This window comes from Coccomyxa subellipsoidea (assembly GCF_000258705.1).
Source record: "Coccomyxa subellipsoidea C-169, whole genome shotgun sequence".
NCBI lineage: Eukaryota > Viridiplantae > Chlorophyta > Trebouxiophyceae > Coccomyxaceae > Coccomyxa > Coccomyxa subellipsoidea.
The window spans coordinates 1,080,263-1,185,428 of record NW_005178024.1 but is presented as its reverse complement, the minus strand read 5'-3'; the positions used below and the strand labels follow the sequence as shown (position 1 = coordinate 1,185,428).

Here is a 105,166-nt window from a genome sequence, read left to right as displayed (position 1 = left end):
TTTTTATGAATATGTGATGTCATTTGTCAATATGATGTCAAATTCACCGTCACCTGTGACAATACTATGATAATGAAAATTAGGACTTCTGCCAATGGGAATTTCATCCGTCACGGCGCCTCTGCCATGCACATGACTTGCTGAATCGAATTTGACATACTTCTTGCCAAAACCGTTCCATACTCCCAATACATGAATGAGGACTTCCTGACCGACCATCACTGTCTGTTCCTTGCATCCTGCTCTGCTCTAGGCCTTGGCTGTTTGCTGGCGCCCTTCTCGAGGATCTTGCTTAGCGGCATCCCAGGCAGCAGCGGCGAGCTGGCCTGCGGGTCCTGATGAGCTGCCTGGCTTGGCGGGTGCTGCTGCCAAGGCTTCTCATCGCCATTGTACCTGCTGCCGACTCTGGGGTTTTCTGTACTAATGGACGGCCCGGGTGCATCCTGCACATGCGAAGGCGCATGTGCTTTAAGCTGCGTTGCCTGCGACGGTGCGTCTGCCCTCCAAACTGACGACCCCGGCATGTCTCCTAGCATCGCTGCCGAGCCTCCAGCAAATGAACTGCTGCTGCCTGCATGCTGCAGCGTCATAGCCTCTGCATCCTCTGAAGCCTGCGCCCCCACACCCATCCCTCAATCCTCTTCCATTTAGATGCCTCCAATGCAATCTTTGAATGCCCACGCCTGTGCCTTACATTGGCACACCAATTAGAAGCTTGAACACTAGTCGGTTGCACTGATAAGGAAGCCTTCTATTGAGCAGGAGGCTGCATGGGGTGGGTGGTTGGATTGATTGGAGGGAAGGCTGCTACCTTGGATGGGCTACCGATGGGGCTGGCGCTGGGAGCGAAGGAGGTACGCCGCGCGACGGAGGTGCCCACAGAGCCACTGCCGGTGGAGCTGCCGAGGCTGCTGGTGCGGTGGCGCTGCGGGTCGCGAGTCAGCGCCTGGTCTAGGGCGGCGATCACCGGGTGCCGCCCGCTGCCCACCCCCGCCCTGGCCTCAGGTGGGGTGTAGTAACCCAATGACCCCGGCTTGTCTCCTGGCACGTACCCTGCCCAGCAATGTGCTTGCAAACTTCATGTACAGCTAGTGAAGCTTCCACCCTTCAGCCGATGCTGTTTGCAGAAACAAGCGGTGGGAAAACAAGGTACAAGTCAAGCGAGTATGGGAGCTTGCGCATGCAAAGCAATGTGACACCAGTGAAGTGGGACGGGTGAATGAGATGTTGAGGGCGAGAAAGGCCCGGCTGGTGCCAGGCAGACGCACCGCAGTTGACGGAGACTGTGCGGCTGCGAGCAAGGCCCGGCGACAGTGCCGACTTGCCGCTCTTCAGCACGGCGGTGGACTTGATGCGCTGCATCTTCCCAGCCTTCACCAGCGCCTGGATCTCCATCACTATGCTGCGGTCGTCAGGATATAGCCGCCTGCACACACCACGCCAGCACATTCATGACCTGTGATTCGTGCATGTAGTCTGACTCCCTGTACTGACATATTGGTGAACTTATTCTTTTTGAGCCGGACTCTCAATTTATATTTGAGATAGGCCATGCTATAAGGCACAAGAGAGAGATGGGACAATTCAAGAGAGGCCACACCTGCATGCCTGGCGGATGAAGAAGCCGGGAAGGACGCAGGCAAAGGGCGTGACAAGGACGATCAGCCAGAAGACTGGAGCTGGAGCCAGGACCTCCACAAACAAGTGGTAGACGGCTTGAGACAGGGACAGCGGAAACAGACCATACAACAAAAGATACAAAAACCACACACCTGCCGCCACACATTGCACACAGAGATCAGATTCAAACTTCTGCATGCATCTTGATCATGAGCTGTGCCAGGCAAGGACAATGAAACGGCAGTGGATTTTTAGGAGATGTGAGAGGGCACTTACAGACACTGAACCAAATGGACAGATGATGGAGAGGCGTCCAGTGATCCAAGATGGAAGCAATCTCCAGATGGACAGTGACCACCACAACAGTGAACAGAATGCTGCCAACCTGCACATCAGCGTTACGCCATCAGTAAGTGGACATGAAAACACATGATGCTTAGATGCTCTCCTAAGGGGAATGAATCGATGCCATAAAAAGCTAGACTCACCTCCCAGTGGGTGAAGGTTGTTCCGGAGCTGCGATCGGCATAGATGGACTGCGTGGCAAACATGACCATGACAAACATGACTGCCGCCTGGAAAATGGCATTGATGACCCAGCCCGCCAGCGCCATCGGCCTGAAATACAGGTTCCTCGGGCCTGCCTGGTACAGCCCTGTCATGTCACAGCAATAGTCAGCATGCAGCTTTTCTAGAGTAGTAAATCTTAAGCCACCGTGTCTCCAAAGCCCACAGCAAGAGAGCAGCCTTTGGTGGCTGCTCATGAAAAGAAAGATGAGCAGGATTGCACCTGGGTAGAGCCGGCTCATCTCGCGGTCCACGTCTTGGTCAAACATGCCAATGATGAGCGGTGGCAAGACCGTGAAGATGACGTTGTACAGAGACATGTAGAAATCTGCGGCCGCCAAGCAATTGTCAGCACCCATCCATCACAGGCTGCTTCGTAATTTTCATAGGCGTGATAGACCAAGCCTGTCTTCAAGCATGCCTGCCTTGAATGTTGTGTGATAGGATGTCCACATAGAGGTCATCTGCTTCCTTGATAGCCAGAAAACCTTGATAGTTTTCATGGCTATCTGGCCTGTGTCTTGGTGTAAGTAAGGTGGTTTTAGATGAGGATTGGCGCACCGTTGTAGATGATTTGACCGGAGAAGAAGCAGAGGGCGTTGTAGAAGAAGATGGTGAGGCCGAAGAGCAGGTTCTTGTAGAAGAAGTAGGACACCATTCGCGCGATGCGCAGGTAGGACCAGCGCCCGTGCACCAGCAGCAGCGGCTCCAGGAAACGGAACTGTGCTATCGCAAAATCGCTGCTCATCACCGCCTGCATCCCCTCTTGCCCGCTGATGCCCATGCCTGCAGCAGTGTCATCCAGAAATTTCAATGTTTTCTGTCAGCTCTGCTTGGATTTATTCAGCTGCGCCATGTGACATCATGGATGGAAAATCCCAACAGGGTCATCTAGGGATTTAAGCTTCTTTGTTACATATTGCAATTCTTGAAGTGCGCCTCATGTGACCTTATGCATGCAGGATCCCACAGCTGAGCACCGGAGCTTGTTTAGCATTTGGTCTGGTAAGACATATTCTCCGAGTAAAGAGACCGAGGTGGGTACGTCCTGTGAGCGATCATCGGACACTTGGAACACAGCTGGGTATCTGGTGACTGCAAGGGAAAATGCTCACCTATGTGTGCCTCCTGGATCATGCCCACATCGTTGGCCCCGTCGCCGATGCCGAGGGTGGTGTCGCCGGTGCTCTTGACGAGCGCGGTCACCTGCGCCTTCTGCTTCGGCGACACGCGGCAGCACACCACCGCTGCACACGCCTGGCCCACCTGCGCATGCCAGCTCTGCCTCTTGGTTGCCCGAAAGGCTTCAATGTAAGGCATGCATGCTTGACTTGTCTGGGCTTGAAGGCCTGACCTTTTCCGTTAAAGTAATCATCCAAGAGGCGAGAGGCATCTTCAGGGAAAAGCGATTGATTCTCACGGCATTGCTCACTGCTCCTGCCGAAAGAGGCAAGGTGCGTCTGCAAACAAGCTGCAGGTAAAGGATGCTAACTTTGCTGGACTCGCCAGATCAAAGAAAGATTTAATCAAGAGCAATATTGAGAGTTGACTCTTGGCTCTGGCTTGTTGGGTACAGTTCACAACTAGGCAGGATGAGTCACTGTTGCTAAGAGGGGCAGTGCATTAGTCACCGCGAGGAGGGCGTCCCGAGTGTCGCCGGCCAGCGCATGCACGAGGGCCTTGCCGTCGATAATGAGGGCGTTGCCTCCGTCGCTGCCGCCGCTGCTGTTCCGCGCCATGTGCCGCAGCGCGTCGTTCAGCTGCTCGCGCACCGCTATCGCCGCCAGCGCATCAGCCTCCTCAAAACGCCCCTCATCCTCCAGTGCGTTCCCCTGTGCAGATGTTCAGTTCAGCTCACACAGCAAACTTATAGCCTTTTCCCTGACAGGAGACTGAAGGCTCCTTCAGGTCGTCCTGCCCATTTATATTAAGTCACGCATGCATGCATGTCCTCAAGCGCCAGAAACCAAAGTAATATAGGAAATTTGAAAGCCGGCGGACCTCCTTTGTGGAGGCTGTCACAATGTACTGCGCCATCTCTGTGCGCAGCAGGCTGCAGGCGAACCCAATGTTGATCGCCGTCTCCTGCGCTCCCCCAACACATATTGCTCAGCAGGCACAAGCCAACACATATTGCTCAGCAGGCACAAGGACCTCTGCACTATTCTCACCCAACACAACTCTGTGCACTGGTCACAAATGGTCCAAAGCAGCACACCAGAAAAATGTTTCCATGCAATCTGCTTCTCACACCAGAATGTTGATTTTCGCGGAGTCTTCTTTGCACGTCGGAATATTCATATTCGCGATCTTGTCAGGACATGAGGAAGTCTTCTGAGCACCTGCTTGTCGCCAGTGAGGACCCAGATGCGGATGCTGGCGGCTGCCAGGCGCTCAATGCATTCTGGGACGCCCTCCTGCAGCTTGTCCTCGATCGCGGTGCAGCCCAGCAGCTGCAGCCGCTTCTCTATGTCCTCCGCCACCGCCGCCAGCTTCTCCTCGCGCCCGTGCAGCGCCGTCTTTGCCGCATAGTACTTCACCTGCCACCTGCAATTGTAATTCCCCCTCTTTAGCATGACATGTATATTCATCTCAACTCAACTCCCCAAGCTTGATCATTATATTACGCACTATCCTGATAGGAGGACAGGTGCGTCCGCAGGCAAGCTGCAGGTAAAGGCTGTGCATGTCCTGTCCCTTGTAGCACTTGCCAGACCCAAGCAAGACACAATGGCTAATGGGCATGGTGCTCAAATTTTATGCAGCCTCCCGCCAGCTAGGGCCAAATTTTTGCCAACATGGCATCTTTGTCTCCAGGCACTTCATGCATGCCTAAAACCAAGGGCAATGTGCCGCTTTGCAGCTGGGGGCCGCTTGCTCTTTGTGGAGCATTTCACTACTGTACACAATGCACAAGCAAGCAGCAGCAGAGTGGCTCACGCGTCATAGGCGACAGGGTCGAGCTCGACGCAGGAGAGGCAGAGTGTGCGCAGGCCGGCCTCGCCATACATCTCCATGTGCTCGCGCGTTATCTGCTTCAGCGCCGTGTTCAGCTTGTTGTTCTGGTCCAGCCGCTCATAAATCACCGTGTCAGCACCCTGCATGCATTCACCGACTACAATTATTATCGCAGCCTGTTCCTGCCACGAGGCAAGGTGCGTCTGCAGACAATAACAACTGTAAAGGCCATCACAGACCTACTAGATGGGCCCTGGCGAAAGCCATGTTCAGGAGACTTGCATAAAAAGGTCGTGCTGATCAACAGCCATGTCCCCTCTCAACAGAGAGAACATCAGAGGTACATATGCTGCAAGTTTGAGGCAGGTGCAGGAGGTGACTGGGCACCTAGCAACAGGGGTTCAGGATGAACTGTAACAGTGATCTACCCTGGAGCCCACTGTTTATTGGGTACGAGGTGTGAGTCACCCTGATCAATCACTTATGAATCTTGCAATAGAAACGGCTGCAGGTGACCTGTGTCACACCTTGCAGTAGAGCATGATGTTGCCGGTGGGCGTGCGGCAGATGACGCTCATGCGCTTGCGGGTGGAGTCAAACTCCAGGATGTTCAGGATCTCATACTCCACTTCTACGGTGGCGTCCCCGTCCGGCTCTCGCACCAGGACAGAGGTGTGGTTGCGTCGGTGGAAGAAGAAGCCAAACGCCTTGCCCGCCGCCACAAGCGCCGCCTCGTCCGGCGACTCCGCCTGGTACTTTATGCCCTCCGGGTCCTCCGGGCCTGTCATTCAGCGGCAGTACAGCAGGAAATCACCAGAAGTCAAACTTTAAAATTTAGTTGATTGCTTATAAAACCGTTGCTGAACTGTCAAAATCTTTAAAATGGACCTGCGTGCTCTCTCCTCTCCAGCTGTGGTCACCCTGGTCTAACAATGTGTCCTCGGATTCACAGTCACGAAGTGGTGGACAAGCACCTATTTCAGCAGCGCCAGATCCATAAAAAGGGTTTGTAGATGAGACAGAGAGCAGGGCTGAGAAGACGCAGGCACCAGTGCCCCATGGCTCCAGCATGAAGAAGAGGGTGTGCATGAGGCAAATGGTAGCGCTGAAGGGAAGAGCGCACACCATCGGGGATGACGGTGTGACAGACGGCGAGCACGCGGAAGAACTCGCGGATGACGTCCGGCCGCGCCTCGTCGCGCCAGGCCCCTCCCAGCAGCCGCTTGTCATAAAAATTGAAGGAGGGTGCGCGCCAGTGCTGCGCGGCCGTCGCGTCCGCCGCCACTGGGACGGCCAGCCCGTTACGGCGCGCGGCCGCCCGCTCAATCTCCGTAACACCCGTTCCGTAGCTCACCCCCGCGATGGAGCACTTAAAGAACTCCATCTCGTTGCGCGTCAGCGTGCCTGCATGCAAGCGGTGGCTGATTGCTGCAAGATGAGAAGCACAGGCACGGCACCAGTGTGCAATCCATTTCACAATTGCCAAGGGCAGCCAAACAATGCATTTATGAGCAGGTTCCTCGCATGTGAGCGCAGCTGGGTGCTACCATTCTGCTAGCGCCAGGATCTAGCGCTGGGCAACAGCTTCACAGCTTCTGATTGCGTTCCGCTGATCTGTAAGGACATGTTAATGAATGCATGATGATGCTTGTGCAGCAAGCAGAAGTGTGGGTCTGGATTAGAAATTGAGTTGGGGTGCACCTGTCTTGTCGGACAGGATGGTGTTGACCATGCCCAGCTCCTCGTTGAGATTTGAGGTGCGCGCCAGAGCGGGCGTGTCCGTCTCCTCATGGTACATCGACTGATCTCTGTTTATGAACACCAGCGCCTGCGCCCGGCACACGATGATTCTTCTTCATCTTCCAATTCCAAAGTCACAAACAATCCATGTGCAAAGCTCTGCATGATCTGCATGGCACATAGCACATAGAGGCATCATTTGCGCATCATGTTGAGAGGATGCAGCACAGGCGCCGTATGCCGGCAGTGGTTTTAAAATGGATATTGGATCGTGGTTGAATTAGAGGCCCCTATGGGTTGCATGAAAGGGGTCAGCGGCCCACCTGGACAACTTTGACCATCTCCAGGGAGACGTACAGGGAGATGGGGATGAGGTAGCCGTACAGCACAAAGGAGGTGACAAAGGCATACACCCCGCTCAGCACCGCCTTATTGGGGTTGAACGCAATGGGGGCAGCCTCGGGGGCGATGTACCACATCTGCGGTGAAATATTCTTCGTCCACAGTGCAAAGAGCGTAGCGCCCACCAGGCACATGGCGAACAGCAGGGCGAACATGAGCAGGATCATTTTGTCCATCTGGTGCTCTATGCGGCTGCGCTTCGAGGGCGGCAGCGTTGCATTCTTCATCACCTGCTCAATCGACACATGACAGATCCTTTAATTAAGAGTTTAGGTAAAAGAGGAATGCAGACATCAAAGGAGAGCGAGTGCCGTGGAGTATAGATTCCTAAAGTTATCCTTGCTTGCTTAGTGTTGCTTCCAAATGAGTCCAGTGGCAACAACACCACATTGCATGCAGCATTTGGCATAGTGCCGATCACTGAACAACATGACTTTGTGCAAATCCATGGTCAGCATCGGTTCATTGCTTCAAGTATGAGGGGTCCCACAGGAATTGGGAAATAGCAGCAGGGGGTGTGCATGCCTTGGTTTCATGGCCTGCAAAAATGACAACGCCCAGGATGCTCTTGGTGTTGCGCAGGCTGGATCCGCGCAGCAGCAGGCATGCGGGGGACAGCGCCAGCGGGCCAGATTTGGCGATGTGGTCCCTCTGGAGCACCAGGTTGCCTGTAAAGGTGTACAGCGAGGCATTGGGCTGCTCGCAGTGGATCTCCCCCTGCGACATATGCACACCTGCTGTCTCAGCCCTCCACGCACCCCTCACAAAGCCGTGCATGCATGCAAAAGTATCTTGGAATCCTTGGCTTCTGCACTTCTGCTTGCATGTCTGCCTGACAGGTTTTCTGGCAGTGACGGTAGCTTTTCTACTGATCCTGCTGCATGTGCCGTAAGCGGGTTATCACTCGTTTGTGCTCCTGCCAAGTGTGAAATTGTGCGGCTGCAGCACCTTGAAGGCGGCAATGTTGTTGGAAGTGAGGCCTTTGGTCTGATCCAGCGCCTTTTTGATCTTCAGGTTGCTCTCCCCGTCCAGGTTGACAGTCTCCACATAGGCAATGCCGTCATCATTGGTGGACGACAACAGGAGCAGGTCAGCAGGAAAGAAGCTGTCCTTCTCCACCTTGATCACATCCCCAACCTGCAAATGAGGTATTGAATGCAACCGTCAATTCTGCAGCTCATTCTGCTGGATCATACACTGAGCACAAGCAGTCTTGAACAGGACTCCATGTTCTCTTCTTGATCAAATTGTCAAGATGATCTGCAGTACACGGGTGCCAGCAGCGCACCAAAATGTCTCGCCATTGTCTTCGTTCCCATGCACCGGTGACTGGGTTGAAGACCACAATGCCTCTCTTGTTCACTTCTCTGTCCGCCTGAAAGCGGTGGAAGTCCTCCAGAGCCTCCTTTGCCATGGACACACCCAGCACCAAAGCCAGGGGCAAGAAGGTGGTGATGGGCCTGCATGGCAGAGCAGATAAGACAACTAGGCGTGCATGCTAGTGGATGCTAGATGAGTAAGCATAGATTCCATCAGGCTGATCTGCATACCTGACAGGACTGAGGGATGTGCATGAGATCGCTGCAACGAGGGTGAAATAGACGTTTGCAATTCGTCTGCAGGAGACACCACATTGCTTCAGAACAATCTGCCGTGCTGCTATTGGAAGGAGCTTAAATAATCACATCAGATTGCTAAACAAGGAAAAGTCAAGTTACTAATAGAGGTGGCTCCCACCTGAACTGCTCAAAAAGTGCCTTTGGGAAATAAGTGAATACATTGTACTTCGTGGTGGACACATAATTTCCTTTATACTCATTGAATTTTTGCCCCGTATTGACATTCAGAACTCGTGGCTGATTGGGTGGTGGTTTCATATGCGGCTTGACGGGAATCATCGGGAGAGATCGTACTGCTCGCCTCCGGATAGAACATAACCCGCGGGATAAACTCACATGCCAAGTACTCAGGAGTGTTAGCACGTGTGATACTGGTAGTCAAATAGTGATCGGACACTTCGAAGCATGCTACAGCTACCAGTGTTATCTGGAGGGATGCCGGGTCAAGATATAATTCTGCGAATATTACTCGGACAAGACCCAAGCACTGCTAATCATGATCCGTTCAGAACACACTGAGGACCTACATAGTGATCAAAGGATGAAGGAGAAGAATACGAACAGGCAGCTCCAGGTTACAATTCGGAGTGTAACCGCCAAGGGAGGGAACACCGCATGGCAGACCAGTTTGGATTTTTTTTTAAAGAAAGGATGAGGAGAACGTGATGATGACTTCTCTTTCGTTTCTTAAAAGATGGAGGCTGGGTAACAGGAAGCGACACCTAACATGCAGCAGTTTTTGTTTGCATGCTGCAATCTGCTTTCTAAACGTTTGCAGCCGCTGGCCGCCAGCGGCGGCCCGCGGGTGCGCAGGCAGCGTGCATTCTACAGCGGTACGAAATGTCTGAATTTGTTTTTCAGACACCTGATTTGTTCATCCTAGGAGAGTGCTGAGAGTCACAAAAGCACTAGACAGGCCAGGAGAGCGCCGAATGAGCCCTAGAAACACCCAATAAACTTGAAAGCACGCCAGACACACTGCCAGAGTGCACCTCCACTAAAGCAGTGGGTACGGCAATCAGGTGTGCGCTGATCAAATGAAACAAGAGTACAAGCACACATCAGGTCCCCATGGGGAGTGGTGCCACGACATTGATTCTGCCATGGCATGCCAGCAATGTACAAGTAGCCAAGACCGCGCAGCAAGCACCAGCGCTAGCCAACACCAGGGAGGCCGAGACTGATATCCAAGTTGACTAATCCATGAGCTGACCATTTCCCATGTCAAGACCATTCTGGTTAGATTCAACTGCCTGCACAACACAGCCGTCACTGGTGCTGTGCCAGTTTCCAAGAAATGCAAGATTCTGCAGCTAAAACAAGCAAAGATCTCTGTCTAAAAGAAACTGACGTTTTCTTGCTCGCCACTCACTGGGAGCATTGTAGCTGTCAAGGGCCAACTGCTGGGAGACTGCACATCCAAATGGAACACACGACTGTCTTGTAAGCATATGAGGCTCTGCTGCAAAAGAGCTTGCTGTGCTGAGCTGCACAAGGTCACTGTATGGGTGCTGCAGGAATTTGAGGTGACTGACCTGATGCTTGTCGTATTCTCCTTGGAAGTATGATTCTGCTGAAAAGTTGAGCTTTGTCTTAGGGCACCTCATCTTCATGACAGCCACATCACGAGCCCTGGCTGCCTCCAGGTCGTCATTGAAATAGCCAACATGTTTTGGCCCCTTGCTTACTGCAGCACACCAGCACGATCAAGCTCAGGTATCACACTCGTGGGTGGAAAGGCAGCCTGAGGAAGGATTACTAGGCTAAGCGTGCTTCTTATGTGGGCATTGATGATCTTGCCATTATCTCGATGCATTCAACGAAGGTAGTGTGGATCCTTACCGATGTTCATGGTCGCTCGCCACCGCTTGTTTCCTTTGTGCCAGCACACTCCCATATACTTGGAAACTTTGCGACCCTTGACCTTGGTACCTGTGCAGACATGTTGTCTGTTTCAGAATCCTATTGCTGCGTGAATGCATCCGATAGATGCAATGCAAGAGCAGCATTGCTGACTGTGGCTTTAAGGCTTCTACACAGTTCACCATGTCGATGCCAAAAGATGGCTAAGATTCAGCTGGTACCTGAGCGCTTGCCGCCCTTCGATTTCTTTTTTGTCATCGCGATCAGAGTCCTTCGTGCTGCCTCTCAGCGATCTGTGCTTGGTAATGCAGATCGCTGGCTGTCCGCTGGGGATTCATGGACCATCTTGGGAGATCAGGAACGCCATGGTATGGGCTCTGCAGCAGGTGCAGACTCATGTCCAAGACAAGCGTAATGTACACCCATAAGCATCTAGCATATATCATTGTTTTCCTTATGAGTCCTCAGGAATTGTTCGCCTAGACCGCTTCCCTGAAAGCACAATATATGCGCGATTGCAGAAGTCAATGTGAAGCGAGCTACGTCGGAAGCTTTTGTCGCTTTGTTGAAAGCACGATTTGCCATGAAAAGGTGAATAGATTCGGGAGCATCCGATGGTGAAAAGTTGAAGCGCTACAGAAGCGGGTGTAGAGTTGACTGATGTACATCTTCCTCCACCTGCGCTGCTCAATGCAGTGATACCAATTGGTAAAATGGGTTCAGATCGCAATGGAAATAGCAGTTTTTGGGATGATCCTGAAGGAGGGTCGAATGCAAGCTCAAAAGACGTTGCTCTGCACCCCAATGGAAGTGCTCAAACACTGAGGAACAGAGCTGATGGAATTAGGACGGATTTGACTGCAGAAGCAAGTCAAAGTGCTGATGTGACGCGATTTGGAAGTAACGACGGAGCTTCTTCATCTCAGCATGTGAGAAGTCCCATGAACTGTTAAATGGCTTATTGAACGCTTATACAAGTGCTCTATTAAGTGATATGCTTGTTGAAATGAAGCAAGACTGACCACCTTGCCATACACATGCAGGAGCCAAGCTCAACAGATAATCCCAGCCGAAATGAGGAGTCAGTGCCCCTCAGGCAGGGCGAAATGAGCACGGAAGATGACCATGCATCGCACAATTTTCATGCCATGGAGATGGAGTTGCCTGCAGCAGCAAGGGGTACAAGCGAATTCAGGTGGCAATTAGATTCATGGCACCCTTGCAGATCTGTGTCAAATTACTCAGGGGACGCATATTTCCAACATTCCACCCCATGCTCTGCAGGAGTGTTTTCATGGAGCAAAGAAAGCGAGCCCGGCGGGCAACCAGCATATGCCTGAATTTTGCAATGGTCTTCGAGCGAGCAGACGAAGTCATCCTACCAGCAATGTACAATTTTGTGGCCCAGTCGTTTCAGGCCACCCCGACTCAGCTTGCGACAATCACCCTCAGCAGAGCGCTCGTGCAAGCTCTTGCCTCCCCTCTTGGTGGTCTGTTGGGTGAGTGCTTTCCCATTGCAAAGACGTGCCTTCAATTTCATTGTCACACTGGGCTCACAAAAACAGGCGCCACAGATGATGTCCTGATTGTCTGGTAATGCAGGGCACTGGTACAACAGGGTGTGGGTGATCACTGTTGGATGCATGATATGGGGCTTGATGACCCTCGGCTTCAGCCTGTCATCCAATCTGATCACGGCCATCTGCTTCTGGGCAGTCAATGGGCTTGGTCTGGCCTTGGTTATCCCAAATGTTCAGGTGAAGATCATGTTGCACCATTCCTGCCATGATGCATACCGTATGCAGAAAATTGCTTTCCGAGGATCACCTGGAGTGATGTCAACAAGGATGCCGCATAGAAATTGGAGGTTTGCTGCTGCTTGATGCAGAGTGTGACAGCTGATTTCTACGAGGAGGAGCACAGGGGCAGAGCATTTGGGACTCTGCATTTGACCTCAGCAGCAGGCGCAGCCCTGGGTGGGCTGTATGCTACAAACATGGGTGAGTGTGCGTGTAAACACAGGGTCCCTTGCACTGTAATTTGTCAGCATATTGCTGGGATGATCCAGTGTGCAAGCATAGCAGCAATATGGCTGATGACAGCAACACCTGCAGGGGCGACCCACCTCAGTCAATTTGAGGGTTGGCGGCTGGCATTCTCAATACTGGGCTTCATAAGCCTGGCGATTGGGCTTGCAAACTTTGCATTCTCCAAGGATCCGCGAGTCTTCGATGGTCATCCGCCCTCTGCCACGCAGCCTGGAAGGCAAAGCGGCCCGAAAATGTTAATGGCAGCTCTGAAAGACATCAAGTCTGTCATCACAGTTCCCACCTTTGCGATCATCATTACACAGGTCAGTATCTACATGACCATGACAAACCTGACAGATTTCTTGACCAAATATCTCTGCAGCGGGATAACGACAACATGGTGCCATGGAACAAGGAATGTAGCTGCTGTGTGCAATGTTGCAGGGAATCATCGGAAATGTGCCTGGCATGTCGCTTGCCTTTCTCACGCTGTACCTTCAGCTGCTGGAGGTTTCAAATTTCAAGGCCAGCCTGCTGGTGTCGCTGATGATGCTGGCACATGCTGGAGGAGGGCAGTTTGGAGGCTGGCTAGGCGATGTGGCTTCTCGGTGGCTGCCAAATGCTGGTCGCATCATCGTTTGCCAAGTCAGCGTAGTAGCAGGTGCGAGACTTTTTGCCTGCCGTTTGGGCATCACAATGCAGTAATATTTTAGATTGAAAGATTCCCTGTCCAGCACCGTTCTGTTGTCCTCAGGTGCTATCATGACGGCCACCATATTGAAAGGTCTCCCACACGAGAATGCTTCTGCGTTCTTTGCCGCCTATGTTGCAGTGTTCATGGCAAACGGCGCGCTGAATGCTTGGCCAGCTCCGGCCTGCAACAACCCCATTTTTGCAGGTTATTACTCATCATGCATGCCATGCACGCCTTCCTTCTTGGCACTGAATTCTGAACACCATTGACATCTTCATGTTTGGACAAAAAGCTTTCAAGAGGCATGGCTTTGCTATTCTGACCAGACTTCTTTCCACATGTACCAATGTGTTCCTGCAGAGATTGTGCCAGCACGGCTGCGGACCTTCATCTATGCATTTGACCGCTCTTTCGAGATGGCTGTTGCGGCCTGTGCAGCCCCAGTCGTCGGAAAGCTGGCCGAGTCAGTGTTTGGGTTTGAGGTGCATTCCTGTTCTCTCTCCTTCGCCTGGCTTATTGTCATGCGAAGGCGCCTCGGCCACTGCATTCAGCTCTGCAAAATGCATGGGCTCGATTTAATTGGAGCGCCACCAAAGCAGTGCAGAGAGCGTCGATATTATGGGCGACACCATGTGATATAACAGCATCACGAGGCAAGCAGGAGGCAAAAGGGAACAACGAAAGCTTTGTCTTGCATTCTGGGAACTCCTGCTTGCAGGCATGCACTTCATGATGGGGGAGGATATGCTGCGCTTCCACAGCTGAGCCTGGTAGCCCCGTCATGCAGGTTACCCCATTGCTGATGACACAATGATGATGTCCTTTATAGTGCTTTGGCACACAGGGAACGGCGGCCAGCACAGGGGACGTTGCACATGACCTGCGCAAGGCGGAGTCTCTGAGCAATGCTATGCTGGTCATGACTACTGTGCCATGGGCGCTCTGCTGCGTCGCCTACTCTGGGCTGTACTGGACCTACCCCAGGCATGCCTCGGCACATGTCCAGTCTACTCCTGAATTGATGCCACCCCCTTGCAAATCCAGTGTCTGTACTGAATCTGTCAGCCTTGCGTATAACCTCAATACACCGAACATTCTCCAACACCCATGCCGATAAGAAGACCTGAAGACCTTGCTTATTGCCTTAGCTAGTCGAAAGCTACTCAAGATCTTGCACTGTGTTGATGGGCAAGAACTGCTGTGCAGGGACAAGGGGAAGGTCATTATTTCTGAGGGCCTACCAGATACGCGGAGAGGCCGTCTTGTGGAGAGGAATGGATTCCTGAGATTTGAGGAGAGTGGAGAGGGCCCGTCAAATGAGGGCTATGACAGCAAGTGGCAGCTGCTGCGCACCAGACCATCAGGAAGATGAAGTATGTTTTCGTCTGTAGTCTTCAGCAGTCGTTCTTCTCAGTTGCACTTGCTTGTAAACTTCTCTGAAGCATGGGCATGAGCATTGTGGGAACAGTCCTAGGAACCCCAAAATGAAGACTAGCCCCCCGGCTTGTCTCACAGAAGTATTCAAGGTGTACATTTCTACATGATTGCTGTACATTTCTACAGAATGACAGCGTGCTTACTTGGGTGTCCTTCAAGGAAGAATAAGCTCAATGACAGAGTGCTGGTCGCCAGGTTGCTGGCTGACGGGGAAATGGCGTTGGCATGCATGCAGTGTTGTGATTGCTAATCAGGTTAGGCTGAGCTTGCCCTTGAAGGTATTCAAAGATTTCATTCAGGCTTGTTGAGGGCACTCGGTGTAGCTGAAGTCAGAAAAAGTACCATGTGAGTACCCTCCGCCCCAGGGCTTCATTCATGGTCTTGAGCCTGAGTGGACATTCTCTCCATGCAAATGAACCTTCGGGCATGCATATGCATGCATGACTCACCGACATAGGATTAGACAATGATTAGGTCCACCTGCTTGTTTCAAACGACTCCTATTCTCACGTCTTTGCTGCCCTGCTTCTTCACATTCGCCGTTTGACTTATGGCTCATGCACGAACACAGATGAGATCCATATGGCACCTCCTGTCTACCTTTGCGTTCAGTTTCGCAGCTGCAGGTGGGGTTCGAAGCGTAACACTCGACTGGGGTTGATTTAAGCCGTATCAAACTCTGGTGTGAACACGAATACTTTCGCATATGTCTCGACGTCTGGCTCCTCCTGTTACAGGTGTATGTGCAGGTCGGGTAGACACTGCAATTGAAAGCGTGCGTAAGGACGAGCCCTTTGCGTACTTTTACTCCATTGCCGATGCCAGCACAGGCAACTCCACTGTGCTGTTCTTCTCTGACAGGAACGCTCACTGCATTCGGAAGTGGACTGAACAAGGTGGAAAGCTTCGATTTCAGCCATACCCATCTGCAAGAAATCCATATTGAATTCAAAAGTGAATTTGGCAAGTTGGTAGAAAGAGTTCAAGAGCACAGGAAGGACTTGCTGTTGCGGGACAGGTGGCCTGCAAGAATTTGCAGGAGCATGTGGCCATGAGGGTTTCAGGGACGCGAAAGGCTCAGCTGCACACTTTTTAACTCCAAAAGGGCTATGCATGAGTCCCAACGGGTTCCTCGCTGTGGCTGATAGCACCAATGCATGCATCAGGAAAGTCACGCTGGAAGGTATGCAAGAGCGTCAACCCACCGTTGCTTCTGTTCCATATATTATATTGACAGCGGAGATCAGGGATGGATTGTGCTTGTGATCAGGGGAGGTGACAACTCTGGCGGGGGAGTGTGGATTTCCTGGAGATGAGGACGGGGAAATGCACAGCGCGCTGTTTTCCAACGGCATTGAGGACGTCGCATGCCTCCCCAACTGCACAATACTTGTCACGGACCCCAGCTCCCGTGAAGTCAGGTCTATATCACTTGATGAGCCATGCGCTCCTCCGCCTGATTCCCCAACCCCAAGTAAGCTGCTATCTGGAGCTGCTCTGTGAGCAATGCTTCATTCAGGCAAAGGAAGGCGTGCCATTTTGTGCGCTCCACTGAGATGCCGTTCAGATAAATTGTGCTGACTGCAGGAGAGAGGTCTGGTGGAATGGGAGTGGGTCAAGCTGCTGCAATTGGTGGGGGTGCTGGGATTGCTGCATGCCTGCTGGTCTGGCTCCTGGGTATTGCCGGTGGGAACTGGATCAAGAAGCGAGTGGCTGTCAGGCGGGCGGCTGTGTGCAGTGGCCTGGTGAGATTTCATGGCTGCATCTTCACTGGATTGATTTCTTTACCTCCGCAAACCTCTCCTATGACGGTGCTATACCTGACTGAACAGTGCTGACAGAGTCCACAAGTTCCCTAGAATGATTCATGTTTGCTTGGGAGTTGTGGCGTGGACCAACGCATTGACATCGGTGCATCTTGCTGTCGCACAGGTGGGTGATTCAGAAAACTGTGAACAATTCACCGGCACAGATGACATGACAGCGACAATCAGACAGAGACTTCTGGGGCACAAGACGAAAGCCGTTGGATCCAAGATGTTCCCTCTGCGCACGCATGGCGAGGATGACTCAGCGTACGGCTTCAACCTGCGCCGCAATCCGCCTGGCCCCTTGCTGCCTGACCTGCTCGACATCCCAGGAGAGCCAGAGGCGCCCTCTGATGCACTCCAGGGGACACATGCTGCTCATGCTGCGGCAGCCGGCACGCTGCACAGTAAAGACAGAGTGGAGGCTGCAGAGAGGGGCGCGGCGGACGGCAGCGCGCAGAGGCATTCGCATGATCCCTTTGAGGATCTGGGGGTGTGATGAGCGCAAGCTTCTATGGGCGCGCACTCGTGCACTTGACGCTGGGCTGCATGGTGTTGATTGACAGGCCCGCACATGCGTGAGACGAGGATAGAGATTGTGGGTTGATGAATGTTGACGGTGTATTGTGTAACATATGGCATGAAGTAATAGAGCATGCTTTCTGTACCATGGCTATAATACTGAGCAGCTGGTGCCCTACGGTGGTGTCTTGTCGGTCTATAATCACCAATTTCGGTTAACAATTTTTGAAGCTTGAACATGACAACTGTTTACGGACGCCTGAATACATTGTACAACATGTTGCGCGTGTGCAACTGCATGCATTTGACCACAAGCTTGCTGCCACAATTATTGTCTCTTCCTCGATAAGATCTATTATGGATGACATCAATTTGTAAAAGAGACATCACAGTAGATGTTGCATGAGGAAATCAGCAACCCAGCGGGCCATGGCAATGATGGGGGGAACAGTTGCCTATTCAGGTTACCCTGCTGAGCTGACTTTGACCGCCCAAGGCTCACTCGAAGAAGCGCCCTCAGCAGTTATGTGATCGTACATAAATTATCAATATGATCAGATATCCAATCTGAAGTATCACAATCTTTCTTTTGTGCTGTTTGCTGACGGTAGGCCTGGCTTAATTGTTGTTCAGAACACAACAGAACAAGATGGGTACCCCAACTTTGCAAGAGAACGCTGTGATGGCCTTCAAAGAATCATTGTTCCAACATTTAAAGGAGATCGGGGTCATCGGAGCCATGAAAGTAGGTGTATCCAGCAAATTTTGAGTAATGAAGAGTGTACGTAAAATGGGAAAAAAGTGCTGATGAGGACAATGAATACTCAAGATCCTAGAAAACAAAGAAGGATCCTAGTCGCATGAATGAACGTTTTTGTGCAGACACAGCTGCACAGGCGCGTTTTGGAGAAGCTGCCTCAAAATGCAGAACTCCCCAGCTCTAAGCTGCAGCAGAAGGCACCAAGCGCATTCGGCTTTATCACTGACAATCTCATTGCAGAGTACCTGGCAGCCTCAAGGATGGAGGTCACTCTCAATGCCTTCCAGTCTGAGAGCGGCCTGAGAAGCACAAGACTTGGCAGCGCTCAGATTTTGCAGCTGCTGAACATCAAGCATGGCACATCCATTTGGGAAGCGTTAAGCGCTCAGGGAGTCCATCTGCAGGATGCAAAAGGTAAGCAGAGTCATCCATGCAGTGCATCATAGGAGGCCAGTGTCAAAATGTAATCTCTAGATTGCAAAAATCCTGCTGTGAATTGTGCAGGGACTCCCAACGGGTTGGCAGTTGCTCTTCTTGAGGCCATTGCGGTAGTGTCACTGCATGAGCAGACATGCATGGGAGCCTCACAAAAGATGACCAAGTATCAGGCATGTGACCGTAAATAAAATGACATAGTGCTTTGCATCATAGTGGGCACACACCTGGGCGTCATCGAGGTCATGCACGGTGTCAAGTAAGATACTGAGAGAGCAGCGAACATGTGCAGGATCCCATCCACTACAAATCAAATGGCATGCAGGATGCGGCTCTGGCAGGTTTGGCTTAAGCATTACATACTTCAGATTCTGAGCATTTTGCAGGAAGTACTTGTTGCTGCTCAAGGCATTGTTTGACAAGTATTTCTTTTGCCTCAGGACGTGATGCTGTTGACAAGTATGGAGAAGCACATCAAGGCTTAGTCGCAGACCTGCAAAAGCGGGCCAGGGTGAAGGAAGCGGCGGCCTGCAGATCTGAGGCTGCTCAGAGACGGTCTGCTGACGATGCAAACCTCGCCCTCGATGAGGTGCAGCACCTATCAACGATCCAGGAGCTACAGTAGCAATCTCTACCTTGAAACTCCTTCATCCAGAGACAAGAATGGGCCCTGGATGCAAGTGTTGGTTGTAAGTGCAGGCAGTAGACATTCTGGAGGCGTCCATGCGCGCATTGGAGGATCTGCGCTCGAGGTTTGCAGCCTCCCAGCGCACAGTGGGGCACCTGTCCAGGCAGCTGATCGCCGCGCAGCTGCATCAGCAGGCCAGCCCTGAGAGCGCCTTCTGCACTGCTGTTGCCCTGGAAGCCCAGGAAGCCCAGCTGAGCCGGCACCAGACGTGCGCACCTGCCTTCCCACCCATGCATATATCCATATATAGATTGAGCACTGTTTCTTACAATCTTGATGCAGACACCATCAGAACCTCGTCAGCACTAGCAAAAAAAATTCCATGGCACACCGATACAGAAAGTAAGAATGTCCTAGCAGCATACGAGTACCAGCAGAAGCCTGACGGAGGTTGAGGTTGGAGCAGGGCTGCACGGGTGGAGCGGAGGGAGGAGGCGTTGCAGCAGAGGATCCTGGCGCTGAAGAGGAGTGTCTGCAGGCAGCGCGCAGCTGCGGTGCGACGCCTGGCATCAGCATCCGTTGCACCCGGGCGTCCCTCTTTGGCAGCTGTGTCCACGCTGTCAGCTTCATGTTTGTCAGGTGAGATGCTGTAGCATCTTCTGGTGATCTGCATGCTTGCCAGCAGTGCGGCACATCTTTGTGGAGTTTTGCCATGCTTAGGTCATATTGAAATGGCAAGTTTAACATTGCGTTTGATCCTGTGCATTGCCACCAGGGGCTTGGAGGAGAGAGGATGGAAGTGAGACGTATCCTGACACTCGTGCTGAGAGCGCCTCCTCATCTCTGCGTGAAAGCTCATGCACAGATACTTCCTTGCTGCATTCTCTATGGCGTCACCCGTCATCTCCAGAGACATCTGAGCAGAGAATCTTCAAAGGTGGCACTTTCATTGGGACTCAGTGTGTTTCTGCTACATGCAAAGTTTTGGATCGCATGTGCTCAATTTCCGGATTCTTGCCTGCAATTATGCACTTCCAGGCTACTCAGCAGTGCTAATGACTACAAAGTGCCTTTGCAGGCCACAAGACGGTCCAGCAACAGACATCAGCAGAGACAGGAGATGCATCTGTACAGATGCCTCACATGCAAGCCCAGGCGGCGGCCCCGTCATGTCCATCAGCACCATCAGCAATCGCTGAACAGGAGGACACCCGCTGCAGCGCTAGCCATGACAGCTGTGACACACAGGAATCAGCTGACGATGTCGCAGCATCCCTCAACAAAGCTCGGAAAACCAGTGACCAGGATATATCTGGGACGGCTGCTGAAGCGCTTGATTGTGCAACGCCCGATCGTCTGCCAGGTGGCCTTGACAGAGCAGGGAGTGCAGCAGAGCGCTTCTCTGCCAAAGGCCTCCAGAATGAAACCCCCCCAGTCGGCAGTGAAGCTTTGAGCTTGGACAGAACTGTGGCCTCCATATGTGACTTGCTGACTAACACGTCTCCTGACCCAACAAAGCCAGAGGAGCGGGCAGCAGTGAGGGAAGATAGCGCAGGCGAGGCAGCTTCTGACAGCCATTCTGACCATGCCCAGCATCTCAGGAACACAACAGCATTTGGCGGAGCTACGGAGCCTGTTAGCTGCCCTCAGAACGATGCAAATTCTGAGAGCGGCGACAGCAGGGCTGAGTCTGAGCACTTCACAAGCGATAGGGAGCATGAGATAGAGCAAGCAGTAACCAGCAGTCTGGAGGACCTTGAGAGTGAGAATGCTGGCTTTGACACAGAGCAAGAGGAAGCCCTCATGGCTGCGCTTGGACTTGATAGTTTTTCTGATGCAAGCATTGAAGAGGAAGACTTTGGCAATAATGAGGAGAATGGCGATGGTGCATGACAACACAAGACTAGTCTTGTATATATGTAAGTTCTGATCAGCCTTCTAAAAATAGGGCAACATTAACATCTTCATAATTGCAAGATCAGATGGTGTTGCATCTGAGCACGAGATAGGCAATTGCAAATAAAATGAGTTGAGAAGGTTGCTAGCACTATTCAGTAGGAGGCTCCTAGTACTCAAAAACAGGCCAAGACATATCAAGATTAATTGTTCCTCCTCCATGCATAAGGCTCTACTTGAAAATGGAATATCAAGCAATCTTAGGGGGAAAATGTGCAGTACGCTTCATTCAAGAAATCTCATCTTTTGTCCCATATATGTACTGTAGACCCCCAGGAAATTTTTCACTCATCCTAATGGTCCAGAGCAGCGCAAGAAGATGGTGCTTTTGGGTAGTGTACACTTTCTAGAGTAGGACAGGAGAGTCCCCTCACTACACATGACAAAAGTCTATGAGCAAAATTGGCACAAGCCTCAGCAACCTCTTCATTTTAGAAGAGCTTGCATGGTCTAGAAATGTACATTGGCCTTGCATCGAGAATACATACATTGCTGCTTATCAGCATTATTCAAGCCCCGCGTCAAAACTGCTTTGTCCCAGCTCTGAGGCCAGAACAAGAAATGTAGCAGCAGGTATTTACGGCTTGGAGGGCAGAGCTTCTTGGGCCTCCTCATCCTCCACCAGGGTCCAGTCATCAGAGCCATTGAGGGTGTGGTCCAGAGCAGTTGCTGGAGAGTGATCCTCTGCATGCTCCTCGCTCGTCACATAGCCTGCAGACCAGAAATCAAATGTCGCTCCTGTGAAGTTGACTCAGGCATGCTTCATCTCCTCAGCTCAATAGCATGAAGCGCACAACCTTCAAAACACTGGAAAAGGGATGCAGTGAGGCATACTTGCAGGCAGGACAGCCGCCTCATCAGCAGTCTCTGCCTCGTTGACGGACAGGGCTTCGCTGCCAGCCTGCACCCACTCCTCAAATGCCTTGTTCAGATCAAGCTGCCCAGAAGACAGCGTCTCGCCCACCGCCTTGCCATCACCCTGCAATTATGCAGCATACCATCTTCAGTGCCACGTTCTTGGTACGCTTGTACATTATATGGTAATGAACAGTAGCAGGAGCAATAAAGGCATGCGAGCGTCGGACAGTGACATTCATACCTCGACGGTGGCAGGGGTGTTGAAGTGACCAGCGTCCTGCCCAGAGTCATCCTCGGTGTTGCAGCGGCGGATGAGGCTGTCCAGCAGATCTGGCTCCGGCCCCTCAGAAGGCACCTCCCTGCACACCCAAGGCACACCTCATCATCAGATTGCGATTAAAGGAATGCCTGCAACCAAATGAGGCAACTTCATTGGTCCTGTGGTGTTTGCACAGGCATAAAAAAGTACAGTACACAGCCAGTGATTGGTGCAGAGCCTCACGCAGTGGTCAGGATGCTGTCAGTCTTCACGGCATCAGCCTGTGAGGGCATTCCATCCTCAGCAGGAGCCACAGGTGCTTCTTTGTCAGCCGCACGGCGATACTCCTGGTGGAAGGTTGGCGGGTGCACCTGCAAGTGCAACCAGCATTGTCAAAATGCAGAGGCAGAGCAATCTGGCTGTACAATTGCATGCAGCCGGGAAGCATGCATGGCATGTTCATGCGCAAATTACCTTGCCACAGGAGCACAGGAAGTCATCCTCATCAGAGTCGGTGAAGTCATTCCCATCCATGCCCCACTTGGCAAAGTCCACATAGCCCGACAGGGATGCCGCAGCAGTCTGGGCTGCCATAGCAGCAGACTGCGGTCCATTGATGACCCTGTACACAAAATGTCCACTCAGTTGCTGAACCCCAAACAAGAGCTGCAGAGAAAATTGCCTTTCTTAGCTCTCTTCCTTACAGATGTCATACGGACATACTTTCGCATCACAATGGTGTAGACAGAAGAATGGGCTTACTTGTCGAGGTTTGCAGCAGCAGCCTCTTTGGCACTGACGCCCTTCTGCTTATCAGAAGCATTGCCATAGATGGCGCTCAGGATGTCTTGGTGAGCTCCGTCCGCTTTCTTCTCTGAGGAGACCTGCTCTGGCGCCGGAGGGGCAATGTCCTCTGTGGCAGCAGCGACCAGGAAGTCACCGTCCGCTTGGCTTGGGAAGTTTGAGCGCTTGCGTGCTGGCGCCTTTACCTGCATACGAATCGGTTTAACAAATGTCAAAACTGCCGCCTGCATTTTCTCTGCCACAAGTGTATTAAATGAGACGTTGCATGCACGGTGGCTATGCTCTCACAATCTGCAACAAAAGTATCACGAGATATTCTTGATAATCCCAGGATGAGGCGGGGTGTCACCTGGGCTGCATTCAGCTGCAGCTGGCGCCATGCAGCATACTCGACTTGGGGCCGGCCCTCGGAAGCCTCGCTCTTGGGCGGCGTGGGACCAACCTGCAGCTGCGCAATGGGCGCGCCCTTGACCGGCTCGGCTGCTGTCACGTCCTCAAAAGCCGTTTCGGTGTTCTTGGATGGAGAGCGGTCCGCCAGATCCAGCACAGGGCCGTCCATGGGCAGAGACGACTCTGCAACAACCCACTACTTAATTTGGGCTTCAGGACTTGAAATCGAAGCAGGTCATCCAGAGACATCACAAGTCTCTCCGTTTGTAATTGAACAGAAGTGAAGCGAACCCAGGCTCGAGGTAAGCGTGACCTCAATAACAAGAGGGCCACAATACACACGAGGAGCATTGAGCTGGCGAGTACCGGGTGAGTGAGAGAACTCCTCGGCGGCATCCTCGTAGTGCACATCCTCCACCATGCCGTCGACGGACTCGGCGATGATTGACTGGGCGTCCCAGGCGTGGGCCTCAGACTCGGGGGCGGCGCCGGGCAGCAGCATGGAGGTGCGGTGCTGCATGGCAGCGCAGGTGTCCAGCAGCGCATTCAGCGTGGCCAGGTGCCGCTGCACTGTGGCCAGCCCTGCCTGCCGCGCCTCCTCACCTGCCATCCCACCACTCATCTCAATCACTGTTTGCAACCTCAGGACATGCCAAAGCATTGCGATCTAAATCACGCAAATGCAGCAAATGACGCCCATCGCATGTCAAGGGAAATGCGGAACATCCACAACTGATCCGGGACACGAAACATTGCTGTGAAAAATTAACTCAATGCACAAATGTCAAAGTGGCACCATGAACACACTCCTGCCACTCCTGACATAGATTAGCATGCGCACCCTTCTTGGAGGTGTCCAGGGCGTTGAGCATGGCATCCGTGTAGCGCTGGCCGTACTCCACAATCTGGCTGCGCGCCTCCACCAGGCGGGCGGCCAGGTACTGGTGCACGAATGCGCGCACGTGCTTCACAGACGTCTCAACCGTGTCGTCCACCAGCTTCATGAAGTAGTCCTGGAGCCGTGCACACGACCAGTCACAACATGCAATCTCATTCTCATCATCTCATGGGTCCCCCACTTGGCTGAATTCAGAGATCGTTTATGAGCCATTGCTCACAGTCAGACAAGGGGTAAAGGCCAAAGTGCATTGCAGTGTGACGCACCATGATCTGATCCGGTTTCAGTTCGAAGACGGTCTCCTTGTACGACTCGGTGGTGGTGCGGGAGGTTGGGCGGCCCACGTAGTACTCGCTGAAGCGGCACAGCCCAATTCGGCGGCGGCGCTTCTCCCACACCACAAACTCCTCCTGCCCCTCCCTCGTGCGCTCTACCTCGCGCGGCTCAATCGCTGCGCCATGCACCCAAATCAATCAAGCTCTTGACCCAGCAAAAAGTACCATTGCTCCAGTGCCTTCCAGAATAATTGACGACATCCGCTAAAGCATCTTCTTCAGCAGATTGAGAGGATAGTTACCTGTGTCGAAGAGGTCCTGCAGGTCGGAGTGGAACTGCTGGGCCGTGGGGGGGTCCAGGTGGAGGGCGGCAGGCTCCAACTGCACCTCCAGGGCCTCCCCCACGGCAACCTCCACGCGCTGCGTCAGGCGCTTCAGGTGGCGGTTCAGCAGCCGGAACATCGCCTGCTGCCGCTCATTCGTGGCCGCCTCCAGCGCATGCCAGAAGTCGCGCACCTGCAGCCCCGCAACTATTGTTTAAAATCTGTTCATGCATGGCTGCTCCCTACACTCACCAAGTTTACATGCAGCCCTGCTGCAGCTGCTCAATGCACAGATCATCTCCCGTACGCAGCCAGATGCAAGCGGAAGCAAGATACTGGAAGGGACAGAGACTGAGAAGGAGGCATTTATGGGACGGTGCACACCTCGGCATCGATGGTGGCATGGATGTCATTGTGCAGGTCGTGCAGGGGCAGGGTGAGCTCGTCCCGGGCGGCAGAGCCCTGAGCAGCGGCGCGCGCCCAGAAACGGGCAGCCTTGTCAAAGGCGGCGTGCCAGCGGCCGGCCAGGGCGTCCCTCAGAGCAGGCCGCGCACCAGAGGAGGGGGTGGAGTCCAGCACTATCTTGACTTTCTCAAATAAATCCTCCTTTAACGCCTGCATCTTTCCCCGCACCTGAACAACAGCATATCGTGTTAATGGAACTTCCTGCATATTAGTCTCCTCTGGTGCATGTAAGGACATGGCCAGACATTTGTACCCTCTCCATGTCAGGCATGTTGCGTAGAACATGAGAGTCTTTGCATGAACCTCACCTCGTCCACAACTTCCTGCTCGATGTGGTCAGCCTCCTGCTGGACGCTGTCAAATTGCGTCAGGACATCCTCAAGCTCATTCTGCAGCTTCTCGGCCTCCTCCTGCAGCGTCTGCACGTCCTGCTGCAGCGCTGCATTCGTGGCCGTGGCCACATTGCGCACCTGCGGCATGCATGCTTGTGAGCTGTGAACGATGCATCAGACACAGGAGCTTATGACCAATGCCCATATAACTTGGGAGAAGGGAGATAAACATGAGAAGATGTGCAGTACCTGGTGCAGGAGGCGGGAGGTGTCATCCAGGACAGAGAGGAGCTTGAGGCTGCCGCTGTGGCTGTACAGGAAGCCGAGCACCTTGCTCTCCAGCTGCTCCAGGCCAGACTCTGCCAGCATTTCCTTGGCAGCTGCCACGTACTCCTCAGCAGGGGTGCTCTGTGCCCTGCGGCTCCCGAATGCCAGCTTGCCAAAGCGCATCCGCTCCTCGCTGCCCGCCTTGTTGCGCAGTATCAGACGCGACAGCATGGCATCTTGCGCAGACAGCAGCAGAACCTGCGGGCAGGTCACTCCACTTAGATGTCCATCCATCACCGCCTAAATGTGCGCTCAAGGACATTGCGGACGACTTCGGTGTACAACAACAGTGGCAAGCTGGGATGAGAGGTCACCTGGTCCGAGGAAAGTCGGAAGCCCTCAGAGGCCAGCTGCTTTGTGACCAGGTCAGCCACATACTCCTTGATCTCCTCCGGTTCCAGGCCCTCACTGGTGTGCATGAGGTCCACCTTGTTGACCACAAAGAAAAGGCGCTGCGAAAGCCTCGCCACCAGCTGAGGATTGATGTCCTGCGCAACGGAGGACACTTCTACATGGGAGGCATGCATTGGTGAATGTATCCTGTGTCCCAACCTTGAGCATGATCGAGGTATGCATGCACCCACATTGGCCGAAGATTGTGCATAAGAAATATCAAAGGCAACACACGCACCTTGAGTTTCGTCAGAAGGTCTGCTTCCTCTTGCGTCTTCAGCTTGGTGTAGTCAAGGATGTAGATGACAGCATCAACGCTGTCCAGCAGGCGCTCCACCTGGAGCATGCGATCCAGCACTTTGAAGAGGGGCATCACCAACAAACCGCTCTGCATCTCATGCAGGGAGCAGTGATGATGGCCCACAGTGATATGCATGCATGTGATTGTCATGCGCATGTACCTGGAACTTGAGGGACTCCTCCCCGGCCTCGTTGGGTCCCGGGGTGTCCAGTAGTTGCAGCGAGACCGCATCTGGATCCACCTCAGAATCCTCCAGGGCAGCGATGGGCACATGCACGTCCAAAAAGGCCTCGTCGCTAGACGTGTGATTGCGGGTGCGCACTTCCCTATTCAGGTAGCGCAGGTGCTCACCTGTAAACAAGGACAAACAGTCAATTTCTGAGCACATTCCAACTCGCGGGCATGGCAAGAGACAACGCAGATTTGAATACATGCAATATGTGCGTGGAGCCTTTGCATGAGTGGCTGCTGGGTGGGCAGAGGGACTTACGAATGGCATATTCGCCCACAATTGTGCGCAGCTCTCCCTGAGCAGTGGTGTAGCTCAGCTGGGGGGGCTTTCCTTCTTCCAGGATGGTGTGGGTGATGCGTGTGATGCGAGCAGTCTCTGGTACATTGGAGCTCGGCAGAACCACTGCTCCAAGAAGAGCGTTCAAGAGTGTGGACTTCCCTGCACGCAATGGACCAGCAATTCATTATAATACACGTCAGATGACTTTTGCTCCTAATCAAATATCTGTCTGGGACGGGCTGATGGAAAGCACAAGTGCCTTGATGATCCACCAGGTAGGATAACGGTGCTGCTCCCTAAACTCTTACGAAAAGCCCTGCAGGCAACCTCAGGAGCATGTTTGCAAGGCAGGTTTGGCACAACATAGATTCTTCAAAGAGTCCTGACAATGCACAAGGCACCTTGTACAAGACGTCCCAAAGATTTTGGCCATTGTTGAGAACGAAACTGATACTGTCAATCGGACGTTCACTGTTGAGCAAGGTGACAAGCAAAGCGGTCATGGATCGACGATAAAATCCAATTTTAGTGATTTCATCCTAGGTGTTGAGAGCCACCAGAAGCTACGCTAACATCTGCACTCTCGCTGCAAGCTGATCTAACACCGGGGTGATATTAGAATTCTCATACCTGACTTTGTGAGAGCAAGTACGGCGCAGCTCAGGCCTCCCTCTTTTCGCCTCTTCAAATCAGTGTACTTTGCAAAGAAATCACTGAGCTTCGTATCCAGGAGGAGCTGGTGACCGCCATCCGTCTTTGGTGCCTCAACAAGACGTCCCAAAAATCTCCCTGTGTCTTCCAGGAGGGTTGTCACGTCTCCTTTCAGGTCTGCATACTTCCTCGGAGCTTCCATCTCTGCCTTGTTCTTGTACAAATGAATACTTTCCCTTAGTTCCCATCCGCCAGACAGCGTGTTGCCGTCTGCATCTTTTTTGTCAAAGGTTATCGCACAAATGTGATGTGCAGTGTGCTCAGATCCCAGATCCACGAGGCACATACGCACAGCAAAGCTGGACATTTTACGGGCCTAAATCCACCGGATCCTCCAGGCTACGGATTTAGAATGTGGCCATGTGAAACATTTGAAGGGGGCGAGAAAGCGCCCATAAATGAGCAGTCTCAGCAGGGTGTGACTGGAATACATTGTAGCCACTAATCTACATGCATTGTACACCCGATCAGCCCAGGCCTCATCGGGCCATGGCCAACGTTGGCGCCAGCGCTAGCTGGTTAACCCCGGGGCCCCGCAGCCGCTGAAGAGGCCGGCCCGCGTGCTCGGCACGTCACGTGTGTCACTGTGTCGGTCACAGTGATCATCATGAAAGCCGGTGAACATGCATGCCATGTGACCCACACGTTGGGCCCCCTCGCTTCCACTATCAACAGCTGTTAACGTTTTGGTTGCGCGCGGCGCCGCTGCTTCTTCAAGAAGCGGCAAGTAGCATGGGCAATACCGTACTCAGGCCGCAGTATTGCTGCCAGCTACAGCTTGTGACAGGGCAAATACAAGGCCGTACTGCGGCCAATGCTGCAGCCCTTGCCAGCACAGCTAACTGCGTCCCTGAGCTAACTGATTCGATGGTTCCATCACTAACGATTTCTTCCTGGTGTAGGGTCCATGCATGATTCGGGCTTCAAGCTGTACTTTAAAATAGTGCGAGCAGGTTGGAGGATCCTTTGCAGCGCCAATTCTTGAAATTTGAAGCATGATGCATCACATGCAAATGATGCAGGAATTTGAGTGCAAAGTTCCCTTTATGGAGGTTGCAACAATCCCCAAGTCCGACTTTCGGAAAGTAATTACAGTGCATACTAGATGCCAGCAATCAAAAGCATTGCTGGCGCCATCATCATGTGCCTTCGTCAGTTCATGCAGCCCACAATAGCGTCAAATTCAGTGTTTATTCAAGTTGGCGCATACATATGTCAAACAATGTGACCTGACTGATCTTCCTATACTGCACAGCGCTCCACCATGTTCCTAAGAGCTTTCAAGGAAGAAAACTTATTCAAGTTTTGGACACGTTCCTCTGTGAAACCCCAAACAATTGTCTCTCTGCAGGTGAGAATATGTCTCCGCCATTCTCGATGCATCTCAATAGAAGATCCACCTTCACGGCTGCTCCTTCAACCTGTGACCATGCAGAATATTCAGAGTAAACGATAATGCCTCATGCATGCAGATTTGGAGTCATGATTGTGCTGCACAACAGTGCTCCAGCTCGAGACATGCCTCACCTCTTGCAACTTAAACAGATCTGTGGAGAAGGCTGCTGTGAAGGATTGCACATAGAGGTCCCTGAATGTTTTCTGTCCAGCCACTGGTGCGCACGACCCAGATGTCTGCTTCTCAGCCAGAGGAGTTGCAGCCAGTGTGTCACTCTGCTGCCTGTCCTGTTGCAGGCTGTCTGGCTGCCTTGTCATAGCCCCTGCACTGGACATACAGCTCCACATGGTGCCATCTAACAACTCCATTTGTCAAGCTGAAAGGCACTGAAAGTCCCTGGTACAGCCTCATGAAGGATTCTGTGAGCGGCACCTGTGGAAGGTGATTTCCTCTTCTGTCTTGTCTTGGACTTCTGATCAGGTTGGGTCTGATGGTCTGCACCGTTAAGCTCCCTGCAATGACACATTTGTCAGAAGTTGAGTCCTTCCCGTCATCTAGGCCAAAGGCCAAAGCCAAATTTTCACCAGTTCTGGCTTCTCACTGTGCAGAATCCTTAGACGGGGTGGAAATGTTGGGCTTATCAGGCGCCTGAGCATACCTGGGGGATGGATGATCATGCTCAGCTCCATACGAGCCTTTTGGTAGGCCATCGCTGAGCCTTCTCTTTTTCCTCCTGTTCGTATTTTCTGTTTGCTCTTTTTCTTGGACATATCCCTGCTCCCCTCCGTGTGTGATCTGCTGAAAAACTTTCAAGCATGAGCAGACCATTTTAAAATCAATCGATTTGCCATTCACAATACTACACAACTGTCATGCTTCCCTAGTAACTTACCGATGCCTTTTGGGCGGCCAGGGCACGCGCGATGCTGGCCAGGCCTTGCTGATCTCGAAATTTCTCAAAAGACATGAAGGTCGATTCTTGGTGCGTGCTTTCTAGTAGAATTTGTTTGAACTCCAACTCGCATCGAAGTGGTAGGGCTTCAGTTTACATCCCTTGCTATATAGGGTTACAGCCCCTAGGGGCCTGTCCAGGCCCGTCCAAAATAGGCTACTCCTTGGCTTGCCTGCCACAGCCGCCCTTGCAATTTGCTTCATTGCGAGATCAGCTTTCGTCCACCCACTTGTTCTTTGGTGTGGACAAAATGGCGGACGCTGATGCGGGTGGCAAGAGGCGGACGTTCCGCAAGTTTACATACCGTGGAGTTGACCTGGACCAGCTCCTTGATATGAGCACAGATGAGCTGGTGGACTTGTTCCCAGCCCGGGCCAGACGCAAGTGAGTGCATGTTCTTCTCAAGCCAAGTTTTGGATGTTCGAAACTCGAATTAAAGATCCACGAGCATTCTTGGTGATGCCAAAGGTCGTGACATCTGGGCTTCAAGGACAAGAGTTATAATGATGGTTTGTAGCTGTCTTGCAGCAACCCTTCATGGCATTTCATTTTACCATTTTGCTGTCACATATGTATCGATTAAATTGCATTGTCTAGTATTGAAGACCAAACGCTCTGCCAGAGTATGTCTGATAGAAAGCTGAGTCTCACAATTTCAGATTGCTTCTCATCTGGCATTTCTTGGTATACCAGAGCTTTAAGGGCTGTGCTGTGCAGTACTGAAGCAAGTTGTCATGCTGGTCAGGTTCCAGAGGGGACTCAAGCGCAAGCCGTTGGCACTGATCAAGAAGCTGCGGAAGGCGAAGAGGGAGGCAGCAACCGGGGAGAAGCCAGAGCCAGTGAGGACGCACTTGCGAGACATGATCATCGTGCCTGAGATGATTGGATCCATCATCGGCGTCTACAATGGCAAGACCTTCAACCAGGTGCGAGGGCCGCCTGTGCTGAATATGCTCCACTGCGACATGTCATCAATTTTGGGCAGTGAACAAGCCTGTTATATAGCTGTCCTCGCAAGCCTGCCGAGGCTGTTGACAGAGCATAATCGGTGCTCGCTCTCAGTGTATGTCAGCCCTCCTGGAATAGGGCCTTGGAAAGCAAAAATGCTGACTATCATCAACAGGCCTGTTCAAGTGAGTAAGCTGCTGTGCAGGTTGAGATCAAGCCGGACATGGTGGGCCACTACTTGGCAGAGTTCTCAATCAGCTACAAGCCCGTCAAGCACGGCAAGCCCGGAATCGGTGCCACTCACTCCTCCCGCTTCATCCCTCTGAAGTGAAGGGGTCACTTCTGCTGTCAATACACTGCGATGGATCGCTGGAGATCTTCCATCGATGCTCGGAGCAGCTATTACAGTGAAGATGTGACAAAAAGCATTGTCTTCCTTGACATGCTTCTGGAGTGTACATTAGATTGTCAGAGATTGATCAAGAAGATCCCGACGGCTCGCTGAAGAGCTCCTAGCAGTGTGCGGGGTGCATGTGTGAGCACACGACAACCAAATGTAATAAATTTTTCTTACGACTATCAAGGGATTCTTGAAGGAGAGCCGATTCACCTGGAATATCTGTCAAGTCCATCAGATTGGCTTGCTGGAGGGGTGATGCTCGCCAATCCAATGGGACTGGCCACAGGGGGGCAAGGTCACAACAATGCAGCACTTAAGGGCTGGCACATCATGACAGCAAGCTTAAGCTGCCAGCCAGAGCCTCTGGCTTATGAGTGGGGCCGTCAGCAGGTCTACTCGTAAAACTCTCCAGCGCTGTCACTGGCAGCTGCAGTGGTTTGTCAAAAGTCCAGTCACTAACCATGTCAGTATAAACGGCATACGCGGCGCAGGCCTGATCATTAACTTAAGTAAACTCATGTGCTCCCAGTTACTTGTACCGTGATCATCAACATCATGTTCACGGTGATGGTACCGGTACGTACCATTTGTGCTACACAGGCGCCCAGTGGCGCCAGTGGTCCGACCTGCGCATGCGCTGGCTGTGACATTATGCAAGTGGCCACCACCCTGATGGAGATGGTGGTCCACTGCAGTCACTGAGGCACCTATCAAAGTACTTCCATACTTTGCATACTCAGATTGTTGTTGCCTATCATGTGTTGGGACCTTTTTTCTTTTTAGACCGTACCACGGCGTTCCTGTTCGAAGAGTTGTCCAGGTCAATTCGTCTGGACTTTTCTTTTTGGTATACACGCAAGAGTGTGAACCTTGTTGTAAAGCATTCCTTGATTAATTGTCCAGCAGCTGCTAAGAGGAGGACACCATCGAGGGAAAACTTGTCTTTGTGGATGTTAGGGCAAAGGATCACAGGACGTGCATAAGCGCGCTCCACTGGCGCGAAGACCCGTAAGATCGCTATGAAAGTCCGATTTCTTCTAGCCTTACTCGCCATTGCGCTCACTCCTCAGGTTTTCGGGCACGCCCAAGTATACTTCACAGGACAGAAGTTCATCAGCAGGGTCAATGACCCAACGGAATTGTCACAGGACGGTTTGACAGGGATATTTTCAACTTGGTTGAACATTTATCAAAATGAGTATGTGGGGTCTTCAGTTTCGCAGCAGGTGAGATCTGTTTCCACAGTGCCCATCAACCTGTCTTTCACCTTCTGCAAGGCTAGGATCTAAATCAACTTATGCGCAGATGGAGCGGGTGATGCTCCCGACTATCTTCTCGCGCCCAGAGGCACTGTTTTCTCTGCAAGCACTGGTAGCTCCAGGTAAGTACATTTGCCCTACAAAAGGTGTGCAGGCATACTGTGATGCGTGTGCTTGCTGGCATGCTTCCTGAAAAAACACCCAACAGATAAGACGGTGCTGACTAGGGAGGATGTCCCTGCAACAGGTGATGAATCCGGTCAGTACTTTCTGCCCGAGGAGGGAGCACATTCGGCTTATCTCAAAGCAGACAACACTGCAGCATCTGCAAAGGTTCTACAGGCGCTGAGCTCAGTTGCATACGGGGGCGTCAGCACTGGAGCTGTCGAGCATCATGAGTTTGGCAAAGCGTCAGGCTGCACTGACGCCTGTATGGAGGATCTCTTTAAGGTGAGCAGATGCTTGTCATAGCCATTGTGAACATGGCTTGCTAGTTGCCACAACACCGATGCAGAACTTCCAAACACGAATAACCCATGGTGCTGTTGAGCTTGTGATGGCTGAAGTCCATGTGTGGCTGTGGATTGTAGGAAGCTCTTTCAAGGATGGGAGGAAATTACACAGCTGGTTCCGCTGCTTTGAGGGGTGTTGCTTACATCCCGGAAGCCTCACACCAGGGCACGGTAGAGCTTGGCCTCAATGAGAATGCTGGCCGGGTATGGGCAGTGGAGATGGCGATTCTTCACCAGGCCGCACAAAACCTGGCCCAGACGAGGTACATGGTAATCTGATTGTCTGCCATTGTTTTAAATGAAGTGGACTCCTTGTGAGCAAAACTTGCAGACACTGCTCATTGCCCCAGGTTGCTCAATTTGAGACACTCCATTGCGTGCAGGCAGCAACAAGCAGGCTCGGCGCGTTCTGTGCCTGTGCTCTATGAAGCTACTGTTCTCAGCCCAAAGCTGCTCAGCGAGAACTTCGGGGCTGCAAGTCCAAAGACCCAGGCCGCGATGAGTGCCCTCAAATCTGTTGTTGACAGTGTCCGCACAGCGTTGGGAGATATTCACGGAGACAGGTGAGACTGTTAGAACCTTGAAACTCAAGAGACAGGGCAATAGTATGCCAGCTTTTCCCGTGTGTGATGTTGAGAAATCCCTTTTGTAGAGTAGCATATTCTCATATGTGAGATCCCCGGTTTGCGGATTTGTGACTTGCAGGATGGTGTCCCATTTGGCTGTTCTGGACGATGCTCCAATCCGCAAGAATGACGCACGAGCCACTCTGCAGTGGCATGAACAGCAACAACGAAGGCACCTCCTGATGTCTGAGTCAGGTATAAATGTCTCCTCCATGTGAAGAAGATGCACTCTCATTAGGCAGTCTCTCTGTGCTGCCCATGATTGCGGTCACCTGATTGTGCATTCTTCAAATCTTTGTCGCAATTATGAGGCTCTGTTCCTCTTGAGTCGTGCCTGGCACTGAAGGCTCTCTGATTGACTGCAGCTGAGAAGACGGACTCTGCCACCAGCTGGTTTGTCCAGGCAGCTGCCTACATTTCTGCAATTCTTTTCTTGGTATTTGCGATTGCCAGCTGCCAAGTCTTGGCGAAGATGAAATTCAAGCAGGACTCGCTTCTGTATGGCCGCACCAAAGCTGAGTGATGGTCACAGTGCAAAGAGTCTGTGATTGCTGTGATCTTACAGCTTCAGCAACAGAACAAGAATGCAGTCGTCTGACATGAAGCATACTTCTGATCAGCAGCTTGGACATTTCTGCTTGGCTCAAGCATACCTGATGAACATATTCTATTGGGCACGGGCTAATAACCTTTCGAGCACGGGTCGGCTATAGCATGCAATGATCCTCTAATTTTGAATGTAAAGTGTACTTTTGTGAGTCTCTTGTATAAAAATAGACATTCCGAGGCTGCCGATCGAAGATGGATGCCTGCACAATACTCTGCGCATGCACAAGACTGTGCAATGCTCATACTTTGCTGCCACCTGTCTGCGGCAGCATGCATGATGTTGGCAAGCTGGTCATAAAAGCTCCCAGTCAGGTTTGCCCTTGCTTAACTGCGCGGCAGCGTTTTCATCACCTCTGCAATTTGCATAGCCAATGCATCATGCAGTCTGCATGCATGTCTTCCCCTCTATTCCTCTATAATAGTCACTGCACTTCACGTGAGAATTCACAAGGAAGTTTCCGTGTACGGCGGGGTTGAGTCTGCGCAGTCTGCTCCAAAGCAATGATATATTGCCTAGACTCACGTCCAAGCCCCCAAAAGCATGCCGGACTTGATACAGGTAGTTTCTAAGCATTACCAACGTCTTTCCCAAGGAGCTCGCTCAGCTCACTTGTGAGGCGGTCCATGAGCTCGTGTTCATCTCGCCGATAGATCCACTTCCCATCCACGAAATCATATCGCACAGGGCCACTGCACGTCCAACCCACGGACTATGAATATTGTAGTTTGAAAAGCTTGGTGGGCAGGGTTTCAAGCAATGCCAGCAGCAAAGGAGATTGCTCACTCACCTGACTGGCGAGGACATCCAGATCTGGCGATTGGGTGTCTGTTTATTGTACACGTAGGTTCCGTAGGGCCCCAATCTTAGAGTGAGGACTCCTTGCTGCATGCACAAGCCCACAAGGTATGGGTGTAAGGCAATTAATCCATCATACTTTCAGGCAATGATTCCATCACAGAAGTAATGAGCATGCAATGTAGATTGCAAGGGAGACACACCCCAAACTCAACATCCGAGTCAGGAATGTCCTCTTCTTCAACAATCATATCCATCATCTCGTGCAAAGTTTCCAGTAGTGTGTCTGCTTTGCCATGAAACTCATCTTCTGGCATTTCCGGCATCCTGCATTTGGCAAAGCATGCATGATCAAACCTTAGTGCTGTGGGACAGATCAAGAACAGTCATAGCGGCGTGTTCAATCATACTCTTCTGTCGGTGATGCTGATGAGAAGTGACGCTGTTGACTCAAATCAGCAGGCCCTCTTCTGCCCTCTGCGACGTGCCAGTCTGTTCCCTGTGGCAGACAGGTTCAGGTATTAGTGATGTCTTCGTGTCATCAAGATGGGAGTGAAAGGCGAAGGCTTGGTCAGTGCAGAGATTTTCACCACTTGTTCGCTGCAAACACTCCTAGACCTCCACGGTGAGCTGTGGTGATAATATATTTGCGGACATGCGGCATGGAGCACACGTGTCTGCTGGACAACCGCGAGATCTGCGGCGTTCTGCTCCAAGGATGGAAGAAGGACCCTAAGACGAGATAATTTTCTCATACTACGTGCCATGTCACATCTACGAAGCGCTCAAAGCTGCCAAAAACACCACCGTTGATCGAGATCGTGCTGGCACCAACTCAAGTGAGAAAATCGCTGGCTCGTGTGGATTACACTCTTGGACTTTAAATAGCTGTATTTCAATCTGATTCGATATTCCAGAAGAAGCTTGGCTTCTCCTGCAAAATTGCTTCCACCCATGCATGCAAGCTTAGTAACCCCGTTCCGGAGATGTGTCGGAGCCGGCTGTCGGGGCAGAGAAAGCATGCCTTCTTCAATTAATCTGCGTGGTTGCTCACTGGAGAATGATTATAACAATGACATCAGTGTTGAGCATTTTGTGCTCACCAAAATAGAGATTGTAAGCGTGACCGTCGCCTAGCTCAGCAATCTCACGATGGGCAAGAGGGGCCACGACTCAGATGCAGCAGCAAAGAAAGTGGAAAAAGTAGAGAAAGTTTCAGACCCCCAATTTGAAGTTGAGGATCTGGACGTTAGCAGCAGTGAGTCGGACGATGAACCGGCTGCTGTTGAGGAGGGAGGTGACTATGATAGCGAGGAGTCTGCAGGGAAGCTCAAGGAGGAGGAGGAGGAGGAGGAGGATGAGGATGGCGATGACGATGGTGCTGCAGGGCTCGAGTCATCTGATGATGAGATAGACAGGGCAGTGCTGGACCTAGTGCAACGCCAAGAGGGCGAGGAGGCACAGCCTCCTGAACAGTGGCAAGACAGGAGTGACAGAACAGCGGATGCAGGAACATCAGAGGCAGCCGGCAATGACAGTGATTCGTCAGATGACGAGCGGCCAAACCGCAACACAGGCACGCGTTGCACTCTGGGGTCACTCTGCACTTCATCATGGAACTGAGCATGTGAAGAAGCCAGCCAAACACATGTCTTATTTTCTTGCAGTGGGGAGAGTACCCCTGGAGTGGTACCGCAATGAGGACCACATCGGCTATGATCTGGACGCCAATAAGATTATGACCAAGAAGAAAGAGGACAGGCTGGAGGCTCTGTTGGCCAGGAACGATTCTGGCAAGGCACTTCGCACCATCTACGACGAGTACAATGATGAAGACATCGTGCTCACCAGGCAGGAATTGGAGCTGGTGCAGCGCATCCGGGAGGGAAAGTTTCCACATGTGGAGGTGATCTTGCGTGTGAAATTGTTCCGTTGCAATGAAGAAGTGCATCCTCATGATGGAGGATCCGTGTGATCTTTCAGTGTAGTGCTTGAGATCTTGAGGCATGCGCCTGATGGCCTTTTTGGCTGTGCCAGGTGAACCCCTTCGAGCCAGAGGTGGACTGGTTCACTCGCGACAAGGAGATCCATTCCTTGTCACAGGCACCAGAGCCCAAGCGCCGCTTCATGCCCTCAAAATGGGAGGAGAAGAAGTGCGCCCTAATATTTGTGACATTTGTACAACGGTTGTCATATGTGGCAACTCACATGTGCTGCCCCTTTGCTAGGCATCTAAGCAAGGTGCTGGTGGTAAGAGCTCACATCAGAACGGCTATGCAGAATCGTCAAGCTTATGAGGGCGCTGAGGAAGGGCTGGATCAAGACGACGGCTGAGCGGGCGGCTGTCCAGCAAGAAGTGGAAGCTTACCTGCTCTGGGAGGATGACGGCCTCATATCATCCAAGACCCCTCACGGTGGGGAACTTTTGCTTCTCACCGCGGCTTACTTGGAAAGGGTCAATTTGAGGATGCAGGCAAGCCTAATTCCATTGTGAGAACTCACACGGCTGTTTCTGGCTGACTGCAGGATTGTCCTACCTCCCGGCAACCAAGACACCTCTGCCTGGCCATGCAGAATCCTACAACCCTCCCAAAGAGTACCTGCCCACAGAGGTGAGCACAAGCACCTGATGCCAGCATCAACATGTGCGCGTGTCTGTCAGACCTTGGCTGTGGAATCTTGCGTACGCTCCTGCCGTCCTCCCAGAGCAGACCTCAAAACATTGCCCTTTGACCAAGTGATAGAAAGTATTTCCTCCTTCTGGGCCAAGCGTGCGCATGTTTTTACTTGCCTTATGGGATACTTTCTAGGGTAAATCAAACGGTGGTGTCAATCACTAATAACCGCCTGGCGGTGGCACAGGAGGAGCGTAAGGGATGGGAGATGGCAGACGAGGAGGACAGGGCTGGGCCGTTGGCGCGCGCATTCCAATCGCTGCGGCAGGTGCCGGCGTACGACCGCTTCATCAACGAGCGCTTCGAGCGCTGCCTGGACCTGTACCTGTGCCCGCGCACGCGCAAGAAGCGCGCCTTCGTCAGCGACGCCAAGAGCCTGGTGCCCCAGCTGCCCAAGCCCCGCGACCTGCAGCCCTTCCCCACCAGCCTCGCCATGCGCTACCTGGGCCACACTGCCCCGGTATAATCTCCACCAAGAACACGCTTTACCAGGAAACCATAAGCCTCCTTTCACGGTGTCGTTTCCATGATGCTGGGAATGGCTCAAGTCCGGACCATTACAATAAAGTTGGTGGAGCAAAGATTTGCATCCGCAGTCTGTTGGCACTTGTGCAGACTTTGTCCTACCTGTGTGCAGGTGCGGAGCGTGGCAGTGGACGCGAGCGGGCAGTGGCTGGTGTCGGGCTCGGACGACGGCAGCGTGCGGCTGTGGGAGGTGGCCACAGCGCGCTGCATGCGCACCTGGGATCTGGGCGCGCGCGTGCACTGCGTCGCCTGGTGCCCCGCCTCCGGCCTGCGCATCATCTCCGCCACAGTCGGCAACTCCGTCGTCCTCCTGCCCGCAGGTGATTCGCCTCGAACAGCAGCGCCTTGGTAAGTGCAGGAGAGTCACACTTGACAGCTGTCACACTCACTCTATCACCTGCCAGACGCTGATGCTGTTGGGCGCGGTGCGCAGGTGCGGGAGCGGAGCAGGAAGCGGCCTCGCTGCAGGCGCTGCAGTCGCCACAGGGTGCCAAGGCAGCGAGCGGCAAAGCGGCGCTGTGCAAGTGGCAGCCGCGGGCGGACGGCGATGGCCTGGAGCTCGTGCACCAACACCCCGTCAAGCACATCACCTGGCACGCCCGCGGCGAGTACTTTGCCTCCGTTGCGCCCACCGGCAACACGCAGGCGCGCACTTATGCGACCTCCCCTCGTTCTGCTGCCTGGAATGCTCATCATGACCAGTCTATCAGTGTGGCAAAACGCTTACTTCGATTGGGAAGGTTAAGATGCAGCGCTGAGGGCTATGGTGGTGCACAGGCGGTGCTGGTGCACCAGCTATCCAAGCAATCGTCGCAAAACCCGTTCCGCAAGAACCGCGGCCGTGTGGTGCGCACGGCGTTCCACCCCTCCAAGCCCTTCTTCTTCGTGGCCACGCAGAACCATGTGCGCATCTACAACCTTGCCAAGCAGGCCCTCGCCAAGAAGCTGCTGGCCGGCTCCGGCGTTGCCTGTCTCGCCGTCCACCCCTCCGGCGACCACGTTATCATCGGCAGCGAGGTCAGCCCACACTGCCCTCGGTCGTTGAACAGCCGCTCACAGGCCAGCTGCATCTTATTGCTCATATGCTAATGCACATGTTCTCAGGCGCCAAAAGGACAGCAGCCATTAGGAGATACAGCCAGCAGAAAGCTTTGACAAGCATTGCCCATGTGCAACAACACGCTCAGGGGGTTTTGTAGGTGAGACATGAGTAGAATGTGTACTAAGTGATGACCCATGTATGGCTGTGCAGGACAAGCGGCTGGCATGGTTTGACCTGGACCTGTCCACAAAGCCATACCGGTCACTGCGGTACCACTCCCAGGCTCTGCGCGGGGTCGCCTTCCATGCGAGGCACCCCCTCTTTGCCTCCGCCTCCGACGACGGAGCTGTGAATGTGTTCCATGGAATGGTGTACCAGGTGATGTTCACTGCCTGCTTCTTGGCATTGGACGTGTTTTGAAATCATTGCGCATGCACGCATGGCCTTTGACGGAGGGATATAAAGAGGTTGCATGATATGGGTCTGACATTGCTGATGTGGGTGTTGTTCTGCAGGACCTCTTCACCAATCCGTTGATTGTGCCGGTCAAGATATTGCGCGGCCATGAGATTGTGCAGCACGAGGGCGTCCTGGACTGTGCGTTCCACCCAAGCCAGCCATGGCTGTTCACTGCGGGCGCTGATGCCACGCTCTGCCTCTTTACAAATCAGTAATAAATTAATAAGTTCGTCATGTTGTGCTGCACATTCTGCCTAAAAGTCTGAACGCACTAGTGTCAGGTGTCACTTGAGTTCACTTGAAGAGTTAATATCTATAAATCAGTGTTAGGCAATCTGTGCCTCTGCTGATGCATTTACGGTGATTGTAAGCTATCTATAAGCAATATTAGCAGGTACTCGGTTGTTGCAAGCGTTGAATTTTGTCGATATAAAACTGTAAATCTGCAAGTGAACGTGAAGCATAACAACCAGAATGTCTGCAACCTCGGGTGTCCACTGACGTGGCTACTGCAGAGCTGTAATAAGTGACTCAATATTGTAGATGTACCAATCTGCCTTTCCTGCTATGGTGGGCCGCTCGACCACACCTCCATAGCCTATGAATATCTCAGCACCGCCTGGTTGCCTTGCTTCAAGGTCTGTGGCTCCATCTCCCACCATGACAAGGGTTCTATAGCCATATTTCTCCTGCACATGCACGAGCAGCAGGGCACTTAATGCACAGTGATTCCACAGAGCACAATAACAATCCAATAGCTTGTCAACCAAAGAAGGCACCTTTATAAGACGCGCTGCAGCTGCCTTGCCACCACTGCGAGAAGTAAGCTCGGTCTCATCAAATCCCGCATATGATCCATCTTCCTGTTTCCAATGTGTACACGGTGTCAGTAGGGTTGTCAGCAACAAGAAGGCAGCGTGCGCAGCATTGCAGAGTAGAAGGGTGGCGCGCACATTGAAGAGGATCCTGTTGGCATATACATGATCACGCGGAATCTTCAAGATGTCAGCGATGGGATCAATGATCACGCGAAAGCCACCAGACACCAGGAATACGCCAGTTCCTCGGCTTTGCAAGAGGCTCACAAGCTCAGGTATGCCTGCAGGAGAGCAATTGAAATTGCGGGCCCAAGAAAAGCAAAGATTTGCAATGCAGAGACGGCAGCCAGCATAGTCATAAGCTGTCTTGCCTTTGCTGATGCGCGGTGGATGTGCTGCCAAGAACTCCTGAACCTTCTGTTGCGAAGTCTGCATGATGTTCAGGCGCTGCCTGAGTGCGTCTTGGAAGAGCACTGTTCCCCCCATGGCACTGCAACACACGGCGCCATTACATTGATGTGCTGGCCTGTCTGCATTTTGCGCTGCCCAGATGTCACTTTGATCAATGACCCACACGCATTTACCTTGCAGTCATGGCAGCTACCTCATTTCCCACTCCTAGAAATGCAGCCAGCTCATCGATGGACTCATCCTCACACCTGCACCCGAGCAAGACATGTCATGGCCTGCTATGGGATAAATAGTGGTTCTTGCGTTGTGGCGGACCACTGAAGGAGCAGGGACTCACAATGTGCTATCGACGTCAAAGCACACCGCCTGCAGAAAGCACAGGGAGTGTCAGGTCAATGCAGAAGGTACATAGCAAGCATCTGTGGACTTGGTGATGTGGGATTGAGGGGCGCAACCTACTTCAGCTGACTTCCAGATATGCCGCACGTGCTCTGGAGGTTGTTCAGTGCCTGCAGCAGCACAAGGATGAGCATGATGGAACCAGGCAATGTGTAGCACGTCAGGCAAATTGTATTTGAATCTTTGTACCTACAGATACCATCATTTGGACCTCTCTGGCTGATCTGCACGCTGTCACAAGGCCCAGTTGTAGCTTTAACAGCTGGAAGCCCAGGGGAGACGAGCGTGTCTGGCCCTTGACTGTCGAATAAAAGCCTACTGAAACATTTGATCTAAAGCTGTCGGATGTTGCTCTGCAAGATATGAAACATGGCTTTACTTGATAAAAAGGAGAAGCATGTGCCCTGTGCATTGGCCAACCTTCACTACAGATCCGCGTCTCGGATGAGAGATGGCATCACCGTCAGGTATTACGGACTTTTATTTGATTTCTGGGCTCTATCAATTTGCACTCGACGAAATTGAAAGAAACGCCTCAGGGCAATCCAAGACGGTGAGTCATTGCAATTGCCCAGCTGGGCAGCAGCGCTCTGTGCTCTCACTTCGTTCTTCTGGATTGACAGGCTCTTTCTGGTCTGCCTATTGATTGCTATATGCAACAATCATATGTCCAATTCATAGAAGTATCAGAGCGGCCATATTTCGCGTTCTCCGAGTCTGTGAAGCTCAGAGCGCGCGCTACATCTCCGGTACAATATTGCTCAGATATGCTATATGCCGGCATGAATTGACATCACTCATTTCCATATTATTAAATATCGTAGATATTATCTCGTCTCAGGAGCTATGGTTAGAGCTGGCGCTGTTGGTCAACTCCATGCGCCAAATCCATGCCGTCAGAGATCTGCAACATTCTCTGCCTCACACCCGACCTTCGGCGCTTCCATACTGATCAAAGGGCATAAATTGAATCTTGAGAGCTTCTCCAAGCTGCGCAACAGCGGAAGACGGCATTCAGTAAGCAGCCATACCATCTCAGTGCCCCCACATACTTTGTTCTCAAGACAAATGTACTGTTGTGGGAAGCTCTTAAAAACGTGAATCAACCTTAAATCCAAGGTACACGGAAATTTGTGCACCAGTGTCCTCCAGAACACCGATGCCTTTCACGAAATCCATTTCTCTGACCTATGTTCTATTGTGCAGGGACAGATGCGCCAGCTGATCAGGCATGGAGCCAATGCACTGTTGAGGACTGTCTCCACCAAACAAGCGGAAGCAACCCATGCGAAGCCAGGGCCTTTCAAGAGGATTTCAGTGAACCCTGGTATGAATGCTTGCACTGCCACCAACACACAATCAATTCGCAAGTAGACTTGCATCTTCCATTGTGCATGCGCATGTTCAGACAATGAAACGATCTCTTTGCTTGATTGTGTAGGGACGCCAGAGCCTCTTGGGCCATCAAAGATATCTGAAAGCGCCAAGTCTGGGGTCAACTTTGCACTATTTTCCGAGCATGCCACTGCGATCACGCTGCTCCTGTCGGACAAAGATGACAAGAACACAGTGGAGATTGAGCTGGACCCAGCAACCCACCGGACTGGTAACGTCTGGCATGCAGCTGTGGAGGGCTGCCCTCTGTCTGGAGTCCTCTATGGATACAAGGTGGAGGGTCAGACAGGCTGGGACAGCGGAGACAGGCAAGCAGCAGACCTGCAAAACACATGAGTGTTTCATCATTTATAGAAGTGCTGGGCATGCAGATGCAGCGACATGAGCATTCTTAAATGCTGCTGTCTGGTGCCACAGGTGGGACAGCTCAAGGGTCCTTCTGGACCCATATGCGCCATTGGTGAAGGGCCGCGCGGAATTTGCAAAGCGGGACGACTTTGAGCGCTTTGAGGAGAAGGTGCGTGCCCCTTGCACTTGTTCTGCTGGATGGTTCCTGAGTGCTGTTGACATTAGCCTTCATGTCTGATCTTGATAAGACGAAACTCCTTGTTTACCAACAGACGGGCAGCCAGTTCAGAGGCACCTTCGAGTTGGACGCCGCTCCATTTGACTGGGGCAAGGACTACAAAAGGCCAAACCTGGCACCAGAGGACGTCATCGTGTACGAGATGGGAGTGCGCTCCTTCACTGCTGATGAGTCCAGCGGCGTGGGACCTGGAAAGGAGGGCACCTATGCAGGCCTCATTGCAAAGGTGCTCATTCCCAGTCTCCTGTCACCTGGAGCGGTCATGCTTGCCTGGCATGCCTCATAGCACGATGGAAAAGTTTGATCATACATGCATCCTGCACGGCACGTCTTGCAAGGGGAAGGGCAACCAGCTGGCGGGCTGTAAGAAGACTGGATGTTGACTTGTGAAGCCCTGAGCCATAATGGGGCTGCTGCTGCGCAGATTCCACACCTGGTGGAGCTGGGCATCACTGCAGTGGAGGTGCTGCCGGTGTTTGAGTATGACGAGCTGGAGTTCCAGCGCTCGCCCAACCCGCGCGACCACATGGTCAACATCTGGGGCTACTCCCACCTCTCCTTCTTCGCCCCCATGAGCCGCTTCGGCTCGGGCGGCAAGGGCCCCGCCGCTGCCGCGCGCGAGCTCAAGCAGCTCGTCAAAGCGCTGCACGCTGCCGGCATTGAGGTTCTCCTGGACGTCGTCTACAACCACACCGTCGAAGGTAACCCAATAGAGCACGCATGCATACCACACTTGAACACGTGAAGAGCTTCAAGCAGTATTTGGATGGTGCTTGGATGGATGGTTGTGCTGAGTCTTGGGATGCCGCTCCCTTGGCGTGGTTTAACAGAAATGTAGCTTGCTAGTGAATGGGGTGCTATTACAAAAATAACTTGGCTGGGCTGAGCCTTTTGTCATTGCCATGACAGGTGGCGATGACGACCCTTACACAATGTCATGGCGGGGCATCGACAACAAGGTGTACTACATGGTGGACACCAACCAGTACGTGCAGCTGCTCAACTACTCCGGCTGCGGCAACACTGTCTCCGGCAATCACCCAGTCACCAAGCAGCTCATCATCGACTCCCTCCGACAGTGCGCTGCCCTTTTCCTGCATGCTTGCAATTGTCCCCCTCACTTGGAGTTTTCTGACTTCTACACCCTGCGTTCCCCATGCTCACTGAGGTTGCTTTGCCTTGCAACCCACGACGCCCACTCTGGAGCATCGCACAACGACACCCAGATCGTGGCATTCCTTAGCTTGTGCCAGCTGTAAGCCACACGAGCTGGGAAGCCCCAACAGATCTAGGCGCTCAAGGTTTGATAATAATTACAGTGTCTGAGTCCAATGTTTGCTGCTGTGCAGGTGGGTGGAGGAGTATCACGTGGATGGGTTCCGCTTTGACCTGGCGTCGGCGTTGTGCCGGGATGAGAAGGGCAACCCGATGGAGGTGCCGCCGCTCATCCACGACATTGCCAAGGACCCAGTCCTCAGCAAGGTGCTCCCCTCCCAGCGGCCCCTCCTCTGACCTGCCTCACCTCACCCACATCCTAAATATTCCTAATACTCTGTCTGTCAACGGCCCCACAGGACACCTGTGCATTAAGGGGATCTACCCTGGGGCTGGGTGTGACAGATGCGCACGAGGAATGCCCTATGTGGCCCCTGTGTATTGGCATGTTGACCCTATATGGCCCCTTATGGTTGGGTTTGAGAAATGCATGGGGTGCCCTGCTGCACAGGTGAAGCTGATTGCGGAGCCGTGGGACTGCGGCGGCCTGTACCAGGTGGGCGGTTTCCCCAACTGGGATGTATGGGGTGAGTGGAACGGCAAATACAGGGACGACGTGCGCCGCTTCATCAAGGGCGACGACGGCACGAAGGCTGCCTTCGCCACCCGCCTCTCCGGCTCGGCAGACCTCTACCACGTCAATCAGCGGTAATTCACCCTCGCTGACTGTACTACCACCGCATGACTGTCTTTAACCCTGCCAAACCTTGGCCATGCATCACAACATACACGGCAGGCAGCACATCTAAAGCACGCGGACTGCTGAGCCTTGGTGTGCCTGGCAGGAAGCCGACGCATGGAGTGAATTTCATCATTGCGCACGACGGCTTCACGCTGTACGACCTGGTGGCCTACAACGAGAAGCACAACGATGCCAACGGGGAGGGCAACCGCGACGGCTCCAACGACAACTTCTCATGGAACTGCGGCGCGGAGGGCGAGACAGGGGACGAGGGCATCAATGCGCTGCGGCAGCGCCAGATGCGCAACCTGCACCTCGCGCTCGCTGTGTCCCAGGGCATGCCCATGGTCCTCATGGGTGCGCGCCATGGCTCCCAACACCATTTTATTAAAAAGTCTGAGAAGCCTTGGACAGACCCCAATGCAAGCACCAGCTCGTTAGAAGATGCTCTCATGGATGGAAAGCCAATTGGCTGCATGTCTTTCCTGGACATTCCAACAGGGATATATCTGTGCAGGTGATGAGTACGCGCAGACGCGCGGAGGCAACAACAACTGGTACGGACAAGACACCAAGATGACACGCTTTGATTGGAACGCATTGGAGGCCCAGCGCGACACATTCTTCCGGTACTACAGGTGAGCTCCTCTCAGCCGTGGTTGGTGACAGCTGTACAATTCCAGGCATGCTTGCTTGAGATTCATCAATGCCATGGCACATTGGGCATGCCTGATTTGTGCTCTTGTGTGTGCAGCGGCCTGCTCAAGTTCAGGAGAGGGCACCCTCTACTGGGCCGGCCAGAATTTCTGACGCCTGAGGACGTCACATGGCACGAGGACAACTGGGACAACCCAGAGAGCAAATTCCTGGCCTTCAGCCTCCATGACAGGTACAGCACACCCTCCAAGATTCTCACATTAAAGTCAAGGGAGCTATGCAAGCGTGCCAGTAAGGTTCAAACTGCTGCCGGGAGTTGACGTGATGCATGTGCTGCAAACAGGGGCCAGGGCTGTGGGGACCTGTACATTGCATTCAATGCGCACGCATACGCCATCACTGTTGGCCTGCCGGGGGGCCTCAGCTGGGTGCGTGTGGTGGACACCAATCTGCCCTCGCCGCGTGACTTCACCCCAGACAATGACAAGGTGCTGGCCGGCGACTACACTGTGAACCCCTTCTCCTCCATCATGCTCAAGGCTGTGGCTGCTTGAGGCGACTGCAGATCATGCCTTGGGAGGAGCGTTCACGGCAAACACATCGTGTTGTTTTGAAGGCCAATTTTGCCAACCTTGGGCCCAGATGAGTGTGTGTGAATTTAAAAGGAGGCCGTTCGGTTTGCTTTCCACAAGTTTGCTGAATGGACACATTGTTGTTTTGTCATTAAGACAATACTTGAGAGTATGAGCCAGACGCCACTGGATTCATCACTTGAATGATGCATCTCAAATAAAACCTCTTCGCTGAAAGAATTGTAGAAGGAAAACTTCTTAGAGCAAGACTTCCCGTACACATGAAGGCTTGTCAATAAGGAATCTGCGTGCCTTCCATAAAGAAAATTGCAACGTGCTTGTGACTTACGGGTTTTCATTCACAATCCAGTAGATGACGCAGGAGAATTGTTCAATTAAACAAGCATATAACAAGTTTGTTAATTCACATGTGTGTCTTGTACAAGACACCCATTTTGACCTTTCCAGTGACCCCCTAAATGGCCGCTACCAACCTGCCAAACATTGGAAGGTCTTCATACATACATATATTTGATGATAGTTACACTCACGCATTGCCCAGCTGATGGGCACCAATCTTGTATGCAGTCGCATGCACAGCAACGTGGTCCCGCACTTGAAACTTTATCGCCTTCAGGGGAACACCCAACTCATTGCCGGCTGCATCGGCCAGATTGCACTCGATGGAGACAATTACAGGTCCCACGTATGAGGGCTGCACACATGCACACAGACATGTCAGATCACAACGCTTGTCAGAAAAGCACTGCTGGCTCATCTGCGTTGACTGGTATGCATGAAATCATGTATGATTTTAACAAGAAGCTTAGAAGGGGCTCTTCTCATGAGAATCGGTGGCACTCACCTCCCAGGAAATCTGAATGTGGTAAAATACATTTGCAGACACAGCGACTTCCGACACATACTGCACAGTGGCATTGGCAGGCCCATCAACAAACGTGCATGCCTTCATGTCGGGATAGCAGAGCCCTGTGACGGCCTCAGAGCATCCTATCACCAACATTGCGTCCCCCCTGCATATCCAGCTCATGTCTGCTTCACATTCTCCAAGAAAGTTTCTGTCATGCATACAACACCTGCAGATTTTGAAGGACGTCTACCTTCTGTCTTTGTTTCTAAGCAAATTCACAATGACAAAATAATGCACCTGTCTGTCAGGAGGCCCTCAGACCCGCAGTAGGACATGTCCACGGGATAGATGCTGCATTGTGGTGCTACCTCTGTACTCAGTGAGGCAGTGCAGCTTGGCTGCAAAGCACATGCTGTGGAGGAGACCTGGACAAGTGTGCTATTGGCCTCATAGGGATCACTAGAGGGCACGTAACCTCTAATTGTGATAGTGTCATTGCTGCCCTCCTTGTTGTATCGGATGATGTCCACGATCTGCCCACCTGCCCCCAAGTACTTGAGCCTCAATACATTATGGAAATACGTAGGGCTACATCTTACGTCCTGTTCGTAGAGGTTCGTACCAGGGTTGGTCAGAAAGCTATCGAATGCCACAGAAGCTTCCAGGGGCAACTTTTGTTCTGCTGCAAACCAAGTGATAGCCTGATCTGGGGGCGTTATGTAATCCCATGCAGCCGGTTTTGAGTTGCTGACGAATTTAATTGTTGGGCGCGCATCTGTTGCGGCAGCTAACGCCTGGATACAGGAAGATGCCTCAGAAGCCTAGGCGTTACACCAGCATACGAGTGCATGCAATCGCTCTGTAGGTAGTCAAAAGTTGCACGCGTTAGAAAGATTAATGAAAAAAAATTCTCAGATACACTTCGCACCGTAAAAAATAGCAGGAGGGCAAATGCCAGGCCTGTGAAGAACGAACCCATGGACGATTGTCGGTCGAGTTTCCCGTGAAGTCCGCTTGTTCAAAATTGACAGAAAAGAATCCAGCGAATATCAAGATCATTCAATTTATGATCGTAACAGTTTTGGGAACAGGAGAATAAGGATCGAAAGGAGACGAAGCCCATCATCTTCGTAGCTTCCAATGCACGAGAAGCTGGGATTAATTATTTTTAGGATGCCCATCATAAAAGGGTGAACCCTGATGAACCTCCCATGTCGCCATTTCTCAGAAATGATTTCTGCACATCCACCTCCTCAAATGGAATGAACATGTTGACTCTCGTATTTCAATTGCAGGAAATGTTCAGAATGCGATGGCCTGGTATGATATTGTGACAAAGTTATCCATATGACTTGAACTTCAGTACAGGGCCCATCACAGCAAGAAAAAATGTCGTTTGGCTTTGGAGGTGGGAGCCTGCAACATGAAGATTGGGATTCTTTTGGTGCAAGACTGAAGTGGCCCAGAAGTCATTGAAGACACTTTGCCAAGCAAGAGTGTTGGTGCTTTCAGGGGGCGGTTTTGGATTTGGAGCTTCACAGCCCGCGCAGTCTCCGTTTGGTGGGACTGCTGCTCCATTTGGGCAAGCACCATTTGGGCAGCAGCAACAGGTATGCTTGTCCAGCAAGTAACGGAAGCGATACATTCAGGTGGACAACTTTGTTGGTTATCCTCCTTTCATCCTTCAGGCTTACTCTTTCATCAAATGTAATATTCTCTTGCAGGCTTCATCGCCTTTTGGAGCGACAACCAGCACTGGGATTTTCGGCGCTTCTCAACCAGTACGCTCTTGCGAAGATCTCGTCTGATATATCCTGAAATCAGGGAGGTGTATAAAGCTGAATTGTCTGACTCGTGTGTGGGTGCCTAGGCGTTTGGTGCTTCTAGTGTGCCAGCATTTGGAGCATCAAGCACACCAGCATTTGGATCTGCAGGATTCGGGGTGCGCCTCTATTGTCATGGTTGAGCACATGGAATCAAATTTTAACGAAATAGACACAAATGACCTGATCAAGGAAGACTAATTGGAACATCAGCCATCTAAAGTACAATTTCATTGACCAGGCATCTCCCACGTCTTCTTTTGGGAGCCCCAACCCTTTCGGGGCTGCATCCCAGGTATGAGGGCAACCTTCACCATAAATAGTCAACATACACTGCAGCAAAGAAACGTTGTGGCCTATTCTAGTGGCAATCCGATCCAACTGTCTGGTGGTGCAGCCTCTCTTTGGGGCAGCATCCACTCCCGCCTTTGGAGCGCAGCCCAGCACGCCGACTTTTGGGGCAACCAGCACAGCATTTGGATCAGGGCAGCCAAATGCATTTGGGGGCGGTTTTGGAGCTGCCAGCACGCCAGCATTTGGGGCAGCAAGCACGCCAGGGCCCTTTGGTGCCAGTGCGCCAGCCTTTGGGTCGAGCACACCAGCTTTTGGGTCTGGTGAGTAACTCATCATGTCTCCCGGCAGGTGTAATTTTAACGCCTGCAGTTTTGGTCTATTGTGCCCCTCACTCTTACGACGAAGGCTTGAAAAGGGTTACCTTTTGCTGTGCAGGCTTTGGTAGCCCATCTTTCGGCGGTCAGGGAACCCGCGGAGTGCCACATCAGAAGACGCAGGAGGTTGACAGCAGCACATCGGGTAGTGCCAAGACCACAGTCTACTTCAACTCCATCAGCGCCATGCCCCAGTACCAGGACAAATCCCATGAGGAGCTCCGATGGGAAGACTACAAGGTGCTCTTCCTTTTCCTCAACAGGCTTGCGGTCATTCAATATTGCCTGTTTGGCATCTTTACTTGTATATGTCTGTTGGGGTCTTCACCATGCAGTGTTGCGCAGGCGGGCTGCAAGGGGAACACAGGTTCCGCGCAGCCAGCGCAGAGCGGGGTGTTTGGGCAGGCAGCCACGCCCTCCATCTTTGGCCAGAACCCCCAGGCCAGCTCGCCATTTGGGCAGTCCACGCCGACTTTCGGGGGCGGCGCCTCCGCGCCGGCCTTTGGCGTGTCCTCCCCTTCCATTTTCGGCTCACAGTCCTCGCCCGCTTTCGGCGGCGGAGGTGAGTCATCGTCGTGCCTGGGCACACTGAGTTGATGGCACTGTGTGTTCGCCAGGCACACCAAACAGATGAGCGGAAAGCAAGCGCCTGTGGTCCGGTGATGCAGGGGGCTTTGGGACGACATCCTTTGGGGCCACTGCCAGCGCACCCTTTGGGGGAGCTTCCACGCCAGCCTTTGGAGGGACCTCATCGTTTGGCACCTTTGGCTCTGCGCCAGCGTTTGGGCAGAGCTCAGGGGGCTCGTTTGGCTCGACCACCACATCCATCTTTGGGCAGCAGTCTACACCCGCCTTTGGCGGTGGCAGCGCTCCCGCCTTTGGCACAACGGGTGCCTTTGGCCAGCAGCCGGCGGCGCCATTCGGGTCCTCGCCGGCGCCGTTTGGGGCCAGCACTCCCGCTTTCAACCAGTCCTCATCGCCCTTCAATTTTGCCACATCTGCAGCCGCGTTTGGCCAGCCTGGCACATCGCCATCCCTCTTTGGATCCAGCCCAGCTTTTGGACAGACCTCCACAAATTTTGGAGGAGGCAGCCTCTTTGGGCAGACTGCGGCCAAGCCCTTCGGGGGCAACATGTTTGGAGCGACCTCGTCCCCGTACGGTCAGCAGCCGTCCCCTGGATTCGGCACGACGGGCGGCATCTTTGGGCAGGCCAGCACGCCTGCCATGAGTGGCAGCCTCTTCGGCAACATCCAGCAGTCGCCGGGCATGAACCTCTTTGGCCAGCAGACTCAGCAGCCGCAGCAACAGCAAATGATGGTGCCTGCTCAGCCACTCGGTGAGTTTTCTTTATCAGCCTTCTCTCCCTTGTAGTCTTGCCAAGCGCTTTTCATTCTGAGGTCTATGACTGCATGCATGCTGGGGCTCAATCATTGCTTCTGTGGCTGCAGGTGTGGCTGTGAGTCCATATGGAGTCCTGCCACAGGCACCGAATGTGGGCACGCCCATTCCTGAGTACAAGGGCGGCATTTCAGCACGGCCCCTGTCCGGGCTGGGGCCACCCAGGCCCACAGCCGTCATGGCTTCCCGCTCGCTCACGCCACGCTCTGGCATCCGCCTGCGCCCCAGCCGAGCCCGCAGTGTCTCGAGGTGCAGATCCACACCGCACCCAGGCCTTCAAAGATGTTCTGCATTTGCTGGGCTGGCCATCCGAGCTTACTCTAAATTGAAGAGCATTAGACCTGCTGGCAGGCTTTTATGTTGAACGAACTGTGTGCAGGGGCTCTTCCAGCCCTTCAGACTTCCTGTCGGAGGCGGACTCAGTCGCCAACGGCAGCGCCCACCCCAGCATCTTCCTGGCGCGCGACAACCCGCGCCAGTTCTTTGTGCGCGAGCCTCTGCCCTCCACCATCGCCTCCGCCACCTCCTCCCCGGCGGTTGCCGTGCCGCCGCCTTCCCCCGCCGCCAGAGCCTCGTCCTCCCGAAAGTCTCCAGCCGAGCGCAGCACGGGCACAGGTAACTCCTGCAACGCCAATGTCAGCATCGATCACGGATGTTCTGCCTGAACGGTGAGCCAGAAGCTAGAGATGTCGGGTGAGATGGTGTCAGGGATTGCATGGTGGCGGCAGGTGCAAATCGAAGGGGTGACGACCAGCAGCACGCCCGGACACAGGACGATGATGACGATCAATCTGGCCCGCCACAGAATGGGCGCCCATATGGAGATCAGCAGCTCACTGATGAAGAGGTGGGAGGAGTTTCCTGATACTGAATTGTTTGGATGGTGGTGGACTTTCTCTTCTCTTGCAGGCTGATGGAAGACTGTCTCTGACTGACAGGTGGCGCAGCTGTTGCCATCGGTGCAAGCAGAGGATTATTATGTGGAGCCATCGCTGACTCAGCTGGCGGCCATGGCGCGAGAGGACCCTGATGCCCTGGCCAGCGTCGCAAATTTCAAGATCGGCCGCCGCGGCATCGGCGCAGTGCGGTGGCTCACGCCCACTGATGTCAGGAGCCTAAATGTGGAAGGGACTGTGGCCCTCTCCCGTGGCAGTGTCGAGGTGCGACCTTGGGGCCTCTTCACATACTCACCGTGGCCTTTTGTTTTGCCAACTATGTTTCTCGCTGCATGCATATTGCAGCTGAGCTCCAGGCTTGACAAGAAATGTGCTGCAGGTGTACCTGGATGAGAATGAGAAGCCTGAGATTGGGGAGGGTCTGAACAAAGGAGCAGAGGTGACGCTGCAGAAGGTGTACCGCATCGACAAGGCCACCAACAGGCCCACCACGGACAAGGACGCCATTGCGCGCTTCGAGCGGAAGCTCAAGAAGCTGGCCGCCGATCAGAGCGCTCGGTTTGTCAGCTACGATGCAGACACCGGCACCTGGGTCTTCGAAGTGGAGCACTTCAGCAAGTGAGTCTTGCAATTGGTGGACACTGGAGACCATACCGAGACACCTGGAAAATTGCATCTGTCTGCTTAGACTTAAGAAAATCTCAGGGTTTCAGCTCACTTGCACCTACTAAGCCATTGCGGCTATTGATGTGCAGGTACGGGCTGGTGGACTCTGACGACGAGGACGCGCCTGCAGAAGGAGCTGCGCCGCCCGATGACCAGAGGCCGGCCAGCATTGACAACGAGGTCGGCGAGCCTGAAGGGGAGGGCATGCTGCTCAGTGCGTCACTCACCTGCGCCTATTTGCTGATAGCAACTGCATGCGCAATGGAAGATTCATCTAAAAAGAATTGGCAGCATCACGGTCCAGCTGGTGGTTCTGAGTAGGCGATGAGGAGGATGAGGAGATGGACGGTTACAGCCAGCACGGCACGGCGTTGCGTGGCGCAGATCGGGCGCTGGACATGATGGACGCTGATGTGCGCGGCGCCGCTGCATCGCCCGTGCTGCCGCTGGCGCTCAGCGCGCAGCTGGGCCTGGACCCTGCCGACCTCGTGGCCCTGCGCTCCGACTTCTTCCCACACACAAGTGCGCAGACAGCCCCCCAATGGTTCCTCCCCCTGCCTTGTGAAATTCAGGCACTGTGTACAATCCCTGTGATGCTCCCAAATGGCGGTGGGTGTCCCTGAAATGTTAAAAACAATCTGCAAGGGTCTTTGGTCATAAAGTGAAGTGGCCAACTTGTGCGCGCAGCTCCAGACCAGGGTAAGAATCTGATAAGGAGGAAGCGGGCACCATCGGGCGCGCCGGGCGTCAGCCCTGTTGGTGCAGCTCCTCATGCGGCAGCCAGGGCACCTGCGCCTGCCTTGGAGGCTCCCAAGGACCTGCCTGCACCGCAGTCGGCAACTCTGCCGAGCGCTGCCGTCCCTGCGGCGAGATCTTGGCGACGTCCTGCGCCTGCATTGCAGCCTCCAACCGCCACAGGTATGCAAATCGTCCATTGGGCACCCTTTACAGCAGAATTTTACAACAACAGGTGGCTATTGTAAAGGGGCTGGCCTATTAAGGTACAAGTGTTCACAGACTTGACGCTCCACAAGTGTGTTGCTTTGGGTGTATGTGGCCTGGTTTGTTGAGGGATGTCGCCCAATATTGCATTTGCAGGCGGAGCGACGGACAAGCGCCCTGGAGCTGACTTGGCAATGTCTGAGGGCGCAATAACGGCGGTGCACGACTCTGGGCAGCCGTTTGAAGGGGCGCAGCGGTGCATGGTGGATGCAGGCATCCTCCTGGGGCGCTCCTTCCGCGTGGGCTGGGGCCCCAATGGGCGCCTTGTGCACCCAGGTGAATGGCGCCGCTGCACCATGCATGCATCTGTATGGCTGCTACAACATTGCAATCCAACTCTCATGCGTGCGCGCTCGTGTTAAAAAGGTAACATGTCTAGCATTCACTAGAGTGTTGCCCTTCTTGGTGACATGGGAAAGTGGTGCGCAGGCAAGATGAGCGGTGCAACAGAAGGAGCGGCAGTGGTGATGCGCAGCCTGCCAGTCAACGAGGAGGTGCTGACCAAGGCCGCATCAGAGGCGTCCGTTGCATCGTTGAGGACGCGCACACGCGAGCGCTGGCGGCAGCTGCTGGACATCCATGCACGCCACAGCTCCCCTGTCTCAACAGTGCAGCCAGCGGGGCGCGAAGGCTTCGTTCCACACACGCGCCAGCATGCCCTGAAGTGCGACCGCGAGACGGAGCTGCATGCCCTCTGCTGCGAGTACCTCGTCACCACCAAGGACTTCCTGCAAAAGGTGTGCGGAGTTTGAACCGTAGCGCATGCATAGTGGAACAGGATCAAGGCCACCTCAGGCCTGTTGTGACCGTCACAAAGTCTCCTCAATGGACTCACCATATCTGACATTTGGAGATCGTTTAACGTGTGCGCAACAGACTCTGCAATTTTCGTGTGTGGCCCCGGCTCAGTGATCTCTGTGGTTGTGCTCACAGAACCGCGTGGACACTGATGGCTCAATGGAGGGCCTGGTGACAAAGCATGAGGTCTGGACATGGGAGCTCCTACATGTCCTATTCTCCCGCATTCAGGTTGCTGAAAAAAGCAAGGATGCCAATGCGCAGCCTGAACCAATGGTATGATGATTTGTGTAATCGTGCATGGCTTGCATTGTAGCAATTATCCAAGGGCGGCACCACCGCTTGAGCAGTGTTTGATTTTATATGCCTGGATGAATCAGAATTTTCTATAATGTGCTCCAAGGTATTCCGAATCTAATTTCTTTTCTGTGCTTGCAGGAGGAGGAAGGGGACAAGGATGAGGGACCTGGAGGGAAGAAGCGACGTCGTCTGCTCAGCTGCTGGCTGAGGGTGAGTTTTTCCCCCCTTTCTCCCAGACAAGACTTTGCAGCATATTATACGAGCTTTAATGGTATGGTGAAGCATGGGGCTGACATTGATAGCTTCATGTGGCAGGATCGTGCAAGGGGAGAAGTGGAGGGTGCACTGCAGCAGCGTGCAAGCTTGCCTGAGAGACTGTGCCAGCTGCTGAGCGGACAGCAGCTCTCTGCGGCGGTGGCGCTGGCCTCTGCCACTGGCGACGTGCGGCTGGCATCTCTGATCTGCCAGGTAATTCCTCAAGTGCTCTTGCGACACACAATATTGGCTATTTGCTGGCCTGAGCCAACATGACGATCAGTGGAAACGTTGAGGAGAAGAGAGGTGGTCAGTGTGAAGTTTTCTTGCTTGCGCAGGCTGCTGCGAAAGGGGAGGCGAGGGAGGCAGTCAGGAGGCAGTTGCAGACATGGCAGGAGGCGGACTTTGTGGCGCACATTGACAGGGAGCGGCTGCATGTGTACCAGCTGCTGGCCGGCCAGATTGATGCTGTGGCCCCGCACATGAACCTGGAGTGGCGCCGCGCCCTCGGCTTGCACCTCTGGTGCGGCTCCGCCATTGCGCCCATGCCTGGCAATGCTATGATTCACCGCTGCGGTAAGTAGAGACTTGTATCAGCATGTGACGTTAAGTCAAACGTGTGGTCACAGGTATGGGCAGAGTCCTGGGGTACCAGTGGGCCATGCGCTCCAGGCCTTCACTGCCTCGTTCCAGGCTGGTGTAGCGCCCCCACCACTCCCGCTCTACCTCGAAAGAGCGCCAGGGAAGCCGCAGCCTGCAAGGTAGGCTGTGTTTACTATCATTTGAAGAAGCATTAAACTGCCCCAGCCTTGGTGAGCCCCATATGAAGAGCAAAAATGAATGGCAACATGCCCCTCAGCATTCGTGTAAGAAGGGGGTGGAGACCTGTAGGCTCCAAGGGTGCATTTGCCAGTTGACAAGGCTGCAAGCCTGTGCATATTGGCCCCGGGTTCCGGCTGCAGACGGACCTGTGTATGCCCTATCGGCATACACAGGTCCGTCTGCCACTCGTAAAGATTATTATTATTATTATTTTGCCAGGAACCAGCCAAATGTGTGCCTATACTGCGGTGCAGTGATGCGGTGGACATCAACTTCCTGCTCCTGGAGCTCTTCTGTGGCGGTGCTACCGTGGCTGACGGCGCCTTCCTGGCGCAACTGCTGTCGCCCGCGGCAATCACGCCCGACCGCCTCAACCACATGCTGCCCTGGCTGCTCCTGCAAACGCTGCAGGCCATCGATGCTTTGCCCACTTCAGACCTGGCGCCCCAGGCACGTCCATCACTGCTTCTTCCTGAGTGTCTTCGCTGCAGCTCTGAAAACAGGAACATGCACGTGGAATTGTGACATGGACTTTTTGTAAAATGTGTGGAGAGGTTCTGAGAGTGGTGACTGCACCAGGTGTACGCGGTGTACGCGGGCCTGATCAGTCAGCTGGAAGCGATTGGGGGCATGGAGGAGTGGGTGCTGTACGTGGCGCAGCACCTGCCTGATGGCCCCGCGCCTGACTGGCAAGGCCTGCGAGACCAGCTGGTACGCCCCTCTTCGCATCTTTGTGCTGAGCGTGTCATGATACATGGGTCTACATGGTGTATGATGCGTGTGTCAGATGCACCCCGCCTGAAGTAATCATGGAGGAAAAAAAGGAGTGGAGGACTGAGAAAGCATGGATGCCTCAGGTGCAGCAGCTGCTGCTTCGACACGCACCTGCGCTGGCAACCTCACCGGACAAGCAGGCCTTTCTGCGCGACAGGCTGGGCCTGCCACCTGCCTCGATTGCTCATGCACTCATGCTCTGGGCCAGGTACCGGCGGGACACTGAAGGTAAAACATCCACCTCAATTGCAGGGAATTTATTTACATTCTGCTCTGCCCTTTTGAGCGTTTCGCAACAGCTGTACACCAATGTCCCCTGGGAGGGTTTGGATTTGTTCCAGCGTGAGGGCATCGATGCTGACATAACTGTCATATGGTGGCTTGCAGAGGAGTTCCAGCAGGCGGTTGGAGCAGAGGACTGGACCACGGCACATTCTGTGCTTGTCACACAGCTGGCTCCAGGATGGTGGTGCAGCAATCAGAATGGGCGGCTGCAGTCCTACTTGACGCAGCTAGAGGCCACTGCAGGCCCCGTGCAGGCTGCTGTTGGGCCTGCGGCATGGAAGGCTGGAGCCCACCTTTACTCCACCTACTTCAAATTGCAGGCAGGCACTTTTAAACATGCTCCCTTTCTGGTCGCAATCTATCAGTGCCTCTGTGCAAGCCATTTCAATTGCTGTAAATACTTATTTCATTTCCTGGGCTCAATGGCAGGACCTTCTTGATCAAGCAGAGGAGGGGAGAGGACCCTCACGCTTGCAGCTTGCAGGGGAGCTTGCTGCGCTGTTGGAAGCTGCCAGCTCCAAGCTATCCAAGGATACTCCTTCTGACAGCAAACTTTTCCAACAGGTCTGCGCATCATTCACTCACCACCTCTGCCGCTTAGGACGTTTGTACAGAGATGGTGTGTGTGCTATCACACGGGAGACCAACGGTTTGCATTTTGTCTGTTCAGGTGGTGCTTGGGAGCATGGCACAGAAGCTGGCATCGTTGCTGCTTGGGGATGGCGGCCTGTCTGCCACGGATGCATTGCAGCGCCAGCTGCTCAGCACCTCGGTCAAGGCCCTGCCGTCCGCCAGTCTCTCCCATCACTTGCATGTGGGGAGTTGCGCTCTGGGGGAGGTGCTGGTGTGACCACACTTACGTGGGCTTTGTGATCAGACTGGCAGGGAATGCTATGGTGCCACACAGTAGTGTATTACAAGCCATGATCCGGTGGAATATGTATGTCCTGTTACTCACTCGGCAAGAGGCCACTACATGGTGTCTTGCTCCCAGCCTCGCCATGCATTGAAATGACATCACGTCTCTATATAGACCATTAGTGAATGCAGAGAACACTTGTGTCTTTGACCTGTGAGCCAATGCATTTGCGCAGAATTTGCCTGTTCGTATGTGGCCCTTTTATTGGGTTGGCTGCTGTAAGTTCTGTAAATATCCAAATTACTTGACTTCTTTCATCTAGTACAACTGATGCAACTTGCATCGCCTGCTCTTCAAGACACTTTTAGCAAGAGTAATAATCATTAATGGAACTCAATATCCTAAAGAACACTGGCTCAAGCTTGCAATCCAAATTGCAAGTTGAGCAGATCCAAGATTATTGTTGAGCATCAAAAGTAGTTGTCATACATTGGTCAAAGTTTCGTGTCAATTTGCTTTTATACCGGTACAGGGACCTGTAGGGCAACAATTCTCTCTCGCGAAGATCTTCCCCCAACGCTTTTGCACTGATTCAGCAGCTACCGAGCGCTGGCATCCTGTTCTGCTCTGATGACTAGAGCCAACTGCTATATTTTGGATACACTTTGCAACGTGGGATCTGCTACTACTACACAGCTGTCACCACATGTCTTGCAACTTGTCTAATAGGCGCATAAGGACGAGGCATTTGGCCTTCAAGAGGTGCTTTCCTTAACTTGCTGTACTATCTCAGATCCGTGAAGCTCCTCCTGCAAAGCACAGTGGTGTTCAGAAGATTGCTGAGGCCTGATATGTGGGCAGGGCTGGGCAATTCCTTGTAAGACTTGTCACCTTTTTCACAGGTGCAGATGCACTTGTGTAAGCTCCGACCATAGAAGCCGTCAAATACACCCCCGTCATGACAGTTGCGAGCCCCAGAAATCCTGCAGCAGTGCAGAAGACAACCTTTAGAATACTATGGGAAGAGCCCATAGCTTAAACACCGAGAGAACCAGTGATGATAAACTGTTTCAGACCTGTTGTGAGTTTGAATGCAGCATCTCCTGCACCCATGGTGCTGTAAAAAGGCGAAAGCTGTCAACAGATCTAAGTTGATCAATTTTGATCTGCGGAAAATTTGGCATGAACTTTCAGACGTGGATGCAGAACATCAATGCAGCATATTCCCCATCAGATTCTTGACGCAGAAATGAACGTTTCTGAGGAGAGAACAATTGTCGAGCAAGAAACGGAGACATTTGAGTGCGCACGTCATCATGTGACTGCCATTCACGGCGTTCCTTCCTGTCTCCCAATCATGGCTTTTTCTCGACATTTTTGATCAGACGAACGGGCAGTAAGAGGCAGGATTTGATTGTTATTTGGCGCTGTTGAACGGAGAATCCTTCCGGCCATGCAGAACTTGCGCAACGTCAAGTTGCCTGCTGGGAACGGTGCTGGCAGGCTGGTCCAGGCTGTGCTGTTTGGTGGCGCTGCGATATACGGGGCTTCACAGAGTTTGTTCAATGTGGAGGGAGGTCATCGCGCGATCGTCTTCAATAGGATCTCTGGCATCAAGGACAAGGTGGGCCGATGGCTCCACAGCTGTTGGAAGCTGCCACTAGCATGTTGAGATGCATCAGCAATATTGTGTATGAATAACCTTGAAAACTTCTCTGAATCTATATATATATACTTAAACTCAATTTTCTAGGCGTCCTGGAGGCTGACGGTGGCTAGTTGCAGGTCTATGAAGAAGGCACCCACCTTATGATTCCTTGGTTCGAGTGGCCGTACATCTACGATGTTCGCGCTCGTCCAAACGTAATCCAGAGCACTTCAGGATCTCGGGATTTGCAGATGGTGAGTCCTACAACCTAAGTATTCAACAAGCACTGCCTCCTTGCTTTGGCTGTCATCACACTGCAGGACCAGCAGTAACTTGGAGCTGATTTACACAGGTCAACATTGGCCTTCGAGTGCTGACGCGGCCAATGCCTGCGAAGCTGCCAGAGATCTACCGCACACTGGGCACAGATTACGCAGAACGTGTGCTGCCATCCATCATCCAGGTCAGTCTTCTGAGAAGCATGATGAACACGTGGCTGTCATATCTGTAAGCAAAATATGCTGCCTGAAGTGCCAAGGTATGCTGAAGTATCTGCACTGTGTTGTTCCAGGAAACTCTGAAGAGTGTCATTGCTCAGTACAATGCCAGCCAGCTCCTGACGATGCGTGAGGTACGATTGCAGTCTTCCTGCCTACCAAAACTTCCAGGTTGTCTGCGCGTGCTGCCCTTCATCCGTTGTTGACACCTGCTTGACAATTGTTGACGCCATGCAGGTTGTCAGTAGAGATATCAGGACCCTTTTGACCCAGCGTGCCCAGTACTTCAACATAGTTCTAGACGATGTGTCCATCACCAACCTGACCTTCAGCAGGGAGTACACAGGCGCAGTTGAGGCCAAGCAAGTGGCACAGCAGGACTCAGAGCGTGCCAAATTCATTGTAAGTTGCCAACTGTCTTTCGTTGCATTTCATGACTGACATATATCTAGTTGCCTTTTTTCATCCTTACTTCTGTGCAGCACTTAATTTTGTTGGTTCACAATGATAGGTGGAGAAGGCTGAGCAGGAAAAGCAGACCGCCATTGTCCGGGCGCAGGGAGAAGTGAGTTTACCGCCTGGAGTCAAACATTTGCTGATTTGCTTCCTTTTCTAATGGTAAACGAGGAGGATGTTGACTCAACGTTCTGTGGTCCACAGGCGCAAAGTGCGAAGCTCATTGGTGACGCCATCCAGCAGAACCCTGCATTTCTCACCCTCCGAAAGATTGAGGTATAGGCTTGAAACTCCCTGTCTTTTTGTGGGAATAGGGTTCTGTGGCTTCCAGCTAAGTACTAAACTGTCAGCCTGGTGCGCATGTAGGCCGCTCGTGAGATTGCAAGCACCATCGCTGGCTCTAGCAACCGTGTGCTGCTCAATGCAGACAGCTTGCTGCTCAACCTGGTAAGTGACATTGCCGCCAAAGCATCATATCTCTTTGCACCCCTGCTGCTGTCATTCTGGTTGTGTCGTCTGGTTGGTCTTTCAATTGATCAAATTTCTTTGCGGTTTGCAGGACAACATCACATATGATCTGAAGAAGGCAAAGTGAGCTCAGACTCCAGTGAGGGAGGTAGTGCAAGTGAATGTTCTTGCGGCAATCTTTCGGAAGTACCCTCGTGTAATTGCAGCATCATCTGTTGAGATTCTGTGTCCTCGGCAGTGCAGTACGAGATTGTCTCTTCGCATGTGAACTATTCATTGCAGACTTCTAGATGTGTTGATCAATCTTTCTAGTGAGTCAATACACGATGTAAAATTCGTGCTTAGGTGATGTGCCAAATACTATGTGCGCGTACTTGTAGCTGTTCTATTTGCAAAGAGGCATGGCCATCCCAATCACAACCAGAAGGGTCTCAATGGAGAGCAGTCTCTTCGGACTGATCATTCGGCCGGTAGTCACACAGTACCGATGTAGATCACAACGGGGCAGAGGATCATGCTTTATTACTGTTCCTGGAATCGGCTACAAGTTCTCTTTCTTGCCCTCTTTCTTGCAATCCTCGATCTTCTGACTCTGCATCTGCTGCTTCACTCTCTGCTGAATCCTTTCCATGCAGTGTCACTGGCACATTTGACTCACGCTGCTGCTCCAAGCCTTCTGCACCAGTGTCTGCCGATGCAGCTTCTTGTGCACTGCTTTCTGCAGGCTCGCTGAGAACACGCTGCCGGGCTTCACTGAGACCTTCTGATACAGCATTCTGTAGCCTCTCATCTGCATCGCCTCCAATATCTATCGCCTCCTTCAATTTGGCCCTTGCCTGCGGAATGGATGGGTATGATCAGCAATGCCATCGCATAAAGGCCGATGCAATAACGTTATTGCAGGTCAACCTTGTCACAGTGGCATGACTTCCGTATTGGAAAGATGCTTGAAGGGTGTACCTCCTGACTTTTCCGTGCTAACGCCAATGCTTTGTTTGCTTTAGAGATTGCCGGGAAGAATTTGTCATTGTTCTCCACCAAGACTGTGCCAACAAACAACCCAGCCGCTCCCAAGATGCAAATCAGCCAGATCCTCCCCTTGTCAATCTTCTGCTGAGGTATTGCTCTGGCAAGGCTCGAGACAGTAGCGGGTGGTATCGTCTGCGCATTCAATCAAAAGGCATTAGTTTAGGGACGTCGCATCCTATAAGCTCCAGGAGTGGCACAAATACTGTGACAACTGTGGGGAGGAAAGCAAATAACATTCACCTCGAGCTCAGCCCAGGCTGGCGGTGTGAACTGTGTCAGAGCGATTGCTGCAAGCGCTGCTCCTCCAATCAGGGTCGAGATTATCTGTTCCTTTAGTACCTGCCAATTTGGCTCATTCTCAACATGCCATCTTCTCTGCACGAATCTTAAATGCAGAAGGCCCCAATTTATCTATTTACAGCTCTCAGACAATGCATTTTTGGAAAGAGACTGACCCCTCTCCTACTTGCATCGCTTCGAGGGCGAACCGATCTTTGTCGGCTGCACGCTGATCTGTTTGAGTAAGATGTGCCAAGCACCAGGCGCGATACGTTGCTGTGCAAGCTACTTCTCATCCCCTGAGAGCATCTCGGAAGAGCAGCACGTCGACAGATGCATTCCATACTTGTCGGAGGTCTTTGATTTGTTGTAGTTCTTATTTAGCTGTCTATTCTCAAGAGCACATTACCTGTTTTGAGGGGAGATGGCTTGGAGATGGACACCCGATAAGAGCAGGTTACCCGTTCGGCAGCGTTCGCTGGCGTTCCCGATTCAGCAGTGGCAACGGCAACGGCAGCATCAGTTTTCATTGATTGTCCTAAACGTGACTCGATAAGCTCGAGTACTTTTACACAGTTTGACTTTACAAGCATCACGGCCAAGCAAGAGTGCAAGATCTACTCAGGACCCCGTTGGTGTCGTCGAATATAGTCTTGATCACACTATCCGGAGAGCCTATCGCAGGGCAGCCAGGACGTGTCACACGCCGAAATGGCTCGACTGAATCCTCTGCAAGTGTAACTTTTCATCGTTCACAGTGAGCAGAAGTCAAACACTCTTTTCTCGGATCGGAGGAAACAATGCAAGTCCCAGTTGCTGCCGTTCTGAACGCAAATACCAAGAGGGATACAGGGAAGAAAGCACAACATGGAAATATCGCTGCAGCAAAGGTTCGTGTGTTCCTTTCAACTCTTCATGACGACCAGCTTGTCTTTAAAGCAAAAGGTTGAATGTTGATCATCACTTCTCCGATTAGAACTTTGTTGCAAATGTTGCCATGCAGGCCGTTGCTGATATTGTGCGTACCACGCTGGGTCCACGTGCTATGCTAAAGATGTTGCTGGACGCCAGTGGAGGTGCGAAAGTTCACGCCAGATCACCTTGCACAGGACTTGCGCAGGCTTATAGGTCTGACTGGATATGTGACATGCAGGGATAATCTTGACGAATGACGGCAATGCTATTCTTAGGGAGATTGATGTCGCCCACCCTGCAGCAAAGGTGATAGCTTGTGTCTCCCACATCCTGGGGGCAATGGAGGCACCGATTGCGCTGCTTGCCCTCTGACCATTCTGTGATGTTGATGCATGCAGTCCATCATTGAGCTGAGCAGGACACAGGACGAAGAAGTGGGGGATGGCACAACATCTGTGATTATCCTGGGTGAGCCTTCCCTGCAGCATTTGCAAATGTTCAGGGCTTGTGTGGATGATGGTGGTAATACAATGATGGACTCTATTGACACTCTATTGAACTGCCTGGTCTACAGCTGGAGAGATGCTGCATGTAGCGGAGCCCTTTCTGGAGCGCAACCTGCACCCCACAGTCATCATCCGCGGCTACGTCAAGGCGCTGGAGGACGCCCTGTCAATTGTGGATGAGCTGGCGTTTCCCATTGACACCAATGACCGGGAGCAGATGCTCAAGATTATTGCTTCATGCATAGGGACCAAATTCACCTCACGCTTTGGTACTCTCATGCCGGTAAGACCTTGTGCCATTCACTCGTTGAGGATTGGTTGTTGTGGTCTGTCCTGCCTTTGCCTGTGACCACTGGTTGATCAGATCATTGCATGTTTTTCTGTACGAAAGCAATTTTAGATTTCCCTGGGAAAGGGAGCAGTGCAGCCTTAGCGCGCACCATGTGACTGGTAGACAGGCAGGCAGTTATGATGCCGTACGTACGGTTTGGATGAGGTACCAACGATATCATTGGATCTGTCCTGCAGGAGCTTGCGCTTGATGCGGTGAGCACGGTGGCTGTGAACGAGCCGGGCAGCAAGCGGGAAATCGACATCAAGAAGTATGCCAAGATAGAGAAGCTGCCCGGCGGTTCCATAGAGGACTGCCGCGTGCTCAGCGGCGTGATGTTCCAGAAGGATGTGGTGGCGCCCGGGCGCATGCGCAGAAAGATTCACAACCCGCGCGTGCTGCTGCTGGACTGCCCCCTCGAATACAAGAAGGGTGAAAATCAAACAAACGTGGAGCTCTCCAGGGAGGAGGACTGGTAGGCCTCTTGTCTTTTTTTTCAAGAGCGAATTTTTTCAAGCGAGATAAGGTCATGCCGTGCCTGGCCCCTCATCCCTGGGGATCATTGATTTGGCTGTCTGGTCCAACTCTCCCCTGAAGTGCTGGCGCCTTGGCTCCAGGGCCGCGCTGCTCAAGCTGGAGGAGGAGTACATAGAGCGGCAATGCCAGGAAATTGTCAAGCACAAGCCAGACCTGGTGGTCACAGAGAAGGGTCTGAGCGATCTGGCCATGCACTTCCTCACCAAGGCGGGCATTTCTGCCATTCGTCGCCTGCGCAAAACCGACAACAACCGCATCGCTCGCGCCACCGGCGCCACCATCGTGCACAGGTTTGCATGCTGTTGAGCCAAGCGGCGGCGACTCATTGCAGGCTGGATCACTTGCAATGGTGAGGTGCCAATAACCAATACTGCAAAGCTGGCCACCTGTGCTTCTTGGCTTGAAACCAGTGCATTTTTTTTGGCTACAGAGTGGAGGAGATTCGGGACACGGACATCGGAACGCGGGCGGGCCTGTTTGAAGTGCTTAAGATTGGGGACGAGTTCTACAGCTTCCTGGTGGACTGCAAGGACCCCAAGGCTTGCACAATCCTGCTCAGGGGGGCCTCCAAGGACGTCCTCAACGAGGTAGACCTCTTTCCACCATGTAGTTTTTTCAACGACCAGGGAGAGGAGAGGGGGTCAGGGTGAGAGGGAGAGGGAGAGCATGGGCCTGAGGGTGGTGTGCGGCTGCGGCAGGTGGAGCGCAACCTGCACGATGCGATGGGAGTGGCGCGCAACGTTCTGATGGACCCGCGCCTGGTGCCGGGCGGGGGCGCTGTGGAGATGGCCATCTCTCGCGGCCTGGCCGACCGCGCCGCCTCCCTCCAAGGCGCCGAGCAGGTCCGCTTATCTGCCACAGAGTGGTGCAAGACATGCCTGTGACATGCCTCCCAGCATCTTTACAGGTTGGCTGGCTGTGATACTGCGCGTGTGCGCCTGACAGGGACCGTACAAGGCCGTGGGGGCAGCGCTGGAGGTCATCCCACGCACGCTCGCCCAGAACTGCGGCGCCAATGTGATCCGCACGCTGACCAAGCTGCGCGCCAAGCATGTTGAAAAGGCCAATTCCACCTTTGGCATCGATGGCAACAAAGGTAAGTCTCAGTGCACCCGCCAACCATTTTGGGCCAGAGCGCGCAATCGCCTCTTGTGTGCAAAACCCCAAGGGGAAGAGCAGGGCAAATGGCAGCATGCGTGGAAGAATGTTTCAATCTGAAAGCGCTGTCGGCATGCGCCTATATGGAGTCTTTGTGACGGGAAGATGCCGCCTGCAGGCGTCATTGTGGACATGAAGGAGTTGGGAGTGTGGGAGCCATTTGAGGTGAAGGTGCAGACCATCAAGACGGCTGTGGAGAGTGCCACACTGCTGCTGCGCATCGACGACATCGTGAGCGGCATGCAGAAGAAGAACAAGATGGCCCCCGGACAGAGCCAGGCGCCCCAGGTCGAAGACCCTGACGCGGTATGCCTCCATTCGCAACAACCTTGTGCATGATACATCCGCTTGCACCTGTTTTTGCTGCGCATCTACCTCCATCTGTGGTGACTGCACAGCGAGTTGTGTTGATGGCAGTATGTGTGTGCATGCAGGTTGACTCGGAGCAGATGATTCAAGAGTGAAGAGGTGGATAACGTGTGCCTGAATTGCTTCAACTTGAAGGTTGATTGGCGCCTCACCGCTTTGGGAGCATCTTTCTTGAAGACTTTAAGCATGGACAGTGCAAAAGCAAGGCGTGGCACCCTTCAAGGAAGTCTGCTTGACACCAGTGCTTTGTGCTTGAAAGTGGCATTTGACTTCATGCAAGAATGACATTGTGCTTGTCTTAATTGATGCTGCATGCAGCTGCTCAGCAACCGGGAAATTTCCTTGCAAAATTTATCATCACTAGATTTGACTCTGAGTCATGATCAAGCTTGAGCAGTGATGAAGAAGTGATGAAGCTGGTTCAATGTAGCTGCTACACTCAATTGACTGGCAGATTCCTATCATAGGAATGATTCCTTGTAGTCAAATTTATAGATTGGCTTTGGCCGAAGTTTAGCCGAAACCGGGGGTTTCGGCTATACCAGGTGGAGTAACTCTAGGAGAAGTTCTCCTAGAGTTACTCCCCCTGGCTATACCTCGGCCGTCCGACATTATTATTATTATTATTCCATGGTCGGCAAACCCAAAGCCAGAGGCCATAGGGCATACACGCAGGGCGTCTGCAGCCACATCTGCGGGGCCTACAGTAGTCTGCAGCCTATCATGATCATGGATACTCACACATCGTATCTCAAACATGAACTCTCTGCATCGGATTAGTACCCTTCAAAGATCCGATGCCTCTGGCCTGCCAGCAACGCTACACCCGGTGGGTGACGTTGAGGGTATCATGCAGGAAAACCCAGAGTTGGGCAGACAAGTCAAGGATATGCATGTAGTCATTCTCACACGATACAATGCACACCACTAAAACAGACCGACATATGCCCTATTATTCGAAATGTTATCGGGGGAACAGTCTTGCAGTACGCATGCGGTCACAAAGTGTGACTCAAAATTCTGGCCGCGGCGGCGGCGGCAGTAGCAAATAGCGCTACACGCGGCGTGCACACTGTGCCTGGGCGGCCGGTAAATGGCACCTGTCAGTGTACCGTACACTGTGACAGGCGGCCGCTATAGCGGTAGCTACCGCTATTTGATCATGATGTTTATGACACATGATTGTCGTTGTCTGCGCGCTTGTCCAATTTTCATATCGTGCATGCAGATTATCGTGGCTGGCCTCCATCCCAGGTTCACTCCTTTGCTGCAAGCCTGTACACATGCCACAGTGTGCATATCGGCCCCGGTTTTCAGCTGTAGACGGACCTGTGCATGCCCTATGTCCCTCTGGGCTCTGGGTTCGCCACTCATAAAGATGATGATGATTATTATTATTATTGTTATTTGCCGACATGCATGTCCGCGTAATCAAAGAACATGTCCGACTCCAGTTTAGGCACAGTGGGCTGTGGTTGGAACGCCCCCCGATCTCTGCCTTCGCACATGACCGTTGGGACCGTTGGAGTCCACCTCTCTTGAGCTCTCGTTCTTGTTACCTTCTTATACAGCTTGATGACAAGATCAAGATCCCACAACATAATTTCGTTTCATCGGTAGGTGCGCACGTCAGCCTCAGCGGCTTTTGGGACATCGCAGCCATTTCCGGCAAGTGCACAATGACCTGCCTTCTGTACGCAACAGAAGGGCACTTCATCAGGCTCATCGAGGTGCGTTGTACAGGTCCATGAAGTTGTTTACCATCCATTTCGCGCATACGTCGTGTACACGTCTCATGGTATGAAATTGAAGTCCGGCAGCACGTTATATTCTTGCTACATGATCTCTATGCAGTGATTTTCCTTCACTGTCTTGCACCTCATACACACCATCCCATGTATACAGATGGATCTGATGGCAGTATTATGCTGTTAGGCTCCCCAAGATGGAGAACCTCTGGACCTCTTAGCTAACCGTCTCCATCTTGGTCTTGGGCAGCTACTGTACCTTCAGAAGAACAACAAGGCGATGAAAAAGGTGGTTATCGTGGAAAGGTTTGGAATCTGCGCATCAGACACGCCTCATCACAGGCAAGTCCACATCTGTCTGTGATGGTCATGTGTTGTAGGCGTCAACAGGTGATACTTGTTGAATGACCTTGGCCTGTGTCAATGTACGATGTTTAAACACGTATCATGTGGTGGTCCAAGAAGATGCTGTTGAACGTGTGCCAATTTTATTCTGCACAGCAACCCAACTGCTGAGCTGCCCATGAAGCCGCCCAGTGTGGCAGTAGCAGTGAGCAGCAGGAAGGCGAATCTGCTTCGGGTATGTATTTAAATATTGCCGATGATCACTTAGCTCTGAAACATGTGTTCATTATGTATAGGAAACTTGCGTACTTCAAGTGAAGAGTGTATGACAAGATCTTGTGCCGGTGTGCAGGCCACTACGTGCCACACACAAGCCGAATTCTTAGGTCAGTCCATCAGCAGATTGCGCGACAGGTCCCAGCTCACAGCACTCGCAATGGACAAGCCGGAGACAGATCTGCAGATGCTCTCTGATCGTGAGGAGTTCCAAGACCGCCTGTTTTGGGGGCGCCAGCGTGGCTTGGCCATCGTCTTTGCTGCAGAAGCTGGCTCTTCCGATGAGAGGTCAAGCTCAACTACCTAATCAGAATGATGATAAAACTGGCAATTGTCAATAGTTGACCTGGTAATGCCAAATGAACAGGTCAATATGCAATATCTTGTGTGCTGCTCCTGACCAAACTGACTCAGTTGGACTCACTGAAGCTTGTTTTGCAGGGTGTGTCTGGACATAGTCTCTGTCGACCTCAGCAGTCCAACGAAAGCAGCCATCGAAGAAAGTACACAGAAGGATGACCAGGAACCAGGTGCAGGCCACTCAACAGGCAATGCCGCCAGCGAAGGGCGGTTGCCAGTAGCAGACGAGGCCACAGATCGCACTGACTCCTCACACAGTCACTGCATCATCACTGCTGGCAATGGGTTGTACTTGGAGAAGCTAGTAATCGATGAGGATGCAGCATCAGTCGAGGGACCTCCAACGCCAGACAATGAGGATTCAGGCAGAGTGAGCATGCCAGCCACCAAGCGGCAGCGAGTTTCCACATCCTCACCCTCAGCTTTGGCAGCCTCTTTTGCCAGAGCACTTTTTTTGCTCTGAATGAGTCATGATCGGGTCACCCAGAGTACTGTGAACAGAGGTCATCCGTGTCCGCCAGAATTGCAAGAGATAATGACAATGAAGAGGATTGCGTGTGTCTCGGCTGCAGCTGTCATCCTTAAAATGTTTCGCTTGATTTTGCAAAAGCATCTCAGTGCTTGCTTGGTCAATCAAGTTAACACTTCACCTCGCTTCTCGCTTTGCATTTGTTGAACATACATATGTCAAGTTTTATGATCAACTACTTATGCCAATATGCGCTGCTGTGCGCAACGCCGCACAAATGTTGTACAAGCAAGTTTATGGATTTTGAACCCTTTCAAAGCACTCAGGTGTCCTCAAACTCGTAGCTTCCTGGATACAAAAATTCCAATGTGTCTCAATTTGATTGTGATCCAGATCCCTGAAACAATTTCACAATCTCTGTGGTACCGCCGGCCAGCGCAACAAGGTAGGCAAATCCTTCTATAGTGCCCAGAAAGACTCCCTGCATAGCACCAGGCAGTTCATCAAGGACTGCCTTGCCACAATAGGACCAACTGCATATGCAGCATGTCAAGAGGCATGCAGTACATTTCCTCCATGTCACAGCTTTGCATGTTCTGATGCTTCCCACACACAAGATAAATGCCAGTCTCACAGTTTTGTCAGCCACCGTTGAAATGCATTGTGATGTTCGCACCGGAAGACCCTCCCCGGTTGCAGCTTTTGTGACGAGTGAGACTCCCACCACAGGCAAAGCATAAAATTTCAGGAGTGCTGGAGTAGCAGCGGCCCAGGCTGCAGCAGCATCGCCTGCATCTACTGCCTTGAAGAACCTCACCCAGTTGTTGGCTGGCGCACGCGTGCTGGGCTTTAGCAAGCTACGCACAACTGCAGCCGGCTCTACATCCCAGGATTCTATGTGCTTGATCACTCTGCCAGTCTCCTGCAGCATGAAAGATATTAATATTCCTGATGAGTTTCATGAAATCATGAAGAATTTGGCACGCGCAATGAAGCAGGAGTTTGGCAGTGCTGATTAATGGAAGGCAACAAAGCCAAGAGCACTGTTGCATGAAGGGTACTGGCAGCCCCTTACTTGGCTGAAGACATGGGTTGTCCCCCCTGATGCTGCCAGGCGCGGCCTCCATGGCAGCGAGAGGACAGCACTGAATCTCCACTTAGTTTCCAGTGCCTCCTCAGTCTCTTTCCAATCCAGCATATCCAACTTGATGTCCTCCCTGTGCAACATGGTGCTTGCATCATGCTTTTCGTCTGAAGTGGCAGCGGACCTAGGTTCACAAAAGCTCTTTTGACAAAGCAAGCACAGCAAAGAGCGTCCTCACATCAGCGAGCCAAGATTGCTGACATTCTTCTTGAAACGCTCCACCCCATTGAAGCCCGCAAATGGGTCTGCGAAAAGGCAGTCGCTTTCATATGCTGACATCTCTCCTGTCAGGACACAGTATTGCCCCCGTCAAAATTGTTGGCAACCAGCTTGTACTTTACAAAATTAAGCTGGCGAGACGGTAAGTACCCACCTCTGCCACTGACAAAGTAGTTGCAGTCATAATCTTTTCTTATTGCGGCCACTGCGTCTGCTCTGTTGCATATCTCCTGCAAGGGTCAGCTGTCATCACCAAGGCACGGCAGATGCTTCTACATTATCTTGCCTTCCAATTCTGTCTTGCTGATGGCTTAGACAAGACCAAGACCAGGCGCACACAACACCTTTCGATCACTCTGAGTCTTCTCTTCTTTTTTGGCTTTAGTGAGGCCAATCAAGTTCCCAAATCCTTCCGCCCCATACCAAATGGCTTTGAGCCCCAGCCCTGAAAGCACAGTCATCTCATCACACCAAACATCCAGCAGGCATGCGAAAAGAAGAGCTCTCCCTACAAAAGTGTCTGAGACCTACCTGGATCAGGATCTTCTCGCTTCTCTGCTTTGATAGCGATTATCCCGTGCCTTCTCCTAGTGCTCAGGTTGTTAGGGTGTGCGGCAGTGAAGGGGTGAGCATGGCCTTGACGCATGACATAAGGTGACATAAGGCCTTTGAGTGCAACAAAGATGGGTTTGCGGAGAGGCAATGTGTTCTCCATTTCCACTTGCTCACTGTCCAAGGATCTCCGAATTTGCTGTCAACACGGCAAAATGTCTTCTCCACGTGAAAACCAGTGGTGAGAATCGATTGTTTGGCACACCAATCCACCCGAAATTCACTCCAGATCTTGTTTGGTGCCTGGTAGCTCGGTGTCTTGCCTCTCAGCTGCACAGATTCCTTCTGACCAAGTCAATATGAACTGGGACAGAGCGCGAAGCGTTCGATGCGTGGAGAGTTATTATTCAATCAGAAGTTAGAGCAAACTTTCTGGCTGATTTCCTTCCGCCCAGACTGGTCCTCTGCTTCTTAGAATCGCACGTGCTCATGCTGACGTCTCCAGCTGGCTCATGCACGTGCCGCGTTCCTTCTGTTATGTTGTGTCCGCTGCTTGCATGTTGCTGCAGAACTATTGCCTACATTCCCAAGATGTTGAAATAATCATGCATGGCGCTGGCTTCGTGTTTGCACCTTTGGGCTTTCCAAATTCGACACGTCAAGGTCGAACAGATCAATTACAGCCGACGGGCGCTTGTGAATGTGCTCAAGAACGTACACAGAGAAACATCCTACAAGATCCGACACAGCTGCTTGCTTGCGAGACCTTGCCGGAGCATTGGTACAGGCAGATCGATCCATGTATTTCCTGACCCGACGGAGCAAAAGTGGTCCCCAGAGACAAGAAGTGGACAATTGAAGGCACTTAAAGTATATAATTCATGCAGGAGCAGGAGATGTCGAAGGCAAGTCAGAGGACAAAGATGTTCAGCAAGGGTCACAAACCAGGCAAGACGAGGCTTTCATGTCTATGGCCCTAAAGGAGGCCAGGCAGGTACTGACGGCAACCATAGTTGCAAATGTACAAGGTGTGATTCTGATGCTGTTCAAGACAGAGGCATGACGGTTGCATAGTCCCAGCGGTTTTATGCTCCCATGGGATTGCAGGCCGCCCTAGAGGATGAGGTACCCATTGGCGCAGTTCTTGTTCTCGACGGGAAGGTACTAGCAAGGGCGCATAACAAAGTGGAGGCCTATAAGGATCCTACAGCTCATGCAGAGATGCTTGTCATTCGAGAGGTGACTGCCTCCTGCGCATGTGATCATTGGACCTGTGTCAATGTCTGTCTGTCGATTAGCATTAGCCCATCTGGTTGCGTAGGCTGCGGCACAGCAGCAGGGGCGGTGGTACTTGCGGGATGCCACTCTGTATGTGACACTGGAACCCTGTGCCATGTGCGCTGGAGCCGTCCTGGTATCTCGTGTGGGTGCGGTAGTATATGGAGCCAGAAACTCACGACTTGGGGCAGACGGGAGCTGGACAAGGCTCTTCCCTTATTGTGAGGGTTCACTAGCAGAGAGCGGGGGTGAGGAAGGTTCACAGCGGTGGCCAGGGTCTCCACATGCAACTCATCCAGACCTGCAGGTGCGACTGTTGATGCGAAAAGATTCCGATGAGTCTGCAGCTTTGCTAAAAAAGGATGGCATGCCATTGGTTGCATATGCCCTGCCTCAAAGGTGTGTCACATGCTCAGGCATGATTGCAGGTCAGACGAGGCGTACTGGCAGATGAGTGTGGATTGGTTGTCCAGCAATTCTTCCAAAGACGAAGATCCGAGAACAAATTGACGAATTAAGCAAGGAAAATCCTGCCCTAACTTCACAAAACATCTTTACAGGAGATGATGGCAGCGTCGTTGACAATTTGAAATAATCATCGTTTTTCACAGAAAAAGGGAATGTGGCCATACCCTTTCAGAACCCACTTCTGTGAGAGGATCCATGCCAAAGAGTGCAGCAGGGCAAGACACAAGAAAAGCAGCCCTTCCCTCTGTGGCGCTCGCATTGGTTTCATGTCTTGCAATCTTTCTTCACTTCAAACGAAATCGGACAAGCTGGACTTCAAACATTAGCATGTCTATTGCACGTCCCACTTCCTCCTCCGTGGACCCTCTGACTGCTTCTGTCTGTCCCCCTGGTTGCTTGCATGCGACCTGTGGCGATCCGCACTGTCGGGCTCGCGCCGCCTGTCGTGGTCTCTGCTGCCACTGCTGCGATGGCGGTCATCATCGCGGGCGCTGCTGCGGCTGTCCCCATCCATCTGTGCAATGGCGGCTGCCCAGTGAGAAGCGCTGCCCCCTGCCTGGCCTGCCGGCTGAGCGGCACCACCGCGGCTGTATCCCCCGTCCTGCGCCCCGTAGCTCCTCTGTGCCGGCGTGCTGCTGTGTGAGGCATGCCCGCCCCAGCGCTGCTGATTGCCGCCACTCTGCATTGCTGGCGGCTGCCCCGGGCGGCCACCGCTGTAGCCCCGACGGCCAGCCAGCGCATCCTCGTTCAGCTTGTCGTAAGAGAATGGCTGCGCAGAGGCGGTCGTTGATCGGCCACTGCTGACGCCGCCCCACTGGTTGCCAGGGTATTGAGTGGGCGGGAGAGCAGTGCTTTGCTGGGCATAGCTGCCTTGTGGAGCGGCCACTGGCTGGGCAGCCCCTGACAACCGGGCCGCAATTGCCTGAGCGGCGGCGATGGCCTGTTGCAGTCATAGCAGCTTCCCGTCAGTACCGCAGTTCCACTCGGGACAGGGTCGCATAAGCACTCCAATTGAAAAAGGAGAGTGGAGGCACTGCAGAACCCACCGCTTGCACAGATGCATTGCTTGCAGCACTATGGGCTGGTACAGCGGGCACCACAGGCGGCGGCGGAGGGAGCACGACTGGCTGCGTTGATGCGACGCGAGCAGCGACAATTGTGGGTTTCTGTCCGATGTCACCTCCCGTGATGCCGGACGTGACAAAGGAGCTCTTGAACTGCTGTGTGTGCATGGACTTGAAGCCGCCTCCTCCCCATACGCCTCCCTGCAGGCAGGAAAAGTACATTGATGTTCGAGGGTTTGCAACTTTGGTACAGATGCACAGCACTCTATGAGGATAGGTAAGCATGAGCTCAACTAAGGCTGTATGTGTCTGTAGATGGTGCATTTTAACCTGTTGCTGAGGCGTGCTCTGTGGAAACTGCTGAGTGGTGCCTCCGCACTGTCCTGCTGCAGCAGGAGAAGGCACACTTGGCACAGTGTTTGCCCCAGTAGGCACCTTTCCGGCCGCATTGGTCCCCTCCACTGTAGACTCAAGTCCTCCCTTAGCAAAGCCGGCTTCCATTGCAGCTGCAGTCCGTTGTGATGCAGGCTCCTTCATCATTTGTGCACCAGAACCCGGCACGCCGCCAGTGGCAGGGGTCCCACTGCCAGGACCGAATCCCAGCCCAGCTCCACCAACCTGGATTCATCGAAACAGATAACGAGCATTCAGCCCACATCATTATTGCGTGCAGCACCGTTTGGCTGGACAGAGTTTCAACGGGCCCAAATCATGGAATACCTGAGATCTGCCGCGGCCTCGCCCGCCTCGTCCACAGCCGGCAGTTCTGTGTCCTGCCTTGCGAAAGTGCCCGTCCTTGGCTGCTAGATCCATCAGCGCTTTGGGCACCTGCTGATTAGCTGCTGCCAGGCTGTTGACCAGCTCACCTGCCGCGGTAGGCCCACAATCATCATTTGGGCTCATGTTGCGCAGCCCTTCGTGCGTGCGACTGAAAGGAGGCCATAAGCCTGGATTGGGTGGGTTCTGCATACCTGCAAATCGAGCCTCCCGCGGAGTCACGAGCGTGTAGGCGACGCCGTCTTTGTCACCAGCGCGGCCAGTGCGCCCGACGCGGTGGACGTGCGTGTCAATGTCCTTGGCTGCGTCTATGTTGACCACGGTCTTGATGGACTTGATGTCCAGGCCGCGCGCTGCCACATCCGTGGCCACCAAGGCATGGTGCTTGCCAGCCTTGAAATCGTGCAGCACCTGCATGCGCGTGTGCTGGTCCATGTCCCCATGGATTGCCGCTGCCCTGATCACAGCAACCCGCAGCCTGTCAGCTGATGTGACCTTCTTCATCAGCACAGATGCAGAGGCCTTTCCAGCTGTGCCAATAATCTAATGGCTGAGGTGTTTCATCTGACAAATATATGCTACAGAGCCCGACAGAGCGCACTTGAGCCCAGCTGCCTGAAGCTGTCCAGAGATCTCCTCCGCCCGAACTTTTGTGGACACAAATACCAGGACATCACCCTGATCAATGAAGCTTTGCACATTGGCCTGGAGCCATGTCCATTTAGCAGAGTCATCCAGCACCTCTGCAACCTGCGCCCATGCCAAAAAGGGGTTTGTGGAGAGCTCCAAAATACCAAGCAGACAATAACGTGAAGGGTAGACAAAGCAAGGCAAGTGTAAAACCAAAACACCTGCAGAGTGTGGGGACTTTGTGCACCTGCGAGATGTCGTCATTGGCGGCCCCAATCTCACCGACAGTGACGCGCACTGGCGATGTCAGCGCATCCTGTACCAGCCGATCTATCTTATTGGGCAGCGTTGCCGAGAACAGCAGTGTCTGCCGGTCCGGCCGCACCTGGCCAATGATTGACCGCACCTGCATGCCAGGGACATTGGTAGGCAAATTCAATGGATGAATGATAACTGTGTATCAGATGGAGGTTTTTGGCCAATATGAGGCGGCTCTCAAACAGGCAGAAGAGCCGCAAGGGCACGCCCCTACCTGGGGCTCAAAGCCCATGTCAAACATGCGGTCTGCCTCGTCGAACACGAGGTAGGTCACACGTGTGCACATGCATGCCTTCATCTTGATCAAGTCAATCATGCGCCCAGGTGTACAGACTGCCACCTGCATTGCACGACAGCACAGGAGCTTTCTCTTTTAGTTGCACAACAGAGCTATTGCATCTCTTCCGCGACGCTATAATCCTTTAATTCAGAGCCAAGAGGCGAAAAAGCAACTCCTATTCGAGTTTACCTCTGCGCCCGCCTTCAAGTCCTTGAATTGGTCGTACTTGGAAAGCCCACCGAAGGCAGCACAGACGCGCAGGTTGTAGGGCTTGCTGAAACGCCGGGTCTCCTTATGGATCTGCTCAGACAGCTCGCGAGTTGGCGCCACAATTATGCCAATGGGCCCTTCTCCTTTCTCCAGCTCAGGCTGGTCCATGATGTGCACAAGCATGGGTAGGACAAAGGCTGCCGTCTTGCCTGACCCAGTCTTTGCGATACCCTGAGACCAGCACCGCTTCATTCATGTGCATGCCCTTAGGACATGTGTCAATTAGCCGAAGAGGATCAAGACATGATTTGCCAGGCATGATCATGTAGGTTCGCACCAGGATGTCCCTGCCAGCCAAGGCAGCTGGAAGGGCTTGCGCCTGAATGGGAGTCGGCTTTTGATACCTATCACAGACACGGCAAGCTTGATTTGGGCACGTCACAGTTGCAAAGTAGGCGGTCACTCTAACCCAGTACACGAGGCCGTGCATCACACGGCAGCGCAGACATTCCTCAACATCAAGATTTACTCACCCTGCCTTTTTGATCACACCCATCAGCATTCCATCAAAGCCGCACTGCTCAAATGTCTGCACTGGCTTTGGAGCGTCAAAACCAGACACGCGGATGCCCACCCTGGCCCGTAGAGCAGTCACCTGGCACCCCAGTCTTTCAAGCAGCCCTTGCACAAATCTCCTTTGAAACGCAAGGCATCTCCGCATTGATGCAAACATGGCTGGACTTGATGCCGCACCTCCGCATGCGTCATTGCTGTCATGGCTGGATGCTCATCGTAGAAAACTTTGGCGAAGTCTTCATACTCGACAGTGGCATGATCCAAGGGAGGCAGCGGCTCAATCTTTTTTTTGTCAAGGGGAGCGCCGCTGTCCGAGTCGCCATATTCTGCATCATCCACGGCTCTGGCTGTTGCGTATACCTCCTCGTCAGAACCGTACCCAGAAGCAGCCGCCATAGCATCAGCTGCTGCCGCCGTTGCGGCTGTCTGTTTTCGTGCCTGTTCTTCAACAAATCCCAGATCATGGGTGCCGCCAAATAAGCAAAGCACCAGTACCCTTCCGGGAATTAAATGTCATGGTCACCTGCAGGAAGTCTGCCACGTTGTCATCCTCGTCCAGCTCAATGCCTGGCTTGGGCTTCCGTCCCGAGGGCTTGTCATCTTTGACCTGCTGGTCGATGCCCATCATGTACAGATCCAGCGGATCGTCCTCATCCACATTGGCTGCCTGTGCGGAGGTCAAGGAATTAGGTGTAGTCCTCCGGCCTTGAGGCACGCATGCTACAGGGAAAGGGGCCTCACCTGCTCTTCAGGCTTCTGTGCTGGTCCAGTAGTGAACTCACACTCCTGTGCTTTGAGAACCTGCAACAGTCCATTGATGCAATCACTTACGCGCCCGTTATGGTGGCGGCAATGGACCACAAGATGTTCATGTCCCAACGAGGTAGGTACCAGGCTGTCGAAGGTGGTGTTGGCATCAAAGTCCTCGCCTCTCTGCTCCAAAAACGTCTGCACCCCACCATGCATGGTCAGTTGTATTTATCAGTAGGAGATCCAACATTCCAGGGCTATGGTTTGGAGTCTTGCTTTCACGTCCGACACACCTTGATCTGATTCTCTGTCCAGGTCGTGAAGTCCGTCTGGCGCTGAGTATGTCCCTGTTCAGGAAACACACAACGCCTGACATCTACAGTTTCCATCACAAAGGCAGCCAAGACCCGGTGCTCGGAATTGGTCTACCAAAAAAGCGCACCTCCACATCATCGAAGCCCGCCGGAGCTTCAAACACTGCTGGTTGACTGCGTTCAAAGCCAGGAGTAACGTCTGACACATTATGTCTCTTCAGTTCAACCTCAGGGACAACAGAATGATACGGGAAGTGCCGCTTCTGGCCATTCATGCTTGATGATATATACGAAACTGTGTGGAAGATATATGTCCTTTGGGAATGATTGGCATGCCACTGAGATATCCTTCGATCATGAAAAAAGCACTTGATTGTTGTGTTACTATCGATTGTCGCCACAGTGCTATTTTGTGGGGCTTCTGGTCCTAGGTTATTTGGATTAGTCACCTTTTTCTGTAACCAAAGTCCATCTCCATCTCCCATTTACTTCTTGTTGTCGATGCCAATACCTTGTCTGTGATCAGGACACTGCATATGTCAGCATTCACAAGGTCATGAGCTCGTTTGTGAATAGATCCAAAAATTTGCATCACCGCAGATCAGGACTTGTTGTACCCTTTGAGCGCCAGGCTTGCACGTAAACACCTCCAATAGTTCCACATGAATGGGCATTCGGAAAATGGCGAAGTACCGTCTGGCGAGGACTGGCAGCGAGAGTGGTTCAATGCCCTGCCTGAGCTGGAGGACTTGGCCAGGTGATCCACGCAGACGTTCGGTGTTGCTGGCCATGCATCACCAGTGAACTTCACAATTACGTGAGCTGCAATCACGGTGGCAGCATGCCTTTCTTCTGCAGACCCACTCACTGCTGGCCCACTTGTGAACAGGAGAAGGAAAGGAGTTAGAGAGGTTGCCGTTATGCGTGCAAGCCAGCTGGATGCCGCACGGCTGGACAGCGAGCTCACTGCCATGTTGAGAGAGCAATTCATGCGCATCTTCTCCCTCTGTCAGCCGGTGAGCTCACCACTGCATATCTGCTCACGAGAGGAAATGGAACACTGTATGCCAAACAGACACACATGCTCGTCACCGCTGACCTTGCACTTAATCCTTCACTGTGCATGCAGAGACTGATAACAGCGTTGCAGCCGGAGCTGACACTGTTTCTGGATATTCTGGTGCGTTTCCTAGACATGACAGATCAAACAACCGGCACGATCTTATCTTGCCTGCTCTTGCCTGAATCACACATGGTAATCGGTGTGAAAAGTGAGTGCCTCTTGCAGATATTTCGCTTTACAGTATGGTCTGGCAGACCAACTCCCGGGAGCGCCCTCATGAACCTGCGGTACAGGAATGAGAGGCAAGCAAGCAGCCCTGCACAGCCTGCTGGCCAACGGGGAGGATCAGGGACAGCACAGCCACTGTTGTCACAGGTGAGCAGCGCTTGCTGACACATCCACAGTTGATGTGTTCAATATGATGATGTAAGAAAATGGCTTTTGTTGAGGAGCCACACGCTTGTTCTGTTTGGAAACATAGAGCATCCATGACGTCTTTGTACACACATTTGCAGGGCCGCTCAGGGCTGGAAGGTGCAGGGCTGAATCGCATGCAGAGGACAACGTATGGTCTGGGAGTAGTGGTTCTGCGATACATCTGGGCCAGGACAGATCAGCTGGCGGCCACACAACATTGGGGTGATCAGCCACGAGGGTCATGGGGCCGCCTCATGTGGCGGAGCATGCGCTGGGCTGAGAGTGCCTTCAAGCTGGCCTCACTGCTTAATTTCCTCCTGTTCCTGCGCTATGGGAGGTACAGGTATGGGCACTCGATCAGACAGTCGCATCACAAGTATTCTAATCATCCCCTGCTTCTTTGCTACTCCACGGTGAGCTGCAGTGGTGCTTCCCTGAGCGCAACTTCTCTTTGCTGCATAGGAGCGTGCTTGAGCGCCTGCTGGGAGCGCGGTTGGTGTACTCCAAGGGCTCCATGGCGCGTGCCCTGTCCTTCGAGTACCTCAACCGCCAATTAGTGTGGCATGAGCTGTCAGAGCTGCTGTTGTTCCTGCTGCCACTGATCAATGTGGGAAGGATCAAAGCGCTTGTCATGTCCCACCTACCTCGGATCTCCATGCCAGATTCAACCTCCGTCCTCACAGGTACTGTGCAACCTCCAAACCCACATTATTGGCATGTTCCACATCCACTGTGGTATATCTAATTGTTGGGTTCTGAGAAACTCCTGCAAATGAATAATTTGAAGATACTTTCTAATTGCAGATGGTTCATCAGGCAGCGATAGCCGCCAGCTGTGCGCCATCTGCGGAGCCTCAGAGATCCATGTGCCATATAGTGCGGTGCCGTGTGGACACAGATTCTGCTACTACTGCCTGCGCGCCCGCACTCAGTCTGATCCTAGCTACAAATGCCCGCAGTGTGGAGCAGGGATATCAGCAATGCGACGATGGCGACCAGGCCTTGCCAGCATTCCATAAAGGCTCTTGCTTTCCAATTGCAGCATCATCCTGTAGTCACTACGGTAGCGGCACCATTGCCCAACGGCAGCTGGAAGGATCTTCACAAGGATATCGTCATTATGTGGCCCTGTTCAACATATTTGCACGCTTGATCGGTCTTGCTTCAATTGGCAAGTCTAGCTAGGGGCAGATGAGCTGCAGGACTACCACAAAATGCAGCTTGTCTGCAGGTGCACCTGACATCCTCTACCGGCAGGGAAGTGATTAATGACAAGATTAACTATGTGCGAGCTTTTTTTGCTATTCATGGTTTACGCATATTACATCCTGTACTCTAATTGTATTATCAGTGAAGGTAGGACCTAGAGGTGTCATGCAGGTATTGAATTGCAGGATCTGTCAGACAGCCTTGCCGCAGCTGGTGCTGCACTTGCACCTCAAAAGTACTATTGCATCTGCCGCTATCGCTTCAGTCGAGGCAACAGATTGTGGTCTGGCAACCTGTACGATATGTATATTGGTCATCACATTCATACTAATCTTGCTATTTCTGTCCTCCAAGCAAATGTATTTTTCAGGCACCATAGGTTCCCAGCGACTTGGACAGCCATCACAGGAAATGCTGCGCCACATTGCAATGCAGACCTAGCAGACCATTGTTCTAGCCGATGATACTAGGGTTTGGGGACCCATTTTTAGCTCAGACCTGTCTGACAGCGGTTCCACATCAGTGGCCACGCTTGCGTCGGCAGGGACGATTGCTGCGTGCATGCTGTCCGCTCATAGGCTGGCGACTTTCCACCCTCAACATGTGGCTGTCAGCGGGCATGCTCAGTAACTTGCTCCGCAGGCGCGAATCCTCTCAGCAGGTGAAACTTCACAGCACGATGGTGCCACTCCTGAGTCGTCTGCACAGTGGACGTTTAGCCACATGCGCAGCCACAGCGCACAATACCCAATGCAGCTGCCCACCTGAAGCCATCTCTCTCCTTACTGTCGGTACTTGGCATGCCCTTGAAATGGCATTCCGTTTGAACTAGGCTCTTGCTTGGCACGCTAGCCTGTCGCATATTTTACAATACAAGCGCAAGAGATACGCTGGAAAACCTCACTGTGTAGTGGCTCGCAGAGAATAGTGCACAACGTAGAGGAAGCGCGAATATGCTGGTACATGACTGGTGCTGGCTCCCCGGAAGGAAGCCTGATGGGCTGGAAAATCGCTGCTGGAGCCTGGCATGCGCGGCCATCGGCTGCGCCGCATGCACTCATTTTGAACACTCATGCCTCCTGCCTAACCCCACCTGTGCAGTCGGTGGGTGTGCTGCTCTCGAGTTCTTATCGTGTCTCACCTTCATACCCAGTCAGCCGGATCGGCGTGCTGATGCATCATAATGTTTCACAATTCCAGCAGTTTTAGGCCTAGCTTTGATACTGTGGGTTCCCTTCCCGCCCCTTTTTAGTGGTGTCGGGTCCGAACGTGATCCTTATTTCTCGACTGGCAACCAAGCCTCCATGTACAGCTTTGCCTTCCATGATTGTTCCGTTATTGGTTGCCTGCAGTGCACGTGATTGCTTGCCTGTGATTGTTGCCTGATTGTTGCTTGCCTGCTTTGCTGTGCCCCCTGCCTCCAGATGCAATGCCTTAGGCTTGCCCCGTGGGTCCTCCAACGTCACCCGAGGGGTGTTGCGTTGCCGGCGGGCTGGAGTGCGCCTTGGGGGTTGAGGTCACCCCCTGGTGCTTGGGACATGGTGATTGCTAGGTCTTGCCTGTCAGCGGTTTGCCTTCATGATTGCGCTTCTCTTTAGGTGTCGCACTATCCTCCTGCGGGAGTGCTTTGCGAACCACCCATCAGACAGGTTTCCTAGCTATTCTTATGCATGTGTTATGGAAAGCGTGCGACCAACATGCGTGTGTAATGATCTCAGGGTTCTCAGCTGCAGGCTGTAGAATCACAGTTCAGATTATGTCCCGTTTGAATTCGTATTTTGGCCTCTGCCTAAATAGCTCCGGGTAGGGAGGGACGCTGTTGCAGACAGACGTTGTGTTGTCTTAGGCCGTTTGTGCTAGCAGAGCTTCAACTGTGCAGCGCTCTCTGAGCACAGGCCGAAGCTTTGAACTCGCTAAGGTCTGTAACAGTTCCAAGGCTCTCTTCTGCCTCTAGTTCGCTACTATGGCGGACGAGCTTGCTCCAAACTGTGTGCGCTGCCCGGAATCCTATGTTGTCACTGTTGGATTCGATCGGTATCGTTATGCATTAAGGGACATTGAACCTTAAATACATATATATATATATATATGGGGAGCAGTCCACCTTCTGGTTCCACCACCTGGCCAGGGAGCGACAGGGCCGCACGGAGCTGCAGGCGCTTAGGACAGGATCAGCACCCGACAGCCCGCGGGTGGTGCTGGACCACCCAGCAGGGCGAGACCAGGGCGGCGACTTGCTGCAAGCCTACTACAAAGGAGAGTCAGCCAACGGCCTCTTCGCTGCGCAGCCGGTCTCGCATGCGGCGCAGGGTGAGCTGCTTCAGGCACTGGACAGGCGGCTTTCCCCAGAGGCAGCGGCAGCAGGAGAGGGGGATCTCGGTGATGGCAGCGTTTCGCTCGCGGAGTTGGAAGCCGCTGCCAAGAGCGTGCCGCGCGGCAAAGCGCCTGGGCTGGATGGCATCCCGTACGAGTTCTACCTTTTTTTTTTTTTTTTTTTTTTTTAAAAGGGGAAGCCCCCGCTATTACACAGGTGCCAGTCGCACGCTTCCCAGCACGCATGCAATAGGATATTTGGGGAAACCTGTCAGAGTTGGGGCACGCAGAGCACTCCCGCAGGAGGATAATGCGATACTGAAGAGAAGCGCAAGCATGAAGGCATACCACAGAAAGGCAACAGAAAGGCTCCTAGCGATGGACATGTCCCAAGCACCAGAGGGTAACCTCATCCCCAGAGGCGCACTCCAGCCCGCCGGCAACGCAACACCGCTGAGGTGACGTTGGAGGACCCACGGGGCAAGCCTAGGGCTTGCAGCTGGAGGCAGGGGTCACAGCAAAGCAGGCAATCATCAATCACTGGCAGGCAATTATGGATGTGCGGGCAACCAGTGGTGGAACAGACATGAAAGGCACGTTTATACGGTTGGCCGACAGGGATGGAACAGGATCGCGTTCGGACCCATTACCACTAGGTGCCGCTCGGGGCTGGCAATGTGACCCTAAACTATGCCTCAATCTGCCAGCAAGGTGGGGCACAAGCAAACGGTGGCATATGGGAGATATGAAGCCGCAAATGAGGCGAAAAACAGGTAGGCTGGCGAGAACTCGACCAGATACACACACCCACCACATTGGAGGCGGGGATAGGCAGGAGGCATCATGTCCAAGGTCCTAGACACCCGCTCAGGTTCAAGGGTGGATACTGGGGTTGGAAACCCTAAACCCTTCAGATAGCCTTCAATGAACTACTGTGAATGGTGAGGAGGACAGACACTAAGGCAGAAGGCCACGGATGACAGGCCAAGGGGATTGTTGGGGCTGCTGGTGAGACAGAAACATCGGAGGATCACTGGAAAACTATTGATAGCCTAAAGCCCTGGGCAGGGTGGTCTTCTGTAAGCTTGCGCCAATGCTCTGGCTCTCCGGCACGGTACTCCACAGGTAGCGGGGCGCACGATGGATCCGTCTGGCCGAGGGATACCCAAGGGGTGAGCCGCGCAAACACGTCCGGTGGTGGGCGAGGCCACCGGCACTGGGTGGCGAGGCCAGTGCCCCAGGGGTGAAGGAGGCACCCCCGGGGCCGTGTTGGGCCGAGCTCGACAGGTCCCTCGACCAGTGGAAGCACGTGACTCGGAGCCCCATTCCGCGCTGGCAAAGGTTAGAGGTAGGAGAGGCGCAAAGCTTCTGGTAGGCAATCTGTGGTCCCAGGGCTCTAAGGCAAAAGGGGTCTCAGACAAGGAACGACAGGCCGGGCTTTGCCGGGGTGGGATCGGGAAAGGTTAGTCATCCGTGCCAGACTATGGTATGACGAAGGCTCTTAGCGCCCATGTGCCCAGAGCACCTATCGCAAAGGCCCCCCTAAGAGAGGGTGTGAGTTCAACACAAGAATCGACACGAGCGGGTGTCATGGCAGAAGGCCAAATGAGAGCATGGTCATACAGATAGCCAAGTTAGAGCCGTGGCCGGCTGGGTACAGTGAATGGTGGATCGGAAGCGTCACGCTGGAAGCGGCACGGGATGCTGGGCACTCCAGTGGATGACTGGTTGCGCGCCCGGCAGCTCCTCCAGCGCGCAGAGGACCGCGCGGTGGCACCATCGCGCCGCAAACTGCTCCCTGGTGATCATCGGGTCGCGTCCGCGAAGCCAGTCGCTGAGCACACCTGCTGTCTGCCGGACGTTGACGGTCGCGAGCCGCCAATCGGCAAGCAGGGCCTTCTTGCAGGAAGACAGGATGCGAGCCGCAACCGCTCCGGGGGTGATCGCCGCCGCATCTGGCTGGTGGCGGCCGCGCTGATATGCTGCCCACAGCTGACAGATTGTAGCGAGCCGCAGGCGATCCCAGAGCTGCCTGAGCTGCCGCGGCGGTCCCCAGATCCTGGTGTCATCGGCGAGAAGAAGGTCGGCGCTGCGCGGTGGCGCGTCGTCTCCGGTCACCGCGGCCCATGTCGCTGCGAACCAGTCCCACACCCCGGCGGCGAGAGGGCAGATGATGAAGACATGGGTGAGTGTGGCCAGCTGACCTGCACAGCTCGGATGCGGGCAAACGTGACCGGCGGGATCGGCGCGGTGGACGTGACGCGCGAAGCCGCCGACGAAGAGCTGGCCATGCAGCAGCCTCCACGCTGTCACGCGCTGCCGCCGGTCCAGATGGGAAGCGTGCACCACTTGCCACACATGAGCCCAAGGTGCTGATGGGTCTGCTGTGACAGCAGCAGCAGGATCAACAATGACATCTGCTCCCTGTGGCACTGGTGAAGGGCCCGCTGGCGCGCCCGCAGGCCCGCCGCGGTCCCGCAGCGGAACCGGACGTGGTTGCGGCGCAGCCATCCAGATCGCCCAGGAGGAGGGATCAGGCTGCCCTCGAGGCCTCTTGCCTAAGACCTGCGACGCGGTACCAGCAGCTGCAGCCCTGGCCTCCCATCGCGCCTCGAGCGCCCGAAGGCCGCTGCGCTGATCATCTGTGGTATCAGCCCAGATGGCTGGTCGCAGCGGGCCCGCCGGGCTGGCCTCCCCCTTGCTGATCCTGTGAAGCACCTGTCGCCGCGCGGTGGCCTCCCTCACCACAAACTCATGTGCCGGCCGCGTGCCGAGCCCCCAAGCCTGAGGGTCCTGTACCTGGGATCCCCAGAGGCCAAAGAAGTATAGTGTGGGCGGCGGTGGTGGCGGTGGCTCCGGCAGCTGCTGCTCCCACTCCAACTGCTCCCCTGGCTGCTGCTCCACCTGCAGGTGCTGCTCTGGGTGCAGCTGCTCCGCGTGCTGGCGCTGCTGACGTGTGCCGCTGCGTGGATGCCAGGGCCTGGTGATGTCCCAGTGCTGAACCAATGCAGGCTGCGCGGCCGGAGGAAGGAAGGCGTGCATGGCTGCAACGCCTCCGTCCACTGGCACAAGGGCTCCTGTGCTGCTTACTGTGTGGCTGAGAAGGTAGGTGCTACCTTCGGCTGTGCGAGACCAGACGCGGCGATCCGACGGGTCCGGAGATGCGCACCACATAGCGGCCGGTGGCTGCACCTGGATTAGCGCTCTCCAGGCTGCTGGCAAGGCAGCCAGAAGGATGGGCACGCGCTCTCGCACCATCCGAACCGGATGCTCCGGGCCGCGCACGACATCGCGCAGGTGGCTGATCCTGACCAGGCCAAGCCTGGCCCAGTCCTCCCAGGCAAAGGGCTGCCTGACTGCATCCGTGAGCTGCCTGTTGAAGAACAGTGGCTCACCCATGACTGCGTCGTAGCCGATCGCTTCCGGCTTCCGCAGGTGATGGGGCCGCAGCTGCTGGTAGGCATGCAGGTACTGCCGTACGCGCTGCGGGGCCTCCACATGCTTCGCTGCAAAGGTGGAGAAGAGCAGGAATCTTCCCAGCTGCCAGATGTGCTGCCGCCGCGCTGACACCGTGCCGGGTTCCTGCGCTGCCAGCCAGGCTGTGCTCCTGTACAGCCAGTGGTCGAAGTAGGCCTTCCAGGCCAGCTGTTCCGGCTCCAACAGCCTGCCCACCACCTTGGCCTGGAGAGCCAGGATCTGGGCCTTGATGTCCACCAGCGCGATGCCGCCGTGTGCGGCCGCGCGGAAGCAGACGTCCTTGCTTGGGAACAGCGCCGCCGCTGCGCCAGGGGTCACCGGCCGGTTCGCCGCGACGAAAGTGTGGATGGCTCTGCAGAGCCTCTGTAGCAAGTCTTGTGGCACCGGTATGAAGGTGGCATGGTAGGTGACCATGGAGGCCAGCACCTGCTTTGCTGTGACCCCTGCCTCCAGCTGCAAGCCCTAGGCTTGCCCCGTGGGTCCTCCAACGTCACCTCAGCGGTGTTGCGTTGCCGGCGGGCTGGAGTGCGCCTCTGGGGATGAGGTTACCCTCTGGTGCTTGGGACATGTCCATCGCTAGGAGCCTTTCTGTTGCCTTTCTGTGGTATGCCTTCATGCTTGCGCTTCTCTTAAGTATCGCATTATCCTCCTGCGGGAGTGCTCTGCGTGCCCCAACTCTGACAGGTTTCCCCAAATATCCTATTGCATGCGTGCTGGGAAGCGTGCGACTGGCACCTGTGTAATAGCGGGGGCTTCCCCTTTTAAAAAAAAAAAAAAAAACACCGCTGAGGTGACGTTGGAGGACCCACGGGGCAAGCCTAGGGCTTGCAGCTGGAGGCAGGGGTCACAGCAAAGCAGGCAATCATCAATCACTGGCAGGCAATTATGGATGTGCGGGCAACCAGTGGTGGAACAGACATGAAAGGCACGTTTATACGGTTGGCCGACAGGGATGGAACAGGATCGCGTTCGGACCCATTACCACTAGGTGCCGCTCGGGGCTGGCAATGTGACCCTAAACTATGCCTCAATCTGCCAGCAAGGTGGGGCACAAGCAAACGGTGGCATATGGGAGATATGAAGCCGCAAATGAGGCGAAAAACAGGTAGGCTGGTGAGAACTCGACCAGATACACACCGGCCGCTATGTGGTGCGCATCTCCGGACCCGTCGGATCGCCGCGTCTGGTCTCGCACAGCCGAAGGTAGCACCTACCTTCTCAGCCACACAGTAAGCAGCACAGGAGCCCTTGTGCCAGTGGACGGAGGCGTTGCAGCCATGCACGCCTTCCTTCCTCCGGCCGCGCAGCCTGCATTGGTTCAGCACTGGGACATCACCAGGCCCTGGCATCCACGCAGCGGCACACGTCAGCAGCGCCAGCACGCGGAGCAGCTGCACCCAGAGCAGCACCTGCAGGTGGAGCAGCAGCCAGGGGAGCAGTTGGAGTGGGAGCAGCAGCTGCCGGAGCCACTGCCACCACCGCCGCCCACACTATACTTCTTTGGCCTCTGGGGATCCCAGGTACAGGACCCTCAGGCTTGGGGGCTCGGCACGCGGCCGGCACATGAGTTTGTGGTGAGGGAGGCCACCGCGCGGCGACAGGTGCTTCACAGGATCAGCAAGGGGGAGGCCAGCCCGGCGGGCCCGCTGCGACCAGCCATCTGGGCTGATACCACAGATGATCAGCGCAGCGGCCTTCGGGCGCTCGAGGCGCGATGGGAGGCCAGGGCTGCAGCTGCTGGTACCGCGTCGCAGGTCTTAGGCAAGAGGCCTCGAGGGCAGCCTGATCCCTCCTCCTGGGCGATCTGGATGGCTGCGCCGCAACCACGTCCGGTTCCGCTGCGGGACCGCGGCGGGCCTGCGGGCGCGCCAGCGGGCCCTTCACCAGTGCCACAGGGAGCAGATGTCACTGTTGATCCTGCTGCTGCTGTCACAGCAGACCCATCAGCACCTTGGGCTCATGTGTGGCAAGTGGTGCACGCTTCCCATCTGGACCGGCGGCAGCGCGTGACAGCGTGGAGGCTGCTGCATGGCCAGCTCTTCGTCGGCGGCTTCGCGCGTCACGTCCACCGCGCCGATCCCGCCGGTCACGTTTGCCCGCATCCGAGCTGTGCAGGTCAGCTGGCCACACTCACCCATGTCTTCATCATCTGCCCTCTCGCCGCCGGGGTGTGGGACTGGTTCGCAGCGACATGGGCCGCGGTGACCGGAGACGACGCGCCACCGCGCAGCGCCGACCTTCTTCTCGCCGATGACACCAGGATCTGGGGACCGCCGCGGCAGCTCAGGCAGCTCTGGGATCGCCTGCGGCTCGCTACAATCTGTCAGCTGTGGGCAGCATATCAGCGCGGCCGCCACCAGCCAGATGCGGCGGCGATCACCCCCGGAGCGGTTGCGGCTCGCATCCTGTCTTCCTGCAAGAAGGCCCTGCTTGCCGATTGGCGGCTCGCGACCGTCAACGTCCGGCAGACAGCAGGTGTGCTCAGCGACTGGCTTCGCGGACGCGACCCGATGATCACCAGGGAGCAGTTTGCGGCGCGATGGTGCCACCGCGCGGTCCTCTGCGCGCTGGAGGAGCTGCCGGGCGCGCAACCAGTCATCCACTGGAGTGCCCAGCATCCCGTGCCGCTTCCAGCGTGACGCTTCCGATCCACCATTCACTGTACCCAGCCGGCCACGGCTCTAACTTGGCTATCTGTATGACCATGCTCTCATTTGGCCTTCTGCCATGACACCCGCTCGTGTCGATTCTTGTGTTGAACTCACACCCTCTCTTAGGGGGGCCTTTGCGATAGGTGCTCTGGGCACATGGGCGCTAAGAGCCTTCGTCATACCATAGTCAGGCACGGATGACTAACCTTTCACCAGTCCCGATCCCACCCCGGCAAAGCCCGGCCTGTCGTTCCTTGTCTGAGACCCCTTTTGCCTTAGAGCCCTGGGACCACAGATTGCCTACCAGAAGCTTTGCGCCTCTCCTACCTCTAACCTTTGCCAGCGCGGAATGGGGCTCCGAGTCACGTGCTTCCACTGGTCGAGGGACCTGTCGAGCTCGGCCCAACACGGCCCCGGGGGTGCCTCCTTCACCCCTGGGGCACTGGCCTCGCCACCCAGTGCCGGTGGCCTCGCCCACCACCGGACGTGTTTGCGCGGCTCACCCCTTGGGTATCCCTCGGCCAGACGGATCCATCGTGCGCCCCGCTACCTGTGGAGTACCGTGCCGGAGAGCCAGAGCGTTGGCGCAAGCTTACAGAAGACCACCCTGCCCAGGGCTTTAGGCTATCAATAGTTTTCCAGTGATCCTCCGATGTTTCTGTCTCACCGGCAGCCCCAACAATCCCCTTGGCCTGTCATCCGTGGCCTTCTGCCTTAGTGTCTGTCCTCCTCACCATTCACAGTAGTTCATTGAAGGCTATCTGAAGGGTTTAGGGTTTCCAACCCCAGTATCCACCCTTGAACCTGAGCGGGTGTCTAGGACCTTGGACATGATGCCTCCTGCCTATCCCCGCCTCCAATGTGGTGGGTGTGTGTATCTGGTCGAGTTCTCACCAGCCTACCTGTTTTTCGCCTCATTTGCGGCTTCATATCTCCCATATGCCACCGTTTGCTTGTGCCCCACCTTGCTGGCAGATTGAGGCATAGTTTAGGGTCACATTGCCAGCCCCGAGCGGCACCTAGTGGTAATGGGTCCGAACGCGATCCTGTTCCATCCCTGTCGGCCAACCGTATAAACGTGCCTTTCATGTCTGTTCCACCACTGGTTGCCCGCACATCCATAATTGCCTGCCAGTGATTGATGATTGCCTGCTTTGCTGTGACCCCTGCCTCCAGCTGCAAGCCCTAGGCTTGCCCCGTGGGTCCTCCAACGTCACCTCAGCGGTGTTGCGTTGCCGGCGGGCTGGAGTGCGCCTCTGGGGATGAGGTTACCCTCTGGTGCTTGGGACATGTCCATCGCTAGGAGCCTTTCTGTTGCCTTTCTGTGGTATGCCTTCATGCTTGCGCTTCTCTTAAGTATCGCATTATCCTCCTGCGGGAGTGCTCTGCGTGCCCCAACTCTGACAGGTTTCCCCAAATATCCTATTGCATGCGTGCTGGGAAGCGTGCGACTGGCACCTGTGTAATAGCGGGGGCTTCCCCTTTTAAAAAAAAAAAAAAAAAAAAATAATTGCCTGCCAGTGATTGATGATTGCCTGCTTTGCTGTGACCCCTGCCTCCAGCTGCAAGCCCTAGGCTTGCCCCGTGGGTCCTCCAACGTCACCTCAGCGGTGTTGCGTTGCCGGCGGGCTGGAGTGCGCCTCTGGGGATGAGGTTACCCTCTGGTGCTTGGGACATGTCCATCGCTAGGAGCCTTTCTGTTGCCTTTCTGTGGTATGCCTTCATGCTTGCGCTTCTCTTCAGTATCGCATTATCCTCCTGCGGGAGTGCTCTGCGTGCCCCAACTCTGACAGGTTTCCCCAAATATCCTATTGCATGCGTGCTGGGAAGCGTGCGACTGGCACCTGTGTAATAGCGGGGGCTTCCCCTTTTAAAAATAAAAAAAAAAAAAAAAAAAAAAAAAAGACAGAAACATCGGAGGATCACTGGAAAACTATTGATAGCCTAAAGCCCTGGGCGTCAGCAGTACTCCCCTGCTGACGTGCAATGGGTGCTGCTGGGACCTCTGCCGGCTGCGCTAGGTCCTCCGGTGTCAGAGCCGGCAAGCCGTACGAGTCGTCCGGCAAGCTGTCTGCTCCATGGATGCGACGCAGAGCATCGCAGAGGAGCTGGTGCCGCAGCTCCCTATCTGCTGGTGCATCCCCTCCCGACACGAGCGCGAGTGGTGCATCGCTGTGCAGCCGGCGAATCGCTGCCGCGCTGTCTGCGGGGGAGAAGTGTGTATGCCCTGCCAGCCACTCCAGGCACTCCTCAATACGCTCAACCGGGACGCCGCTGAGGTCCAGGTGCGGAGGGCGACGGTGAGCCGTCTGGGGTGGATCCTCGGTGTGAGGCAGATCCCAATCCATGGGGGTGGCTGCACCTTTATCGCGCACGCGCGATATCCTGCGTCGCAACTCTCGCTGCGGCACCGAGTATGCCTGTGTCTCCCACTCCATCGGTACCGGCGGCGGCGGTGGCGGCGGCGGCGTGTCTTCCTCCATGTCTGTCAGTGCCTGTCTAGCAGCAGGGAAGACCTGTGCACTTCGCGGAGGGGTGCAGTCCATCGGAGTAAGCGGCTGCGTGTCTCCAGCGGGGCGAAAACGCGGGCCTAATCGCGCTACACTGATGGAGCCAGACGCACCCAGGCCAGAGCGGTCGCCACCGGGCGCGCGGCTGGCTTGTACGCGGGCCTCCAGCTGCTGCAACTGGGCACTGGGTGCTGGCTGTGTCCGCTGCGCCGCGGCTGCGGTGCGCGTGTGGGCCTGCGCAGCGCGCCCACACGCCTTCTGTTCTAGCCCGAGCTGGGGCAGGAGCTCACAGACATGCTCCAGGAGGCCTTCAGCAGCGGCGCCAGGGCAGCATTGCCGCCATCGCTGCTACAGGGCCGCATCACTCTCCTGTACAAGGGGAAGGGAGCGGACAGGGAGTCTCCGGCCAGCTACAGGCCCATCACGCTGCTGACACCGACTACAAGCTGGCAGCGCGGGCGATCGCCAGCCGCATCGGCCCGCTGCTCAACCAGGTTGTGGACGCCACCCAGACAGGCTTCCTCCCCAAGCGCTGGATTTGGGACATCGTGCTAGCCCACCTTGAGGAGATCAGCTACTTGGCGGCCACCCAGCAGCCAGGTGTCCTGGTGTTCCTGGACTTCGAGAAGGCCTTCGACCGTCTCGACAGGGCTTGGATCGAGCGGTGCATGGCGGCGGTTGGCTTTGGGCCCGGAGCGCAGCGCTGGGTGCATCTCTTGGACTCCGGCACGAACACGCGTCGCCTTCAACGGCTGCGCCTTCCCAGTGGACTCGGGCGTCATCCAGGGCAGCCCGCTGTCGCCACTCCTCTTCGTGCTCGCGGCGCAGCCGATGGCAGCACATGCCAGGCTCCTCGCGCAGCAGCAGGTCGTCCAGCCCATCAGGCTTCCTTCCGGACAGCCAGCCCCAGTCATGCAACAGCATGCTGACGACACGACAGGGCACGCCAGGAGCCCCAGCGACGCCCAGAAAGATCTGGCCTCCAGGCTGCACTGCGCAGCCACGGGTGCGAGGTTGCAGTACAGCAAGAGTCAGGCGCTGGGCCTGGGCAGCCTCAGCCACTTGACCGGGCCAGATCCGGTCACAGGCGGGAGCGTCAAGCACCTGGGCATTCATCTGTCCAACCAACCAGCAGCTGCAGCTGCGGAGGTGGAGGCCCGCATCGCGCGCTGGTCCGGGTTCCGCCTCAGCATGCTGGGCCGGGCCTACGTCGCCAAACAGGTGCTGGCGTCCATGGTCACCTACCACGCCACCTTCGTGCCAGTGCCGCGGGAGCTGCTGGAGCGGCTTTGCAGAGCCATCCACACCTTCGTCGCGGCGAACAGGCCAGTGACAGGCAGCGCAGCAGCACTCTTCCCGGGCAAGGCGACCTGTTCCCGCGCGGGACAGAACGGCGGCATTGCGCTGGTGGACCTCAGCGCCCAGATTTTGGCACTCCAGGCCAAGGTGCTTGGCAGGCTGCTGGAGCCAGAGCAGCTGGCCTGGAAAGCCTTCTTCGACTTCTGGCTCCACAGGAGCGCCGCTTGGCTGGCAGTCCAGGCGCCCGCCTCGCTCTCAGTGCGCCACCAGCATATCTGGCAGCTTGGCAGATTATTACTCTTCTCCAGTTTCCCAGCAGAGCGGCTGCAGGCCCCGGCGCGTGTGCGGCAGTACGTGCACGCTTACCAGAAGCTGCAGCCTCATCGCCGCATCCAGCCAGACGAGCTCAGCCACGACGCGGTCCTCAGCGAGCCGCTCTTCATCAACAAGCAGCTCACAGACGCCGGCGGGCAGCCTCTTGCCTGGGAGGATTGGGCCAGGCTAGGCCCCTGCGACCGCGCAGCCGGCGTTGGTGCAGCACTGGGACATCACTAGGCCCAGACACCCGCGCACCGGGAAGCGCCAGCAGCCTGGAGCACAGGAGCAGGAGGAGGACGCTCTGGTGCCCCCGCACGCACCAGCCACGCTGTACCTCTTCGGCCTCTGGGGCAGCCAAGTCGTTGATCCCCAAAGGGATTCGGCCTGCGGCCGGCACATGGGATCGTGGTCAGGGAAGCCACCACGCGCCGCCAGGTCCTCCACAGGATTAGCAAGGGAGAGGCCCGCCCCGTCGATCCGCTGCGGCCGGCCATCTGGGGACACCACGGACGATCAGCGCAGCGGCCTGAGGGCCCTTGAGGCGCGCCGCCAGTCCAGAGCAGCGGCAGCGGGCACAGGGACTGAGGTCCTGGGAAAGCGGCCCCGGGGGGAGCCCGACCCCTCCTCCTACGCAGTATGTATGCGCCCGTCGCGGCAGCGGCCAGCTCCATGGCGGTATCGCCAGGTTCCTGCACTGGAGCCTGCAGTCGAGCCAGCACAGTCCCAGGGCCCACCTTCCGACACGGTGGACGCCGCCGCGCCCGCTGCAGGGCAGGCCGCACCTTGGGCGCATGTGTGGAGGGTCATTCACACTTCCCATCTCGACCGGCGGCAGCGCATCACGGCCTGGCGGCTGCTTCACGGCAAGCTCTTCGTCGGCGCCTTCTCACAGCATATCCGCCGCGCAGATCCAGGAGGACACAGCTGCCCGCATAGCGGCTGCGAGAGTCAGCCCGCCAAACTCACCCACGTCTTCACCACTTACCCCTTGGCAGCAAGGGTGTGGGACTGGCATGCAGCAACATGGGCAGCCGTCACAGGGGAGGCCGCGCAACCTCGCAGCACAGACCTGCTGCTGGCAGATGACACCAGGGTGTGGGAGCCGCCGCGGCAACTCAGACCTCTCTGGCAGCGCCTCCGCTTCGCTACCATCTGCCAGCTCTGGGCCGCCTACCAGCGCGGCCGTCATCAGCCGGACGCCCACACATCGCCCGGGGAGCTCGCAGCCCGCATCTTGTCTTCCTGCAGGAAGGCTCTCCTGGCCGACTGGCGACTTGCCACCGCCAACATTTGCACAGTGGACGCCATGCCGGACGCACAGCCAGTCATCCGCTGGAGCGCACAGCACCCAGTGCCGCTGCCCGCTTGATGCTCTCCTCCACCACACATCGTACCCAGCCTGCCTTGGCCTAAAACAGGGCAAGCCGGGCTGACCCGGGGTGGAACTGCAGGAGTGAAAGCGGTCGTCCGTGCCTGATACAACCCAAGGGGCTCTTAGCGCCCAGATGGCCAGTGGACCTGCCATAAAACTGTGGTGACCAAAGTATGAGAAGAAACGAGCGGGTGTCATGGCAAAAGGCGCAGCGCCGACCTTCTTCTCGCCGATGACACCAGGATCTGGGGACCGCCGCGGCAGCTCAGGCAGCTCTGGGATCGCCTGCGGCTCGCTACAATCTGTCAGCTGTGGGCAGCATATCAGCGCGGCCGCCACCAGCCAGATGCGGCGGCGATCACCCCCGGAGCGGTTGCGGCTCGCATCCTGTCTTCCTGCAAGAAGGCCCTGCTTGCCGATTGGCGGCTCGCGACCGTCAACGTCCGGCAGACAGCAGGTGTGCTCAGCGACTGGCTTCGCGGACGCGACCCGATGATCACCAGGGAGCAGTTTGCGGCGCGATGGTGCCACCGCGCGGTCCTCTGCGCGCTGGAGGAGCTGCCGGGCGCGCAACCAGTCATCCACTGGAGTGCCCAGCATCCCGTGCCGCTTCCAGCGTGACGCTTCCGATCCACCATTCACTGTACCCAGCCGGCCACGGCTCTTTTTTTTTTTTTTTTTTTTTTTTTTTTTAAAGGGGGAGCCCCCGCTATTACATGGGTGCCAATCGCACGCTTCCCAGCACGCATGCAAAAGGATATTTGGGGAAACCTGTCAGAGTTGGGGCACGCAGAGCACTCCCGCAGGAGGATAATGCGATACCTAAGAGAAGCGCAAGCATGAAGGCATACCACAGAAAGGCAACAGAAAGGCTCCTAGCGATGGACATGTCCCAAGCACCAGAGGGTAACCTCATCCCCAGAGGCGCACTCCAGCCCGCTGGCAACGCAACACCGCTGAGGTGACGTTGGAGGACCCACGGGGCAGGTCTAGGGCTCTTGCAGCTGGAGGCAGGGGTCACAGCAAAGCAGGCAATCATCAATCACTGGCAGGCAATTATGGATGTGCGGGCAACCAGTGGTGGAACAGACATGAAAGGCACGTTAACACGGTCGGCCGACAGGGATAGAACAGGATCGCGTTCGGACCCATTACCACTAGGGGCCGCTCGGGGCTAGCAAGGGGACCCTAAACTATGCCTCAATCTGCCAGCAAGGTGGGGCACAAGCAAACGGTGGCATATGGGAGATTTGAAGCCGGAAATGAGGCGAAAAACAGGTAGGCTGGCGAGAACTCGACCAGATACACACACCCAACCACATCGGAGGCGGGGATAGGCAGGAGGCATCATGTCCAAGGTCCTAGACACCCGCTCAGGTTCAAAGGTGGATGCTGGGCTTGGAAACCCTAAACCCTTCAGATAGCCTTCAATGAACTACTGTGAATGGTGAGGAGGACAGACACTAAGGCAAAAGGCCACGGATGACAGGCCAAGGGGATTGTTGGGGCTGCTGGTGAGACAGAAACATCGGAGGATCATTGGAAAACTATTGATAGCCTAAAGCCCTGGGCAGGGTGGTCTTCTGTAAGCTCGCGCCAACGCTCCGGCTCTCCGGCACGGTACTCCACAGGTAGCGGGGCGCACGATGGATCCGTCTGGCCGAGGGATACCCAAGGGGTGAGCCGCGCAAACACGTCCGGTGGTGGGCGAGGCCACCGGCACTGGGTGGCGAGGCCAGTGCCCCAGGGGTGAAGGAGGCACCCCCGGGGCCGTGTTGGGCCGAGCTCGACAGGTCCCTCGACCAGTGGAAGCACGTGACTCAGAGCCCCATTCCGCGCTGGCAAAGGTTAGAGGTAGGAGAGGCGCAAAGCGTCTGGTAGGCAATCTGTGGTCCCAGGGCTCTAAGGCAAAAAGGGGTCTCAGACAAGGAACGACAGGCCGGGCTTTGCCGGGGTGGGAATCGGGACTGGTGAAAGGTGAGTCATCCGTGCCTGACTATGGTATGACGAAGGCTCTTAGCGCCCAGGTGCCCAGAGCACCTATCGCAAAGGCCCCCCTAAGAGAGGGTGTGAGTTCAACACAAGAATCGACACGAGCGGGTGTCATGGCAGAAGGCCAAATGAGAGCATGGTCATACAGATAGCCAAGTTAGAGCCTTGGCCGGCTGGGTACAGTGAATGGTGGATCGGAATCGTCACGCTGGAAGCGGCACGGGATGCTGGGCACTCCAGTGGATGACAGGTTGCGCGCCCGGCAGCTCCTCAAGCGCGCAGAGGACCGCGCGGTGGCACCATCGCGCCGCGAACTGCTCCCTGGTGATCATCGGGTCGCGTCCGCGAAGCCAGTCGCTGAGCACACCTGCTGTCTGCCGGACGTTGACGGTCGCGAGCCGCCAATCGGCAAGCAGGGCCTTCTTGCAGGAAGACAGGATGCGAGCCGCAACCGCTCCGGGGGTGATCGCCGCCGCATCTGGCTGGTGGCGGCCGCGCTGATATGCTGCCCACAGCTGACAGATCGTAGCGAGCCGCAGGCGATCCCAGAGCTGCCTGAGCTGCCGCGGCGGTCCCCAGATCCTGGTGTCATCGGCGAGAAGAAGGTCGGCGCTGCGCGGTGGCGCGTCGTCTCCGGTCACCGCGGCCCATGTCGCTGCGAACCAGTCCCACACCCCGGCGGCGAGAGGGCAGATGATGAAGACATGGGTGAGTGTGGCCAGCTGACCTGCACAGCTCGGATGCGGGCAAACGTGACCGGCGGGATCGGCGCGGTGGACGTGACGCGCGAAGCCGCCGACGAAGAGCTGGCCATGCAGCAGCCTCCACGCTGTCACGCGCTGCCGCCGGTCCAGATGGGAAGCGTGCACCACTTGCCACACATGAGCCCAAGGTGCTGATGGGTCTGCTGTGACAGCAGCAGCAGGATCAACAGTGACATCTGCTCCCTGTGGCACTGGTGAAGGGCCCGCTGGCGCGCGTGCAGGCCCGCCGCGGTCCCGCAGCGGAACCGGACGTGGCTGCGGCGCAGCCATCCAGATCGCCCAGGAGGAGGGATCAGGCTGCCCTCGAGGCCTCTTGCCTAAGACCTGCGACGCAGTACCAGCAGCTGCAGCCCTGGCCTCCCATCGCGCCTCGAGCGCCCGAAGGCCGCTGCGCTGATCATCTGTGGTATCAGCCCAGATGGCTGGTCGCAGCGGGCCCGCCGGGCTGGCCTCCCCCTTGCTGATCCTGTGAAGCACCTGTCGCCGCGCGGTGGCCTCCCTCACCACAAACTCATGTGCCGGCCGCGTGCCGAGCCCCCAAGCCTGAGGGTCCTGTACCTGGGATCCCCAGAGGCCAAAGAAGTATAGTGTGGGCGGCGGTGGTGGCGGTGGCTCCGGCAGCTGCTGCTCCCACTCCAACTGCTCCCCTGGCTGCTGCTCCACCTGCAGGTGCTGCTCTGGGTGCAGCTGCTCCGCATGCTGGCGCTGCTGACGTGTGCCGCTGCGTGGATGCCAGGGCCTGGTGATGTCCCAGTGCTGAACCAATGCAGGCTGCGCGGCCGGAGGAAGGAAGGCGTGCATGGCTGCAACGCCTCCGTCCATTGGCACAAGGGCTCCTGTGCTGCTTACTGTGTGGCTGAGGAAGTAGGTGCTACCTTCGGCTGTGCGAGACCAGACGCGGCGATCCGACGGGTCCGGAGATGCGCACCACATAGCGGCCGGTGGCTGCACCTGGATTAGCGCTCTCCAGGCTGCTGGCAAGGCAGCCAGAAGGATGGGCACGCGCTCTCGCACCATCCGAACCGGATGCTCCGGGCCGCGCACGACATCGCGCAGGTGGCTGATCCTGACCAGGCCAAGCCTGGCCCAGTCCTCCCAGGCAAAGGGCTGCCTGACTGCATCCGTGAGCTGCCTGTTGAAGAACAGTGGCTCACCCATGACTGCGTCGTAGCCGATCGCTTCCGGCTTCCGCAGGTGATGGGGCCGCAGCTGCTGGTAGGCATGCAGGTACTGCCGTACGCGCTGCGGGGCCTCCACATGCTTCGCTGCGAAGGTGGAGAAGAGCAGGAATCTTCCCAGCTGCCAGATGTGCTGCCGCCGCGCTGACACCGTGCCGGGTTCCTGCGCTGCCAGCCAGGCTGTGCTCCTGTACAGCCAGTGGTCGAAGTAGGCCTTCCAGGCCAGCTGTTCCGGCTCCAACAGCCTGCCCACCACCTTGGCCTGGAGAGCCAGGATCTGGGCCTTAATGTCCACCAGCGCGATGCCGCCGTGTGCGGCCGCGCGGAAGCAGACGTCCTTGCTTGGGAACAGCGCCGCCGCTGCGCCAGGGGTCACCGGCCGGTTCGCCGCGACGAAAGTGTGGATGGCTCTGCAGAGCCTCTGTAGCAAGTCTTGTGGCACCGGTATGAAGGTGGCATGGTAGGTGACCATGGAGGCCAGCACCTGTTTTGCGACGTACGCTCGGCCCAGCAGGCTGAGTCTGAAGCCGGACCAGCGGGCGATGCGGGCCTCCACCTTCTCAATGATGGCTGTGTATAGGGCTGTGGCAGCTGCAGCTGGCTGGGTGGACAAGGGAATGCCCAGGTGCTTGACGCCGTCGCTCGAAGCCGCGAAGGTGACCCCCGTGACTGGATCGGGCCCGGCGAGATGGCTGAGGCTGCCAAGCCCTAGGGCCTGGCTCTTGCTGCGCTGCAGCCTGGCTCCTGTGGCTGCGCAGTGGAGGCCCACGCTGGCCCCCAGCACGATCTGAGCATCCCGGGGAGTCCGCGCGTGCACGCTGGTGTCGTCCGCATGCTGGTGCATGACTGGTGCTGGCTCCCCTGAAGGCAGTCTGATGGGCTGGAAAGCTAGCTGGCCTGCAAGCATCCTGGCATGCGCGGCCATCGGCTGCGCGGCAAGCACAAACAGCAGCGGCGAGAGGGGGCTTCCCTGGAAGACGCCGGAGGCCACCGGGAAGGCATCGGTGTGCCAGCCGTTGAAGGCCACTCGCGCGGTCGTGCCGGAGTGCAGAATGTGCACCCACCGCTGCACACCGGGCCCGAAGCCCACCGCAGCCATGCACCGCTCAATCCAGGCCCTGTCAAGGCGATCGAAGGCCTTCTCGAAGTCCAGGAAGACCTGCACGCCTGGCTGGTGTGTGGCCTCCAGGTAGCTGATCTCCTCCAGGTGTGCCAGCACGTTGTCCCCCGCCCAGCGCTTAGGCAGGAAGCCTGTCTGTGTGGCATCCACCACCTGATTCAGCAGCGGCCCGATCCGGCTGGCGATCGCCCGCGCCGCGAGCTTGTAGTCGGTGTTGAGCAACGTGATGGGCCTGTAGCTGGCTGGAGACTCCCTGTCTGCCCCCTTCCCCTTGTACAAGAGAGTGATACGCCCCTGCGTCAGCGGTGGCGGCAGCGCCGCTTCCCCGCCGCCGCCGAAAGCTTCCTGCAGCATCCCTGCCAGCTCCAGCCCTACCACAGGCCAGAAGCGCAGGTAGAACTCATATGGCAGGCCATCCAAGCCCGGTGCCTTGCCGCGCGGCAGGCTCCGGAGGGCAGTCTCCAGCTCTGCGACCGACACGCTGCCATCACCGCGCTCTCCTTCTGCCGCTGCAGCTGCCTGAGGGGACAAACGCTTGTCCACTGCCCGCAGCAGCTCATCCTGGGCTGCCAGCGACACCGGCTGCGCCGCGAAGAGGCCTGCCGCTTCGTCGCCACTGTAGTACTCCCGCAGCACCGCGCCGCCCCGATCCCTGCCGGCTGGGTGATCCAGGACAACCCGTGGGCTGTCAGGGGCTGGACCTGTCCTGAGGGCCATCAACTCTGTGCGGCCCTGCCGCTCCCGGGCCAGGTGGTGGAACCAGAAGGTGGACTGCTCACCGTAGAACTGCCATACGATCCCAGCCTGGAGTGCTGCCCCCTTAGCTGCCTCCACATTGAGGCCCTGCAGAAGCTGGTGGGCATCCTGCCATGCCAGAAGGGTGTCTGGTGCGGGCCGCCGGGTGAACGCCGCGAGTGCTGCGCGGCTGTCAGACTCCAGAGCCCGCTGAGAGGCCCGGCGCTCCGCTGCGAGAGCCCAGGAACGCTGCATGGCCATATCTTTGACCTGCCTCTTCAACTCCACCCACCTGCTGCCCTGCGTGACGCCCTCTCCGAGCGGGTGTGCGGCAAGATACTCCGGAATCGCTGCCGTAATGCGATCGCAGAACGGCTGATCGTCCAGAAGATGAAGGGGCAGCCTCCAGGCTGCAGAGCCATACAGTGTGCTGGCTGGAGCTGTAAGGCTCAGGCTGACCCCCAGGTGGTCTCCTGGATAACCAAGAACCTGCCCGATCGCTCGCGGCTCCCGGCTGACCCGCGCCCGCAGCGTCTCCGAGACCAGCCAGCGGTCGAGCCGGGCAGCTGACTGACCTGTGGTGGCAACGTGGGTGAAGGCACGACTGCTGGGGTTGAGGTCACGCCAGACATCGTAGAGCTGATGCTCAGTCTCCACGAGCCGCAGGCCGGTCCAATATCCATGCGTCCGCTGACCGGGCTGCCCGGCGGCCATGTCCTGCTGGCCTGCAATGCAGTTGAAGTCCCCTCCCACCAGAAGGCAACGTGCTGCTGGAAGGCTGGGCAGCAGCTCCTGTGTGTAATACTGCTGTCGCTCCGCTGCGGCCGCAGGTGCGTACACGGAAGCTACCGTGTAGGGCTGGCCACAATAAGTGAAGTCCACTAGTAGGGTGCGTCCGGTGGTGCTGCAGTGACGCACCGTGATGGCTGCTGTGGAGGCTGTGGGTCTTAGTAAGACCGCTACGCCGCGTGACTGGGAGGTGAAGTGGCACCAAAATGCGGGCCCGCTCCAATTGCAGCGAAGCCCGGCAGGCCCCTCCTGCGCCCATGCTGTCCCCTCCTCTGTAGAGCTGTGGTGGGTCTCCTGAAGGAGGATGATGTCCCACCTGTCGCGCTCCAGAAGGTTGAAGAGGCAGCGCCTCTTGTCTCTGTCCCTGAGGCCGTTGACGTTGAGGCTGAGAAGGCGCAGGGAGGGCGATCGGGAGCGAGTCATGGCTGCGAGGGCCGCCGTGCCGGCGGGCCCCCACTGCGAATGCTCCTGGAAATCCTGTGCTCTACCCGCTGCCGCTCCTGCTGTTGCCCCTGCTGCTGTAGCCACCACTCTGTAGGCTGATGCCGCGTACGCGCTGAGCGCCACGGAGCCGGCAGCCCCGCTAGTGCGACCTGCGCCGCACGCTGCGCTGCGCGCGCTGCGGCTGCTCGCGACTCAAAGCCCGGCGGGACGGTGGGTCTCCCCTGCTGACGTGCAATGGGTGCTGCTGGGACCTCTGCCGGCTGCGCTAGGTCCTCCGGTGTCAGAGCCGGCAAGCCGTACGAGTCGTCCGGCAAGCTGTCTGCTCCATGGATGCGACGCAGAGCATCGCAGAGGAGCTGGTGCCGCAGCTCCCTATCTGCTGGTGCATCCCCTCCCGACACGAGCGCGAGTGGTGCATCGCTGTGCAGCCGGCGAATCGCTGCCGCGCTGTCTGCGGGGGAGAAGTGTGTATGCCCTGCCAGCCACTCCAGGCACTCCTCAATACGCTCAACCGGGACGCCGCTGAGGTCCAGGTGCGGAGGGCGACGGTGAGCCGTCTGGGGTGGATCCTCGGTGTGAGGCAGATCCCAATCCATGGGGGTGGCTGCACCTTTATCGCGCACGCGCGATATCCTGCGTCGCAACTCTCGCTGCGGCACCGAGTATGCCTGTGTCTCCCACTCCATCGGTACCGGCGGCGGTGGCGGCGGCGGCGTGTCTTCCTCCATGTCTGTCAGTGCCTGTCTAGCAGCAGGGAAGACCTGTGCACCTCGCGGAGGGGTGCAGTCCATCGGAGTAAGCGGCTGCGTGTCTCCAGCGGGGCGAAAACGCGGGCCTAATCGCGCTACACTGATGGAGCCAGACGCACCCAGGCCAGAGCGGTCGCCACCGGGCGCGCGGCTGGCTTGTACGCGGGCCTCCAGCTGCTGCAACTGGGCACTGGGTGCTGGCTGTGTCCGCTGCGCCGCGGCTGCGGTGCGCGTGTGGGCCTGCGCAGCGCGCTGCCGCTGACGGATCGGTCGAGGCCCTGAGCGGCGCGACGGCTCCGGAGCTAAGCGCTGCGACTGGAAGGAGGATGGCTGGCTGGGCTGCCGCAGCTGCCCCGGCCGCGTGATATTGATCCGGGTGTCACCGTCGATGAAGAACCGCTTTGGTAAGCGGCCCAAGTGCCGGTCCTCATCCGGCGTCTGGATGTATGCAAGGCACGCATTCCCGTTGCCGACGCCATGGGTGCCCACTGCCAACGGTCCTGGCAGGTCGCCGAGGAATTCGCCGCGAACAACGTATGTGTCCCTGGGGCAGCCAGCACAGTCCAGAAGGGTCTGAGTGAGACCCTTTCTGCAGTACTCGTACGGCAGCCCGTGGATGATGATGCAGGTGTGCTGGCAGTGGAACCGCCCAGCAGTGAGTTGCACCGGCACCGCTACGTCTCCGCTGCCCGGCACTGCACGCAGCCGGACAAGCTGGTCCTCCGCTGCCGCATGCCGCGCCGCAGCTGCTGCCGGGACCGTGTCAAACCAGAGCTCCACGCAGCTGTCAGCTGCGCCGGGCGATCCTCGCTGCTTGACTCCCCCGACATGCGGCGCGAAGTGAGCGATTACTCCTCTGGTGACCTTTAGCTCCAGCTGCATGCGCTCCGGGCTGCCATAAGGAACCTCCTCCTGCAGCTCAAGCTGGCCCAAGGCAGCCAGTAGGAGTGGCTCGCTGTCCCCCCACCGGTCTGGCCGCGGCCGGAGAAGCCTTGGCCGGGGAGTGCTCAACGCATGGGCATCCAGGGCTCTCTGAGGCTCCAACTGCCATGACTTGACAGTCTGCATCGTGCTGATCAGGCTGGCCAGGTGGGGGACCCAAGTTGCTGGGCAACTGCTGCTGCTGCTGCTGTGCTCCTCTCTACTACCTTGTGCTCCCCTGTGCTGATTGCTCCTGCTGATTAGCTCTTTAGGGCGTCCACCGTCCGCCGAGGAGGTCTTGGGGCCTTGTTCAAGAGCTGTGGCAGCTCCCTACTAAAGGCCTTGAAAACCCCTCGGGAAGCCTACAAAAGAGGCTCGTGTGGCCTCTTCCCCTGCCCCTATTTCCTCCCCGCACTCTTCCTCCCTTGTGACACTTCCCTCCTGCCCCTGAACCCTCTGGTCCAGTGGAGACGGGTAGCATTCGCGTAAAATATGTATATATATTGTCGATGATGGTAGTGGCTGAAAATAAGCTACATTGGAGGCTATCCGGACGTGTGAGCTCGCGGGATGGCAACTGTGTCGTGGTCGAAATGAGTAAATACGCACAAAAGTAGGCAAGTGGGGTATCGATCGAAAGCTGTGAACATTCTCTACACAATGCAAGTGAGAAACTTGAAGATGCTGGTGTATCGGTGGAGAAATCGTGTGAAATCGATGTATGGTAGTCCTTCAATTATCCTTAAACACATCGTCACGCAGGATCTAACTTGGCTATCTGTATGACCATGCTCTCATTTGGCCTTCTGCCATGACACCCGCTCGTGTCGATTCTTGTGTTGAACTCACACCCTCTCTTAGGGGGGCCTTTGCGATAGGTGCTCTGGGCACATGGGCGCTAAGAGCCTTCGTCATACCATAGTCAGGCACGGATGACTAACCTTTCACCAGTCCCGATCCCACCCCGGCAAAGCCCGGCCTGTCGTTCCTTGTCTGAGACCCCTTTTGCCTTAGAGCCCTGGGACCACAGATTGCCTACCAGAAGCTTTGCGCCTCTCCTACCTCTAACCTTTGCCAGCGCGGAATGGGGCTCCGAGTCACGTGCTTCCACTGGTCGAGGGACCTGTCGAGCTCGGCCCAACACGGCCCCGGGGGTGCCTCCTTCACCCCTGGGGCACTGGCCTCGCCACCCAGTGCCGGTGGCCTCGCCCACCACCGGACGTGTTTGCGCGGCTCACCCCTTGGGTATCCCTCGGCCAGACGGATCCATCGTGCGCCCCGCTACCTGTGGAGTACCGTGCCGGAGAGCCAGAGCGTTGGCGCAAGCTTACAGAAGACCACCCTGCCCAGGGCTTTAGGCTATCAATAGTTTTCCAGTGATCCTCCGATGTTTCTGTCTCACCGGCAGCCCCAACAATCCCCTTGGCCTGTCATCCGTGGCCTTCTGCCTTAGTGTCTGTCCTCCTCACCATTCACAGTAGTTCATTGAAGGCTATCTGAAGGGTTTAGGGTTTCCAACCCCAGTATCCACCCTTGAACCTGAGCGGGTGTCTAGGACCTTGGACATGATGCCTCC

The 105,166-nt window shown here is 55.0% G+C and overlaps 22 protein-coding genes across 22 annotated transcripts in view; 13 read left to right on the top strand and 9 right to left on the bottom strand.

Annotated features, from left to right (window-relative positions):
- Positions 1-1,584: 1,584 nt before the first annotated feature.
- Positions 1,585-10,519, bottom strand: COCSUDRAFT_38292 (phospholipid-transporting ATPase; the record flags this gene model as incomplete). The annotated part of the gene is made up of 20 exons (XM_005643959.1): positions 1,585-1,772; positions 1,897-2,005; positions 2,109-2,275; positions 2,411-2,515; positions 2,749-2,973; positions 3,303-3,453; positions 3,819-4,019; positions 4,189-4,272; positions 4,530-4,734; positions 5,128-5,285; positions 5,673-5,926; positions 6,271-6,549; positions 6,847-6,973; positions 7,209-7,517; positions 7,813-8,004; positions 8,236-8,424; positions 8,576-8,747; positions 8,838-8,903; positions 9,025-9,101; positions 10,442-10,519. 20 exons carry the CDS (start codon positions 10,517-10,519, stop codon positions 1,585-1,587), a joined length of 3,336 nt encoding a protein of 1,111 aa, XP_005644016.1.
- Positions 10,520-12,063: 1,544 nt separating this feature from the next.
- On the top strand, positions 12,064-15,281 carry COCSUDRAFT_31276 (transporter like protein; the record flags this gene model as incomplete). Its single annotated transcript, XM_005643958.1, has 9 exons — positions 12,064-12,268; positions 12,372-12,526; positions 12,658-12,769; positions 12,884-13,122; positions 13,244-13,460; positions 13,554-13,697; positions 13,854-13,975; positions 14,338-14,477; positions 14,700-15,281. 9 exons carry the CDS (start codon positions 12,064-12,066, stop codon positions 14,863-14,865), a joined length of 1,500 nt encoding a protein of 499 aa, XP_005644015.1. The 3' UTR covers positions 14,866-15,281.
- A 762-nt stretch (positions 15,282-16,043) lies between these two features.
- COCSUDRAFT_67905 (hypothetical protein) lies at positions 16,044-21,022 on the top strand (the record flags this gene model as incomplete). Its single annotated transcript, XM_005643957.1, has 11 exons — positions 16,044-16,113; positions 16,201-16,341; positions 16,518-16,675; positions 16,863-17,231; positions 18,143-18,434; positions 18,525-18,628; positions 18,748-18,796; positions 18,896-19,044; positions 19,155-19,351; positions 19,550-19,722; positions 20,162-21,022. 11 exons carry the CDS (start codon positions 16,044-16,046, stop codon positions 20,974-20,976), a joined length of 2,517 nt encoding a protein of 838 aa, XP_005644014.1. The 3' UTR covers positions 20,977-21,022.
- COCSUDRAFT_67904 (hypothetical protein) lies at positions 21,022-28,028 on the bottom strand (the record flags this gene model as incomplete). The annotated part of the gene is made up of 19 exons (XM_005643956.1): positions 21,022-21,750; positions 21,874-22,018; positions 22,139-22,256; positions 22,400-22,527; positions 22,631-22,778; positions 22,919-23,145; positions 23,310-23,533; positions 23,717-23,953; positions 24,192-24,363; positions 24,515-24,699; positions 24,826-25,039; positions 25,231-25,479; positions 25,620-25,781; positions 25,893-26,168; positions 26,285-26,458; positions 26,602-26,700; positions 26,825-27,015; positions 27,155-27,334; positions 27,806-28,028. The coding sequence occupies 19 exons, from the start codon at positions 28,026-28,028 to the stop codon at positions 21,617-21,619; spliced, it is 3,486 nt and encodes a 1,161-aa protein (XP_005644013.1). The 3' UTR covers positions 21,022-21,616.
- A 931-nt stretch (positions 28,029-28,959) lies between these two features.
- COCSUDRAFT_54703 (hypothetical protein) lies at positions 28,960-30,264 on the bottom strand. The gene is made up of 5 exons (XM_005643955.1): positions 30,175-30,264; positions 29,941-30,080; positions 29,715-29,794; positions 29,414-29,604; positions 28,960-29,307 (listed from the first exon to the last, which is right to left on the bottom strand). The coding sequence occupies exons 1-5, from the start codon at positions 30,247-30,249 to the stop codon at positions 29,185-29,187; spliced, it is 609 nt and encodes a 202-aa protein (XP_005644012.1). The 5' UTR covers positions 30,250-30,264; the 3' UTR covers positions 28,960-29,184.
- On the top strand, positions 30,248-31,759 carry COCSUDRAFT_31273 (ribosomal protein S19; the record flags this gene model as incomplete). Its single annotated transcript, XM_005643954.1, has 3 exons — positions 30,248-30,618; positions 30,980-31,160; positions 31,388-31,759. 3 exons carry the CDS (start codon positions 30,248-30,250, stop codon positions 31,511-31,513), a joined length of 678 nt encoding a protein of 225 aa, XP_005644011.1. The 3' UTR covers positions 31,514-31,759.
- Positions 31,760-32,437: 678 nt separating this feature from the next.
- Positions 32,438-34,736, top strand: COCSUDRAFT_54701 (hypothetical protein). The gene is made up of 7 exons (XM_005643953.1): positions 32,438-32,808; positions 32,888-32,963; positions 33,089-33,291; positions 33,432-33,616; positions 33,737-33,916; positions 34,059-34,174; positions 34,345-34,736. Exons 1-7 carry the CDS (start codon positions 32,602-32,604, stop codon positions 34,500-34,502), a joined length of 1,125 nt encoding a protein of 374 aa, XP_005644010.1. The 5' UTR covers positions 32,438-32,601; the 3' UTR covers positions 34,503-34,736.
- Positions 34,737-35,154: 418 nt separating this feature from the next.
- COCSUDRAFT_19698 (Frataxin) lies at positions 35,155-35,701 on the bottom strand (the record flags this gene model as incomplete). Its single annotated transcript, XM_005643952.1, has 3 exons — positions 35,155-35,278; positions 35,377-35,471; positions 35,588-35,701. The coding sequence occupies 3 exons, from the start codon at positions 35,699-35,701 to the stop codon at positions 35,155-35,157; spliced, it is 333 nt and encodes a 110-aa protein (XP_005644009.1).
- Positions 35,702-37,032: 1,331 nt separating this feature from the next.
- On the top strand, positions 37,033-40,468 carry COCSUDRAFT_31266 (BOP1NT-domain-containing protein; the record flags this gene model as incomplete). The annotated part of the gene is made up of 10 exons (XM_005643951.1): positions 37,033-37,290; positions 37,422-37,537; positions 37,665-37,798; positions 37,911-37,996; positions 38,247-38,519; positions 38,697-38,904; positions 39,018-39,205; positions 39,344-39,601; positions 39,837-40,004; positions 40,142-40,468. 10 exons carry the CDS (start codon positions 37,033-37,035, stop codon positions 40,298-40,300), a joined length of 1,848 nt encoding a protein of 615 aa, XP_005644008.1. The 3' UTR covers positions 40,301-40,468.
- Positions 40,469-40,591: 123 nt separating this feature from the next.
- On the bottom strand, positions 40,592-41,683 carry COCSUDRAFT_19804 (phosphoserine phosphatase; the record flags this gene model as incomplete). Its single annotated transcript, XM_005643950.1, has 6 exons — positions 40,592-40,774; positions 40,865-40,948; positions 41,039-41,184; positions 41,245-41,393; positions 41,488-41,562; positions 41,652-41,683. Coding segments are annotated over 6 exons (669 nt in total), but the record flags the coding sequence as incomplete, so codon positions are not given.
- Positions 41,684-42,350: 667 nt separating this feature from the next.
- On the top strand, positions 42,351-47,292 carry COCSUDRAFT_25887 (putative isoamylase-type starch debranching enzyme). Its single transcript, XM_005643949.1, has 13 exons — positions 42,351-42,730; positions 42,920-43,040; positions 43,155-43,388; positions 43,495-43,625; positions 43,729-43,920; positions 44,119-44,395; positions 44,604-44,772; positions 45,044-45,176; positions 45,421-45,617; positions 45,755-46,008; positions 46,169-46,289; positions 46,406-46,540; positions 46,652-47,292. The coding sequence occupies exons 1-13, from the start codon at positions 42,560-42,562 to the stop codon at positions 46,860-46,862; spliced, it is 2,346 nt and encodes a 781-aa protein (XP_005644006.1). The 5' UTR covers positions 42,351-42,559; the 3' UTR covers positions 46,863-47,292.
- A 135-nt stretch (positions 47,293-47,427) lies between these two features.
- On the bottom strand, positions 47,428-48,086 carry COCSUDRAFT_58746 (hypothetical protein; the record flags this gene model as incomplete). The annotated part of the gene is made up of 3 exons (XM_005643948.1): positions 47,428-47,595; positions 47,746-47,914; positions 48,049-48,086. The coding sequence occupies 3 exons, from the start codon at positions 48,084-48,086 to the stop codon at positions 47,428-47,430; spliced, it is 375 nt and encodes a 124-aa protein (XP_005644005.1).
- A 4,541-nt stretch (positions 48,087-52,627) lies between these two features.
- COCSUDRAFT_9046 (C-terminal autoproteolytic domain of nucleoporin nup98) lies at positions 52,628-53,320 on the top strand (the record flags this gene model as incomplete). Its single annotated transcript, XM_005643947.1, has 3 exons — positions 52,628-52,801; positions 52,917-53,155; positions 53,293-53,320. Coding segments are annotated over 3 exons (441 nt in total), but the record flags the coding sequence as incomplete, so codon positions are not given.
- A 6,370-nt stretch (positions 53,321-59,690) lies between these two features.
- COCSUDRAFT_54696 (hypothetical protein) lies at positions 59,691-61,715 on the top strand. The gene is made up of 9 exons (XM_005643946.1): positions 59,691-59,922; positions 60,084-60,200; positions 60,299-60,409; positions 60,518-60,577; positions 60,681-60,845; positions 60,955-61,008; positions 61,104-61,175; positions 61,266-61,346; positions 61,459-61,715. Exons 1-9 carry the CDS (start codon positions 59,752-59,754, stop codon positions 61,492-61,494), a joined length of 867 nt encoding a protein of 288 aa, XP_005644003.1. The 5' UTR covers positions 59,691-59,751; the 3' UTR covers positions 61,495-61,715.
- Positions 61,716-63,475: 1,760 nt separating this feature from the next.
- Positions 63,476-66,586, top strand: COCSUDRAFT_44765 (T-complex protein 1 gamma subunit; the record flags this gene model as incomplete). The annotated part of the gene is made up of 12 exons (XM_005643945.1): positions 63,476-63,565; positions 63,679-63,751; positions 63,829-63,896; positions 63,989-64,058; positions 64,165-64,379; positions 64,625-64,902; positions 65,045-65,254; positions 65,395-65,551; positions 65,663-65,806; positions 65,910-66,060; positions 66,241-66,428; positions 66,557-66,586. 12 exons carry the CDS (start codon positions 63,476-63,478, stop codon positions 66,584-66,586), a joined length of 1,674 nt encoding a protein of 557 aa, XP_005644002.1.
- A 3,476-nt stretch (positions 66,587-70,062) lies between these two features.
- On the bottom strand, positions 70,063-72,025 carry COCSUDRAFT_31253 (hypothetical protein; the record flags this gene model as incomplete). Its single annotated transcript, XM_005643944.1, has 6 exons — positions 71,584-72,025; positions 71,397-71,497; positions 71,207-71,282; positions 71,012-71,117; positions 70,751-70,906; positions 70,063-70,600 (listed from the first exon to the last, which is right to left on the bottom strand). The coding sequence occupies exons 1-6, from the start codon at positions 71,765-71,767 to the stop codon at positions 70,063-70,065; spliced, it is 1,161 nt and encodes a 386-aa protein (XP_005644001.1). The 5' UTR covers positions 71,768-72,025.
- Positions 72,026-72,699: 674 nt separating this feature from the next.
- On the top strand, positions 72,700-73,400 carry COCSUDRAFT_19815 (cytidine deaminase-like protein; the record flags this gene model as incomplete). The annotated part of the gene is made up of 3 exons (XM_005643943.1): positions 72,700-72,843; positions 72,926-73,189; positions 73,311-73,400. 3 exons carry the CDS (start codon positions 72,700-72,702, stop codon positions 73,398-73,400), a joined length of 498 nt encoding a protein of 165 aa, XP_005644000.1.
- Positions 73,401-75,149: 1,749 nt separating this feature from the next.
- Positions 75,150-77,881, bottom strand: COCSUDRAFT_1346 (DEAD-domain-containing protein; the record flags this gene model as incomplete). Its single annotated transcript, XM_005643942.1, has 10 exons — positions 75,150-75,280; positions 75,386-75,648; positions 75,793-75,941; positions 76,069-76,227; positions 76,354-76,479; positions 76,609-76,860; positions 76,967-77,033; positions 77,163-77,284; positions 77,383-77,643; positions 77,729-77,881. Coding segments are annotated over 10 exons (1,683 nt in total), but the record flags the coding sequence as incomplete, so codon positions are not given.
- A 1,308-nt stretch (positions 77,882-79,189) lies between these two features.
- Positions 79,190-80,768, top strand: COCSUDRAFT_38277 (hypothetical protein; the record flags this gene model as incomplete). The annotated part of the gene is made up of 6 exons (XM_005643941.1): positions 79,190-79,285; positions 79,399-79,449; positions 79,558-79,659; positions 79,848-80,092; positions 80,212-80,382; positions 80,537-80,768. The coding sequence occupies 6 exons, from the start codon at positions 79,190-79,192 to the stop codon at positions 80,766-80,768; spliced, it is 897 nt and encodes a 298-aa protein (XP_005643998.1).
- Positions 80,769-89,699: 8,931 nt separating this feature from the next.
- On the bottom strand, positions 89,700-90,696 carry COCSUDRAFT_58739 (hypothetical protein; the record flags this gene model as incomplete). Its single annotated transcript, XM_005643940.1, has 2 exons — positions 89,700-89,868; positions 90,617-90,696. 2 exons carry the CDS (start codon positions 90,694-90,696, stop codon positions 89,700-89,702), a joined length of 249 nt encoding a protein of 82 aa, XP_005643997.1.
- Positions 90,697-96,093: 5,397 nt separating this feature from the next.
- COCSUDRAFT_58736 (hypothetical protein) lies at positions 96,094-96,779 on the top strand (the record flags this gene model as incomplete). The annotated part of the gene is made up of 2 exons (XM_005643939.1): positions 96,094-96,176; positions 96,611-96,779. 2 exons carry the CDS (start codon positions 96,094-96,096, stop codon positions 96,777-96,779), a joined length of 252 nt encoding a protein of 83 aa, XP_005643996.1.
- Positions 96,780-104,674: 7,895 nt separating this feature from the next.
- Positions 104,675-105,166, top strand: part of COCSUDRAFT_58734 (hypothetical protein) — a gene marked incomplete at both ends in the record, with an annotated part of 2,825 nt that continues 2,333 nt past the window's right edge. Inside the window, one exon of the mRNA XM_005643938.1 lies at positions 104,675-104,861. Within this exon, the coding sequence (XP_005643995.1) occupies positions 104,675-104,861 (187 nt within the window). The remainder of the gene's footprint in view (positions 104,862-105,166) is intronic.

Bases quoted from the DNA above. Each gene is read 5' to 3' on its own strand.
- COCSUDRAFT_54703 (XM_005643955.1), bottom strand. From the start codon at position 30,249: ATGTCTTTTGAGAAATTTCGAGATCAGCAAGGCCTGGCCAGCATCGCG. The intron at 29,605-29,714 runs GTGCCGCTCACA...TGTCCAGTGCAG, and splicing joins GAGGAAATCACCTTCCACAG to GGGCTATGACAAGGCAGCCA. The intron at 29,308-29,413 runs GTGAGGCATGTC...GCATGGTCACAG, and splicing joins ATCTGTTTAAGTTGCAAGAG to GTTGAAGGAGCAGCCGTGAA.
- COCSUDRAFT_54701 (XM_005643953.1), top strand. From the start codon at position 32,602: ATGAAAGTCCGATTTCTTCTAGCCTTACTCGCCATTGCGCTCACTCCT. The intron at 32,809-32,887 runs GTGAGATCTGTT...ACTTATGCGCAG, and splicing joins GGTCTTCAGTTTCGCAGCAG to ATGGAGCGGGTGATGCTCCC. The intron at 33,292-33,431 runs GTGAGCAGATGC...TGTGGATTGTAG, and splicing joins GTATGGAGGATCTCTTTAAG to GAAGCTCTTTCAAGGATGGG.
- COCSUDRAFT_25887 (XM_005643949.1), top strand. From the start codon at position 42,560: ATGGTTAGAGCTGGCGCTGTTGGTCAACTCCATGCGCCAAATCCATGC. The intron at 42,731-42,919 runs GTAAGCAGCCAT...TCTATTGTGCAG, and splicing joins ACAGCGGAAGACGGCATTCA to GGACAGATGCGCCAGCTGAT. The intron at 44,773-45,043 runs GTGCGCTGCCCT...GCTGCTGTGCAG, and splicing joins ATCATCGACTCCCTCCGACA to GTGGGTGGAGGAGTATCACG.
- COCSUDRAFT_54696 (XM_005643946.1), top strand. From the start codon at position 59,752: ATGCAGAACTTGCGCAACGTCAAGTTGCCTGCTGGGAACGGTGCTGGC. The intron at 60,201-60,298 runs GTGAGTCCTACA...TGATTTACACAG, and splicing joins GATCTCGGGATTTGCAGATG to GTCAACATTGGCCTTCGAGT. The intron at 60,578-60,680 runs GTACGATTGCAG...GACGCCATGCAG, and splicing joins AGCTCCTGACGATGCGTGAG to GTTGTCAGTAGAGATATCAG.